The sequence below is a fragment of the Zalophus californianus genome, chromosome 9 (assembly GCF_009762305.2).
Source record: "Zalophus californianus isolate mZalCal1 chromosome 9, mZalCal1.pri.v2, whole genome shotgun sequence".
NCBI classification, from domain to species: domain Eukaryota; kingdom Metazoa; phylum Chordata; class Mammalia; order Carnivora; family Otariidae; genus Zalophus; species Zalophus californianus.
In genome coordinates, this window is record NC_045603.1 from 60,822,090 (window position 1) to 60,943,846 (window position 121,757).

General features: G+C 50.4%; 7 protein-coding genes across 18 annotated transcripts; 4 read left to right on the plus strand and 3 right to left on the minus strand.

The window, feature by feature from the left end:
• Positions 1–4,222: 4,222 nt before the first annotated feature.
• RARG (retinoic acid receptor gamma) lies at positions 4,223–24,865 on the plus strand. Of its 2 annotated transcripts, XM_027591689.1 has the most exons (10): positions 4,223–4,462; positions 5,221–5,287; positions 8,674–9,005; positions 19,904–20,052; positions 20,267–20,408; positions 21,065–21,225; positions 21,415–21,591; positions 21,977–22,181; positions 22,630–22,788; positions 23,559–24,865. In XM_027591689.1, the coding sequence occupies exons 3-10, from the start codon at positions 8,822–8,824 to the stop codon at positions 23,756–23,758; spliced, it is 1,377 nt and encodes a 458-aa protein (XP_027447490.1). In that variant the 5' UTR covers positions 4,223–4,462; positions 5,221–5,287; positions 8,674–8,821; the 3' UTR covers positions 23,759–24,865. The 2 variants fall into 2 exon arrangements, with proteins under 2 accessions (XP_027447490.1, XP_027447491.1); XM_027591690.1 differs by lacking the exons at positions 4,223–4,462; positions 5,221–5,287; positions 8,674–9,005 and adding an exon at positions 14,455–15,593.
• Positions 24,866–27,042: 2,177 nt separating this feature from the next.
• Positions 27,043–41,301, plus strand: ITGB7 (integrin subunit beta 7). Of its 3 annotated transcripts, none has more exons than XM_035729065.1 (16): positions 27,043–27,121; positions 31,636–31,683; positions 32,233–32,436; positions 34,144–34,345; positions 34,422–34,592; positions 35,349–35,590; positions 35,923–36,081; positions 36,400–36,495; positions 36,661–36,750; positions 37,813–37,959; positions 38,369–38,562; positions 38,943–39,166; positions 39,412–39,631; positions 39,770–39,978; positions 40,288–40,445; positions 40,702–41,301. In XM_035729065.1, the coding sequence occupies exons 3-16, from the start codon at positions 32,236–32,238 to the stop codon at positions 40,780–40,782; spliced, it is 2,394 nt and encodes a 797-aa protein (XP_035584958.1). In that variant the 5' UTR covers positions 27,043–27,121; positions 31,636–31,683; positions 32,233–32,235; the 3' UTR covers positions 40,783–41,301. The 3 variants fall into 3 exon arrangements, with proteins under 3 accessions (XP_035584958.1, XP_035584960.1, XP_035584959.1); XM_035729067.1 differs by having other exon boundaries at positions 39,892–39,978; XM_035729066.1 differs by lacking the exon at positions 35,923–36,081.
• Positions 41,302–41,426: 125 nt separating this feature from the next.
• On the minus strand, positions 41,427–51,306 carry ZNF740 (zinc finger protein 740). 5 transcript variants are annotated; one of them, XM_027591693.2, is made up of 7 exons: positions 51,041–51,297; positions 49,843–50,155; positions 47,317–47,498; positions 46,886–46,975; positions 46,291–46,414; positions 45,888–46,006; positions 41,427–44,711 (listed from the first exon to the last, which is right to left on the minus strand). In XM_027591693.2, exons 3-7 carry the CDS (start codon positions 47,398–47,400, stop codon positions 44,622–44,624), a joined length of 507 nt encoding a protein of 168 aa, XP_027447494.1. In that variant the 5' UTR covers positions 47,401–47,498; positions 49,843–50,155; positions 51,041–51,297; the 3' UTR covers positions 41,427–44,621. The 5 variants fall into 5 exon arrangements, with proteins under 5 accessions (XP_027447494.1, XP_027447492.1, XP_027447493.1 ...); XM_027591691.2 differs by having other exon boundaries at positions 47,317–47,466; positions 51,041–51,296; XM_027591692.2 differs by lacking the exons at positions 49,843–50,155; positions 51,041–51,297 and adding an exon at positions 49,643–49,835 and having other exon boundaries at positions 47,317–47,466.
• CSAD (cysteine sulfinic acid decarboxylase) lies at positions 50,342–74,828 on the plus strand. Of its 5 annotated transcripts, XM_027591686.2 has the most exons (16): positions 50,552–50,784; positions 51,048–51,149; positions 64,828–64,964; positions 65,229–65,355; positions 65,454–65,544; positions 65,877–65,983; positions 66,417–66,532; positions 67,018–67,097; positions 67,412–67,466; positions 71,246–71,362; positions 71,444–71,508; positions 71,792–71,873; positions 72,280–72,479; positions 72,676–72,727; positions 72,853–72,942; positions 74,060–74,825. In XM_027591686.2, the coding sequence occupies exons 3-16, from the start codon at positions 64,839–64,841 to the stop codon at positions 74,231–74,233; spliced, it is 1,482 nt and encodes a 493-aa protein (XP_027447487.1). In that variant the 5' UTR covers positions 50,552–50,784; positions 51,048–51,149; positions 64,828–64,838; the 3' UTR covers positions 74,234–74,825. The 5 variants fall into 5 exon arrangements, with proteins under 5 accessions (XP_027447486.1, XP_027447485.1, XP_027447487.1 ...); XM_027591684.2 differs by lacking the exon at positions 51,048–51,149 and having other exon boundaries at positions 50,350–50,784; positions 74,060–74,824; XM_027591683.2 differs by lacking the exons at positions 50,552–50,784; positions 51,048–51,149 and adding an exon at positions 64,490–64,570 and having other exon boundaries at positions 74,060–74,824.
• Positions 74,829–91,988: 17,160 nt separating this feature from the next.
• Positions 91,989–101,293, minus strand: SOAT2 (sterol O-acyltransferase 2). The gene is made up of 15 exons (XM_027593781.2): positions 101,132–101,293; positions 100,626–100,681; positions 99,999–100,135; positions 99,588–99,647; positions 99,153–99,260; positions 97,408–97,684; positions 96,920–96,989; positions 96,234–96,318; positions 96,074–96,119; positions 95,735–95,864; positions 94,438–94,535; positions 93,911–94,009; positions 93,265–93,400; positions 92,635–92,780; positions 91,989–92,436 (listed from the first exon to the last, which is right to left on the minus strand). The coding sequence occupies exons 1-15, from the start codon at positions 101,205–101,207 to the stop codon at positions 92,386–92,388; spliced, it is 1,575 nt and encodes a 524-aa protein (XP_027449582.1). The 5' UTR covers positions 101,208–101,293; the 3' UTR covers positions 91,989–92,385.
• Positions 101,294–102,409: 1,116 nt separating this feature from the next.
• IGFBP6 (insulin like growth factor binding protein 6) lies at positions 102,410–106,303 on the minus strand. Its single transcript, XM_027593888.2, has 4 exons — positions 105,744–106,303; positions 103,598–103,737; positions 103,292–103,411; positions 102,410–102,752 (listed from the first exon to the last, which is right to left on the minus strand). Exons 1-4 carry the CDS (start codon positions 106,222–106,224, stop codon positions 102,630–102,632), a joined length of 864 nt encoding a protein of 287 aa, XP_027449689.2. The 5' UTR covers positions 106,225–106,303; the 3' UTR covers positions 102,410–102,629.
• Positions 106,304–112,453: 6,150 nt separating this feature from the next.
• On the plus strand, positions 112,454–113,641 carry LOC113922505 (calmodulin-A-like). The gene has a single exon (XM_035721810.1). It carries the CDS (start codon positions 112,546–112,548, stop codon positions 113,023–113,025), a length of 480 nt encoding a protein of 159 aa, XP_035577703.1. The 5' UTR covers positions 112,454–112,545; the 3' UTR covers positions 113,026–113,641.
• Positions 113,642–121,757: the final 8,116 nt, after the last annotated feature.

The following is a 121,757-nucleotide window of genomic DNA, read 5'->3' on the forward strand; positions in this document are numbered from 1 at the left end:
GCTACACCCGCCCACGTGATGACTGGCAGACACCTGGAGCTCTCACCTCACACATACTCCAGGCAACTAGCCCAGGGAGTGGGCCAGGTCAGGGCTGGATCAGGGAAGGGGAAGGGCGCATGGCAGAGCAGCTTGGAGGAGAAGGCTTTTCTGTCTGGTGAGGCTCCAGCTAGGCAAACACAGGAATCCCTCACTCCGGGGGATTTGCCAACAATGTGGGGCCTTGTTTTCTGTGTATAATCTGAGACCCAAGCCTGTGGTTTCCTCTTCCCTATCTGTGCCTCTATTTCCCTTTCCGGAGGAGGAAATGAAGGAGTGGGGGGGGGAATCACTCCAGGGTGGGGTCACCAGGTATCCCGGGGCCCCCGCTTTGGCCTTTAGGAGGTGCTTATCATCTCTCCCTTGTAGCATATCAAAATCCACGTGGGGAACAGGAATGGAGGGACCCTCTTCTTTCTGGGGGGAGCAGGGTGGCTGGGAGCCAGGACCCTGTTCCAGGCCTGTTGCCCATATTCTTTTGTTGCCTTCCTTTCTCTCTACTCTCCTCCTCAGCTTTTCCTGGAAGCCTTTCCTGATCTCCTGGGCTGGGGGGACATCCCTCCATTATCCACTCTCATTGTACCTTATGCCTCTGCACACTAGTTATCACTTGTAATTGCGTGGATTATCCGGTAAACATCTGACTCCCCCAGCAGATTATGAGCCCGAGGCGGTATTCCCAGGGTCTAGTACAGTGCGGGGTACACAGTGGATACTTAGAGGAGATCTGTTGAATTAATGAAGGGTGCATGTTCAGGGAAGAAACCCCTAGAATTGCTTAGGGTAGTCCTCAAATCCTGTGTTCCAAAATCAAGGCCTTATTCCATGTGGGGATCTGGGTGGCACTGAGGCCAGTAAGGGGTCTTCTACACACGAATTCATTCACCAGGAAAGCCAACAAACCGGCAAGCGGGAGAAGAGGCCTGGTCAAAGGGGTGGAATTGAGCAAGCACCCGGGGCAGGGCTGGCACCGGACTTGGCATGGGGCAGGTCTAGGGGGAGGAGGTGGGAAAGGAGGGGAGGAAGGGAAAAGAGAAGACACGTGTTGTACAAAACATGTTTTCATCACACTCTCCCTGGGTGCCCTGGCCTCCAAGCTCCGATGGCACTTCCGTGCCTTAATGATGTCCTTGGGGGCTGTAACACAGCTCCCCCACCTCCCACAGACATCTGCCAGCCACCTCTGAGCAAGGCATAGGATGTCCTCCCCAGCTCCAGAGTGGGCACGGGGTAATTACCCAGTCCATGTCCTCATGTTCCTGGGGAGAGGGCAGGGTGACAATGAGGGGTGGGGCAAAGAAGCACAGCCAGGGCAGGTGGGTCAGACGTTCTGTCAACACGATCTCTCCTTTTTTTTTTTTTTTTTTAAAGATTTTATTCACTTATTTGAGAGAGAGAGAATGAGAGACAGAGAGCACGAGAGGGAAGAGGGTCAGAGGGAGAAGCAGACTCCCCGCCGAGCAGGGAGCCCGATGCAGGACTCGATCCCGGGACTCCAGGATCATGACCCGAGCCGAAGGCAGTCGCTCAACCAACCGAGCCACCCAGGCACCCCGATCTCTCCTTTTGGTCTTTGTGATGAGGGAAGCAAAGGAAGCCTGGTCCTACGGCCCCCAAGAAATCATTTCTCCAAGTTGCCAGGGTGACCCGGTGGAACAAGCACAGAGTAAAGTCTAGAACTAAGGATGACAGAAGAGTTCTCCAACCGGCTTCCAGAGTAGGAGGCCCTCTTCCCAAGTCTCCTCCTGGAATCCCTGCACGGAACACCAGTTCCATTGTAAGAGGGAGAGAAGAAGAATCCGAACCCCTCACAATGCTCCACTTCCCTGATCCCCAGTCTGCGGGCTTTTTGTTTTGACTTCCAAACAGACCCCCGTCATTGGGTCCCAGGGAGGGGCGGGGGCGGAGGCGCGGCAATCCCAAGGGGAGGGTCCGGCACAGGGCGGGTCTTCCTGGGCATCGCCCCCTGGCTGCTGTCCTTGGCTGGGGACGGAGCAGGCCACCAGAAGGGAGGAGCCACAGTTACTAAAGAAGGATGGATGGACAAACACCCACCAGAGACAAAGACAGAGGCAGACAGACAGACAAACCAAGACAAAGAGAAGGGCAGAGACAGATGGAATTTTAGACCTGCTGACTCTTCCCAGGCTACCACAAGTGTTTGGTCCCCATGCCCACCCCCACCCCCCGCCGTTAGCTTCCCTGCCCCCATCTGCTACCCCAGCTACACAGTCCTAGAGCCCTAGCTCTTGGCCTCGGGGAACAGCCTCTGAGCCCCCTTAAGAAGGAGGGGGGGAAGAGTTGAGAGAGGAGATACCCAGCAGGAAGAGTGTCGCGGGGGTGGTGCCTGGTTCTGTGTCAGGATGCCCGGCCAAGGGCCAGGGAGGGAGTGGTGCCCTCGCCCGGTCATGAGGACAGGAGACTCATTCACTGTAAACCAAGTACAGATGTGCTGGGACGGGGAGAGGGAATTAGGGCCACATTCACAAACCACAGTTGGGTCCGCCCTCCTTCCACCAGCCCCCAGCATCAGGGCAGGAGGGGTTAACTTTGCAGCCTCCTGGCAGGATCCCTGCCACATGGGCCAGACGCCATCCCACCCCAGCCTGGATGCTTGGGTCCAACTCCCTGACACTTGCCCCTCCCACACGGCTGAGTGCTGCTCCCAGGGTAACCAAGCAAAGTCAACAGCAGCCAGGCCACCTGGGGACGGGACCCTGGAGTACCTATTCCCAGCTCTTTCCACCCCTGGAGTGAAAGGGAGGGCCTTGTCTGCACCCCCATTGACGTCTCCTGTTCTCCTGAGAAAGCCACAGCATGCCCCTTCTTTCCCCCTCTCCATCACCTGACTCTGGCTACAAAAAGAGCCCTTTCCTAGGAGGGAGGACATCTGGCCCCCAGGGTGGCAGTGAGGACAGAGCAGAGTAATTTCTGCACGGAAAATGTGATGACGTGATCAGGAGCCCACGGCCCCAGTGCTGGCCACCCTGGGATTGTTGCTGGGGGAAGGTCCTTTGGGTGCGGATCTTTCCAGCCCAGTTCAGCCCCTATTACTGCTCCCCTTCTCGCCTTTCTCGCTCCCACCCTTCATCTCGTTGGGAGTGTCTGGGGTCCATGCACAGAGCCTGGACTTCAGACCCCTTCTTTTCTCTCACTCTGTCTTCAGTAGAATGGGGACAAACCCCTGGGTTCCCACTGTTGGGCTGAGAGTCTTTGTGGTCATGTTGAAGTCAGAGAGTGTCCCCATCAGACGCTGACACTGACACTGACCCTGGGCATGCGTGCACGCGTGCGCGTACACACACACACACACACACACACACACACACACACACACACACACACACACAGAGTCAATAACATTCGTGGCGCATCTACCAGGCAAGCAGGCGCTGGTTAAGGCAGACACACACCCTCTGCTTGGGCTTTCTCCCTCACACCCAGCCCAAGGCTCCTCCCACTCCCAGCTACAGTTCCTCCTGCCCTCACCAGTCTCTCCTCCGCCAGACCCAGGCTCCCTAAATCCCGAGTTTACTCAAGGCAGGGTGAGAGGAAGAGGTCTTCCAGCCCCTGGGCCTGAGCACCCCCCAAATCCCACTAATTAAACCAGTTTGCTCCTGGCACCAAAAGACCACCTGGGATAGGCTAGGGGAAGTAGAGACTACCTTGACCTGCAGGTGAAGGCTAAGCAAAGGGTAAAGACAGTGGCCTTTGCTTCGTACCCCAGCGCCATCACTCCACCCCCCGGGGATGATGAGGATACAGCTCCCATTGCCTCCCCTGGAGAGGTAGCAGAGACTGGCTTCACTGAACCACACAGCCCGGCCAGAGAACCCAAGCAGTCCCCCTAAATGGCAGGAAGGGGAAAAGTGCCAGAGAGAAAGGGTGGCATCATGGGCCCAGGACACTGACCTCTTCTGCCAGCCTTGCCCGGCCTCCTGGGGATGGAGCCACGGAAGCCCAGCAAATGGGAGGGGCAGAGACCCGGGCGTCCTGGGCTGCCCCGCCCCGCCCAGCCCTCCCCCCCCAGCCCCCCCTCCCCCCAGCCCCTGGGCACCGAGGAGGGAGCCGGGCAGGGGCAGGCGGCAGGGGAGGGAGGAGCGAGGGCGGGAGGGGGAGGAGGGAGCCGGGCTGGGAGGGAGGTGGGGGGGTGGGGAGGGAGAAAAAGAAAGAAAATATTTTCCGTGTCCCCGCCTGCAGAGTCAGTGTGCGGTTTGGGAGAAAATGTGTCGGATATTTTGGGGCGGTCACGTGGGCGGGCGGGCTCAGAGAGGCCCCGGGACAGTCCCAGCCTAGAGCCCGTGCCCCCCCCAGAACCCCCCATTGCCGCGAGCCCCTGACACTGCGACGCCGCATCCCCGCGACCGCCCGACGCCGGGACCTCGGGGCTCCCTGGCCTCCCTTCCCCCTCCCTCCCCTCCAGGTGAGTCAGGCGGGGAAGCAGGCTCGCCGCCGCCCGCGGACGCCTGGGTCCCGGCCGAGGTGGGCTGGGGGCAGGGGCGCGGCGGAGCGACGCCGCTCAGTCCGTGCCGCGGCTGCTCGCGTGGTCCGCAGGGCTGGAAGGGCTTCCTTCCCGACTTGGGGGTCTGCCCCGATGCGGGAGGCAATGGGGAAGATTTAGACAGGCTGGGGCTGGGCTGGGCTTCAGCAAGGCTTCATTTCGGTGAATGGTGGGGAGAGCACTTGGGGAAGAGTCTTCAGCCCCGGGGGTTTCTAGCTTACTTTTGTGCTTTGGAGTGTGAGGGAAGACAGGGTTCCCTCCTGTGTGGAAGGACCTCTGCTAGCCCTCCATCTGGCTTCCCCAGGGGAGTCTGAGGGGTGGACTTCTGGTCCAAACTGGTCCAAGTTCTTCCTTCCCCAGTGGAATGGCCCGGCTTGGACATCAAAGGGGCAAGAGACATCCAGAGGCAAGTGCTCCCAGCCGACTGGGTCCTGGAGTTTGCAGAGACAAGTGGATAGGACAGTGGTCTGTGAAGGTCCCTTAAACTGCAGTTTTGTATTCCCTCTCACTTATATCCCCAAGCAGGGTGTGAGTCTTGGCTCCCTCCAGCCAAGGATGGGGGCTCCTCAGGGGCATTCATGAGGGGAGCCCAAAGGGAACAAAGGAAGAGAAGGAAGACTGGGGCAGGGACCTAGGAGTCCTAGTCTAGGAGCCCCACTGACATGCTTCTCTGTCTTCAGCAGTTACAGCCCAGTCCCCTCAACCTGACCCAGTATGTAGGAGGGAATCTCTGCAGGTGGCCAGAGGGTAAGAGTATGCATGGTTGGGGGGGGGCCTGAGGAGGGGTCTGTGGGGTGAGAATCTGAAATGACTGTGCCCCTTCAGGGCCCATGTCCAGGGTAGCTGCAATCCCAGACCTCATGTCTGAGGCTCCTGCCCTGACTATCACTCCTCAGATGCTGAGTGTGGGTTGAGGACCAAAGGCAGTGTCCCATATCCTTGAGGCAAGAAGAGAGAGGAAGGGGGTGGGGGGCAGGAGGCAGTATGTGCAGGGTGCCTGGAGCTTGGGTGTCCCAAATAGACATAGACACACACACACACACACACACACACACACGCACACACACACACACACACACACACCCCACACACATGCACGCATATACACTGTAGCTTAAAGCCTGGTAGGCAGTACAGGGCACACCCCCCCACCCCGGCACACCCCCACCCCTGGCTCAGAAAGCCACCTAACTGGCACCTCCAGTTCCCCCCTCTGCCCCACCCTGCCCGTGCCCTCCATTGCCCACACACATTCCACTGGCATTGCCTGCCTGCCTGCCTGCCTCCTGGGCACTGCCCCTCCCTGGGGCCAGTGGGGTGGAGGGAGGGCACCTGGGGATGAGAGGTGGAGACTTAAGGGTCTGGACTCCCCCAAGGGTGGCACGAGGCCAGGGAAACCCAGGCCACTGCTGCCTCCTGGGGAGCAGGCTGGGGCCCAGGCTAGAGCAGAGGATGCCTGGGTTCTCCGCCCAGGCTGGGGATGGGGTCATGGAAAAAGGTGGTCGTGTTTATACAGAGGGGAGGGGGGCAGCGGGTGGAGAGCAGCCGACAAGAGCAGCTTTGTTCTGGGCTCTAGAGCGAGCAGGGCAGCAGGGAGACGTGCTCCCCCCCCATCCGGCAGCCCCCTTCATCCATGCCCTCCCTCAACTCTACCTCAGCCCTAAGAGAAGCAGCTTTGTAAGGGCCCCTTTCCCCTAGTCAGCCCCACCTCCATCTGAGGTGACATCTTGGGAGGAGAGAAGGGTTCTCTTCCTTCCACAGGTTCCCCAAAGAACCAAGGCATCTGGGTCTCTAGTGGAGGATTTCCTTTTACTCTCTGTACCACTGTCTTCAATCCCTTGGTCCCTTCCTCCATCCTGGATCTAAGACCCTCCCCTTCTCTTCCCATCCAGGGCAGAGGAACCAGGGCTCAGAAAGGGGTGACTCTCTGTCGCCTTCCCCTTTCCGCTCAACTCTCAAGTCCCTTCTCTGAGGCAAAATAGGAGGAAGCCCAAGGAGAGCTGGGCTGTCCGTCACTCATTATAGCTTCATTCTTCAGTAGGGACCAGGAGTCTGAGCATCCCTCTCTGGGACACCGGAAGTCCTCCTGCCCCACACTCAGGTCTCTGTTTCCCATCTGTAAGTGAGAAGCGAAGACAGTGAGTGCTGGAGCCGGAGCCTGGGGCCCAGTTGAAGGCAGTCTGAAGAAGATGGGGAGGGGGGGCTCTAGTAGCTTCTCACCCTTGGCATCGGAGGGGTTAATCCACCTGGAATGTGGCCCAGCCTGTTGAGCTATGGCCCAGGGGCCTCTGGGGCCCCGGACTCCTGGCTCCACCTGGGCTTAACCAGGGATGAGGACTTGAGGGAATAGGGGAAGGTAAAGGAGAAGGACCCCGGGGGCTTGGGGCTCAGCCTTTTAGGCCTGGGGAGACATTGTGCTGAGGAGTCTGAGGGTACTGGGGGTTATGGGTGATGGCTTCTGAAAAGCAAGGGTTGTCATGCATCAGCACTGAGTGGAGGGTGGTGGTGCTGGGGTCTGAGTTTCTGTAACTTCCATGACAGTTTACCCTCAGGAGTTTGAAGGCCAAGGTAGATGAGAGAGAAAAGAAAGAAGGGAAGGAAGGAACGAACGAAGGAAGGAACGAAGGATAGAAGGAAGGAAAACAGAGGTACAAAGATGGAGAGATACTGGTCCTAGAAGCAAAGACCGATGAAAAGAGATGCAGAAATGCCTATCACCTACCTCTGGACCTGACCACCCCATAGTCTATATGTGTTTCACTCTCAGTCCTTCTCTGTCCTCTGCACCTCAGTCCATTATGGTTCTGACTGGTAGAGGAGGTACCCAGGCTGGGGTGACTGTCCTCCCCACTAACTCCCCTAGAGTGGGCGGTTCTGGGGCTCCTGGGAAAGTCAAACTTTCCCTTGTCCGAGCATCAGGAAAGAAACTACTGCCCAGCCCCAGGATTCCCATTTCCTCTCTCCCTCCTTCCTCTCTCCCTTCCCTGGGCTCAGGTTAAATATCCTGGGGCAGGCTACACTTGAGGGAGGGGAGGTTGTAGAGAGGGCTTCCTGGAAGCAGGGGCCTCAGAGAAGACAGAGAAAAGGAGATGGGGAAGTAAAGTAAGGTGAGGGCGAGGAGAGGAGCTGCTCTCTGGAATCATACCTGGCACACAGTGGGGCTTCCATCAACATCTGTGGATTTGAAGGAGAGCATGCAAGACAGGTTTGGGAGTGAGGGATAATTGGAGACAGAGATAGAACTGGGAGAGGGAACTGGAAGAGGGAGTGTTGAGGAAGGTAGAGAGACCGAAGGCAATGCTAATTACAAGAGAGGTATGGAGGAAGAGAAGGTACAAAGAGAAATAACATGAGACACACATAGCACTTAATATGTGCCCATATTATTCTAAACACTTTACATATGTGAAACCATTTAATCCTTACAACAGCCTTATGCAGTAGGCCCTATTATTCCTAACTGACAAATGAGGAAACTAAATTCAGCAAAGGGAGATTAAGTAACACACCCAAGGTCCAGGAGTGGTGGGGATGGATTCAGGTAGCCCGGCTCCACAGTCAGTGTTCCTAGTCACTGGACCACGACTGCTTTTCAGAGAGATGTAGGGCCCCAAAGTTACAACAGAGATATGTTTGCTTTCCCCAGAGTGGTAGAGAGTTTAAATAGTCTTTTTTTTTTTTTTTAAGTTAAGTAAGCTCTACGCCCAACATGGGGCTTGAACTTACAGCCCGAGAGTTTGAATCCTGGCTCCACCATGATCTTAAGCCAGTCACTCAACTTCAGGTTCCTCCTCTGTGAAATGGGAATCATAATTCCTACTTCACAGGACTGATGTGGAGGTTAAATCAAGTGTTTGGTGCACTTGTGCTTAATGGTCACTTCTCAGCTTAGGGGTCCTCTCTGCCAGGAGTCCCGAGACCTGAACTAGTTTACCCTTCTCCGGAGAATTTTTTTCCCTCAACCTGCGTGAGCTCCTGCCCTGCTTCCTACCCTGTGGTAGAGGGTCCTGAGTCAGGGCAGAACAAACCTTAGAAGCGTGGGGGGAAAAGGCTCCAAGTGAGAGAGCGCCACGGGGCTCGGGACATTCAGGTGATCCTTCTTTCATCCCTCCCTCTCCTCTCTTTCTCCCTAGGACTCTTGGAGACCCGGTGGGCAGGCCAGGAAGGGCGGGCACGGAGCCTCCCAGGCTGGGGCAGTGGGCATGGGCGGGGGCCGTGGCTGAAGACCTCCCCCGCCCACTGCAGACCCCGGGGGATTCAGCCTCCCTCACCGCAGCTGCCATGGCCACCAATAAGGAACGACTCTTTGCAGCTGGTGCCCTGGGGCCTGGATCTGGCTACCCAGGGGCTGGCTTCCCCTTTGCCTTCCCAGGGGCTCTCAGGGGGTCTCCACCTTTCGAGATGCTGAGTCCTAGCTTCCGGGGCCTGGGCCAGCCTGACCTCCCCAAGGAAATGGCCTCTCTGTGTGAGTCTCAGGGACCTTGGGGGATGAGGGCAGGGGGAAGCCGGAGGACATTTAGAGGGTGGGTGCTAGAGAAAATTGGCACCCTAGTTAGCAAGGTGGGCAGGGTTGGGGGTTGGATCTAATGGAGTAGGGGGCAGCGGTTGTAGGAGGGGGTTTGGACGTGGAGCAAATGGCATTGTTTGCAATGACGACGCTCCTGCCCCAAAGGACTAGCATGCTGGGGTCCACGGTTGCCTCCTGAGTCAACTGGCAGGGGGGAACACTTTGTATGGGCAGCCAAGGTTGGGTTTGGTGAAGTCTGAGGCTTTTGCTTATATGCAGTGGTGGGTACGGGGGAAGCAGCCTGGGGAGTGGAGGGGTCCGCAAGGCCAATCAGCTGACTATGATCGAGAGTCGAAATTGGTGAGTTAGAGGCAGGCAGCACAGAAAGGAAATGCAATAGTGCCAGGGGCCCAGAGATGTGTGGGGCCAGGGAACGTTCCTGTCGGTGCTGGGGAGGGTGGAGACAGCTACAGAGAAGGTGGCTCTTGCACCCTAAGTAATCCGGGGAGGTGAGGGGCTGCTCGAGAAGCATCCTCTCCTCCAGCCATGTGAGTTCTGGACTCCTCCCCTCCCTCTGGGTCTGGCATGGTGCCCACAGGCTGTGCAGATCCCTACTTGTCCCTCAGGCCTGCCCTCTTTGGGTTAAGCCTTTGAGTGCTGACAGCAGACAAGTCTTAGGCCTCTCCTCTTCCCTCTGGATCCTCTTTCCTCCTGTTTCGTAGTTGGTCTTCTTGACCAAGCCATTACAGGCATGGGTGCCCAGGAGCTGGAGCACTGGGCTGCTAGGTTCTGCGGGGTAAAGGGGCAGCATGTGAGCAGGTGTAGAGAATCCTCTCCTGGAAAGAAGGGGAGGTGATGGAAGGAGAGGCACAGAGAAGGGCAGAAAACCAGAGGCTTAGAGACAGAGAGGGAAAAAAAAGAAAGATAGAGACATCCTTTATAGCTCCACAAGCTCAGGGAGAGAGAGGTAGGAGAAGAGGGGCCCTGCCTTTAGGAGGGGCCCCCCGGGGGGTTGTGTGTATGTGTGAAGGCAGCTCTAGTGGAAAGAGGGTGCTCATCTGGAGAAGGCGTGTGCGTGTGCACGTGTGCACGCGTGTGTAGACCATATGCAGTTCTGTATGTACAGCATGTCCTTGAGACTCTCTGCTCACATACAAAATTCCAGTGTGTGCAACAAAGAGTCAGTGTGAGGAGGCGATATTTAATAGGGCTGCTGATGGTGTGTCTGGTGTTTGGTGAGACCTGCTGGTGGCATGTGTGTAGACCAACAGGGGATATTTGGGTGGCATGCAGGTGAACAAGAGAGCACAAAGCCCCCTTTTTGGAAACCTCAGCCGGGCTTCCCCTACCTCATTTACACCCCATGAATAGGGCCTGAGGAGGGAGGAAGAAACCACCCTTCTCTGTGAATGTACTTCTTGCAGAGAACCATACAACTCAATCCCCTGGGACTTAGTTTCCCCAGGTTCTAGGAGTAAGGAGGGAGAGGAGAAAAAGAATGATCGTGGGGGAATGCTGAGAGCCAGTGGCCAAGTCCCCAGGGAAGTTCTCCTGTGTCCTGGACACACTGAGGTCAAGGTCAGGGATCAAAGTAAGGTCAAGGTAGGGGAAGGGGTCACACTGGGCTCTATCCCTCAGGGCTGCCCTGAAAGAGCAGGGGGAGGGGGTACTGAAAGGAGAAATCCAAGGGAGGAGCCAGAACCAGGGCAGGTAGCTGGGGAGGGTGTGGCTGGCAGCGGGGGACAGGCCTGGGCAGAGAGGTGCTGGTGGGGTGGGGAGGAGGGGAAGGTTTGGGTCCAGACAGCCTGCATGGGAGTGGGGCATGCAGCACCCAGTGGTAAATGAGAGTGAGGCAGAGGGGAGAGGAAGGGATCCTGGAGTCTGGGAGGCCTCCCATAGTAGGAGAGGGGCTGAGGGGTGAAAGAGCATAGCCTCTCATTTCTCTGCCCTGTTGTCCCTTTTTGCCTGGGGCCACCCAATGGAGAGGGGTTGGAGGCCTAAGTCTGATGCCAAAGCCACACTCACCTTGAGCCTGTGTCTCTCTCTACACAGTCTATGGGAGGGAGGGTGGCCCATGAAGGAGTCTGGAACTTCTCCCTGAGGCTGCCTCTTGGATCCTAGTGCTGGGTCCCTAGCACCTTGGAGACATCCACGTTGAGAAGGGAAATCTTGCTCCACCTCTTGGGGTACTCCAGGGGCCTGAGTGGGTAAGGCAGGCGTCTCAGAACCGTGTGGTGGAGGAGAGGAGGCGGGGAGGGGAGGAGGGCATGTGCTGTGGAGGCAAGCACAGGCCTGTGTGCATGGGAGAGCAGAGGTGTGTGTGTGCGTGTGTGCGTGTGTGCCAGTGTATGCGCTCACACGTGTGCGTGAAACCCTGGGATCTGTGTCTCTCTGTCTCTCTGTGTTTATCAACACTGATGTGTTCTGTTTGCTTTGTCAAGACTACAGGGAACAGAGTGGGATGGGAGGGAAGGGAAGCCTTGCCTTCTTTCCCCTCTTGAGGAGATGTCTGCGGTGTTGAGGACCTAGCCCTGTTTATCATCTGAACTTGGTGACTGTGTCCCTGGGGCAAGGAGCCCAGGCTGCACCTCACTAAGTCACATGGAGAAACTGAGGGCAAGCTGGCACAGGAAGGAAAAGAGTTCTACTTAAAAGAAACTGAAAAAGACAGACTCGGAGACCTAAGCGAGGTGACAGAGAACTACACAGGCCAAAAGGCACAGACCCAGAGAGAACCCAGCTGCTGGGAGAGCAGGCGGGTAAGGGTGGCGAGCAGGCGGCAGGGAGGCCTCGTCCAGGAAAAAACCCCAGCCGACTGCCTCCTTCCCCTCCCCTCCCGGGTCTCCGCTGCTCAGGCTTGGGCTCCAGCTCCAGGCCTACACAAATGGGGCTTTGATTGCAACAGGAAACCTCTCCGGCGGGGGGAGCTGGGCAAGCCGCCGCTGGGGCCCAGGCTGCACCCCCCTCTCCTGGCCCCCTACCCGGTCCCAGCCCCCATCCTGCCCAGCTCCTTCCTTACACCCCAGCTTTGGGCCCCATCCCTCATTCACACCTCCCTTCTCTCTTCTGCAGCCCCCTCTTTCAGAGACCCCTCCCCATCGCCCTTCAGGTGGGACTCCTAAGTCAGGACTTAGCCTCGGGATGTGGCTTCTTGCTTTGAAATGCCCCCTCTTCACCTTTTTGAGGGAAGGTTTTGGAAGAAAAGGAGAATTTAGCATGAGGAATTCAGAGCCACTTATTCTCCAGCCCCATCCAGAAGGTGGCAGGAGGGGGGAAAGGAGGGGTGCATAGGAGTTAGCTGTTCCTTCCTCCACAGTCCCTTGTTGGCCAAACTCATCCTTGCCAGGGTGGTAGAGGCTCTGAGGGGTGACCATGCAAGACTCTGAGTGCTAATGACCTTGTTAGTGGGGGAGGGGTGCACTTCTCTGCCTCTGGGGTCTTGCCTTTGTGGGACTCTAGCTGGGAGGGGTGAACCGTGGTGGTGGTGGTGGTGGGGATCATAGATGGGGAGGGGGGTGAGTCAGGCAGCAGCCCCCCCTCATACTCCCACCAGGCTGGTGGAGAACATCTGGTTCCCATGAAATGCTAGAAGGCTAATGGGTCTAATTGCTGCAATAAGGGCTGGGGGGACTTTGGGGATAAGAGGGGGCACTAGATTCCCCCGTCCTCTTACCTTCTCTTCAAGGCTGTGCTAAGACTGTCTAGAATGGGGGGGGGATTGGGGTTGACGGGAAGGGTGGGCCTGGCACTCTAATGTCTTATAAGCCCCTTATAAGCCCCCCTCTCCCTGCAGTGCCTGGGAAGCACACACAGATGGGGTGATGAGGAGTGGGGTGCATCTGGTGAAGAGAAAGGGGGGCTATTGAGGGCTCATGACTTCCTGGAGCCTTCCACCCCCCTCCTGTGCCCCACTCCCAACCCCCCTCCCTGTGGCCTGGCCACTTCTGGTTCTAATTACCAACCAGGCAGGCCTGACTTAATTGGGACCTTTCAGATTTCGGAGGAGGAAGGGTGGGGGGCGGACTGACAGCCTGGAGTTGACTAATCAGGGCTCTTTTCCCCCTGGTTTTGGGGGTACTTCCCATTTTATACTTAATTGATTTTTTTTTTACCACTGCCCAGATTCTGATTCAGAAATCTACCATCCCCCTCCGTTTTGTTGTGTGGGGGGCTGGATTCAGAAATGGGGTATTTGAGGTTGGGGGCAAGAGCCGGGAGCTCACCCTGGTTTGGAAAGAACACTGCCTTCCCACTTCATCCCTACTTCAAGCCCCCCAGTCAGCCCTGCCACCCCGTGCCCCCACCCTCCCATCCATCCCCCCCCCCCCCCCCCGCCCCGCGCTTCCACAAGTCTGGCCCTCCTTCCCAGCCCTGCCCCCTGCCCCCCCCCCCCGCGTCCCCGGCCACCACCCCGGCCCCTCCTCCGCGCCCGCCTTCCCGTCCCTGACTACTCTGGCACCCCTTCCTGCTCTTTATTCTTCCAAACTGGCGCCCCACTCCTGCAGCACCCCCAGTGCGCCCCCCACCCGGTACAGCAGATTCTTAGAAAAGCGCGCCCCGCCCTGGCCCAGCCACAGCCGCCAGGCGGGGGAAGGGGCCGGCCGGGCGCCGCTCCCGCTCCCCGGGCGCTCCCCGTGTGAGCGGCGCTGACAGAGCCGGCTGGGCCGGCCCGCCGGGCGGCCGGGCGGCCGGGCGGCGGGCGGGGCGCGGGGGGAGGGGGCGGTTTCCGGGAGTCGCCGCCGCTGGCGCTGTCCTGGGGCCAGGGTCCCCGATTCGGCCGGGCGGCGAGGGCAAACTCTTGACGTGGCCAAACCCCCGCCCCCCTCACCCCCTTCTCCGCCGGGCGAGGGCGCTCAGTGCCCGGAAGGGGCTACGGAGGGGACAGCGAGGCGGCCCTCGGAGATCTGAAGGGCACTCAGTGTGGCACGGAAGGGGAGAAGGGCCAGTTATTGCCAATGGTGGTGGGGGGGATATGTAATGGCTCTGAGAACAGTTGACGACCGGACCCGCAGTTACAGCCGAGAGGGGCCCTTGGCACTTTGGGGCAATTGGCACGGTAGAAAGCCTGGGGGAGGGGAGCTGGCACTCAGCAGGGCAACTTCATCGGAGGCGCGGCTGACACCGTAGGGACAGTTTGGGGTGGGAGTTGGTGTGCTCTGAAAGTGAAGTCACGCTCGAGGAAGGGGCATCGAGAGAGGCGGTGGAGCGCCTGGGGAGCGTCAGTCGCGGGACGGGGCTAAGGGGACTTGGAGGGAGGCAGCCCGGGACGCGGCGAAGGGAGGACAGCTCGGGCTGGGAGGGGTGGACTCCGGGCTGCGCAGGAGGGGGCGGGGGACTCCGCGGCGGCGCTGGCGACGGCCTGGGCGGGGTGGGGCGGGGCCGGGTCAGGAGGAGGTGAGCGCGCCCGGCCACCCGCCCCGAGGGGGGTTCCCGGAGAGTTCACGGCGGGAGCGCGCTCCGGCCCTTCGACCGGGGGTGGGGAGAACGGGAAGGAAGGAGGAGGCCGCGCGCGCCGAGCCGCAGGAATGTACGGTTCGGCCCCGAAGCGCGCGCGCGGAGGGAGAGGGAGGAGCCAGGCCTGGGAATGAGGGGGTGGAGGTAGTGCAGGTCCCCAAGCTCCGGAGAACTGCGGCGCGCAGGGAACCTCCATGTTCCCCTCTCCCCCGTCTTCCTTGACACCCCTGCCTGTATCAACTTGTGTGCAGAGAGTGTTGGGGAGGGGAGGGGGGAAACTCAAAAGGAAATGCGTGTGCTTGGTTCCTCCACTCCTTCCCCCATTCCCGACCGGGGCACGCGCCGAAGTGCAAATGCGTGCAAAGCCTCGGGGATTGTGGAGACAGAATGCCTAACAGCGTTCTCCCGAGCTAGATGTGCTTGCACAAGCGTTTGTGCATCTGTGATTTTATGTGCGTGCAGATAGATGAATGCGCACGATTGCATATTTGCAAATACGTGGTGCCTGCCTAGATAAATGCATGCACGGATATGTGTCTAAGCAAGCGCGCGCGCCGGGTGCGAGTGTGTGTAAGTGTGCGCTCCACTCCCAGCTCTGCTTGTCTTAGTGCCCGGCCCCCTTCGCTCTCCAAGCCCCACCCCCCACCCCTCCGGGCTTCGCTTTTACAAAAGGTCTCCCCAGTGTTAGGCGCCGAGGCGCCCAGAGTGAGCCGGACCGCGGCCGATGCGGCAGCCCCGGCTTTGCGCCCCGCCCAGTCCCTTTCCCCTGCTGGGGATCCCCCTCTTCCCCGCCCACCCCTTACCCCCCATGCAGCCTGGCGCCCTATGCTAGCCCTCCCCCTCCCCCCCTCCAGGAGCGGGGCGCCGCCGGGGGAGGAGGGGGAATCGGCTGCGGGTCCTTGGTGTTCCTAGCACCCAGCTTCCCTCCAAGCCGGGTCGCGATGTACGACTGCATGGAAACGTTTGCCCCGGGTCCGCGACGGCTGTACGGGGCGTCCGGGCCCGGGGCCGGCTTGCTGCGCAGAGCCACGGGCAGCTCCTGTTTCGCCGGATTTGAGTCTTTTGCCTGGCCTCAACCCGCCAGTCTGCAATGTAGGTACCAGAGCTCAGGGGTGGGGTGCGGGGCGTAGGAGAGGCAGCGGCTCACCCTTTCCGTGTGTAAAAGGTGGAACTGGGGTGCAAGCGGAGATTCTCACCCTCTCTATGTGAGGGGCGGCTGTGTGTAGGAAAGAGAGGTACTGGCCCTTTAAACGTGGGGACCTCAGCGACTCCTTTGGGTGTGTGCCGCAGTGTTTGGAGTGTGTGTGGTTTTTATGGTGGGTGTTTAGCTAGGAGCTGCGGTTGATGCCACTCCAGAATTTCTGGGGATAGGGAGAGACCGAGGTGTTATTGGTAGCTTGTGCCCGCAGGTCCGTGGCCCCGGAGGGATATGGCACCCAGGACCGTGGGTGGCGTTTATAGAGTCCATGTGGGGAGTTGGGAGCGTAAGAAATATTTGCAGAGCGTGTGAATCCCTGGAGGGTGCAGCGCCTTACGTAGGCGGTGTGGCTGTGAGTGTAGGGGGGGGGTCTCTCCACGCCGCGTCGCCCTCGGACAGTTGGCAGGTCCGCACGGCCCTTGTGTGGGGATGTTTGTGGCGTGAGGCCGGGAAGGCGTGTGCCCCAGCGTGGCTGCGGGGGCGGTTTTGGAAAGTGCGGTGTTCGAGCGTGCATCCTGTGTGTTCGTGCGGGGTGGACGCGGTTGTGCACACAACAGGGAGAAGGCTGGGCTCTGGCGCCCCTCCCCCATCTTAAAAAGCAACGTTTGGAAATGTGTACAGGGTTGTATGCAGAGAGATTACTTTTTGCTATGGCTCCGACACACACAACTTCAGTAGGAAGCGAAAAGTTTACAGCAAAGTCTGTTTATGGTGAGGGGGTGGCCTGGAGGAGGCAGCGGCGGGGAGAGTAGGACTACTGGGTCCCCAAATATCCATTTTCCCCTCTCTGTGAAATGGGAGATGCCAGGCCTGGGGCCCTGGAACCCCTTTCCAGAGCGGTAATAAAAAGCTGGGGACTGAGAGGCAGTAAAAATGAAGTCCAGATGAGAGGCGGCTTTGAAGCCTGGGCCGAAGTGCCTGGCGGGGGTGGGGTGTGGGGAGGAGCCGGGAGGGGAGCCTCAAACACCCCCCGAATTTACCCGGGGCTGGGAGCGCGCTGGTAGCCCGGTGCGGACGCCGGGGCGAGGGGCTTGGGGGCAGCTGCGAAGGGGCGGGCGGCGGGCGGGGCCCAGGGCGCTGGGGGAGTGCGCGCGAGGGGTCACCGAGCCCCCGCCAACGCGCCTCGCTCCTTGGCACTCGGCAGCACTGTTTACGAGTGTTCGGCTTTTTTTTTCTTTTTTCTTTTTTTCTTTACTGTTCTTTTTCCTTTCTTAGTTTCTTTCTTTTTTCTTTTTCTTTTTTTGTTCTTCTTTTTTTTGGGGGGGGTCTCTTGGTTCCAGGGCAATGCTGCTCAGATGGGAGGAGGGAGGTGGCAAACAGGAGACCGTATTTTGGGGTGGAGTGGGGCAAGAATTAAAAGTGTGGCATTTATAGGGTGGAGAAAGCATGGAACTGTTATTACTTTGCACCAAATCCTGATGAATTCTTAACCTTCCTTTCACTGCCCAATAGGAAGGGGCATCGGGGTATGTTGGGAGGGGTGCTGAGGTGGAGACTTTCCCAGGAGGGGTTTTTGTGGGGGCTGGGTCCTTTTTTGGGGGGCTTGGCAGTCTCAGGGACTTGGCTGGCAGTATGTTTTTTGCATTTCAATTTGGACCAATAATTTTGGCCTCTAGGGTCTTGGTGGGCTTCAGGCCTGCTCTGCACACTTTCAGAGAGAAAGTAGTTTAGACCTGCGTCTACATCGGGGAAGGAAAGAGGTCCCATGAGGAGAGGGCCACATGGTGTGTTTGTGGGTGTTCGCGGGTGTCCTGGTGCTGCACTGGCAGGCTGGGGTGTGTGGTCGCTGAGCTGCTCTCTTGCAAATGTGAAGCTGGATGTTGTGTGGCAACTTCATGACTTGTACCTCCACCTCTGCCGTGTGGCTGGAGTGGGTGTGCTTTCAGGCCCACCTGTGTGTTCTTCGGTGCCCGGGGCCGGCCGGGTATAGGGGCCCATTGGTAGTATGTCCGCTTTTGTGCCCTGCGTGGTGTCGATGTGAGAGTGTCTCCAAAGAAGTGTGTGTCAGATTGTGAGTCTGGGCTTCTCGGCCCTGTGCCTCGCAGCTGGGAGCGTTTACAGCCGGTTATAAAGAGTTTGTTTGAAGCTCCGCTCAGCCTGGCCAGGAATTTCCTCAATTTCAGCAATTTGGGCTTTAAAAGGAGAAAAACCTAGAGCCCACCCCCCTCCTCCCCAGCAGGGGCCCCTGCCTAGCCTGGGAGCAGTATCCCGATGCTGGTGTCTTGGCTTAGGGCTGAGAAGGGAATCTGAGCAGCCTTGAGTCAATTAGCCTTCTTGTGCCCTTCGCCCCCCAGATTGTCCAGAGCTGTTGGGCTGCACTCTAGGCTTCAGGGGGCAGGCTTGTGCCAGAGGAGTGCCCAGAAGGGGTGACAGGAAAAGCTGTCCTCAGGCCTGTCTCCCTGCGGCCCCCAGTCTTGTAATTGCCTGGCACTGCCCCATGCCAGTCTGACCGCACCCAGGCCCTTTCGCAAGAGAGGAAATGAGGCAGCGTTCTGCGGGCAGGGAGGGCGTCAGCACCCAAGTGAGTACCACCCCACGCACTGGCCTCTGGGCTGCACTTGTGCCCTCCTAGGACACCAGGAGGGGTCCTGAAAGGCATTCCAGCCCGCCCCACATCTCTCAGCACCAGCCCCTCCTGGAATCTCCTGCCCCCGGTCCTGAATAGACGGGAGGCACCTTCTTTCCTCCCCTCTTCTCTGTCCTTTTCCATTGGGGAATCTCACTCCAGCAGGATTCTTATGCTAATGGTGTCTGTGTGTTGGGGGGTGGGGAGGGCTTCCCTCCTGTGGGGTGGGTGGAGCTAGCCCAGAACCCCAGCATCCTGGGCTTTCCTTCTGTCCTGCTGGCGGCATGGGGCAGACTTTTGACCAGGTGCGCTGCGGCGGGTTAGAAGCCAGAAGGTGCTCATGAGGTGGGTGCGTGGGACGAGGGTCTCAGTGTTTTCTTGCATTAACTTGGGCCCTCTAGGTTTGGGCAACAGGTCCTACAGGTTGAATAGTTTATAGATTTTTCCAGTCTCTGAAGATCAATTACAGACCCCAAAGCCCCACAAAATCAAAAAAGGTCTACCGAGTAGCCTCCTGAACAGAGGGTGTCCTCCTGGCCACACGCACTCTGTGTGGCCTGGGCTGAGACCCCCTTTGAGCTGCGACTGGGTATTTGTGCGGGAAGTTTAGGAGTGAAGACACAGGCTCAGAGAGGGTCCAGAGATAGCTCCCCTCCCCCATGAGCCCTGTTTACCTACTGTCACCTGACTTTTCCTGCTTTGCTACACCCCCAACCGCTTCTGGACCTGAGAATCTGAGCAAATACCTCAGTCTCTCCTTCCCCAACTTCTCCTGAGTCCCTGCCAGGCCACGTAGATCTAGTCAGAGGACCTGAGAGTCTTGGCTGCACCACCAACTGGTAGTGTGGCACTGGGTTGCCTCCTTCCCTCTCTTGGCCTCAGTTCCTTCAGGTGTAAAATAAGGCTACTGCGTATCTTCTAACCTGTTTTCTTGATCCCTATGTCCCATTTGCTCCACTGCCTCAGTGGTTTCTGGAGAAACAGATACGGGCAGTTATTTGCCGGGGCCGGTGGCGGGGGGGGGGGGGGCGTCGGTATGAGAGGGAAAAGCGGGAGGATTATCCACCCTGGACTACTTGAGAGATAATGAGGTCCTCTTGGACCTTCTCAGTACCCCAGCAGGTCATTTAGCCAGGTGCTAGCTTCCGGTGCCGGGTACTTGCCTCCTGGGCCCCAGATCTCTTGCCTCAGGAGGAGGAGGATGGTGGGAGGTAGACTACCTGATGGGGTGGACCGATGTGACAGACAGGGACTAAAGAGTGCAGAGCCACAGCCCATAACCCCTCCACCTGCCCACTTTATAGCTGGGGAAACTGAGGCCCAGGGACGTTAACTTCCAGGATGGCTTTGGCTTGGAATTTGGGGAACTGAGCAGTGTCACGAGGGCTCGGGCTGGCACTGCTGTGCAGGGAGATGGCCAGACTGCAGGAGGTGCACTCAGAGTGGTTTTCTGGAAGTGTGTGCTCTGGGGCTGTACATGGTCGTTGGGACTTTAAGTCACTGTGGCGAGGATGGTGTTGTCACCGCTGAGCTGGAGGGAGAAGTGGGAATGGGGTGTGCGTGTATAGTGAGGATGCCTGGAGCTGGAGATCTGAGGGGCCCTGTTCCCCGACCCTCATGTCACTACTTTCCCCCCAGCGGTGGAGACGCAGAGCACTAGCTCAGAGGAGATGGTGCCCAGCTCGCCCTCGCCCCCTCCACCGCCTCGGGTCTACAAGCCGTGCTTCGTGTGCAATGACAAGTCCTCTGGCTACCACTATGGGGTCAGCTCCTGTGAAGGCTGCAAGGTGTGTGAGTGGTGGGGGTGGGCGCGCTGAGTCCGGCTCCAGACCAGAGGGGCAAGACACTGTGTGTTAGTGGCTCTTGCTGTGGAGCGGGCGGGGCTGCTTTGCACAGACTTGGCTCATAGACTGGCTCGGGCCTGGGGCCACCCGCAAGGCCCGCAAGAGGCTGGTACTCCCATCATCCTGCTTCACTGCCTACCCCCACCCCCAACTCCAGGGCTTCTTCCGCCGCAGCATCCAGAAGAACATGGTGTACACGTGTCACCGCGACAAAAACTGTATCATCAACAAGGTGACCCGGAATCGCTGTCAGTACTGCCGGCTACAGAAGTGCTTCGAAGTGGGCATGTCCAAAGAAGGTATGGGCCCCTAGCCCTGGCCTGAGCAGGAGCCCTCCTGCCCTACCCTGTCATTGCTACCCTCTTCCCACAGCCGCTTCCTTGACCTCTGAGACCTGGCCTGCCCTGGGGTGCTGCCTCCTCCCTGGCCTGTCCTGTTGATTAGTGCCCACCCCTTGCCGTTCTCCCCTCGCAGAGCTTAATCCTCCCTCTGAGTGAGTGAATGGGGGTTACTGGCTCACTTTGCCCTGTTTCATGGGGAGCTAGTTGGGGGGGTGCTTGCCAGTCCTCTCCCCTGCTCCCAAGACTGAGCCTGAGGTGGCTCTGGGGTGCCCCCCCTCCCCTGCGCCATTGTGCTGCCAAGGCTATAAGTGGATATCCTGCCGCCTGCATATCCTGCCCCCCCCTTCAGCTCCTGCAGGGTGACAGGAAGGGCAGGATGGAGCCGAATGGCTTGGGGAGGGAGCAGGGGCTGCAGGCCCTGGGTGGGGCTGGAGAGAGCCAGACTGGGAGTGGGAGCTAGTGTAGGGGCTAGGGAAACTGAGGCAGCGATTAGGGTCCCAGGGAACAGATGTTCATGGTAAGGACTGAGTACATGATAATTGGGGTGAGAGGGGCTAGATACCCGGAGGGAGGTTCTGAGGGTCCTGACCCTCTCCGTGTGCCTTCACCCCAAGCCGTGCGGAATGACCGGAATAAGAAGAAGAAAGAGGTGAAGGAAGAGGGGTCGCTCGACGGCTATGAGCTGAGCCCTCAGTTGGAAGAGCTCATCACCAAGGTCAGCAAAGCTCATCAGGAGACCTTCCCCTCACTCTGCCAGCTGGGCAAATATACCACGGTGAGTCTCCAGCGAGGGCAGGGGACCATTCGCTTTGGGGACTAGGTCCGGGCTGTATTGAGGTCACGGTCTGGTGCTGAGGACAAAGAAGGGCAACAGAATGCAGAGGGGAGAGCTTGGGGTTTTGGCCAAAAGAAGACAGCCCCCAGGGCGGGCCTTAGCTTGCATTCCCACCTGCCCTCCCTGTAGAACTCCAGTGCAGACCACCGGGTGCAGCTGGATTTGGGGCTCTGGGACAAGTTCAGTGAGCTGGCCACCAAGTGCATCATCAAGATCGTGGAGTTTGCCAAGAGGCTGCCTGGCTTTACAGGGCTCAGCATTGCTGACCAGATCACTCTGCTCAAGGCCGCCTGCCTGGACATCCTGGTGAGTTAAGCGCGGCGGCCTGTCTCCCCCCACAGCCTGACCCTCACATGAGGCCAAGGAGTTGGTCCACACAAAGATCTCATCATCTTCCCCACCCCTCTCCAACCTGGGACTCCCCAGGTCTCCTCTAAACCCTAGCTTTTTTTGGTCTTACCCCTGCCCCAAGACCCGATCCTACACTTCTGGACGCCCTGCCTCCTGACCTCTCTTCCCTCCCCAGCGTTAGATTCTCCGCCTCTGCCTCCCTCCCCCTGCCTGCTGCAGGTTGCCCTCCTTCTGCATCTAACCCCCTCCTGTTCTGCGTGCACCTCATCACCCCTTCTCCCCACCTGAGCTGGGCTCCTCCCCAGACACAGCACTAACCCTTCCCCTTGCCCACCTCCAGATGCTGCGGATCTGCACAAGGTACACCCCAGAGCAGGACACCATGACCTTCTCTGATGGGCTGACCCTGAACCGGACCCAGATGCACAACGCCGGCTTTGGGCCCCTCACAGACCTCGTCTTTGCCTTTGCTGGGCAGCTCCTGCCCCTGGAGATGGATGACACAGAGACGGGCCTGCTCAGTGCCATCTGCCTCATCTGCGGAGGTGCGGGGGCGCCCCCTGGCGTTTACTCGAACTCCTTTCCCACCGCACCCCATACCTGCTGTCTCACCAGGCAGGAGACCTTGGTCCCTCCCCCGGGGCATTGTTGCACCTGCCCCATGCACAGACTTCACAGGTCCAGTACAGGCTCCCCAGCAGCCCTGGGGCACAGGACAGAAAGGAGAGCAGAGCCAGAGAGAGAGCTGAGGAGATCCCAGATAACTGGTGCTGAGATAGGGGTCTGGGCAGGAATGATTTACCAGAAGGGAGAAGGTGTGGGGCTCAGAGCAGGGCAGGTGGTCTGGGTAGGCTCAGGAACAGTAGGCGAAGGGCTGATGGGGCAGAGTGGGGGGGGGGCCGGGGGGCCGTAGGGCAGGGCCAGTTGAGGATGGGCCACCTGTCACTGTCTCTCCTGTCTCTTCCTCTCATCATGCTGTGCTTGTTCCTGTAGACCGCATGGACCTGGAGGAACCCGAGAAAGTAGACAAGCTGCAGGAGCCACTGCTGGAGGCCCTGAGGCTCTATGCCCGCCGGCGGCGGCCCAGCCAACCCTACATGTTCCCAAGGATGCTCATGAAGATCACCGACCTCCGGGGCATCAGCACCAAGGGTCAGTCATGAGGGACCCTCTTCAGTCTCCTCCTGGACCTGCTGGTCTCGGGTCAGGCGGGCAGACAAGCAGAGACCAGAACAGAGAATCGGGCGGTCTACACTGGAATCCTAGCTCGGCTGCAGGCTGGTGGGGAGACTTCGGGCAAATTCCTTTTACTTACTGTACCTTGTTTTCCTGTTTGAAAGCCGGGCTGTACTTAGACTTACCCTATCAGTAATTGTGAGGACTAAGTGAGTTAACAGAGGGGGCTTAGAACTGCTCTGAATTAAAAACGCCAATTCCTTGGTGGCTGTAGCCGCATTTCAAGTGCCCAGGAGCTAGTGAGGACTGTACTGGGCGAAGTAGATAGTTCCATCATCACAAAAGATTCTGTTGGACAGTGATGATTCAGAAGGATGCGTGGCAGATAGGAGGGGTTCAATTAGTATTAGCTATTATTATAAAGCTTGGTAAGAAACGGCCTAGGCACAGTTGGCCAGCTGTGGACGTGGGAAGGTGGAGTACTTGGAGAATGGGACTGACAGTTGGGCTGGGTGTGATCTTTGAGCCTGAAGCATGGGATGAGTGGGCAGCAGACTCGGCAGAGAAGGCAGGTAGGAGCTGCAGGCAGAGGAGTGGCCCCCAGGAACCCTGGAGTAGGGAGAGGGTGAGCTGGGACAGAGAGGTGGCGGGCTTGTGCTGGGAGCCCCTGGACGGAAAGGTTAGGGAGGTGGCCTCAGGGGGCGTGGGCCTCTGCTCCCCTGAACCTCTTTGTCCCTCTGTTGCAGGAGCAGAAAGGGCCATTACCCTGAAGATGGAGATTCCAGGCCCGATGCCTCCCCTAATCCGAGAGATGCTGGAGAACCCCGAAATGTTTGAGGACGACTCCTCGCAGCCTGGTCCCCACCCCAAGGCCTCTAGCGAGGATGAGGTTCCCCGGGGCCAGAGCAAAGGGGGCTGCAGCCCCCAGCCTGACCAGGGCCCCTGACTTCCCCTGCCGTGGGGGTTGGGGCTCCAGGCAGCAGACTGACCATCTCCCAGACACTGCCAGTTACTGGGGGAGGACCTGCTCTGCCCTCTCTCCACCCCTTCCAATGAGCTCCTTGTTTTTGCCAAAGTTTCAGGGGTGCCTCTGTGTTCATCCCCTTCCTGCTCTAACTGGCTCCCTCTCCGGTCTCGGGGGCCTGCCCTGTCCCACCAGGAGAGAGGGCAGAGGGGTGAGCCTCGGTTTGGACTCTAAAATCTCAGCACTGCCCCTCAGACACCAGGGACCCAGGCTCTCCAGGGCAGGAGGAAGACCCTGCCAGCTCCACAGTCCCTTCCTCTGCCAGGTGCTTAGGCCTCTGGGAGCAAACAGGAACACTAGAGACCAAAAAAAGGGGGCATAGGGGGAGGGCTGAGCCCACCCTCTTGCCCCTGCCCTTGGTGCCTCATGCTGCGTAATGCACCTGCCAGGTGCATGCTGCCCTCCGTCCCCTGGCCTCGTGCCACGTCAGGTTGGGGCAGGCTGGGCCCTGCATTTCTGTGGGGGCCAGAGGGTGAAAGGGACAGATGCAGGTCCATTCGGCACCTCTTTGCTTGGGCCCAGAGTTGACCTTGTGCCCTCCGTTACAAGCCCCTCCCCTGGCCCCATCACCGTGCCTTGGGCTTCCCCTGCCTCCCATCTCAGCCACCGGGGCAGGGACCCTCCTACACTACAGAGGGACCAGGGGATCCGTCTCCCCCTAGTGCCTTCCCCCCACCTTGATCTCCAGAGCAGCTTGGCCCAGGGAAGGGGGGGTGGGCGCTGCTTAGCTGATCCTTCCCTGACCCAGAGGAAACCTCTATTTATTTATTAGCTTTTGTTTACACCCTGGACTTGACCCCTTCCTCCAGGGGTCTTGGGAGGGGGAGCCCAGGGCCCCTGTGACCCCTCCCTTCTTCCTCCAATCCCCAGTTTGTATTTAGCTGCCAAATAAGATTCCCACTTGGCTCCCCTTTTTCTCTGGGGGGTCAGGGTGCTGTCCCCTCCCCTCTGTTTACATCTCCCCTCCACCCCGCTGTGTCGCATATTGCTGAGTTTTCTATTTTTGCAAAATAAAGTGATGGAAACTCATGGCATGTGGCTCCCTCTGGGAGGTGGTAGGGGAAATGACCAGCTGGGCTGGACGAGGAAGGTGAGCTCCAAATCTACTGGATTTTGCAGCTTTCTTAGGGAAACCAAGGGAATTGGATGAGATGCGCCTGGATGGGGGTGGTGGGAGCGGGGGAGAAAGGGAGCCCAGAGGGGCCTACCCTGGGTGTCTGGGCCTCCCACTGCCACCAGGTGTGGGTTCTTAGATTGGACCCTGTGCACCTCTGGGAAGGTGTGAATGGGCCCAGACGTCTTTAAGCTGTCTCCACAGTCCTGGTTATGTATCTGTGCATATCTGCCCTTCTCTGGGGAGGGCGTTCATTTTGAAGCTGCACTTGGCTCTCATGAGGGTCTCTGGCCCCAGAAGAAAAGAACCACAGCCTCCATCTAAGTTACAGTGTTTCTGTTTTACACCAACCCTCTCTTTACTTCATGAGCTCCCCCACTCTGACCCCACTATCACCTTAGAAATCACTCCCTCTGCCCCTTCTGACCCCACTTCACCTCATGACCCCACTGTTAACCTTCTCTCCTAATATCTCTCCTTGCCCCTACATGCCTTATCTCTGCAACACCCCCACCCTCAGCCCACTGCCTGTGGCCTCTACCACGGTGCCCTGTGCTCTCCCCCTCACCCTCTGTGACGCCCCCTCCACGCCCCCCCCTCCACTCAATACACACACCGTGGCCCACCTTCCTTGCTGGGCCAGCGCCCTGCCTACCTTATGCCTGGCTTTCCTCACCGATGACCTGTGCACATGGGAGAGAGGTTGGGGATGTGGGAGTAGGGGAGGAGAGAAGAGTGAGGAAAAGCAGAAGAAGAAAGTGAAAGAAGCTGTGGAGGAAACCACAGAGCCTGTGGGGAAGGAGGGGTCATCGCCATGGTAACCCCTGCTTGTGGGGGAAGGGTATGAGGTCTGAGGTCCGGTAGGCTGAGGCCAGCTGAAGAAGCACCCCCTGGGGAAGGAGCCCCCCAGTCCCAGGCGCTCCTCCCAGCAGCTGCACTCCTACAATCCACCTGCCACTCACTGCACACCCACAGAGATCGACACTTGTCTAGGTGTGGTGGCATGTCAGTCCCTGCCACACGGAGTGTCCCTCTGGCAGAGGAGGCAGGCCTGTGAACACAGATCTCCAGTCCAGCTCCTTCTCAAAGCTCCCCGCGGTCAAGTGTGGGCTGGGAGCGGGTATTTTCCACACCCCCTTCCCCGCCCCAGGCTTCATCCTCGCCCCGGCTCCAACGGCCATGACTGAGCCCTCGGCTTCTCCCATCCGCCTCCTCTGTGCCTTTCCCAGCCTCCACCGCCGCCTTCTTGGCACAGTGGGCCCCCTCCTCCAGTCTCATTCTCTGAGCCTGGCCCTGTGTCTGTCTCCAACTTCCCAGCTGTCCAGGCCTTGAATTTCTCAGCCTCTCCGCTTCTCACTGTGCTCCTTCTCATCCACGGAGCCTATTATCAAGCCCTTAGGTTGTCCCGGGGTCTCTTGGAAGCCATTGATGTGAATTATCTCATTTAATTCTCGCAGCAATCCTCAATTCCACAGGACCGATGAGATGAAGCCACAGGAAGGCTAAGTAACTACGTAAGTTCCCACTGCTGTCATGAGAGAGCAGGACTGGAGCTCGGGCAGTTTGGCTCCAGAGCCTACGGAGTTCAGCGGCCAGCATGATAGAGAGGGCACTGGGTTTTCAAAATCAGTGCCCATAGTCCCTAACATTCCCCTTCCCAGTACTTACTGCCTCCATACTTTTTCCTTTCCTATCATGTTCCTGTATGAAGAAGTGGAGCGGTCACATCGATTTAGGAAGCAGGCAGCCCAGGATGGAAACCCACCAGCCAGTTGCTAGCTCTGTGGCCTTGGGCAAAGATTTTCATTTCTTACCTCTGAGTCGCAACATCTACCTTTCCTCTTAGCCTCTACATCTGTAAAATTTGGGGGCTGGAGGAATACTAACCTGTGGCTATGTCAGGGGTTAATTATAATATCGTGGTACGCCCAGCATGTAATAGGTGCTCAGTAGCCAGACAAGCTTCCTTGCTTCCTTCCAGATCCCTGTATTGTCACCCCCCTCAGCTCAGTTCCACCCCTAGGGGCTCCACCTTCTCCTAGGTCAGTTACCCCACCACCCCGAAATCTCCTCCACCCCACCCCAGGGTGTGTCACTTCCTCCTCTGCAGCCTCCCAGATCAGTACACAAAGGCTGCGGCTGCTGGAGGAAGGGCTGCTCTGCACGCATCCGTGAGTACCAGGGCACCAGCCCTCTGCCTCCTCTCCTTACGTGCCCAACCCCCGCCTGCTCCCAGCACCCCCCGCCCCCCACCCCCGGGAAGAGGGCTCCGGGCTCTGACCTGAAGACACCCAGGATCCGGCTGAGACTGGGGAAAGGCTCTGAACTCCTTTCTGCTTTCCTAAGATCCTCTTCCCAGTTCTCTCCTCCAGTTTCTCAAGCTCTCCCCCCCCTCACCCCTACCCATCTCTCCTGCGTGGGTTTCCCAAAAGTGGGGCTGGAGGGAGGCAAAGAAGGTAGGGGGTGTATGACTACCATCACTTGAGTGCCTGCCATGTGCCAAGGATTATGTCAAAGAGGGGCTCTCCTAGTCTGAGTCTCCAGCTGCTATAGCCCTGCTGCCCAGTGCCCGGTGCTCAGCTCAGCTCTGCCAGTGGCACCTTGGCTGTGGATACCACAGTCCTGGGAGACTGGCCCAGTGGCTCAGTTCTCTTCCCTCCTCGTGCCGCTGAATGGGCAGCAGAGGATTCCACTTGATTTGGGAGATCTGGATGGGTTGGGAAAATGCTGTTTCTCAGGTGCTCAAGGGGGATGTTAGGGTGTGTATTGGAGTCAGAATCGAGTCCAGGAAAAATGGGACAATTACAGAGGGAAAGAAGGGAAGACGGAAGAAGAGCCCTGCAAGGGAAGAGAAAGGGGATCAGGTGGAGCCCACTGGAGCTGGTGGGGAGAAGGCACAACTTTTGATGATGATGGTGGCTGGGGTTGGAGGGGAGGAACGTGGCAAACAAACTGAGCCTCACCTGTCTTTATCCCTATTCACTGTGTGACCGTGGGCAAGTCACTTATTGCTCTGGGATTCAGGTTTCCATTTGTAAAAAGAGGGGGATGAAGTAGACCACTCTGCTGCTCTATGGTTAGGATAAGAGGGAAAAGGAAGTAAAATAAAGAGCTGTAAAGAAGTGGAGAAGAGAAAAGCAGCAGAAAGATGTCACCAAAGTTTTGAATAGCTGGGGGGGAGGGGGAGAGAGAAATTAACAGAAGCAAGTAGCAGGTCGTGTATCCCCATGTTAGCAAGAAGAGGGAAAATTGGGAGAAGGGGATTGGGAAGCCCTATGCAGGGAATCCCAGGGGCTCCTTTTAGGGGAGATGAGTGGGTTTGAGGTCTCTGGTTATGTCCAATCTTGGGGGCCCCACCTTGACAGATGAGTCAAAACCGGGCTTTGTGCTGCAGCATCGCCTGCCTCCTCGACCACAGGCGTGCTGAGCAAGCAGGGTTGAGGTTACAGAGGCTGAGACCTGGGCCGGCCTCGCACAGGAGGGGGGCTCAGATGTATATATATATATATATATATATATATATATACTGCACCTGAGGGCCCAAGTGGTGGGGAGCGGGGAGCAGAACAGCTGAGGTCAACAACTTGGCACCCCACCCCTTCCCCACGCTTCTCATACACACACCACTGGTGGGAATATAAACTGACACAGTTGCTAAAGAGGTTATGTTAGTGATACACGCCAACATTACAAATGATACCTATTTAGTGACCCCACAAATCCTCTTCCAGGGACTTTTAAAAAAATACTTTATTTATTTATTTGCCAGAGAGAGAGAGGGAGAGCACAAGCAGAGAGTGCAGCAGGCAGAGGGAGAAGCAGGCTCCCCGCCGAGCAGGGAGCCCGACGTGGGGCAGGATCCCAGGACCCTGGGACCAAAACCCGAGCCAAGGGCAGACGCCTAACTGACTGAGCCACCCAGGTGCCCCTAAAATTTATCATTTTAACCATTTTTAAGTGTGCATTTCAGTGGCATTAAGTACTTTTACAATGTTGTACAACCATCACCGCTATCTAGTTCTAGAAGTTCTAGTTCTAGTTCTAGAAGTTTTTCTTCACTCCAAAAGGAAACTGCCCATCAAGCAGTTATTCCTCATTCTCCCCTCTTCCTCAACCCCCGGCAACCACCATCTATTTTCTGTTTCTGTGAATGTCTAGTCAGAAGAGCTCACATGAACGAAGTCATACAATGTGTGGTCTTTTGTGACTGGTTTTGTTCACTTAGCATCACGTTTTGTTTGTTTGTTGTTGTTGTTTTTAAGATTTTATTTATTTATTAGAGAGAGACACAGCGAGAGAGGGAACACAAGCAGGGGGAGTGGGAGAGGGAGAAGCAGGCTTCCTGCAGAGCAGGGAGCCCGATGCGGGGCTCAATCCCAGGACCCCGGGATCATGACCTGAGCCGAAGGCAGACGCTTAACGACTGAGCCACCCAGGTGTCCCTTAGCATCGCGTTTGCGAGATTCATTGATATCGGAGCATGTGTCAGGACTTCATCCCTTTCTATGGCCAAATAATATTCCATTGTGTGGTTATAGCACATTTTGTTTATCCGTTCATCAGCGGATGGACATTTGCGTTGTTTCTACCTGGAGGCTATTGTGAATGGTACTGCTATGAACGTTCATGCACAAATTTTTGTTTTAAATAACTTACTGAGGATTTATCAAACTGTGTTGCACCATTTTACATTCCCACCAGCAATGTATGATGGTTCCACATTTTCCACATCCTCTTTTTCTATTTTTTAAATATTTTATTATAGCCATTTACTGGGTGTGAAGTGGTATCTCACTGTGGGATTTCCCTGATGACTAATGGTGTTAAGCATCTTTTTCTGTGCTTGTTGGCCATTTGTCTGTCTTCTTCAAAGAAATGTCTACGTAAGTCCTTTGCCGTTTAAAAATGGGGTGGTTTGCCTTTTTGTTGTTGAGTTGTAAGAGTTCTTTATATATTCTGGATACTTACGAGATATATGATTTGCAAATATTTCCTCCCTTTCTGTAGCCTGTATTTTCATTCTCTCCATAGTGCTTTTTGATGCACAAAAGTTTTATATTTATATATTTATATTTTTATGAAGTCCAATTGACCTATTTTTTGTTATTGTTGCTTGTGTTTTTGATGTCATCGTTAAGAATCCATTGTCAAGTCCAAAGCCACAAAGATTTACCCTTCCATTTTCTTCAGAGAACTTATAGTTCAAGGACTTACATTTAGGTCTTTGGTCCATTTTCAGTTAATTTTTGTATATGTTGTGAGGCAGGAGTCCAGCTTCCTTCCTTCACATGTGGATAGCCAGTCATTCCGCACCATTTCTCGAAGACTGTTCTCTCCCCATTGAATAGTTTGGCACCTTTGTTGAAAATCAGTCGGCCATAAATGGATGGATTTATTTCTAGACTCTCAATTTTATCTCATCGATCCTTATGCCAGTACCCCATTGTCTTGATTACTGTAGGTTTCTAGTAAGTTTTGAAAGTGAGACGTGAAAGTTCTCCAATTTCAGTCTTTTTCTCAAGATTGTTTTGGCTGTTCAGGGTCCTGTGCAATTCCATAGGAAGTGTAGGATCAGCTTTTCCATCTCTGTAAAAAGGGGCCATTGTGATTTAACTTTCTGATTTTTAAAAAAGATTTATTTATTTATTTACTTGAGAGAGAGCGCCTGCGCACGCAGGGGAGAGGGGCAGGGGGAGAGAGAGTGTCAAGCAGATACCGCGCTGAGCACAGAACTGGAGGGACTTGGAGCTTGATCTCATGACCCTGATACCGGGACCCAAGCCGAAAACCAAGAGTCAGACACTTAACCGACTGCACCACCCAGGAGTTCCCCTAACTTTTTGATTTTTGAAGCATGGTTATGGCTTGCCTACTCAAATTTTTAATCAATAAGTTTTTAACAATCAGACATTTGCCTAGTTCTCCCTAGAGGTCATTCCAGGAATTACCCTGCCTTCAGGCTCTTTCTTCAGTCTATATTTGGAAAGTACAAGAAAGAGAAAATTTTACCAACCGTGGCTTGCCTTCGTCCATTATCCCAGACATTTAGAAAGTTTTCTTATGGTCTAATCTTTATTCCTCTTGCTACCATGTCAGCTACCTTCCCTGCCTCTTTCACGCACTCCTTCATCAGCTCCAGCCTTCCTCCCTCTCATTCCCATTCCCTGACTTTCCTCCCTTAAATTTAGAACCCTTGATCCTCTTCCTTTGTTTATTTTTTTTAAGATTTTATTTATTTATTTGACAGAGAGAGACACAGCGAGAGAGGGAACACAAGCAGGGGGAGTGGGAGAGGGAGAAGCAGGCTTCCCGTGGAGCAGGGAGCCCGATGCGGGGCTCGATCCCAGGATTCTGGGATCATTTTTTAAATGTTTTCTTCTCTCTCTCTCTCTCTCTCTCTCTTTTTTTAAGGTTTCATTCCTTTATTTGAAAGAGAGAGAGACAGAGCATGAGCATGAGCATGAGCAGTGAGGAGGAGGCAGAGGGAGAGGGAGCAGCAGACTCCCCGCGGAGCAGGGAGCCCGACATGGGACTCGATTCCAGGACCCTGAGATCATGACCTGAGCCCAAGGCAGACGCTCAACCGACTGAGCCACCCAGGCGCCCCTGTTCCTTCATTTAGAATCCAAGATTATGAAAGCTGCAAGGGCTGTCAGATTATTTATTTAACTCTCTCTCTTTGCAGATGTGGAAACTAAGGCCCAGAGAAAAATTCTGACCTGCCATACAGCCAGTGAGTGACTGAAGCCCGACCAGAACCTGGTCTGTTTCCTGTTCAGTTCTGTTTCCACTGTGGCTTGGAATCTTGGTCTATAGACCTGGGTGGATGTAGACCTTAGTGCTTCCGGGCCTAGCCTCCAGACTCTTGTTAGGCCATTTTGCCCACCTTGGCCGAGTAAAGTCTGCACACAGGAGGGACGGGGCTTCTCTGAGGCTCCTACCCAGGTGTGGTAGCTGCCTCTTCCTGACACTTTAAAGAAACTGCTGAATCCACAGGGAGACTATCAGGGGAGATAAAGAATTGGGTTAAAAAAAAGAATTGGGGTAAAGCTTTTGTCTTGTTGTTGTTGTTACTGTTGTTTTTCTTAAGTAAGCTCTACACCCAAGGTGGGGCTTAAACTCATCACCCTGAGATCAAGAGTTGCATGCTTTACCGACTAAGCCAGGCAGGCTCCCCTGAGGTAGAGTTTTAAGAGTGACAACCACAGGCTAAGTTTAGAGGACTGAGAGCTTGGAGGTCCTCCCTAGGGGCCCACGTATCCCCTTTTATATCCTATTGCAGGCCATGGTGGCTTTGTCCATGGTCCTTGTTTCCCTGCTGGTCCTGAGCAGAGGTGAGAGTGAATTGGATGCCGAGATCTCATCCCCCGAGAAGGCCACAGAATGGAGGGATCCTGAGCCATCCCTGCAGGGGTCCTGCCAGCCTGCCTCCTCTTGCCGGGAATGCATCCTCTCACACCCAAGTTGTGCATGGTGCAAGCAACTGGTAAAGATGAGCCTGTGGCCTTTGAACCTGCGTGTGTGCATGTGCAGAACAGAGCTATGTGTGTGATTGTGTGGGCAAATGTGTGATTTTCTGGGCGCACTCTGCAGTTCATGTGTGACTGAATGTGCGCACATAGGACTACTGTGTGTGATTGTGTGTGTGTGCGCATTCACATGTTTGCAAGGTTCCTGAGTGTGTACGCTTATGTATCTGTGTATTTGTGTATCTTTGGAGAAGACATGGGACCATAAATTTGGAGAAGTATGTCCTTGCTGGAACTCATGCTTGTGCAGAGGTAGAGGGAGCTGCGGCACATGTATACATGTGAGAAAGTGTATTTGTCAGCTCGGGCGGCATAACAACATACCACAGACTGGATGGCTTAAGCAACAGGAATTTATTTCTCACAGTTCTGGAGACTAGGAATCCAAGATCAAGGTGCCAGCCAATTTGGTTCCTCGTGAGATCCCTCTCCCTGGCCTGCAGTCGTGCTGTAGACAAGCTCTCTGGTGCCTTCTCTTATAAGGGCATTAATCCCATCGTGAGGGGTCCCCCTTCATGATCTCAGCTAACCCTAATTTCTTCCCAGAGGCTCCATCTCCAAATGCCATCATCACATTGAGGGTTAGTCCCTAGCACAAAGTGTGTGACTGGGTTTCTGAGTGTGTGTTGGGGGTGCGTGTGCATAATGTTCCTAAGGTATGTAGCCTCCTGTGGCTGGGAGAGTAGAAGGGAAGGAGGTAGAAGTGTGTATGTAGGCTTTGGGGAAAGGTTTGATCTACCTAAGTGGCCAAGAAGGATGCTAGGGAGTGGGTGTCTCCCTGGCTGGTCAAACAAGGTGGTTCTTTGTGCCTTAAAGAGACAGGGCTCATGGAGTGGCAGAGCATGGTGGGTACCTGAGCTGGGGGTGGGGGAAGAACTGTCTCTCCCACCGGAAGACAGAGAGTTAGATCAGAGATGAGGGCCACCTCACTAGAAGGCAGAGCCACAGAAACTGAGCGGAGGCTGAGCCAGCCCAGGAGAAGGGCACGTCATGAATCCTGGAGGAGCAGAAGAGGAGATTCCGAGTCAGCACGAGGCAGAGAGCAGGGAGGTGCCAGGCAGACAGGCAGATATGTGTCTGCCTCCTTCAATCTTTGGGCCTAAGGCAGGCACCAGGGCCAGCTGAGAAGCCATTGTAATCATTTCCTTCCTCTGCCACTTCCCAGCCAGTCCCAGAGGTACCAGACACACTGGGGTGGGACGTGTGTGTGGGAGAGTCTCCTCTTCTGTCCCTGTCCTTCTCCTACCCGGGAACTTAGCCCGGGTCTTACCTAGCCTGACCGGCTGTCCGGGTCTGGCCTGAGCATGCAGGAGAGGTTCGCTAGGAGGCCAGGCTCCTCCTTTTCTTGTGGTAGTGAGGTCCCTGAGATCTCAACAGGAAGTCTGTGGCCCTGGGGTGGGGGTGGGGGGAGGAGAAGGGTAGATGGCGAGGGCGAGGGGGTTGTCTAGATAAGCAGAGGGGAGGTGGGGTGCTAGAGGAAGTGGGCTCCGACCAGAAGGACAGGACCAGGTTGGAGGGGGCTGTGGGGGGGCGCGGGGAGGGGAGGGCATCTGAGGGCCTCAGCGACCTGTGAGGGGAGGGTTGGGAACCGCCTGGATGGCAGGGGCTTGGGGGGGAGGGTCCCTGGGGGACCAGAGTCCCGACGCGCATCCCCTTGGGCTCAGAACTTCACCGCGTCGGGGCTGGCCGAGGAGCGGCGCTGCGGCCGGCGACAGGAGCTGCTGGCCCGCGGCTGCCCCCCGGGGGAGCTGGAGGAGCCCCGCGGCCGGCTGGAGGTGCTGCAGGACCAGCCCCTGGGCCCGGGCACCCGCGGCGAGGGGGCCACGCAGCTGGCGCCGCAGCGGGTCCGGGTCACGCTGCGGCCAGGTGAGTAACCCCCTCCCGGGGGCGGCGGTGTGGGGGGCGGCGGGGCTGGGCTGACCCACGCCCGCCCGCCCCCCAGGGGAGCCTCAGCGGCTCCGCGTGAGCTTCCTGCGGGCCGAGGGGTACCCGGTCGACCTGTACTACCTCATGGACCTGAGCTACTCCATGAAGGACGACCTGGAGCGCGTGCGACAGCTCGGACACGCCCTGCTGATGCGGCTGCAGGAGGTCACCCACTCGGTGCGCATCGGTGAGCGCTCGCCGCGCCGCCCTGAGCCCCGCCGGCCTTCGGCGTCCCCCTTGCAGAAGCCCGGGGCCCTACCTGCCCTCTCCCAGTTTTTAACAGACCTGCCCAGGCCACATGTTTCCGGCGTCTCTTCCCAAAGCCATTCATCTTCCAGGACAGCACTGGAGGGGATTTAGGAGACTGTCCAGTAGGACCACTCATTCTACAGGAGGGATGACTGAATCCCAGAGTCTGGCCAGAGGGGGTTCACACAGCTCCCAGGGGTCAGACAGTGCACCCTGGATCTACCAACCCAGTTAACTGCCCTGACGCCAGCGTCTCAGCCCTGTCTGGGTCTCGCAGACAAGGGCTAAAGGCCACTGTCCCTGGCTGCGCATTCAGCACTCGCATCTCCCTGGTTCAAGAGGCCCTCCTTTGCCTCCTGCTACACCCTACACCCTCTCCTTCTTCCTCCGGAGACCCTGCCTGACCTCTACTGTGTCCTCTCCTTGATCACCTCCTGCCCCCACTGCCCTGAGCCAGGGATCCAACCCCTTTCCCCCCCCCGGCCAGGTACTTCCCCCCCCCCCCCCCCCCCGTGGTCCCTGCACGCCAGGAGCACTCACTCTCCTTATCTCCTCTACTCCTCTGTGACGGTCCCCCTGACCGCGCCCCACTGCTTCCCATGGACCTCTGCCTTCTGAGTCCTCAGCAGTGGCCCTTCCACCCGGCTGCCGGCCAGTGACTTCTGGCACAGCCCTCATGATGCCCCCCTCTCAGGCTTTGGCTCCTTCGTGGACAAAACAGTGCTGCCCTTCGTGAGCACGGTGCCCTCCAAACTTCGCCACCCCTGCCCCACCCGGCTGGAGCGCTGCCAGCCCCCCTTCAGCTTTCACCATGTGCTGTCCCTGACCGGGGATGCTGAGGCCTTTGAGCGGGAGGTGGGGCGCCAGAGCGTGTCTGGCAACCTGGACTCCCCTGAAGGTGGCTTCGATGCCATTCTGCAGGCTGCACTCTGCCAGGTGAGGAGGTGGGGAGGGCATCTGAGTCTGAGGCACTGTTTGGGGCCAAGACTGCCCCCTAGGGTCGTGCAGTGCCCAATTCTAGGGGTGCCCTTTGTACCATAGTCCCTGTAGTTTGCATATTCATTTTAACAATTACCTGGTGGATTGGAGTAAAATATCTTGAGGAAGACTCATGGTTTTCTAATTCATAAGAAGGCCTCCACTAGCAACAACCCTGTTTGGGGGGATACTGGAGACAGGGGGATACTCAGACTGACTCAGAATGAGGCTGGCAAATCCATGGCTCCTAGAGCCCAAGTGCACAGCCTACGTCCAACCCCCAACCCCAGGAGCGGATTGGCTGGAGAAATGTGTCCCGACTGCTGGTGTTCACTTCAGATGACACATTCCACACTGCTGGGGATGGGAAGCTGGGTGGCATTTTCATGCCCAGCGATGGGCACTGCCACTTGGACAGCAATGGCCTCTATAGTCGCAGCCCAGAGTTTGTGAGTCCCTAGCCTTGTCCCACCCCTCCCTAGCTGAGCGCCCCCTTCCTCTATGCCCAGGACCCCCACCCCTACCTCCTTATCCTTACCAGTGACCACCCTGCTCTCTTCCCCGGCAGCTCCTCTTCTCCATGTCCCCCCACTGCTCAGACAGAAACCCATGTCACCCCACTCCCTAGCCCCTCCCTCCTCCTTGCTGAGCCTCCGGGGTTCCTCTAGCTGGTAGAACCCCGGTGCCCAGATTTCCTGGGCGGAGGGCACCTTGGATGTTGTGGGGGAGACCTGCGGTGCTCACCTTGTCCCCGCTCCCCTGCCCAGGACTACCCCTCTGTGGGTCAGGTAGCCCAGGCCCTGTCTGCGGCAAACATCCAGCCCATCTTTGCTGTCACCAGTGCCACGCTGCCTGTCTACCAGGTGAGAATTGGCTGAATGCCAGACCTTCCCTCCATGAGCCTTTCTCAACTCCCTCAAAGACCCACTCTCCAACTCCCCGTATGCCCTCGCCCCCTTCCAGACCCCCCAGAAGCCCACTTCCCCCTAACTGTGACCCACCATTTCTCTCGACTCCTCATAACCTAGGAGCTGAGTAAGCTGATTCCTAAGTCTGCAGTGGGGGAGTTGAGCGAGGACTCCAGCAACGTGGTGCAGCTCATCATGGACGCTTATAATGTGAGGGGCTGAGACTGGGCAGCATGGTGAGGGCGGGCATTGGAAAGGGGCCTTCAGGGGAGGTGGCAGAACTAAGAAGGACTGATCACTTTTTGGTGTAGCTCTCCACGGCTCCTACCTACAGTTTGCCTATGGCTGTCATTCATCATTCACTCACCCAGTCTGACTTTTTTTTTTTTTAAGATTTTCTTTATTGATTTGACAGAGAGAGACACAGCAAGAGAGGGAACACAAGCAGGGGGAGTGGGAGAGGGAGAAGCAGGCTCCCCGCCGAGCTGGGAGCCCGATGCGGGGCTCAATCCCAGGACCCCGGGATCATGACCTGAGACGAAGGCAGACGCTTAACCATCTGAGCCACCCAGGCATCCCCAGTCTGACATTTGTAAATCTGGTGTCTGGCTTGTGCAGAGCACAGAGCCCTGCTCTGGGCAAGGAAGGAAAGGAACATTCATTGAGTTGGTATTTCGTGCCAAGCACTGTCCTAACTGCACGTGCTGTTTGCCATCTCATTTACCCCACTAAACCCCTGTTTGCTAACGATTAGCACCCCCATTTTATAGTTGGGGATACAGACACAGGAGGCTGAATGTCACAAAGATAATAGAAGGGCTGGCATTCATGCCCCAGTCGATCCGTACATAAAGAAACATCTGGAGCCTACTTTCACTGAGCTTACAAATAATTCAGACATTCTTCACAGGAACCATAGAATTTTACAGGTAGAAGGAACCATAAAGATCCTTGTGTTTCTTGGGCTTAGCTCTGTAACCATGCCATAGACTTTTTATGACAGGGATCACATCCTAAAGCCACGGTGAGGAAATCTGAGACAGTATCCAATTTCCCAGGGCAAACTCAATTGAAAGACTCTGCCCTTGAGCCCTTTACACACACAGGTCATATATCCTGATTTGGGGTTTGAGAAGCAGCCACTGCACGTTGCAAGGGGCCCCACAGTGGGCCGAGGGCAGGGGTATGGTGGAATTTGGAATGGCTGGAGAGGGCACGAGGTGGGGTTGGAGTCCTGCCTTCACGTGGTTACTCACTGTCTCCCTTCCACAGAGCCTGTCATCCACGGTGACCCTCGAACACTCTCCACTCCCTCCGGGGGTCCACATCTCATATGAATCTCAGTGTGGGGATCCTGAGAAGAGGGAGAGTGAGGCTGGGGACCGGGGCCAGTGCAACCATGTCCGAACCAACCAGACGGTGAGAGCCAGCCGAGATAGGCAGAAGGAAGGAAGTGGGGTGGGGGAGGGAAATTGAAGCAGGCAGGAAAAGATGGGGGGCAGACACAGAGAACAATGCAAAAGCATGGGGGTAGTTCTCCAACCATCCTTTCTAAAAGGGTTTAATGAATGGTTTCCTCCAGTGGGTGTCTAAGAGATGGGTGTTAGCATGATCCTATCCCTTAATTTTTAAGGATTAGATTCTGGAGGATCAATAGGTTTGGGGTGTGTGTGTGTGTGTGTGTGTGTGTGTGTGTGTGTGTGGACACAGGACCTTAAGTCTGATTTCTGCCCACATAGGTTCTGGAAGATCAATAGGTTTGGGGGGTGTGTGTGTGTGTGTGTGGACACAGGACCTTAAGTCTGATTTCTGCCCACATTGTCCTCAGGTGAATTTTTTGGTTACTCTCCAAGCTGCCCGCTGCTTCTCAGAGCCCCATCTTCTGAAGCTGCGAGCCCTTGGCTTCTCAGAAGAGCTGATTGTGGAGTTGCACACGCTGTGTGATTGTAACTGCAGGGACACCCAGCCCCAGGCTCCCCACTGCAGTGATGGCCAGGGGCTCCTACAATGTGGCGTATGCAGGTGAGGCCTCCAGCTTCCTTTCACTCCTGTGGCCCCCCCCCCCACATGACTGAGCCGGGTGTTCTTCTTCTCCCTTCTATCCTCCCACTGGTGTCTCTAGACATCTTTTTCCAGACATCCCAAGACTCCACCTGGATTTTCTTCTGAAGCTTCCCAGATATGCCAAGACCCTCCCCTCCACTCTTCTACTTCTTGGTGCTCAGCCATACACTGGCATCCCTTCAGGCACTCATCTCTCTCCAACTCTTTTTGAGAGCTTAGGTTTAGAGGATCCTGGGAAAGATAGGTCAAGGGATGGTCAAACCCTCTGACCCACCTTTCCCTTGCCTGGCTCTGCCTGACCCCGCCTCCGCCTTCCCCCCTCCCGCCCCCCGCCCCAGCTGTGCCCCCGGCCGCCTGGGTCGACTCTGTGAATGCTCTGAGGCTGAGCTGTCCTCCCCGGATCTGGAATCAGGGTGCCGGGCCCCCAACGGGACGGGGCCCTTGTGCAGCGGGAAGGGACGGTGTCATTGTGGACGCTGCAGCTGCAGTGGACAGAGCTCCGGGCGTCTGTGCGAGTGTGACGATGCTAGCTGTGAGCGCCACGAGGGCATCCTCTGCGGAGGTACCTGCAGACTTTGGGAGAAGGGTGGGGGGCAGAGTGGCTCCCACGGGTGTTTAGGCTCTGGGAACCTCATGGCCCTAAGGGCGGGTATTGAGGATTCTGGTGTAGGAGTTGGAGGTGCCTGGCCCACTTGGGAGGGAACTGGATGCACAGGAGCAGACCAGCTCTAGGCAGCCCATGGTGGCACGTGATGCCCAGTGTGTGTGAAGAGTATGGTTGTCAGCCCGTGCGTGGCTCTGCCCCAGGCTTTGGCCGCTGCCGATGTGGATTGTGTCACTGTTACGCCAACCGCACGGGCAGAGCGTGCGAGTGCAGTGGGGACACGGACAGCTGTATCAGCCCCGACGGCAATCTCTGCAGTGGGCACGGACGCTGCAAGTGCAACCGCTGCCAGTGCTTGGACGGCCACTTCGGTGCCCTCTGTGAGCAGTGCCCAGGCTGCAAGACGTCATGCGAGAGACACAGGTGAGGCCTCAGGTCTGACAGCCTGGGAGCAGGGGCACAGTGGGGCTCGCCGAGCCATTCCCACTGGCCCGCTCCTTCCTGCTGTGTAGTGTGGGTGACAGCTGCCCAGCTGGTAACCTCTTGGCGTCCACCGGACAGGGACTGTGCAGAGTGTGGGGCCTTTGGGACTGGTCCCCTGGCCCTCAACTGCAGCAGGGCTTGTGCCTCTGCCAACGTGACTCTGACTTTGGCCCCTATCCTGGATGATGGCTGGTGCAAAGAGAGGACCCTGGACAACCAGCTGTTCTTCTTCCTGGTGGAGGAGGAAGCCGAAGGCAAGGTCGTGCTGAGAGTGAGACCCCAAGAGAGTAAGTGGGCAGAGATGCCGTGGACATGCCCAAGGAAGCCCTGGAAGTTTGATGGGTAGGGCCTCAGAACTCTGGGGTTGGGGAGGTGGAGAGAATGGGAAACCAGGCTAGGGGTTGAAGTAGAGCAGAGTCCAGGCAAAAGTGGAGGCGATGGGAGACTTAGAGGAGACTAAGGCCTTGGCCACTGAGGATAACCTTGGGCACTGGCCGGGTTCCCTTTGTTTTCAGTGACAGGCAGGGATGGGGAGGCTGGACACACTGTGGGCAACTGCCCACCAATCCCCATGCCCTGCTGTTTCTTCTCCATAGAAGCAAATCACACCCAGGCCACTGTGCTGGGCTGCATGGGGGGAATCGTGGCAGTGGGCCTGGTCCTAGTCCTGGCTTACCGGCTTTCTGTGGAAATCTACGATCGCCGAGAATACAGGCGCTTTGAGAAGGAGCAGCAGCAGCTCAAGTGGAAGCAGGTGGGGAGACTGCCTTCTACCCTACTGGGCTCTCCCTGGTTAGGACCTCTTTGCTCTCTGCTTCCCACCCCACCCTCAACCCTGACTCCTTCCACCTAGGCCACCCCCCTCTTTGGTCTGTGCCTCCTCTGCCCCACCCCCCTGCTAATGCCCATCAGCTCTTGGGGTGCTGCTCAAACTCGAGGTTGGCCTCTTAGGGTTAGATAAAGGAGGGGACCTGGGACTTTTTCTCATTGTTTCCGACCTCCCTCCCCAGGACAGCAATCCTCTCTACAGAAGTGCCATCACGACCACGGTCAACCCCTGCTTTCAGGAGGCAGGAAGTCCCCTTCTCTGAAGCGGGGGGGGGGGGGGGGGGGGGGGGGGGACACACTCCTCCCAGGGCTCTTCTCTTTCTTCTCAGCAGCCTGGTAGGGGACTACTGAGGAATGAATGGTCACCACCTACTTCATTCTAAGTGACACCTGAGGGCTGCCTACCCCCGCAACCTTGCTTCCCTACCTCACGAGTGGCGGTCAGCTCCTGCGCCCCCGTATACAATAAAGACTCTTACCTCAGGGCACAGCAGTCATCTTGCTTTACCCGCGGCCAGAGCAGGCTGTGGAGCCTGGGCCTCAGTCCTCCCCCAGCACCTGAGGGTGGGGAGACTGGCTCTAACCTGACGTGCAGGAGATTCAGTCAGTGGCCGCACGGGAAGCTGCTGCTGGGGCTGGGCTGCTCAATCCTCGGGCTACGCTGATGTAGGACTGCAGAGCCACACTCTGACACGCTGGTACCCTAACCTCATTCTGTTCTACCGTGCGTGTTTTGTTTTTCTTATTCAGAAGTGATATCCTGTTTTTACTTCCACTTGTTGCTCTTCTGTGGAGGGGAGTTTTAAACGGTGGTTTCCAGGATGCCGGACGTTTGGGGTGGTTATATTTGGGGGGAAAACGGAAAACCACTTTGGCCCCAAAGAAAAAGCTTTCCCAAAAAAAGAGATAGTATGTAGAAAAGCCCCATTTTCTTTTTATTTAAATATCCTAAATATATCACGAAGGAACATACACTGCACTTTAATGGTAAAAAGATACAAGTTTATAACATCTTATAAAAACTACCATTTAAAAGTGATCTTGTTCATTTGATATTCCCCTCCCCCAATAGCAAAATAAGTATATTAAAAAAAAGAGAGAGAGAGGGGGAGGGAGAGGGCAGAGAGGAAGAGTTGGGAGGGATTGTTAAGATAAAAGCCCCAGGACTGCAGCAGAGGCAAAGAGCATCTGGAGAGAGGGTTGGAAGTTGTGGCGGGACCCCCCACATCTCATTGAACCCTCCGACGTCAAGCCATAGGGCACAATCAGTAGCTACGTGATGAAAGAGGCTGTTGGGGGGGGTGGACGGAGAAGAACTGGGGTGCAGGGAAGGGCAGGGCTGGTAGGGCCCGGTACAAGGGCCCCCCCAGAACTGATGCTACTCTTTCCCAGGTCCCCAAATTCCACGTCCTGGTCTCTTGAGAGCCTGCCCTAGCTCCCTTTCCCTTCACTCCAAACGCACCTGAGGCATCTGTCCAGTGCTAGACCCCACCAGCTGAGGAGGGCTGGGGCGTTGGGCCCAGAAGCCTCTGCAGCGCTCTTCGTCTGTGGTTTCCCTGGGGTGTAAGTGGGGCTTCTGGGCCCTCTGGGAGGCTGAATCACTCCTTTCACCTCTTTGCGCCTCTCTCCTCACACATCCTTGGCCCCAGAACCTCAGCACCTGGACAACTGAACTAACCACCTACCTGCTCCTGAGTTGCCTCCACACCCAATCCTTGGCAGGGGTGCTTCCGGTATGGCTCTTTCCACATCTGCTCACAAATTCCCTCTCCCTCCCACCCCGGCAGGAGGCTGAGGCTGTGGGGGGCCACAGCACACTGTGACCTAAGCACACATCTGCACACGTAGGGGCACAGGTCACTCAGAGGATTCTTGCCACACACACTCTGACCCTAAACAGATTGGCTGCAAGTGGCAGGGAATGAAGCCTCCTATTTTCAAAAGTGCTCGTGGGAGAAGTTTTCTAAATGTAGCTTCCTTCCAGGAATATATTCCCAGAGGTGAATGATAAATTCCAGCCCCAGCAGAGGTCTCTAACAGGCAAGGGGCTCGCTCACACATGGAAGATACCCGGCTTGTGGGGACCACAGGGCAGCTTCAGGGACTGAGGTCTAGGCCCTGGGCCGTAGCAAATGCAGTGCCAGCATAAAGCTACAGGAGCACAGGCAGCAAACACTGCCCAGTGTCTCTGCCAAAGGACCTCAGGAGCCGTGAGGGCAAGTCTGAAGGGTGCCACACCTTTCTTTCCCTGAAATCCTCACATTTCAGAGGTATAGAGTCTCCCGCACACCTAACAGCCAGGAGCTTTCTGCTGCTGTTCCTGCATCTAGGAAATGAAGTTACACTGCCTGGAGCTGCCATCTTAGATCCCCACTGACAGTGTGGTCAAGTTCACCAAGCCTCCATGATTATTCCATGATTACTCCCCACTATAGGTCAGGGCAGGCCACAGTGGGGGCCAAACAAACCCCAGAACCTTCCAAAGCAGGCAGAGGATTTTTTATTTCACTTTAGAAAATTCATGTTTACAAGCTTTGGCTTGGGTTAAACACCCTAACCAGCCTGTTGAATCAACCCAAAAAAAAAACCTCTCCAAAACAAAGCCCTTCACTCTCCTAAATCAAGTTCCTCAGCTGGGACCTCAAGCACCCTCAGATTTGGTGGTGGTGGTGGGGGCTGTTTCATGCTCATCCTCCCCTGAGTTGAGGGCCAGAGAAGGGTTTGGCTCAATAAGATGCCATCTCCAAGCATACAAACACAAGCACACATTTCAATGAACACACTCAAGCGCACACACATACACACATACCCCTGATCACTTTTTTGGGGGTGGATAGGGTGGTGGTGTTGGGGCAGAGAGGAGCAAAGAGTATGATTAAGAATAAAACCTACAACAGGTTTCTTCCTCAGTCCTTTCTCTGCAGCACCCCCTCCCCCCAATTCTTTGTTGGGTAGGGATGGCCATTAAGAAGGAAGCGAAGATCTTATTCTTTGGGACCAAAGGCCACACCCCTATCTCCTCTACCTGAATACAGTGATAGGACTTGGGCAGGGAGAGCAGCTCACACTGCTCAACAGTCATGTCAGGGGACACCAAACTCCTTTGTTTCTTGAACAGTTGTTGCTCAACTTGGGACTAGTCTCGGGTTGTTCCTAAGAGGGCACAAGGAGAGAGAACCCCCTTTGATATCCATGACTACCTGCTCAAAACCTCTGTCTGGCTCAGGAGTCAACGGCAGCGAGGTAGCCACACACTATCTCCAAGATGGAGTGCCCAAAGAGGGCATGGAAGGGCTCCGTGGGCCGCTCTCACCCAAGTTCCCTCCACAAGGCACTTGAGCTGACCCCATCAGGTATCAGGGTGGCCCGGGCTGTTGCAACAGCCGTGGGCACAGCTCTCGCTCTTCCCCAGAGGAAGGAAGAGGTACCCGCCCACTCTAGTTGGACCCAGCCCTTGTGGGCTCCTCCCGCCATTCTTCCTTCTGTCCCTACAGTGTATAAGGAGACCAAGGTAAACTCAGCTGCCATCCCTGATCCTCCTCTCCTTCAAACAGAAGGTGAGGTGCAGGGCTGTGGAACACTGAGGATCAACTGCAACTAAAAACTCAATTCTGGGGAGGGCTGGGCCAGCCATTGTCCCTGCTTTGACCAGGGATCTATGCCTCCATATTACCTGTATCCACAGTGTAGCTGCTAAAATTGCTTTTGAATAAACAAAAACAAGAACAGAACAAACAAACAAATCCCTCTCCCCAATCCTTTCCATTTCAGCTGCCAGCTGGAGTCCAAGGTTGTGGGAGCCACACCAGTCTTGGTCCTGTACCTTCAGTCCCCACCTATAACCTCAGCCAAGGGTCCAGGGACTAGCTTCCCTACCCAGGAATGCTGTAGGAACTTCCCCGAGATGCTCGTAGTCTCAGATTATTTACAGAGCTGAGGCTCTGAGGCTGCTGTCCCCTGATGCACTCTTCTGGTCTCCTGGGTCCACTCCTCCAGGAGGGGGACAGGTACAGATGGGGTGGTGGTGGGACCATCAGACCAGAGGGGGTGCGCTCGTCGGTAAATTCTTCTGATCACTCCCACCACCCAGGGCCCCTCGTGCCTATAGAGAAAACTGCCCGTCGGAAGTCTTGGACTGGCACCCTTGGCACATCCGTTTGTGTCTGAGTAATCGATCTGTCCGAGAAAAACACTGAGAAGAAAGGAAGGATTAAGTGTTGAGAGGAGAACCTCAGCTACCTGTTGGCTAGCTCTGCCATCCCCACACGGGAGGCACACATCCCGTTCCACATGCCCTCAGCAAGTGCACAGATGGCAGGAGCACACAGTGGTTAAGAGCGCAAGCTCTTGGGGCGCCTGGGTGGCTCAGTCGTTAAGCGTCTGCCTTCGGCTCAGGTCATGATCCCGGGGTCCTGGGATCGAGCCCCGCATCAGGCTCCCTGCTCCGCGGGAAGCCTGCTTCTCCCTCTCCCACTCCCCCTGCTTGTGTTCCCTCTCTTGCTGTGTCTCTGTGTCAAATAAATAAACACAATCTTTAAAAAAAAAGAGCACAGGCTCTGAAGTCGGGAGTCCTGGCTCTAGCACTCAGTGGCTGTGCAAACTTGGACACGGTATCTAACAGCACTCAATCTGTACACTCATCTGTAACGGGGCTAAAAGTACCTACTCACAGAAGGGCTGTGTCATTCATCCAATATTTATTGAGTGTCTGTCTCAAGGCAGGTACAGTTCTTGGGGCTGAGGATAGAGTGGAGAACCAGAGGGGCAAAATCTCTGCCTCACGGACTTTCATTCTAGTGTTCTGAGATTCAGTGTAAGCGGGTGGAGCAAAGCATCCAGGCAATGTTAGTTGTTATCATTTCTCGTCTTTTGTTCTTGTCTTGTTTTGGTCTAGCTCTTACATTCTCATCAAGTCAGACTCTGACCCCCTGGGCAGAGATTGTCTTTCTTCTTCCAGGTGCATCAGCTCTGAGTCTGACTGAATCCTGCCTCTGCCCTCCATCTGCTGTGTCCTTAGGACACTTAACCTCTTTGAATCTCAATTTCCCCATACGTGAAATGACGACAACACAGCTCTTTATGGAATTAACATGAGGATTAAAAAGATAATCTATGTTAAATATGCTCTCACAGTGCCTGGCACAGAATGAGTACACAAGAAATGCTACTGTTATTACAATTATTCTCACGGCCCCTCCCATAAACAGCTGCATAAGGCCAGAGAGAAACACCTCACCCTGAGGTACTAACTCTACCATGGCCAGGAATTCGATGTGGCCCCTTGTTGGGAAGGGGATGGGGGCTGGCCCTGGTTCTTGGTGAAGGAAAAGTTTGTTGTGTGGGGTAGACAGGTGACACGTGGGCTTACCTGATGACACCGTTCACACTGGTAGGGCTTTTCGCCACTGTGCACACGCTTGTGACGCTCCAGGTGGTACTTCTGGATGAAGCGCATATCACATATATCACACTCAAATGGCTTCTCACCTGGCCCAAGTGGAGAGAGAAGTTAGTATCAGGAGGTACACAAGGTAGGGACTTCATTCCAGGTATTTTCCCAGAAAGTTTTAATTTTTAGCAATGTACAGACACCTAATGAGGACAGATCCCCAAAGCCGTCGGTCTCTGACACTAGAAACAAAGCCACAAAAATCTTTCTAGCTAATTCACTTATCTTCTTCCTCTTTTTCTGAAACTCGGCCCCTAAAACAAACCCAGTAAGAGCTATACACACACAACTACAGACTACTGAATATGAACAAGAGACTTACCAGTATGAATAAGGATGTGCCTCTTGAGGTGGTAACTGCTCCTAAAGGCTCCAAAGCAGTGTTCACAAATAAAATTTTTGGGAATCTTTACTTGAAAAGAACCATTTTGTTCCACTACCACCACCTAGGGGCAACAATCAGGCATGTCATAAGGCTATCCCTCAGCCGCCTTTTTGTCCCCATTCTACTCTGGGTCAATTTCCAGTTGCTGGACAAAGTAATCTTTCTGATGTTGTCATCTCCCTCATTCCCTAGAGTTAAGAGATTAAGAGACCCTCTGAAGAAGGAGGTGGGCATGGGTAAACTGTCTGCCCTATCAAACCCAACACCTCTGAATATGACCTGAGGGAGGTCTGCCTGCCCCTTTGTCACAGGATCCCATGCTTCCCTGGCCCTCCTTCCTTTACCAAGGATGTTCTGGAGAGGGCAGAGATCAAAGACCAAAGTGGCCTATGGAGGAAATAAGAGTGACACACTCATTGGCTATGAGTGACCAAAACATCTAGGGAAAACTCCAGGTTGAGCCACAGACAAAAGAAAAGGAGAATTACGCCATTACAAATGGTACCAGTTTGGGGATTACCCCATTACCTGCCTTTTTAACAGTCTTCTTTGAATGAGAGGCCTCAGCCAAGCTGTCATCATCTTTGCGACTCCGGGACTTATCGCTGTCTTTTCGGTGGCCCTTTTAAAATAAATCAAAGCTAAACTCATAGTCTATCTCCCCACACAAGACAGGAAACCAAATGCTGTGCTGCAGACAACTTCTAAATGACAGTAACCACCTGCCCCAAAGGTTTAAAGAAGGTACTCATCCATTTCCTCTCCAAGTACTATGGTGTTAAGGGGTTATAGGTAAAGCCCTTCCTTAGCTCTCTAAAATACCCACATTCATTCATTCCCCAGCTGGATCCCTTTTCCCCACTTCCCTAAACAGAAGCACTGAGGAATCAAAGCTTGGCATCTCCTGGCAGAGAGCTTGGGCCACCCGACCCCCAGGTGCCACAATGGACTCAAACGCTGTACCTGACTTGAGCACCTCAGCACATCAGGGCTACCTGCCCGCTCTCCATTCTCGGCCTGCTTGCTGGCAATCTGGCTCAGCATCATCTTCTTGCTGGCTGCAGTGGGAACCAAACTCACACCTGCTAGGCCTTCACAAGCCAGGAGACTTGCCTAAGTTGAAAGGAGATGAGGTGTCAGGTCACCTGGCAGGGCAGGGCAAAAACAGGCTGCCATCTTCTGTAGAACTACCTTTCACACCCAGCCACAAACTGCTTCTCTAGGGAGTGTCCCTCTCTACTGCTAAACTCTGCTTCCTTCAAGAGTCCTCCCTAACTCACCTCACCAGGAATAAGTTACTTGTTATACATCAGCATTTAAATACAAATCAACTGAATAACCAAGTATTATTGACACTTCTGTCATTAGCAGTGTGCTAGGACCTGTTACCAGGTACTTGGCCTTGTGAATGGGCAGGAGGGTCTGCCCTGCTGATCCACTGAAATGGGAGATTTCTAGCAGAACTTCCTCCTTCCTCTCTCACCAGCAGGTTCAGAGGCCAGTTATGATTGGCAGACATCACTGGTGCCAAATATGTATTCTATCAGGTCCCAAAAGCATGTTTATCAGCAAAACTAGGTTATTTCTCCCTTTAGGTTTTAAATTCCCTAGGCGTAGTCAATTTTAACAGATATAAAAATTAAGTCCCCTGGAAGGATTTTAGGGTTGAGTATCACTTTCTCTTGACCTCCAAGGCCATTTATTTGTGTGCAAATCCATATATTTTCACATTCTCTACTTTATGCATAGTTTAAAAATTGCTTAAACAAGGAATGATTAAAAAAATTTCCTCTTTTCATGGCTACATTCTTCAAACTGACTTTGTTTAGCCAGCACTAGAGAATATACTTTTCTTACTGAAAAAACTTTTTTTTTTTGAAGAAACACTTTAAAGAAATAGTTGATCAGCAGACTTCCACAAGTGATTTATTAAAAAAAATTCCTTTTAAAAATACTCTCTTAAAAAAAGAAATCCCTTTTAGTATATCCTGGGACCCCTTCTTTTCTTTCTCCTTCAAGGACTTTGGACAGAAAGGTCTAGAGGTAGAAAGCTTAGCTCTGCTGTTTGTACTGTATAATCTTGGGCAAATTACTCCACCTCTTCAGGCCTCAGTTTCCTTAAATGCAACATGTTTATGAGAGTATCTACTCTCCCAGGGTTGATGAGAATAAAACTAAGATACAAATGCCTAGCAGTGCCCAGTACAAAGTTAGTGATTAGTGAGAGGCAGTTTCTCAGAACAAGAGTGAACATGATGCCGTGAAGTGGGTTGCAAACAAAGGAAGAAAAAACCGAGGGCTCCTAATCTGCAAGGAAAGAAGGAAGCCATACATGCAGCTGGAAGAAAGCCAATTATACTCTAATCAGGCTGCCATCCTGGTGAGACTGGTACAGGAGGGTCCCTGCAAGAAAGCTGGGAGGAGCTCTGGGGATGCCCGCACATGGCTTTGCTATCCACACTTAACAGCAACCTAACAGATCATCCTGTCTCTCCAATCCATCCTCTCCCCTCACAATGACAATTACCTTCTAAATACACTGATCTGACGTCACTCTGCTGCTTAACATTGTTCAGAGAGTTCCCATTCATTCAGAATAAAGTCTAATTCCTTAGCAAGGCATAAAAGGCCCTTGGGTTATACTCTTAACTTCTCCAGGAAACAACTCCCTCACCCTAACTTTTCCCTCTATCACTACCTACCCTATCCCCCAACCCATTTAAACCCCTTCCTCTTTAACTAGCAAACTATCTGTAGTACTCCTAACCTCATCACATTCTCCCATGCCTCTAAGCCTCTGCCCATGCAGTTCTCCTTGTCTGAATGTCCTGTTCTGCTTGTTTATCTAGCAAAATCCTATGCATTCTTCAAGCTTCACCTGCTTTTTTCCATCCAGGCAGAGGTACCCTTCTCTCTCCTCTGCAGTGTACATACCTCTATTATTGCACGTTCCTTCAATCAACAGATTCATTGAGTCTCTGCTGCTAACCAACCACTGCAAGGCATTGTGAATATAAAGGTAAATAATAGACTGTCTCTCCATTTCCCCCCACCCCAACCCAACTATCCTGGAAGCTTGCTGGGGATGGGGACAATTGTACTCATCTTTGTATCCCCAGCATAATGCCTTGCATGTAACAGGAGCTCAATTAATTCCTGTTGAAAAAAAAATGAAGCATTCACCAGACTGTTCACTCCCTCATGCCCCTCAGCACTTAACGTACCAAGTGTAAACTGAGTAATTGTTTCACAAATGTCCCATCAGTGCCTGTGATGCAGAATAGCCTACCTCCTTCATTTGACTGGAAGCTCCCTGAAGGCAGGGGCTGTGGCCTGTCTCCTTTCCTTCCTCTAGATCTCCCCCTGGTGCTTAATACAGAGCTTGGCTCACTGGGTTGGTCAATATGTTGACTAGGGCAGCATTCAAGAGTGAAACTGCAAACACGTTTCCCAGTGATCTTGAAGGAGGAGGATTCTATAGCTTTTTACCTGAGCCATGCTGATTTCTCACTTAATGCAACCCAAAAGTTCAGGAGTTTCTTGATCCACCTTTCCTAAGACACTGTTGTTTGAAGAACTGTCACCAAATCACTGTAACAACTCCTTTGTGTCCCTTCAGTCCTGCTGCCATATTGAACTGCCTTTGTTTTCAAATAGATCTTAGTGTCCTCCAAAGGGAAGATAGATGTTCCAAGAATCCCTGGACTCTGCCTGGCTCCTGCCTATGATCTGAAGAAAAAGTCTGCTGGTCTTCGTTTTCCAACCGAATCCTCTCGTTGAAGTTCACGATCTGTTCAGAAACCTGAAACCAGAAAAGGAGATGGGGCTGTTAGGTGCAACATTCTCAGGCCATTCGACCTGCAGTAGGCTGAACTTTTTTTTTTTTTTTTTTTTTTGGTGGGCGCTCTCTGTGAAGCTCGGGAAGAGGGCATTAGTTAAGCAGAGTTTTTTTTCTAGGTCAGAAGAAACTGGTCTCCAGGGCAAAGAGGAGCTGCCAACGGGAATAAAAGTAACTGGGGCCTCTCAAGGAAGACTGCAACAGGCCAAAGGCTTGGATTTGCCATCTTACGAATAGAAGGGGGCGGAGGCCCTCCGGGGCTTTTGTGCCGAGTGGGCCGGGCCGCGAAGCTAGCACTCTATTAAGGAGGCCAGAACTGGGGTGGAGAAAAGCTCAGAGGCTATCGCTGGATGCCTGAGTAGCAAGTCAGCAACCGGACTGGCAGTGTGCGCTGGGCCGGCCCACACGTGCGCGTTCTCCGAGTCCGCCCGGAGGTACGGAAACTCGCTGCGGAGGACCGCAGGCAGGCAGGCAGGCGGAGGCCAGCGCTCCGCGTTCCCTCCCTCCTCCTCCCTCCTCCTCCAGCCAGCCAGCCAGCCAGACGCAGCGCCCCGCCGCACGGAGCCGGAGGAGAGCACCGAGGAGCGCGCGAGGTGCGTGCTCGCGCCCGCGTCCCCGCCAAGCAAGCCCCCCTCCGCCCGACCGCTAACGCGGCCGGACTGGCGGGCGGGGGGCTGTGCGCGCGCGCGCGCGCGCGGCCCCTTCCCCTCCCCGGCGAGCCCCCTCCCTTCGCCACGCGCCCCTCCTCCCTTCCCCTCCCCCTTCCCGCGCGGCGCTCCACGGCCTGCGAGCAGCAGAGCCGCTGCCGCCTGCCCGGACGACGCTGCGCTCCCTGAGCCGTGCTCCTACCTGCCAGGCGCGGCCTCCCGCTGTCTCCCCCCCCCACCGCGCGGCGCCTCCTCCAGGCCCCAGCACACCGTGCCAACCCCGTGGCCGCCGCTGCCCTGCCGGGACCGAGGCAAGTTTACAAACACCAACCCGGGGCCCGTTTCCCCGGAAGCACTTCCCCCTCCCCTCGTCCTCGCAGCCGAACAGCAATATCCACTTCCGGGCTCGGAGCCTGGACCGGCGGGAGCAGCCAGAAAGGGGGTGAGGCTGAGGACGCTGGGAGGGGGTGCAGCTGGTGAGTGGGCGGTGCCGGCGCGCGGGAGGACGGGAAGGGGGCGGACCGGCGGTAAGACGCGTGCGCCTTGGTAGAGGAGCGCCCCGGCCGCCATCTTTGCTGAGGGCAGGAATGAAGACCCTGAAGTGACGTGCGCTGGCTGCTAGGTTTTGCTAGGTGGGCTGGTTGAGGCTCCTTGAAAAAACGCCGTCAGTCTCCCTTCGCGGACGTTCTCCCTGTCTCTTTTGAGCTTGCAGCCCCAAGTAGAGCCTGAATAGTTCTTACCCAGCCTTTTCACGTAACTCAGCCGAGGTCCTCTTTATTTGAGTTTTCTATCAGGCCCAGCTCTGTAGATTCTGGGGCCGCCCAGTCAGCTGGGAGAGGAGTTAACTTTCTTTAAACCTTTCTTCCGTGTACACTCAATCCGGGCGCGTCCCCAGGCCGGTCTGGTTAACTTATACCGCTTACTCCTTCATTCCAGATCTTCCAGCGTCTGACGTTGGCCTTCTCGCCTGGAAAAAGCCATAGGACTCCCCTCGGTAGAAGACTAGTTTCATTAGCGATGTAGGGTGGCCCCCGGGTCCAGCGTTAAAAAATGGAAACTTGAACTTTTCTTTAGAATCTCCCAACTTGAGCTATTAGGGAGAGGTCCCGCTAAAGATGGATTATGCCAAGTGTTCTTAATGGAAGGAAATGTCAGTCCGTTTATGTGTCAGCTTCTGCTGTCGGTGCTGTCAGGTTGTGAGTTTAGGAGGGTTGAGATGCCAAAAGAAATATTTCTGGAAGAGAGGAATTCCCAACTACTCTTTGTACACGGGTTTCATTTCCCTGAGCACTTTATATTTTGAACCATTGACAGCAAATCTTTGTGCTCTTATATTCATGATAAAATTGAGATAAAAATAGAGAAACGTCATCAGAAATAAGTCTTTAATTAAAAAAAATTAGCCATACTTATTTTGACAAGTCCGCACACACAAGAATAGAAGGCAAAAATGTTAAGTTTCCTTTTTCTACTATCCAATGCTCCTGAAGGTAGTCACTTTTATCAGTTTGGCAAATATACCTCCAGGCTTTTTTCTTTATTCTTTCTTTTTTTTTTTTTAAGATTTTATTTATTTATTTGATAGAGGGAGAGACAGCCAGAGAGGGAACACAAGCAGGGGGAGTGGGAGAGGAAGAAGCAGGCTCCGCGCGGAGCAGGGAGCCAATGTGGGACTCGATCCCAGGACCCTGGGATCATGACCTGAGCCGAAGGCAGACGTTTAACCGACTGAGCCACCCAGGCGCCCCCCTCCTTTTTTCTATATTCATACAATTTTTTTTCATCCAGAGTGTATTTATTGAGCAATTACAGTGCTGGACACTAGTGTTACATTGTAGATTTCTAAGTTCTTTAACATTTTAACAATTGTTACATAATAGTCTAACATATTTGTACTTTGATTTGTCTAGACTCATCCTGATGAACATTTAGGTTAGTTCCATTATTTTTTAAAATAAACAATGCCATAAGGAACATCTTCCTATAGTTAATCTTTTGCATTTGTAGATTTATAGATAGAATATGTGCATTAAAATTTTTTTAAAGATTTATTTGACAGAGAGACACAGCGAGAGAGGGAACACAAGCAGGGGGAGTGGGAGAGGGAGAAGCAGGCCTCCTGCCGAGCAGGGAACCAGATGTGGGGCTTGATCCCAGGACCTTAGGATCTTGACCTGCGCGGAAGGCAGACGCCTAACGACTGAGCCACCCAGGTGCCCCTAAAAATTTTTTTTTTAAAGATTTTCTTTATTTGAGAGAGCGTACAAGCAGGGGGAGTGGCAGAGGGAGAGGGAGAAGCAGGCTCTCAGCTGAGCAGGGAGCCCAATGTGGGGCTTAATCCCAGGACCCTGGGAAATTCACCTGAGTGAAGGCGGACTTTCAATGGACTGAGCCACCCAGGCGCCCTTGTGCATTTTAAATTTTAATCCTGTGAAACTAAATTTCAGTTTGTAACAATTTACTTGCTCACTCAGAACCATGTGTGAATGTCCTCATTTCCTATAACATAGCAATACTGGATACTATGAATTTTTAGTGCAGTTGCCAATTTGATAGATGAAAAATAGTAATTTCATTGTTTAAATTTGCATGTCACCAGTAGTGGAGTTGAGCAACTTCTGTTGCATCTTCTCTAAGTTATATTAACTTTTTATTTGTCATATGCATTTAAAGTACTTTCTCTTGGTTTTTCGTTTATCTTTCAGCCTTTTTGGGGGGGCAAATTATGCTTTACAGGAAATTATTTGAAACATTCCTATCAAAAATAGGAATAAGAGGCGCCTGGGTGGCTCAGTCGGTTAAGTGGCTGCCTTCGGCTCAGGTCATGATCCCAGGGTCCTGGGATCGAGCCCTGTGTCGGGCTCCCTGCTCGGCGGGGAGCCTGCTTCTCCCTCTCCCACTCCCCCTGCTTGTGTTCCACTCCCTCTGTGTCTCTCTCTGTCAAAGAAATAAAATCTTAAAAAAAATAAAAAAAAATAGGAATAAGACATGAATGTTTACCATCAAAGCTAACATTGTACTGGAGCTCCTGGCCGTTGAAAAGTCTCACTATTTCCATATGATACATTCATCAAGAAAGAGAATTGACTGACAAAGTACTAAAACTAGTGAGTTCAGCAGTATGGCCAGATGGGAGATTAACAGAGATTGTATACATAAAATATAAGAACCACCAACCATAAAAATGTGATGAAATAAATAATCTCACAATAAGAATATTACACTTCTTGAAATAAATTTGACAGGAAACTGCAAGTCATGTATTAAGAAAATCAGACTATTTTAGTGAAAGACAAAAAGGTCTTGGTTAATGGGGAGTTTTTGCATGTCCATGAATAGAAAGATTTAATTTTGTAGAGACATGAGTTTTTGCTATCGATTAAGGTAAGTTCTAATTAAAATGGGACTTCGCATGGACCTTAACCTGATTTTAAAATTTTCACGGAAGAGGGTGCTTGTGTGGCTTAGTGAGTTAAACGTCTGCCTTTGGCTTAGGTCATGATCCCAGGGTGCTGGGATCGAGTCCCTTGGAGTCCCATGGTTGGTCTGGTCAGGTTCCTTGCTCACCAGGGAGTCTCCTCCTTCTGCTCTTCCTCCCCGCGCCTGCTCTCTCTCAAATAAATAAATAAATAATCTTTAAAATTTTACAATAAAATAAAATTTTCACGGAAAAGAATAATTGCAAGGAGAGCAAAAATCACTGTGGAAAACACAGAGTGGGTAAAATAATAAGGGGTGGGGTAAAGCCATGAGTTATCTTTAACCACTTTAATGGTGTCTTTCTTTACACAGAATTTTAAAAGTTTTATGTAGTCAAGTCTGCCTGTGGCTTTTGGGTTTTTGTGACGCTACCTCAAGATTATAAAAATATTTCCTTGTAGTTTTTTTTTTTTTAAAGATTTTATTTATTTATTTGACAGAGAGGGAGAGAGGGAATACAAACAGGGGGAGTGTGAGAGGGAGAAGCAGACTCCTGGCTGAGCAGGGAACCTGATATGGTGCTCCATCCCAGGACCTTGGGATCATGACCTAAGCCAAAGGCAGACGCTTAAGGACTGAGCACCCAGGTGCCCCCCTGTCGTTCATTTCGACATTCTTATAGTTGTGTATTTTCTGCTTATGTCTTTATCTTAGCTGCCGTTTATTTTTGTGTATGGTGAGAGGTAGTGAGAAATGCCAGACTTAAAAGTAACCAATAGCGTAGTGGGAGAGGTACTAGCCTAGAATTCAGAAAATCAGAGATCTAGGTTTGTTCTCATATCACCTGTGTAATCTTGGACAAATTAACTCTGGACTGAGAGTCCTCATCTTGAAAACCAGAGTGAATAAATAAATACCTTTCAGGCTAATTTCCAGCACAATGTGAGGATCAGATAAGGTCATAGATGAGAAGGTTTTGAGAAAGAAAAAACCCTTTGCAAGTCTTCTATGATATCATTAATACAGATTTTTGGTCTATGCAAATCAAATGTAAGTGGAATGCAGCATTATTTTTCAGTACCTGGAAATAGTTGGTCGATTCACCCAGATGTTCATTGAGTGCCTTTGTGCAAGACCTTGGGGGAAGGGAGAGGAGAGTGGGGAGGATGAAAACTAACATTTTTTTGAGTACCTCTTTTGTACTTAGTGCTTTCCTTAAAGATAAGATTTTAACCCCCAGGAATTTACAATCAGAAGGGGGAGAAAACACTGTACACATAAGGAGAAATTGGTGCCTTTATGGATGTGGGTATTGAGTCTGTGGGATTTGTGACCATGTAGATAATACGGAGGTCAGTGTTGTCATTCTCTAATAAGCCTGGCCAAAAGTGCTTTAAAGAAGCAACTGCCCTGGGGCGCCTGGGTGGCTTGGTCATTAAGCGTCTGCCTTCGGCTCAGGCCCTGATCCCAGGGTCCTGGGATCGAGCCCCGCATCAGACTCCCTGCTCTGTGGGAAGCCTGCTTCTCCCTTTCCTGCTCCTCCTGCTTGTGTTCCCTCTCTCCTGTGTCTCTCTCTGTCAAATAAATAAAATCTTAAAAAAAAAAAAAAGCGACTGCCCTGATTTTTTTTTTTTTTTTTGTCTACAGGCAGGCCTCCTCCTGTGTGACCTTCCCTAACTTCTTTGGCACAGTCCTTCCCTCAGGCCCACCCTATCAGTTATTCAAATAGTATTGTAATGATTACTGATGAGTCTTTTCCTGCACCAGCTCTCCATCGCTTAAGTCCTGAATGTTTTCTCTTTGAAGGCTGCCCTGAGCCAACAGAGCAGAATTAACCAGCCCTGCCTTTCCTTGTGAGCATTCCACTCCTTTGTGGCGAGTGTGTCTGCCCACGTCCCTACTGGCCTGCCTGTTAGCTGGAGCGCACAGGGCAGACACCTCCCCCCCCCCCCGCCCTTCTGGGTAGTCCAGTGCCAGGGATAGATACTGAGTCAGTGTTTGCTGAACTAGCTGAACCCGTACCTCTCTCTGAGAGCCATTTGGGCAGCATAATAGAAAGAGCAGTATATGGCTACCTTTGTCACCAGTGAGACCTTTTTGATGATAGTGGATTGAAGAGCTGGGAAACCACGTGATGTACTAGGGCCATTCTTGAGCCTTGGTGATTTGTATATTTTGGAGTTCTTATTGATCCTTAACCTCCTTAATTTTTCTTGTTGATTAAAAATAACCTTTAATTATATGAGTAATATGAAGTTATCATATAAAATTATAAAAGTATAGGTGTATAAATAAGAAAATGAAAATAATTTATAATTTTGACAGCCAGGCATAACCATAAATAATACTTTGAAAGCTTTTTCCATCTTTTTCAGTCTTTTAAAAAATGCATGGGTAGCGACTGCTAATAGGTATGGGGTTTCTCTTTGGGGTGATGAAAATGTTCTGGAATTAAATAGTGTGAACGATGCACAACTTTGTGAGTATCCTAAAAAAAAACCCACTGAATTGTACAATCTAAAAGGGTGAACTTTATGGTATGTGAATCATATCTCAATAAAGCTGTTATTCTTCTAAAAATGCCTGTAAATACATACAGTGTTGTCTTTTTCTGAACTGAGAGAAAGTTGTAGATATCATACTCCTTTTCTGCTAAATGTTTCAGTATGTTTTCTCAGAATAAGAACATTCTCTTACATAACCACAGTGCAATGATCAAATTAAAGAAATTTAACTCTGATAGAATACTAATATTTATGATGGCGTGCATAGTCAGCTTCCACCAGTTGTTCCAATAATGTTCTTCATAGCAGGTTTGTTTTTTTTTTTCCTCATCCAGGAGCTGATTTAAGTTCACACATTCCTTTTGATTGTGATGTGTCTGTTTCTGGAATAGTTCTTCAGTCTTTCTTTGAGTTTTATGACATTTACATTTTTGAAAAGTAACAGGTTAGTTGTTTTGTAGAATGACCCTCAATTTAGATATATCTGTTTCCTCACAATTAAATTTGGGTTATGCATTTTTGGCAGAAATGTGACAGGAGTGATGTTGAGTTCTTCTCAATGCCTCACATTAGGAGGGCCATATGTCAGTCTGTCCCATTATTGGTGATGTTGCCTTGATCATTTGGGTAAGGTGGTATCCCCCAGGTTTCTCCACTATAAAGTTACCATTTTTCCCTTTAAAGTGTTTTTTGTTGTTGTTGTTGTTTTTAGATTTTATTTATTTGACAGAGAGAGAGCTAGAGAGGGAACACAAGCAGGGGGAGTGGGAGAGGGAGAAGCAGGCTTCCCGCTGAGCAGGGAGCCCGATGCGGGACTCGATCCCAGGACCCTGGGATCATGACCCGAGCCGAAGGCAGACGCTTAATGACTAAGCCACCCAGGCGCCCCATAAAGTGTTTTTAAGGAAAAGAATTTTACAACAGAGCCCTAAGGGAAAAAAGTGAAGCTTTATTCAGGTTTTGCTATTGTGCTGATGTTTTTGAATGAGAGAGAGAGAGAAAGATGTAACAATATTTGAAGATTAAATGAAAAGGAAAAAAAATCAGTCAAGGATGAGGAGGCAAGAAATCAGTCAGAATCTAAGTTTGAGTAACCAGTAGAAGATGATGGCATTCATCAAACCAGGGAACCTAAGAAGAAGAGCAGATTTGAGAGGGCTGATATTGAGTTTAATTTTGGACCTACTGAGTATGAAGTGCCCTTGAGTCTTCTAAATTAGAAAGGTGGCTTCATGGACCTGGACTCAAGAGAGAGGTTTGGAATGGAAGAGCTACCAGCAGGTAGCCCTAGGAACAGATCAATTGCCTAGGGAGTGGTGCAGATACAACATGAAAGAGGCCCTGGGACGGGGCCCCAAGGGACTCTAGCGTTTCAGGGAGGGCCAGAGGAAGGTGAGAATGCAAAGGGAACTAAGAAAGGGCTGGTAGTAATCCAATGGAAGCCACGGAAATAAAATGTTTCTAGGGTAAAGGTGATGTGTGTCCATGGGATTTGAAAGTTCTTAGTGACTTGGTGGGCTGAGGAAAGTGTGAGAGGAGGGAAAGCGAAGATGGAGTGGAGATGACTCTTTTAAGAAGGTTGGTGGTGATGAGGAGGTGGCTAGAGTGGGAACATGTGAGAGGTTTAAACAATTTAAAATGCTGTGAGAAAGAGGTAGTAGGAAGGAGAGTTGAAGAAATGAGAGGGGATAATCAGGAGGAAATCCCTGAGGAAAAGGAGAGTAGTTAGACCAGTGGTTCGGCCAGTGGTTCCAACTCAGTTGTCTATGGGACCAGGCAGGCAATGCAGATGAGTGTGGTGGGCTGGTGTGGACTGAGGTGAAACAGAATACAAAAAAAAAATTTTTTTAAAGATTTAATTTATTTGTTAGAGAGAGAGAGAGAGAACAAGAGCAGGGGCAGCGGCAGGCAGAGGGAAAGGGAGAAGCAGGCTCCCCACCAAGCAGGGAGCCTAATGCGGGGCTCGATCCCAGGACCCTGGGATCATGACCTGAGCCAAAGGCAGATGCTTAACCAACTGAGACTCCCAGGCGCCCCCAGAATGCAAACTTTTAAGGGCTTATGTCCAATGACCTTGTGATGAGAGTTTACATCTTCACCTATTGCCATTAATTTTGCAGTGCCCGCCTGTGGGAGGAATATACATCCTCACCCCACTGCCCTGGGGTTTGCCATGGTCAACAGGGTATGAGCAGATGTGCCCTATGCCAGATAGGAGCAGAGGTTTTAAGAGTCGTTGCATGGTTTTCTCTGCCTTTTACTCCTTTCCTCCTGCCAGGAGAACATTATGTCCCAGATAGGGGCTGTTCCTTCAGCCTGGGTCTTGGAATAAAGGCGCACGAATCAGAGCTGTAGCCAACCACACCACCAACGTAAACCGGGAAAGAGAGATAAACTTCTGTTGTTGCAAGCCAGTGGGATTAGTTACCACAGCAAAACTGACTGATGCAGGTGTTCAACCAAAATAAAACCATACTAAGATACCATTTCTTACTCCTCAAACTAAAAAGATTCAGAAATTTGACAGCATACTCTGCTACTGAGTCTAAGAACGCAAGCACTTTGATACGCTGGTACAATCTCTGGATATCAATATTCCATAATATGGATACACTGCATTTTATTTAACCATTCACCAACCAATGGACATTTGGGTTCTATGTTTTGGCTACTGTGAACAGCGCTGCTATGAACATTAATGTACAAGTTTTTGGGTGGGTACATGTTTTCACGTCTCCTGGGTACATACCTGATAGTGGAATTGCTGGGTCATACGGTAGCTCTGTGTTTCAATTTTGAGGAACAGCCAAACTGTTTTCCAAAGTGCCGGTACCATTTTATATTCCCATCAGTAATGTACGAGCGTTCTAATTTCTCCACATCCTTGCCAGACTGCGTCAGGCTCCCTGCTTGGCGAGAAGCCTGCTTCTCCTTCTCCCACTCCCCATACTTGTGTTCCTACTCTCGCTCTCTATCTGTCAAATAAATAAATAAAATCTTTAAAAAAAAAAGAATAAAAATATTGGAAAGAAAGCATAACGAATGTAAAACTACAATAATAATAAAGGGCAACTCCAATTACAGGCGATTGTTGCTATTTATTAATTTAGGCCTACTGTTGCTATGCCTTCTGTTTTTTGTTTTTGTTTTTTTTACAAGAAGCTGGAAGTTTCAGTATTGACAATTATTTTTAAAGTTTTAAAAGAGGGGTGCCTGGTTGGCTCAGTTGATAGAGCATGCGACTCTTGATCATGAGTTTGAGCCCCTTGTTGGCATAAAGATTACTTAAAAACAACAACAACATACTATGCAAACTAAACAAAACCACCTCTGCATGAGAGTTGGCTCACCGGTGACCTTGCTTAGACTGTGAGCTTCATGAGGACAGAGCTATGGCCTTTTCTTCCTCTTTTTTTTTTTTTTTTTTAATTTTTGTTTTATTAAGTAAGCACTATGCCCAACATGGGACTTGAACTCACTGACTGAGCCAGCCAGGCACCCCAAGGTCTATGTCTTTTGCTCTCCATTGTATCTCTAGTGGCTACCAAAGTGCTTGGCAAATACTAGATACTGAACAAATATTGAAAGAAGGAAGGGAGGAAGAGAAGGGGGCGACCCAGAGGGCAGATAACAAAAAGTTGAGTGCTGTTATCCTCTGAATATGGTTACTACCTTCATTACAGCCCTTTGGATTCCTTTCACCTCTCTCCTGTGTTGGAGGTGTTCGATTTGGTCTGATTCTCTGTCTTTTGTCTATGACCCAGTTTTGGTTTATTTGTTTTATCTCTGGAAGTCTTTGGATCCTCCACTGTTCTAAGACAATATTATAATCTATCTTCGTATTGGTCATTCAGTGGATCCTTTTAATCTATCCTTCTGTTCTATAAAGCTTTCTTTGATTTCTTTCCCCTTTTTTCCTTCCTTTTTGGAAATTTCTATTTCTTGACTATTGGGCCTTTTGGATTGATCTAAAGTTCTTTTCTTTGTCCATCTCTTTATATTTTTATCTTTCTGTGTGATTTTCTTGGCATCATTTTATTTCTAATTTTTCATTTCAGTTGTCATATTTTTAAAATCCTAGAGTTTCTTCCTGTTCTCTGAGTATTCCTTTTTGAGGGCGACCTATTTTTTAATGAATGCAATATCTTCTGGAAATTTTGAGGCTTTCTTCTGCTCCCTGCATTTCTTTTCTTCCACCAAATGCCTTTTTTTCAGTTTGCCTGTTTTTACCTCTGTGGTTCAGATTAGGGGCTTTCCTGTAGTGTCTGGTAATTTCTGGCTGGCTGGTTGCTCACATTGAAGAGGAAGGCATGAAGGCATATTGGAAGGCCAAAGTGCATGGATAGGCCATATTAACTTGTGGGCACCACTGACCAGGAGATCAGGTGAGGACTGAAATAAGAGCATCAGGAGGTCTTTTCTCCAGGGCTATCGAGGTCAATTTCTCCGGAGAGGAATCCTCTAGTCTGCTGGCCCTGGAGGGTTTACCCCTGGCCGCTGGTTCTGAATGCTGGTTAGGAGAAAGGAGTTGATTTGATAGTAACTTCCTCCTAATCCTCCTGTATTTAGTGCAGTGCCTCATGCTCACCTGCTGTGCCTCAAGTCTCTAAGTCCTGGCCTCCCTAAGTCCCACCCTACCTGTTTCAGTTGCTCTAGAAAACAAATCTCTTGCTTTCTTTGGAAGCAGGGGGAAAGGAGGGTTGTTGCCTGACTAAATAGGTAGGGGGGGAGAGTGAGGGTCTAATTGTTCCTTATACACACTTCTACAACTCCTTCCTGCCTTCCAAGATGGCTAATGTTTCCAATTCCTGAGGCTTTCTGGGCTTCTGCTCCAAGAACCAGCTTGTTTCCCATTGGCATAGCCTTACAAGGACATACTGGTTTTGGCTTTCTGCCGTGTGCTAAACCAGTTACCACTTCTCATCTGCTTTCTATCTTCTGCGATTATTGACAGCTCTCATCTCTCTTCATTTGCTTTATTCTTCTGAATTTAAAATTCCACTGACGTAATTTTAGTTGGGTTTCAGGAAGGAAGAGTGGTCAACACAGGTATTTAATCTGCTGTGTTTAATTGGAATGAGCACAGAGACCATGAATGTATAGCAATAGCAATTTGAATGGTTGAGTGGCTTTTACTAGCAGAATCCAGCAGTTCTGGTGGATTTGGTAAGAGAAAGGTTGGCCAGTTGGATTGGAGTTTCCCCAGGTGGGTTTGGTGGAAGGACCAAAGGGCCAAGGAGTTGAGGATTTTGCACAAAGAGTGGTTGAAACAACAAAACATACAATCTAGGTTGCATAAGCAAAGGAAAGAAAGATATGAGGGAGTTGATGGTTAGAGGAGTTGATGGACTAGAGATCCCATGACGTCAGAAGAAACATGAATTTCTTAACAAACCCTACTTGGTCCTACCAGCATCTTCTCAGCCTGGGGCTGAAGCCCTGTTCCTAACTCCATTCATGTTTCTTTGCTTTATCATTCTATTTTGCCAGTTAACATCATTCTTCTTTAAAAAAAAAAAAAAAAAAAAGCTCTGGGTGCCTGGGTGGCTCAGTGGGTTAAGCGTCTGCCTTCGGCTCAGGTCATGATCTCAGGGTCCTGGGATCGATCCCCACATTGGGCTCCTTGCTCAACAGGGAGCCTGCTTCTCCCTCTGCCTGCCGCTCCCCCTGCTTGTGCTCTCTCTCTCTCTCTGTGTGTCAAATAAAATCTTTTTTAAAAATTAAAATAAATAAAAGGAAAAGAAAAACTCCTGGGTGGTTCGGTTGGTTGAGCATCAACTCTTGGTTTCGGCTCAGGTCATCATCTCATGGGTTGTGGGATTGATCCCTGAGTCAAACCCTGAGTCAGGCTCTGCACTCAGTGGGGAGTCTGCTTGAAGATTCTCTCCTTCTCCCTCTGCCCCTCCCTTGGTACCTATCTTTGCTTCTCCCCCTCAAGCCTCTCCACCCAAATGCCCCTCTGCTGCCACCTGTCAGGGGAGCTAAAGTGACACTGATAAAGGATTGGCTCTTTTATTCTCAGGGTTTGGGCCAGCTCCCCTCTTTCCCCCAAACCCAATCTACTGAGGAAAAGTTTAAGGGTTGGACTGCTAGGGTTCCTTGAACCTGTGTTTTCAACTAGTGTGGGGTCCAGTGGCTGCTGACAGTGGATTAAATCAGAGCAGCCCACTTTGAGGAAGTTTCTTCTTCATATTCCCTTGACCCTCTCGCCTGCTCATTTGGGGGGTTCCTAGGCCTTAGTGTTTTCCCCTCCTCCTGGCCATCTCTCCGAACATTTTCTCCCATGGGGAATGGAGCCCATTACAAGGCTTCAGCAGTACCCTGACTCTCAAATCCACTTTCTGTTCTAGCAGCTCATCAGAGCTTTGGGCCGACCTCCTCATTCCTCTGTCCTTTCCTACCCACACCACCCTTATTCAGATGTGGATCGCTTCTTGCCTGGTTTACGGCAACACCCTGTGAATTCTGCATCCTGTGCTGTATACTGGTCTGAGCATCAGTTTCATCACATTATTCCTTGCCACCAAGTCTTTTGTCTTTCAGTGAGTTCCTATTTTCTTTTTCTTTCTTTCTTTTTTTTTTTAGATTTTATTTATTTGAGAGAGAGAGAGAGTGCGCGAGCACGAGTGGGAGGGGGAGGGGTAGAAGCACACTCCCCGCTGAGCAGGAAGCCCCACATGGGGCTCCATCCCAGGACCCGGAGATCATGACTTGAGCTGAAGGCAGACACTTAACTGACTGAGCCACCCAGGCGCCCCAATGAGTTCCTGTTTTCTGCAGGATAAAATCTAGATCCCTGGACCTGGCTGGGGCTCAGGGCTCCCCATAATCTGATACAACTCTGCCCACCCCGCCTTTGCTCCAGTATCATCCTTGCAGACCTCCCTCCAGCCAGCCAGGTGCCTTCATTGACCTTCCCTCAAGCCATACTTCTTCCCCATGTTGGCTCATGGCATCACCTTACCCCCAAATGTTCTCTTTCTCCCTTTTGCTAATCTCATTTCTCCTGCCTTCTTTTTTTTTTTTCCTCCTACCTTCTTTCAAGATTCAGCTCCAGCCCTGCTGCAGATCTTCCCCAGCCTTCAGCTGCCGTCCTCCATCCATCTCCTCTCTTCCTCAGTAGCATGTGGAGTCAACATCCAGCCTAGCCCAGGCTGGGACTGCTGCACGTGCATCTGTGCCCTCCCAGCAGACAGGGAGACTTTCTCAGTCCCCGGCACCCTGTCATGAACACAATTGGTGCTCACTTCAGACAACCGTTTTCTGTGTATTGAGCACTCTCAGCCTGCAAGGCCCAGGATCACACTTGTTTAACAAAGTCCTTCCTCAACATAACCCCCTTTCCTTCCTGCTCTAGGAGAGGGCTTTAGAAATCAGGCTGGTTCTTTGGGGGTGAGGGTGCAAAGAGATAAAGCATTTCACCTCCACCTATCTCAGGCTCCCTCTCTTTCTGTCTCCAGGGTCAGGGGCAGCAGCTTCCTGCCAAACATTCTCCACTAAGTCCCCTCTCCAGCCCTCTGCTTCACAGTGATTCTTCCTGGCCACTCTCTCAACCCTGATGTTAATGTTTTTGCTTTTCATTGCATTTCCCCCTTCTTCGTGTCAGCTAATGATTATTCAGGGGCTTAACCAGTTGTCCCTATCCCAAATCTCTAAGTTCTCTTCAGGGCAAGGGTCACGAGAGTGAGCTCATGGTCATGTGAGTGCTGCCTATACCTCACTCCCTGCGCTGTCGTGGTCCTAACACTCTCAAAAGCTAGTCGTGTGCCCTGCCTCCCTCTCACCTGAACAGAGACCTGAGTGGAAAGGTAAGCCTGTCGTCTTTGCCTGAGGCAGGCAGTGACCGCAAGTTTCCACCTGCTCAGCACTCACTGCCTTTTTCTTCCCTACCTGTTGCTACTGACGTTCTCCCTGGGCATTTGCTTGCCCTTGTCTGTACAGCGAAGGCTGGGACTCAGCTGCAGGACAGGGGCTGTGGGCCTGCTCTGCGATTACGGTTCTTGCTGGTTAGGTCCAGGTGGGATACACTGGGCTGAGTAAGAAGTAACTCCTGCTTTGCTCACAGATTTTATCCTGATGGCTGACTCTAAACCACTCTTCTCCCTTGATGGGGACCCCATGGCTGCAGAAGCCTTGCTCCGGGATGTGTTTGGGATTGTTGTGGATGAGGTCATTCGGAAAGGGACCAGTGCCTCTGAGAAGGTGGGTCCTTTCCCCCTCCTCCTGCCCATCATTCCTGGCTCAGAACTTTCCTCCTCCGACAAGGCTTCGGCCCAGAATTCATCACTGTCTCGCTGAATGCATCAGGGATTATATGCTGGGTCGTACTGTGTATATTTACCCTTGTTCATGAGTTGCTTTGGAAATATTCCTAACTCGTTTTATGTGCAAGCTGAGAGGTGGTTTGGGCAGCCAGTCAATGGGGGGTGTCCACGGGCCCCCAGAACCTCCCGCTTCTCCCACCAGGTCTGCGAATGGAAGGAGCCTGAGGAGCTGAAGCAGCTGCTGGACCTGGAGCTGCGCAGCCAGGGCGAGGCGTCGGAGCAGATCCTGGCGCGGTGCCGGGAGGTGATCCGCTATAGTGTGAAGACCTGTGGGTCCTGGGCTGCAGCGGGAGGAGTGTCTGGAGTTGTCCGTTTGTCTGTCCACAGCTGCACTCTGAGCTCCCTGCCCCCCCCCCGCCTTCTCCAGGTCACCCGCACTTCTTCAACCAGCTCTTCTCAGGGTTGGATCCCCATGCTCTGGCGGGGCGCATCGTCACTGAGAGCCTCAACACCAGCCAGTGAGTCATCCCGAGGCCCCTTCCCCCCACCTTACAAAGGCTTGGATTTGCTGGAGACATACCCCAGGGGTAGGGAGGAGAATGGTTTTCCACACACCCCCCCATTTCCTGGCATCTCTGCTGGCAGTCTTTCTCCTTGTACCCTTTGGACTCCCTTTCTCCCAGCTTTCTCATGCCTCCTGACCCCCAGTTCTTCCTCATTCTTGTTTCCCTGGCTCGTGGTCACCAGGTCTCTCCTCCCTCATTGTCCCCACCTCCTTTCCCTACTCCTCTGAGAGTTGGACCTGGCTAGCCTTCCTTCCTCTTTTCCCTTCTCATCCCCCTTCTGGCAGGTACACTTATGAAATCGCCCCCGTGTTTGTGCTCATGGAAGAAGAGGTGTTGAAGAAACTCCGGGCCCTTGTGGGCTGGAGCTCTGGGGATGGGGTCTTCTGCCCTGGTATGTGAGAAGGAGGGGGAGCTCTCTTTGGCCTTTTTGAGGGTTCCTCTTCCCCCACGATTTTCTTGCTCTATGCTGGCAGGGAGGGGTGATTCCTCTTTGTTTCCTCTCCAGCTGGGCTGGGGCCAAACCTGAAAGAAGCTGCCCAATCCCCTGTATCCTCATGTTTGCCAAACAGTCCATGGGATCAGCACTCCAGTGCCTGCTCTGGGGAGGGGAGGCCCTGTCCTGGGTCAGCCCAGGATATGGAGGGGAGTAGTCTGAGGGATCTGCAGATCCCGGGGCTGTTCGGGGTTATCAGCAGGCCCTTGGAGAGCCCTGGGAGCCTATCACTCATGCTTCTTTGATCAGCTCTCCTGGGTGGAGAGGTCAGGGGGAGCAAGCTCCAGTTTTGACCCACTGCTCCTCCCTCTTGCCGCCTTCCCTGCGACAGGTGGCTCCATCTCCAACATGTATGCTGTGAACCTGGCCCGCTATCAGCGCTACCCGGATTGCAAGCAGAGGGGCCTCCGGGCGCTGCCGCCCCTGGCACTCTTCACATCAAAGGAGGTGGGAAGAGGCATAGACCTACCCTGGGCTCCTGATGCTAATGTCCAGCCAGCTGAGTCTGCCTGCCCAGACCCATCTCCAGGGCCAGTCTGCCTCCAAGCAGAAGTGCTTCCTTCCAATCAAGGGGCCGAGTAAACGCTCCCGTTCACCTTGCCTTCTGAGTGGAGGTAGCAAAGGGACAATGAGTGCCACAGACATAGTCCACACCCTTTCTACTCAGAGTGTGGTCTGTGGACCAGTAGCAGCAGTATCACCTGGGAGCTTGTCAGAAATGCAGACTCTCAGGCCCCACCCCAGACACACTGAATATGAGTCTGCATTTGAATCAGACACCCTAGTGATTTGGAGGCACATGAACATTCGAACACTCGAGAAGCCTTGGTCTTCAGAGTCTTATCTGTTGCAGCTCACACATTTACCAGTCTCTCTCTGTCCTCCCTGCCCTCTTGCCCCTAGCCTAATCTGCCCTCTGCCTTTCTCCATAGTGTCATTACTCCATCAAGAAGGGAGCTGCTTTTCTGGGACTTGGCACCAACAGTGTCCGAGTAGTCAAGACAGATGAGAGGTAAAGTCCTTCTGTTCACATGGCTCAGACCCAGCCTAGCACAGCGTGCCCTCCTGCTGCCAGAAGCTCTGGCCTCAGGCCCATGCCCCAAGTGGGCTTTTCTCCCCTCTCTGTTCCTACACAGTTGCCCCTTCTGTCTGTCAATGCCTGCTGGAGTCTCTCGCCCGGTCCCCTGATGTCCGCTTACCCCTCTTAGGAAAAGATCAACATTATGGCCTCTGTATAGCTAACCCCACATTACCCTGCTCTCAACAGTTCTGCCTCCTAGCTGAGAAAACCAATTACTTCTTTACCCAATCAGTTTTCTTTTCCAGAGGGAAAATGGTTCCTGAGGATCTGGAGAGGCAGATCAGTCTGGCCGAGGCTGAGGTGAGTGAGTGAGGGGCGCTGAGACAGTGGAGCAGAACCCCCTTGGTCTTTTCTTGGAGGCTTCCCTGGGCTCGCCCCACTCAAGGTGCTGCTCAATCCCTCTTCTTCTTTTTCTTCTTCTTCTTTTTTTTTAAGATTTTATTTATTTATTTGACAGAGAGAGAGACACAGTGAGAGGGAACACAAGCAGGGGGAGTGGGAGAGGGAGAAGCAGGCTTCCCACAGAGCCGGGAGCCTGTTGTGGGGCTCCATCCCAGGACCCTGGGATCATAACCTGAGCCGAAGGCAGACGCTTAACTGACTGAGTCACCCAGGCACCCCAGAACCTATGGTTATTTAGAATAATATATACTTATTGATATATTGATGTTACCTCTGAGTAGCTATGTGAGTAGCAACTAGAATAGTGGAATACCACTTTTATTGTACAAATAAATACTTTTTTTTTGTAACCGCTGTATTGAGATATCGTTCACATGCCATACAATTCACCCACTTAGAGTGTCCAATTCAGTGGTTTTTAACAGAGTTGTGTAACCATCGGTACAATAAATATTAGAACATTTTGGGGTGCCTGGGTGGCTCAGTCATTCAGCATCTGCCTTTGGCTCAGGTCATGGTCCTAGGGTCCTGGGATTGAGCCCCGCATCAGGTTCCCTGCTCTGCGGGAAGCCTGCTTCTCCCTCTCCCACTCCCCCTGCTTGTGTTCCCTCTCTCGCTGTGTCTCTCTCTGTCAAATAAATAAATAAAATCTTAAAAAAAAGAACATTTTCATCACCCCAAAAAAGAAACCACACACGCTTTAGCCATCAATCCCCAATTTTCCCCAAACCTCCTACTAGGCAACACTGAGCGAGTTTGTGCCTGGATGGATCTGCCTATTGTAGATTTTATGTATAAATGGACTGACACTATGCATGGTCTTTTGTGATGAACTTCTTTTACTTAGCATACTGTCTTCGAGGTTCATTCTTGTAGAGTCTCTCAGCACTTCATTCCTTTCATTGCTGGATAATATTCCATTGTATTGGATCTACCACATTTCATTTATCTGTTCATCAGTTGATGGACATTTGGGTTTCTACTTTTTAGCAATTCTGAGTAACGCTGCTCTGACCATTTGTGTACAAGTGTGTGTGAACGTATGTTTTTCATTTCTCTTGGTTATATACCTGGGGACAGAATTGCTGACTCATCTGGTAATTCCATCTTTAACTTTTGAGGAGCTGCCAGACTGTTTTTTCAAAGTGTTTGTACCAGTTTCCAGTCCTACCAGCAGCAGATGAGGGTTCCAGTTTCTCCACATTCTCACCAACACTTGTTATTTCTTTTTTTCCTAGTCTGTTTGTTTGTTTCAACTGAAGTATGATTAACATAAAGTGTGAAGTTAGTTTCAGGTGTACAACCTATTGATTTAACAGTTCTGTTTATACAGTGCTCAGTGCTCACCACGATAAGTGTACTCATTATCTGTCACCATGCATTATTACAATATTATTGACTAGACTCCCTATGCTGTGTTTTCATCCCCATGACTTGTTTGTTTTATAACTGAAAGTTTGTACCTCCTAATCCACTGTATTTCACCCATCTCCCCCAACCTCCCCTCTGCAACCACCAGTTTGTTTTTTGTGTTTGAGTCTGTTTCTTTCCTTCTCTGTGCATTTTTTTGTTTTTTAGATTCCACATATAAGTGAAATGATATGGTATTTGTCTTTCTCTGTCTGACTTATTTCACTTAGTATTATACTCTCTAGGTGCATCCATGTTGTTGCAAATGGCAAGACCTCATTCTTTTTGATGGCTGAGTAATACTCCATGGTGTGTGCGCATGCGCACGTACATTTGTACACTACATCTTCTTTATTCATCTATCGATGGGCACTTAGGTGGCTTTCATATCTTGGCTATTGTAAATAATGCTGCAATAAACATAAGGGTGCATATATCTTTTCAAATTAGTGTTTTCATTTTCTTCAGGTAAATACTCAATAGTGGAATTACGGATCATACGGTAATTCTGTTTTTAAGTTTTTGAGGAACAGTGTCTGCACCAGTTTACATTCCTACCAACTGGGCACAGGGGCTCCCTTTTCTCCACATTGTTGCCGACACTTGTTTCTTGTCTTTTCGATTCTAGCCATTCTGACAGGTGTGAGGTAATATCTCATTGTGGTTTTGATTTGCATTTCCCTGATGATGAGTCATGTTGAGCATCTTTTCATGTGTTAGCCATCTATGTCTTCCTTGAAAAAATGTCCATTCAGGTCCTCTGTATTTATTTGTTTGTTTATGATTGTTTTAATTTTTATTTTTTTTAAAGATTTTATTTATTTATTTGACAGAGAGACACTCAGCAAGAGAGGAAACAGAAGCAGGGGGAGTGGGAGAGGGAGAAGCAGGCTTCCCGCCGAGCAGGGAGCCGGATGCAGGGCTTGATCCCAGGACCCCAGGATCATGACCTGAGCTGATGGTAGATGCTTAACGACTGAGCCACCCAGGCGCCCCTGTTTGTTTCTGATTTTTAAGTAATCTCTACACCCAATGTGGGGCTTCTGCTTTTTTCCTTTCCAATCCGGATGCCCCTTATTTTATTTTCTTACCTAATTGTCCTGCTAGAACTTTAGTATAATGTTGAGTAGAAGTAGGGAGAGTGGACATCCTTGTCATGTTCCTGATCTTAGGGGGAAGGCTTTCAGTCTTTCAGCTTTGAGTACGATATTAGCTGTGGGTTTTTTGTAGTTGCTCTTTATTAGGTTGAGAATGTTCCCTTCAACTCTTAGTTTGTTGAGTATTTTCATCAAGAAGGAGTGTTGGATTTTGTCAGATGTTTTTCTCTGTCTATTGAGATGCGTTTTCTCCCCCTTTATTCTGTTGATAAGAGTGTCTTACATTGGGGCGCCTGGGTGGCTCAGTTGTTAAGCATCTGCCTTCGGCTCAGGTCATGATCCTGGGGTCTTGGGATTGAGCCCTGCATCTGACTCCCTGCTCGGCGGGAAGCCTGCTTCTCCCTCTCCCACTCCCCCTGCTTGTGTTCCCTCTCTCACTGTCTCTCTTTCTGTCAAATAAATAAAAAAGTCTTTAAAAAAACGAGTGTATTACATTAATTGATCTTTGGATGCTAAACTGGGACAAATTATTTTGTCATAACATAATTTTTTTATATGTTGCTGATTTTGGTTTGCTAGTGTTTTGTAGATTTTTATATCTATATTCAAAGAGATATTGTCTGAGGGTTTCTTGTGATGTTTCATCTAGTTTTGGTATCAGGGTAATACTTGCCTCATAGGATGAATTCAGAAGTGTTCCTCTTCTGTTTTTTAGAATATTTGTGAAGAACTGGTATCAGTTCTTTTTTAAAATGTATTATAGAATTCATCAGCAAAGCCATATGGGCCTGGGCTTTTCCTTGTGGTTGTTTTTTAAAAATAAAAATTCAAGTTCTTCATGAACTTTTGTACCATTAGAATTTTTTAAATAGCATTTTGATCTTCAAGACACTAAAAGTTTTTGGAAGTGTGTGAGCTTTGGAAATAGACCAGCAGATAGACCTAGGATTGAATTCCATCTCCGGAGCTTCAGCTTGGGGGTGAATTTCTTAACACCTCTGAATCTGAGTGTCCTCACCTGCGAACTAAGGGGGAACGGTAGCATGTTGTAAGGTTGAAAGGGCCCAGGCCAGGCATGTGGTAAGAGTTTAGAGACGGCTCGGCCCTAGGCTCTGGGTAGCTTTTTAGATCCCTTCACAGTCTCTTTCTCCTCCTGCGTTTTTGCCACAGGGTGCTGTGCCGTTCCTGGTTAGCGCCACCTCTGGCACTACCGTGCTGGGGGCCTTTGACCCCCTGGAGGCAATTGCTGACGTGTGCCAGCGTCACGGGCTGTGGCTCCATGTGGATGTGAGTGAGCCTTGAGCCTGAGGGTGGGGTGGGGTGGGCTGAGCCAAGGCCAAGGCCCACGTTATTCCTTTTGCTCCACAGGCTGCCTGGGGTGGGAGCGTCCTGTTGTCACAGACACATAGACATCTACTGGATGGGATCCAGAGGTGCATACGGCCACCTACTTCCTGAATCCCACCCTTCAATTCCTTGACCCAGAGAATAGTCCTGGACTAGGGCACTTCCGATGGGAAGGAGGGAAGGAGGTTGGTGGGAGGGGCGCTGGAGAGAGTGGACTGGGGCTGGGAAGTCAGACATCGGACGCCGGAAGGCCAGGGTGAGACTCAAGCCCCTTCACTGAAGATGTGGTGAAGGAGGGGGGCTCTGGTTGAGGAGCAGCCAGCTGATCCAGCTTTGCTCTGCCGCCCCCCCCCCCCCCCCCCCCCGCAGGGCTGACTCGGTGGCCTGGAATCCTCACAAGCTTCTGACAGCAGGCCTGCAGTGCTCAGCTCTTCTTCTCCGGGATACCTCGGTCGGTCGGCCCTGCCCTCTCCTCACTCCACCTCCCACCCTGGATCTCTGTCTTTTTCTCTGGCCCACCTTTGAGAGGGGCCTGGTCTTATTATGTCCTCCTCACCATCCCATCTGAAGCCCAGGAGCCGTGACCAGCCTTATCCGCTGTACTGCCCCCACCCCCTCCCCCACTGTGGCCTGTCTTCAAGCAAAGGAAGAGGTTTCCAGCTTGCAGTTGTAATTGAAGGGATCCTAGGCCGAATCTGGGAAGGACTCTGGGTATTGAGAGAAAACCCAGAGAAAGGGGCCTAGTGGCCCGGGAAAGAATGGGTGGGCTGAGCTAAGAAATCCCCGCGTGCAGCTCTGGAGGAGGCCTTGGGGGCGTCTGACAGTCTTCCCCACACTCCCCCCACCCCAACCAACAGAACCTGCTTAGGCGCTGCCACGGGTCCCAGGCCAGCTACCTCTTCCAGCAAGACAAGTTCTATGACGTGGCTCTGGACACGGGAGATAAGGTGGTGCAATGTGGCCGCCGCGTGGACTGTCTGAAGCTGTGGCTCATGTGGAAGGCACAGGGCGGGCAAGGGCTGGAGCGGCGCGTCGACCAGGCCTTTGCCCTTGCCTGGTAGGAGTGGGGGCGCGCCAAGGTCCTCTCCCCTGGGGTTCCGTCTGGTCCATCCTGCCCCCACCCACTGCCCCGCTCCTCCCATTTTTCTTGTTCTTGGGGGGTCTCTGGGCTCATTTCCTGGGTCTCTTCTGCTTCTGTGTCTCTGCTTTTCCTCCTCCATGTGTGATTTCTCTTTCTCTCTCTGTGTTCGCAGGTACCTGGTGGAGGAATTGAAGAAGCGAGAAGGATTTGAGTTGGTCATGGAGGTATGCATCCTCCTGCCCACCCCAGGCTGTCCCACACAGCAAAGCCCTGACCGGGGAAGAGGGGCAGTAAGGGGGGATCATCCCCCTTCCACAGCTCACCCCTTCTCCTCCCTCATTCCTCCCAGCCGGAGTTTGTCAATGTGTGTTTCTGGTTCGTGCCCCCCAGCCTGCGGGGGAAGCAGGAGAGCCCGGACTACAGTGAAAGGCTGGCTAAGGTAGGCTCTGTCTTCTGGTCTCTGGTTATAGCCCAGTTTAGGGAACTGTGATGCTTCTGGTGTGTTTCTGCCCCCTGCTGGCTGTGAGTGGCATGGCAGGTCCCTTTGCTAGTCTTGCTCCTGAGGTGGGGCTGTGAACTGGAAGACAACCCCAACTGGTCCTCATTTCTGTGGGGGTGGGCATAGAAAATAAGGTATGTTTCTGGAAAATGAAAAGAAGACAGAGAGGGATGTTACAGGAGAAGTCACCAGTGTGTAGTACGTAGTCCATGGGAGTTCTGCTGGGAGCTTCGGCCCAGGACAGCCGTATGAAGCCTTATTCCCCGATGCTGGGGGCAGAGTAACTGTATAAGGCCGGTCCAGACATGCCTCCTAGAGGAAAGGAGATACGTCACGTCCCTAAGGATAGATTGGTGCTAGGTGTTGCAGATGATCTGAAAGGACAAGAATGTTCTTGCCCTTAAGGGGTTATTTAGAAAACTAGAGTTGCCTATCTGAAACCAATATGTTCAAGGCAATCTTGTAAATTATGTGTTAGATTACAGGGTACAGATCACAGATATTCCAGGAATTCAGAGAGGGAAGAAGAAGGTGTTAAGGATGACAAAGGCTAGATGTTAGAGCAGAGCAGTGCTGGGAGCCAGGGAACAGTGAGGATTTGGCAGAAAATGGCCCGTGTGACAACTTGGAGATAGGTAAGACAGGAAATAATGCAGAAGCTGGAGAGGGAGGCGCCTGGGTGGCGCAGTCGTTAGGCGTCTGCCTTCGGCTCAGGTCATGATCCCAGGGTCCTGGGATTGAGCCCCGCGTCGGGCTCCCTGCTCAGCGGGAAGCCTGCTTCTCCCTCTCCCACTCCCCCTGCTTGTGTTCCCTCTCTCGCTGTGTCTCTCTCTGTCAAATAAATAAATAAAATCCTAAAAAAAAGAAGAAGAAGAAGAAGAAGAAGAAGCTGGAGAAGGCCAAGCAGGCGGAATGTAGTGGGGAAGGTGACCTGGGGCCAGGGTCAGGAGCTGAGCGATGAGTGCTCCCTCAGAAAGGTACCTGAGCGAGAGGGAAGTGTGCCTAGGGGAGCGTGCACTGAGGCTGCAGCCGGAAGTTCTCTCCAACCCTTCCACAGGTGGCCCCAGTACTCAAGGAGCGCATGGTGAAGGAGGGCTCCATGATGATAGGCTACCAGCCCCATGGGACCCGGGGCAACTTTTTCCGCATGGTTGTGGCCAACCCAGCGCTGACCCAGGCTGATATGGACTTCCTTCTCAACGAGCTGGAAAGGCTTGGCCAGGACCTCTGAGCCTCCTCTTCCTCCTCCTTGCTGCTGGCCCTGACACCCCCCACCCCCACTGTCTCTGTGCATTCCCTTCCTGTGTTTTCAAGAACAGAGTGACCTTAACAACCTTTCTATGCCTTCATCCACTAACTCTCTAATTAATTATTTGCTATTAGGAGAATATTTAAATAAACTACAGTATATCCAGATGATGGAATGGTACTCTGCCATTATAATTATGTTTACAAACAAGATTTTTATTGATATGAGAAAAGATGATTTTAATATAATGCTATATTGAAAAAGCTGGATACAAGGCTTTGTATATAGTAATATCTGAGTGGTGTTCATGCATAGGAGAAGACTGATAAAATGAAATATGCCAAATAATAATTTTCCCTGGGATGGGATTATAGGCAATTTAAAATTAATTTTTATACCTTTTGTGCTCTTCCCTTTTATTACATAATTAATATGCATTACTTTTATAATGGGGAAATAATAAAGTTAAACCTTCAACTATATTATTTCCGAATGTTTTGAAGTTTGTTACCTTTTATCAAATAATAGAGAATGTGAAATTTCTTTTTAAAGGGGCGCCTGGGTGGTTCAGTTAAGTGTCTGCCCACAGTGAGAGAGGGAACACAAGCAGGGGGAGTGGGAAAGGGAGAAGCAGACTCCCGGCTGAGCAGGGAGCCCGATGCGGGGCTCGATCCCAGGACCCTGGGATCATGACCTGAGCCGAAGGCAGACGCTTAACGACTGAGCCACCCAGGCGCCCCACTAAGCCTTATTCTTAAAGAGTTCTATATATCTGCAAAATGTCTTAAACTTGGTGAAAAAGACAAATTTAAAAAAATCCTTATTTTCAACTCAAAACAAAGCTAGAAAGCAAAAATAAAACCAAAATCTTCAGGATACCTGGGTGGCTCAGTTGGTTAAATGACTGCCTTCAACTCAGGTCATGATCCTGGAATCTCAGGATTGAGTCCCGCATCGGGCTCCCTCCTCAGTGGGGAGCCTGCTTCTCCCTCTCCTACTCCCCCTGCTTGTGCTCTCTCTCTCTCTCTGACAAATAAATAAATAAATAAATAAATAAATAAATAAATAAATAAATAAATAAAATCTTTTAAAAAAATCTTCAAAATTCTTAAATCACCTCCATTTGAGAAATATTTTTAAGAGGTCAGAAAGACAAGACCTAGTATCAGTTAATCACCAGGTTTTCTCCAGCTTTATAAGCTAATGCTTCTACTCTTCTATTTTTTTTTTTTTTTAAGTAAGCTCTACATACAGCGTGGGGCTGGAACTCACAACCCTGAGATCAGGAGTCACATGCTTTACTGACTAAGCCAGCCAGGTGTTCCTACTCTCCTATTCTCAAAATTCAACCTTTCAATCTCTGGATACAATATGGCAGTCTCCCTCCTGCTTCCTCTCTTCCATCAGCATTTATGGAGCTCCTAATATGTGTAATTCCTTTCCCTGCCTTCGAAGAGTTTAAGAATTAAGCAGTCATCCCTCATCCGAGGCATATCCCTGCTCCAGGGCCTTGGCACCTGCTGTCCCCTTTTGCCTCAGAGTTCATCTATCTACATGGTTCGTTCCCTCATTGACTTTAGATTTCTGTTCAGATGTCACCTCCTTAGTGAAACTTTCCTTGAATATACTACTTAAAATTACATTTTTAAAAAAGATTTTATTTATTTATTTGACAGAGAGAGACACAGTGAGAGAGGGAACACAAGCAGGAGTGGGAGAGGGAGAAGCAGGCTTCCCGCTGAGCAGGGAGCCTGATGCGGGGCTCGATCCCAGGACCCAGGGGTCATGACCTGAGCTGAAAGCAGACGCTTAACCGACTGAGCCACCCAGGCGTCCCTAAAATTACATTTTCACCTTTGGTTCTTGCCCTTGCTATTCTATTGTCTGCCCTGTTTTTCTTCATGGCACGTGTAAATATCTGGCATAGTCTATATTTCAGTCTCTATCATCTATCATCTATCAGTGTATTTATTTATTTTTTTTTCTGTCTCACCCAACTAGAATGTAAGTTCTGGGAGTAGAGATTTTGTATCACTGCTTCCTAAAATGGAATCTGGTACTTACTGGATGGATAATGTTGAGTGAATGGTTAATGAGCTCCAGGTAGTAGTTGACTTGCTCTCAGTCACATAACTTGAGTGGTGGAGTCAAAGCCAAATTTCGGCCGTCTTCCTCTGGCTCTTAACCACAGACGTAGCCTGCTTCTGTTGTCACACTTACATAATTCTATAGGTGTGTGAGTGTTAGGGCTGTTTTATTATCTGTATGCTCTGAATCTATTGCTTGCAGGGAGGGTGAAGCCATGCGTAGGTTCGGATACCCATCTTGCCCTTGACCTGGGGAAATTGTGTTTTCATCAAACAGGAAATGAGGATATTGGGAATACCTACCTGGGTGGGTTGCAATGTTGGAATAGGTTTTGTTTTGGTTTGGTTTTGGTTTTGGTTTTTGGTTTAGAGCGGTCAGTGTATTCAAGTGGCCAGATTCCACAGGACTGGGGAAGAAAAATGGTACCATCACAGGCAGGCCATCGGCTGAGGAGCTAAAAGCTGGGTGGGGCACCTATGATATGGCAGCTCTTGAGGTTGATGGTAAGAGCCTTTTTAGGAAAGTAAATGAAAGGGAGCAAGCTACAGGAAGGTCAGAATTTGACTAAACGCTTGGAATTTTTCTTACGTACCTTAGGTCCTCATTTGGCTAGTTCTCTTCTGTTTATGTACCTTAAAAATACTTTCCTTATTTCAAAACAATAATAATATAATAGTTACAGAGAACTTCCATATGCTCTTTACCTAAATTTGTCGATTTTTCACCTTTTGACAAATTTTCTTAATCATTGTTTTGTATATGTACTATAACATGTTTTTTTCTGAACCATTTGAGAGTTGGTTTCATACAATATGCCCCTTTATCTCTCATACTCTGGTGCATATTTCCTAAGAAGAAGAATTTTTTTAAATTTAAATTCAATTAGCCAACATAAGAAGAATGTTATCTTAAATATAACCATGGCACAATTATCAAATTCAGGAAGTTTAACATTGACACTATCCTTTAAAGTCTGTTATTCCAAAATTGTCAGTTGTCCCAATAGTGCCCATTATGGCATTTTCCCTCTCATACAAGATCCCAGGCCAGGATCATGTATCACATTTTGTTGTCATACTTCTGTTTCCTTAAACTAAAGTAAACTAAACTTAACGGAAATAGTTCTTCAGCCTTCTTTGTCATTAAGGACATTAACATTTTTAAAGAATACAGGCCAGTCATTCTATAGAATGTTCATCTGTTTGTTTTTCCTGATGTTTCCTCTTGACTGGATTCAGGTTCTGCATTCTGAGCTGGAATATGATGTAAATCATGTGTGTTCTTTTCAGGGAAGTCAACCCCAAGGCCCATCTTATTGGTGATGTAATTTGGTCAAAGTCAAAATCGATCAAGGGGTTGTCTGGTTTCCCCACAGTATAGTTACTATTTTCCCCTTTGCAACTAATAAACAATCTATGAGGAGACATTCTGAGAATACGCAAATATCCTGCTCTGCTTTACTCCCCGCCTAGACTTAGTATCCCCTCGTGATCCTTGCCCAAACCAACTTTCATCATAAAGCTTGCAAAATCGTGATTTTCTAACTCTAGCAATCCCTCCACTTTTATCATTTGGCATTCAACTACAAAGAAGAACCCTCCTTTCTCCTCATTCATTCATTCATCTATTTACTATCAGTATGGGCCTTTATTTTATCCAGTAAGTTATAATCCATTTCTTCTTTTTTTTTTTTTTTAGTTATAATCCACTTCTATCCTTACTTATTTTAGTACTCAAATTGTACCGCTTTTAACCATAAGAAGCCCCTTTAATCTGACTCCCGGGTCCTTTCACCCTGACTTTTTTTCCTCTTAGCACTGCCTCTGTTCCTGGCACAACAAAAATGTTCCAGGCTTATCTTATGCTTCCTCTGCTCCACTTGGAATCAGCCATGTCTTCAAGGAGCCCTGATTCCTTTTTGTGGAGAATGGCATTTAGAAACTGCCATCTTGGGGAGCCTGGGTGGTTCAGTCAGTTAAGCGTCCGACTCTTGATTTTGGCTCAGGTCATGATCTCAGGGTTGTGGGATCGAGTGCTATGTGCTCAGTACAGAGTCTGCTTATCTCTCTCCCTCTGCTCCTCCCCACCCCCACACGCACACTCATTCTCTCTCTCTCAAATAAATAAATACATAAAAATCTTAAAAAAAAAAAAAGAAACAATGATCTAGGCACCAGGTATGTTCATAGCTACTGGATAGATTTATGGACTTTTGAATTTTAAACTAACATCCTTTGGATCCCCCAATCCATCTTAATTGTGCTAAGGGAAACAAAGGGCCACAGCTTTAAAGGGGGGAAGTGATGTTCCCCTGGGAGATATCACAGGGGCAGCAGAGAAAATGGATTGATAACCCAGGAGGTAGGTGGGGGGTGAGGTAGTCAGTTGGGGTGCTTAATTCTTCTCTTTTTTTAAGAGAGGTGTTTAAATGTTAAATGAAGTACCTTGAAGGTTGGGCTTTGTATAAAGAAGGCAACATTCTCTCAACCCCTGGTTTAGTGTTGGCATTGTAAGTTTCCTAGAATAATAGGTCATGGAGTCAAAAGGCCTGCCAAGTACTCACTTGATACAACCTTGGCCTTTAGGCAGATTTTTTTAACCTGTATTTTACAAATAAGGCAGCTGAGGCTGGGCAAAGCTAAGGTTCTTACAAAGTCACAAAAGTGTCTCTTAAGCAGAAGATGTAGTTTATTCTAAAGAAGAATACCATTTGTTTGTACAAGCCACCATCTCTTCAACTTTATCCCCCCAAATGCAACAATTCTGTGCTTTCTTTTCTAGACTGTTTTGTCACTACTTGAGATCCAGTTTCCACATGTTAGAAGAATCCAGTAGTCTGATGACCTAGTTTTGAAAAATTCCTGAAGTTCATTTTTAGCAAATTCTCTGGTGCCAACATAATTAGCTTGCACATTTCCTTAGTTTGTAGCATGGTATTTTTAGTTTTTTTTTTTCTTATAACCACATACATTTTAAAGTTGGATGAGAGGTTTAAGTGTTTTTAATGTCAGCTGGAGGTGTTTTGCTACTGTTCCCTTCTGCCAAGGAAGATAGACTGGAGGGTTATATATACCAGGTATTGATACTGGGATTTCTTTGGGGGAAGAATTTAAACTACACATTCAATTTCTTTAACAGATGAGGACTGTTGAGGGCTGTTGAGGGCTGTTTCTTCTGGAGTAAGGTTTGGTAATTTTTGTCTTTCAAAAAAATGGTTTATTTTCATCTAAGTTTCAGGATTTATTGATATAAACTTGTTTCCTTATTATCCCTTTAATATCTGTAGAATCTGTAGTATTGTTACCTGTCTCTCATTCCTGATACTGATGACTTGTGTCTTCTCTCTTTTTTTCTGTTCAGTTTAGTGAGAGGTTTCTTGTTTATTGATCTTCTCAAAGAACCAGCTTTGGTATTACTGAGTTTCTTAATTGTTTTTCTTGCTTGGTTTCTGCCCTAATCTTTATCCAAGTGAATTTTCCAGATTGGCAATATTCAGTGCATACTGTCACACACTGATGCTGAAAGAGTAACATGTCCTGAGGAAAATGGAAGCTTTGCTTACTACAAAACTGTAGTAATCAACATAATGTGGTCTACCATATGGACATGCAGACCAAAGAAATAGATTGAGAATCCAGAAATAAGCCCTCACATTTACAGTCAATTGATTTTTGGGGAAAGAATAGTCTTTTCAACAAATGGTGTTGGGACAACTGGATATCCATATGCAAAAGAATGAAGTTGAACCCCTTTATCACATCATACACAAAAATTAACTCATATGAATTATAGAACTAAACCTAAGAGCTAAAAACTATAAAGCTCTTGGAAGAAAATAGAGGAATATATCTTAGTGAGCTTGGGTTAGGCAAAGTCTTCTTACATATGACACCAAAAGCACAAGCAACCAAAGAAAACACAGATTAGGGGCGCCTGGGTGGCTCAGTTGGTTAAGCGACTGCCTTCGGCTCAGGTCATGATCCTGGAGTCCCGGGATCGAGTCCCACATCGGGCTCCCTGCTCAGCGGGGAGTCTGCTTCTCCCTCTGACCCTCTTCCCTCTCGTGCTCTCTGTCTCTCACTCTCTCTCTCTCAAATAAATAAATAAAATCTTAAAAAAAAAAGAAAAAACATTAATTGGACCTCATCAAAATTTAAAACTTGTGGGGTGCCTGGGTGGCTCAGTCATTAAGCGTCTGTCTTCGGCTCAGGTCATGATCCCAGGGTTCTGGGATCGAACCTTACATCGGGCTCCCTGCTCGGCAGAAGCCTGCTTCTCCCTTTCCTACCCCCCTGCTTGTGTTCTCTCTCTCTCTCCGTCTCTCTCTGTCAAATAAATACATTAAAAAAAAAACTTAAAAAAAATTAAAACTTGTGCTTTAAAGGACAACATCAAGAATGTGAAAAGACAATGTGGAGAATGGAAGAAGATATTTGCAAATTATATATCTGATAAAGGACTTATATCTGGAATAGATGAAGCCCTCTTACAACTTAATAATAAAAGAAAATTATCCAAATCAAAAATGGACAAGGGATCTGAGTAGACATTTCCCCAGAGAAGATATACATATGGCCAAAAAGCACAAGACAAGATGCCCAACATCATTAGTCATCAGGGAAATGCAAACCAAAACCACAATGAGATACCACTTCATACCCACTAAGATAGTTATAACAAAAAAAGAGAGAAATAGCACGTGTTGGTAAGGATGTAAAGAAATTGGAACCCTCATACACTGCTGGTGGAATTGTAAACTTGTGCAGCCACTTTGGAAAACAGTCTGGCAGTTCCTCAAAGGTTAAATACAGAGTCATCCTATGACCCCGGAATTCCATTCCCAGGTATATATCTAAGAGAAATGAAAACGTACATCTGCACAAAAACATGTATGCAAATGTTCATGGCAGCGATATTCATAAGAGCACCAAAGCAGAAACAATCCGAATGTTCATTGTATTGATCAGGGTTCTCCAGAGAAATAGAACCAAGAGATATATATAAGAGGAGCTTTATTATAGTAATTGGTTCACCTGGTTATGAAGGTTGCCATCTGCAAGCTGGAGGGCCAGCGAAGCCAGTGGTGTAACTCATTCTGAGTCCAAAGGCCTGAGAACCAGGGAACCACTGGTATAACTCCTAGCAAGAGGTCAAAGGCCCAAGAGCTCTGATGTCTGAGGACAGGAAAAGACAGATGTTCTAGCTCAAGAAGAGAATTTGCCCTTCCCTTGCCTTTCTGTTCCATTTGGGCCCTTAAAAGATTGGATGATGCCTGCTCACAGTGCTGAGAGAGGATCTCTCTACTCAGCCTACCAAATCAAATGCTAATCTCTTCTACAACACTCTCACAGACACACCCAGAAATAATGTTCTGCCCCCTATCTGGGCATCCCTTAGCCTAGTCAGATTGGAACATAAAATTAACCATCATATTCATCAACTGATGAATGAGTAAATAAAATCTGGGCTATCCATACAATGGAATGTTCTTTGACCACGCAAATGGATGATGTACTGGTATACGCTACAAAATGGTTTAACTTTGAAAACTGTATGCTAAAAAAAAGAAGCCAATCTCAGAAGACCACATATGGTATGTTTCCATTTATTTGAAATATCCAGATTAGAAAGTAGATTTGTGGCTGCCCAAAGCTGCAGGTTTAGAGGGGAATGGAAAGGAAAGTGATTTCTAATGGGTACAAGGTTTTGGGGGGCAGTGATGAAAATGCACTAAAATGAATTGTGGTAATGGTTACACAAATCTGTGAACATATTAAGACCATTGACTTGTGAATGGAACAGTATATGAATTATATTTGAATAATCCTGAGGTATATATCTTTGAATAAAGCTGAACAACTATGTATGTATACATCTGTCCTTCTAAGATCAGGAACAAGATGGAGAGGTCCATACTCACTCCTTCTGTTTAACACTGTACTTGAAGTTCTAGCTAGGTAATAAGGCAAGGGAAAAAAATACATAAAAATTAGAAAGGAAAAAGTAAAATTGTTTTTATTTGCAGGTGAAATGATCATCTATGTAGCAAATTCTAATGAGCCTACGAAAATGCTACTAGAACTAGTTTAGCAAGGTTGCAAGATACAAGATCAATATACAAAAATTAATTTTATTTCTGTACACCAGCAACAAACTATTGGAAGTGGAAATTAAAAGACAATATCATTTACAGTATCATCAAAAAAGAAGAGAGAATTATGTAAGGACAACTCTGATGAAAGATATGCAAATCCCATACACTGAAAACTAAAAAACATTGGTAAGAGAAATTAAATAAGACTTAAATGGAGAGATATACAATGTTTATTGCTGAAAGGCCTAGTATTGCTGAGACGTTAATTCTTTCCAAACTTATTTATAGATTCAGTGTAATCTCAATAGAAATCCCAGCATGGTTTTTGTAGAAATTACTGTTGATTCTAAAATGCATATGGAAATGCAAGTGATCTGGGATAGCCAAAACCAACCTTATTTTTTTAAAAAGATTTTATTAATCCACTTGAGAGAGAGCGCGCGCTCGAGAGAGAGCAAGCACAAATAGGGGACAGGTAGAAGGAGAGGGAGGAGGCGCCATGCCGAGCAGGGAGACTGACGCAGGGCTCAATTCCAGGACCCTGGGATCACAACCTGAGCCGAAGGCAGACGCTTAACTGACTGAGCCACCCAGGCCCCCCCAAAAACAACTTTAAAAAAGAAAAAATTGGGGGGCACCTGGGTGGCTCAGTCAGTTAAGCATCTGACTCTTGATTTCAGCTCAGGTCATGATCTCAGAGTTGTGGGATCAACTCCCAGGTCTAGCCCTATGAGGGGCTCCACACTCAGTGGGGAGTCTGCTTGAAGATTCTCTCCCTCTGCCCCTCCCCCCACTCACACATGGGTGTGTGCTCTCTCTATCTCTCTAAAATAAATATTTTTTAAAAAAGATTTTATTTATTCATTTATTTGAGAGAGAGAGAGAGCATGAGTGGGCAGGAGGGGTGGAGGGAGAGGGAGAAGCAGGCTTCCCGCTGAGCAGGGAGCCCGATGCAGGACTGGATCCCAGGACCCTGGGATCGTGACCCTAGCCAAAGGCAAACATCTAACCAACTGAGCCACCCAGGTGCCCCTAAAATAAATAAATCTTAAAAAAAAAAATAGTGTGTGCTACCCGGGTATCAGCATAAATTTACATATTTAAATGTCACACCATTTACATATCTTAAAACAGTGATGAATAAAATGGAATTGAGAATTATAGCATAAATTACTTGATATAAATTAAAAAGGTAAAGTCCAACACTATATTTTTCAAGAATACATATAGATTTGTCATGTACTAGAGTGGATCCCTAGGTGAAAAAGGAGATGACAGGAAGGCATGAGCACTGGTAACCCATACTAAACCATGAAGAGACACCTTTGTAGACACATGATTAACACAAAAGTGAAAGGAGGTGACAGAACAGCCACAGTGAGCAGACAACTTTTTCCAGGAGTTTGGCTATGACAGAAAGCTGAGTAGTGGGACAGCTTGTTGGGGATGTGGGGTGGAAAGGGAAAAGTTAGAGCTGGGACGTAGTAGAGGGAGCATGTCTGCGTGCTAATGGGAACGACTGGTAGAGAGGAGAAAGGAGGGGGCAGTGCCTGGAACTCATAAAAGGTTTGTTTGTATTTGGTAGTGTTTGAGGTGGTGAGAGAGAGGAGAATCGCACATGACGGACGTGAGAAGGGCCAATACCTGCAGCTCATAGGAGGGACTCGGAGTGGGGGAAATCTAGAGTGTGTGTTTTGTGTGGAACTATAGAGTTGGAGATGGATGGTGGGAAAAGAGAGAAGAAATCAAGTTTTTTGGGACATGTGCGTGGCTCCGTCGGTTAAGTGCCTCCCTTCAGCTCAGATCATGATCCCAGGGTCCTGGGATTGAGTCCCTCATTGGGGGAGCAAGGAGCCTGCTTCTCCCTCTGCTTGTGCCTCCCCCTGCTTGTGTGTGCGTGCACTCTCTCTCTCTCTTTCTGACAAATAAATAAAATCTTAAAAAAAGAAATGAAGTTGTTCTTTTGGAGAGTGGGAAGGGAGTACTCCAGATTAATAGGATCACTGGACGTTGCTGAAATGCCCATTTGAGTTCAGTGTTTCAGAATTGTGGAGTGTGTGTTATAGGAGGGGTGCTCCAAACAGCAGAGCGAGGGGCAACCAATATGGGAGGGAGAAACTCCAACTAGTGGAGTATGAGATGTTATGAAGGTAGCAGACCACTGGGCCAGCACAGATTAGGAAGGGGGCCACAGAAGAGGGGAGTGGGTGTTATATGGGGATCCCAGGATGAGCAAGAAGATCTAGAGAAAAGACCAGACAAATCAAAGGGGTGAAGGGAAGGTGTTTGAGGCAGAGGATGGGCACAGAGTTTGAGGGGCACAGGTAGGGCAAGCAGCAAAGAGACCCCAGACAGGAAGCCAAGGTGGTTCCTAGCCCAGGAGGAGAGCCGTGCTGGGTGGGAAGATGGCTCAGAGTCCTCCCTGCCTCACCTGCAGACCCTCACTCTGGGTGCTATGTCCCCACTGACATCCTGGAGGGAGAGCTGGTGGGGCCACGCTGCCACCCGTCTGGGTACCAGGGGAAAACAAGGTACTACGAAGGGTCCTGAGCCTGTGCAAAGGAGAGGCTTTCTGGTCTGACCCACCTCTACTCCACTTCGGTTCAGCCCAAAGATGTTCTGCTCTGGGCACGTTTAGCCTTTGGCTGCTGCCCACTTCTCAGACAGGAGTCAGGGCGGTGAAGACCCGAGAGGGCTTTGGTGGACGAGGGGGCCTGGATGGAACCTCAAGACTATGAATAAGTTGAAGAACCCAAGGTAAAATGAGGAGACAATACCTCCCTGACATTGGATTAATTTCCTTACCGTAAAAAAAGCTATTGTTTTGAGGAAGAAGAAGGACAGCTCGGTTTCATGTATTCTAATGCTGTGGTTGTCAACGTGAGGTTGCCAGACCAGCAGCATCAGTGTTTCTTGGGAATTCTCAGGCCACGCCCTAGAGGTAATGAATCAGAAACTCTCGGGGTGGGGCCCAACCGCTCCTAGCAAGCCCTGGAGGTGATTCTAGTGCGTGCTCAAGTTTGACAGTCACTGTTCTACGGGAATTTCCACTCCCAACACCTGCCTCTCCTTCACCATAGTGCTGCTGGGGCCAGGGGCTGGGTGTGCAAGTGAGGGCTTGAACTTGGAATTATTAAGGAAAGGCCTAATGAGGAGACCTGGTGAGGAGCTTCCTCATTCTCACCATGTAGGAGTTTGGAGACCAGCTTTGGATAGCCCTGAGCAGAGGTCAGGACCATGGGGGATCCTGAAAGAACATGACTCAGATGACCCTGGCTTTATAGGGATGAGGTCATCATAGCAGTTTTTCCTGCACACCAGACAGCAACAGCAACTCCACTGAAGAGTTATAAGACAACTTAAGAAAATATTAGGAGCACTTAAAGAGACTCAAGTGGTGTACCAAAAAATACTTTCTGGAACTAAAGAAACGTTATTTCAACAACAACAAAAAAATTAGTATATGCATCGAAAGAGAAAATCTGGTCGCTGCTGAGACTGAAATTAGTGGCTTGGAAGAACAAGTGGAAAAAATATTTCAAAGCATGGAGCAAAGAATACAAAGAGATGGAAACAACGAGGCAAATATGAGACTTGGAGAATAGATCCAGTAGTCCTAACATTCAAATGTATTAGCTCCAAAAGAACGAAAAGGCATAGATGGAAGAGAGGTAATAATTTAAAAATAGAAGAATACTTCAGTGACTTGAAAGAAAGATCTCAGCTTGCAGACCGAAAGGGCACAGGAAGACACAAAAAAGAAAAGAAAAGAAAAGGCAGACATCTAAGCATGAAACTCTGAATTTCAAGATTAAAGAAAAACATTTTCAAGTTTCTAGACAGAAAGAGCAAGTTCTGTACAAAGGGAAAAGCAGCAAACTGACCCGGGACTCTTCATCTGCGGCACTGGCAGCTAAACGTGGGGACAGTGAGAGAAAAGGACCAGCTGCCCAGGGACCTCATCCCCCGCTGGGAGAGCTTTCACCTGTCAGAGCAAAAGAAAGGTATTTAGAGCTATAAAGAGTATCTCAGTCTCCTATCTCACCTGAGGAAAATACTCAAGAAAAAACTCGGCTAGGGAATAGAGAAGTCAAGGTAGAGGAAGACAAGGGGGAGGAAAAACCTGCAGTGAGCAGGACACTTGGCCAAATATCAAGCTGTTAAATGCTCATGGAGCTGGACAGACACTTAATTATATCTAGGACCCTAAGTACTGTGCTCTCTCAGCCACACCTAGGGATGGGAAGCAGAGTAAGAGAGATCAGTCAAAGTATTCTGAAGGTTTCTCTTATTGGGGTAGAAGTGGCAGTAAAATAAAACATCTTAATGGAAGAAATAATTGGTATCTTTTTTTTAAGTTTTTATTTATTTGAGAGAGAGAGGGAGAGCAGGAGCAGGAGGAGCAGCAGAAGGAGAAGCAGACTCCCCACCGAGCAGGGAGCCCGATGCAGGGCTCGATGCAGGGCTCGATACAGGGCTCGATCCCAGCACCCCAAGATCAAGACCTGAGCTGAAGGCAGATGCTTAACCAATTGAGCCACCCAGGTGCCCCATAATTGGTTTTTAAAAAAATGATGGTAAAGAAGTAGGTATTGGATTATCAATAATCCAATAGGAAGGAAGGTAGGTAACTATCAAGGGATTGGAAGAGTATATTGAACTTCCAAAACAACAAGGGAGCAGGGGAAATGGAGCATAGCAGCAACTTGCTCTGGAATGATGAAAGCACATACGATACAATGTAAGATACAATACATAACACATTGAAACCAAATGTGCCATTCATTTCATTTTGAGAATCATAAGTAATCCAAAAGAAGACAGAAAATCAGTTGGTTTGCATATATAAAAAATCAGTTGATTTCAAAGTGCTAGCAATGAACAATCAGAATTGAGATTAAGAAAACAATAGCATTAAAACATGAAATACTGAGAGACAAATCTGACAAAAGATGTGCAAATTCTGTGTGCTTAAAACTATGAAATGTTGTTGTGATAAACTAGAGAAGACCTAAATAAGAGGAGAGATTTACAGTGCTAACGGGTGCAAAGACTGCATTTTAAGATGTCAGTTCCATACAAATCGATGTACAGATTCAAGGTGCAATCCCCAATCAAAATCCCAGCAGACTTTTCTCTCTCTCTTTTTGAAATTCACAAGCTCGTTCTGAAATTTATATGGCAGTTCAAAAGAACTCAAATAGCAAAAATAACTTTGAAAAAGAATAAGGTTGGAAGACTGAAACTACATGTTTTCAAGACTTATTATAAAGCTGCTGTAATCCAGACAGTCTGGTGTTGGTATAAAGAAAGACCGAAACAAAAAATCAGTGGAACAGAAAGAAAGTTCAGAAATAGATCTACAGTTGCAAAGACAATTCAGTGGAGAAAAGGTAGCCTTTTCAACAAATGGTACAAGAACAATTGGATACACACACACAAATGAAACTTAACATATACTTCACATTATCTACAAAACTTAGCTCAAAATAAATCACATAGCTGAATATAAAACCAAAATCTATAAAACTTCTAGAATAAAACATAGAAGAACATCTTTGTGACCTCAAGTTAGGCAAAGATTTTTTAGATATCTCACCAAAACTATGAAAAGGAAAAAAAAAAAAACCCTGATCAATTGGATTTAATTAAAATTAAAATCTTCTGCTCTGTGAAAGAAACTGTTAAGGATACAAAAAGGACAAGCCACAGACTGGGAGAAAATATTTGTAGATCAATCACCTATCTGTTAAAGGACTTGTATCCAGAATATATAAAGAACTCTCAAAATGCAATAATAAAAACCCAACAACCCAATTTAAAAAGGAGCAAAAGGTTTGAACAGACACTTTGCCAAAGAATATATACTGGTGATAAATAAGCGCATGAAAAGACACTTAGCCTCATTAGTCATTATAGAAACAGATAGGAAAACCAAAGTGAGATACTACTATGGCTAAAATGAAAAAGACTGACCATACCAAGGGTTGACAAGGATGAGGAACAACTGGAACTTTCATAAACCGCTGGTAGGAATGTGTAATGTTGCAACCACCTTGAAAAGTTAAAGATACACCTACCATGTGATTCAGACATTCTACTCCTAGGTATTTACCCCCCTAAAATGAAAGCCCATATTCACACAGACTTTTACCTAAGTGTTCCAGCAGCTTCATTTGTAATGGCTTCATCTGAAAACAACACAAATGTTCCTGGACAGGTAAATAGATAAACTAATTGTGTTACAACAGACTACTCCTCAGTAATAAAAAGCAATGAATGTAATAACATGAACGAATCTAAAAGTAACTATGCTGAATGAAAGAAGCTGGAGAGAAAAGAATACATACCATATATTCCGCTTATGTAAAATTCTAGAAAATGCAAACTAATCTAACACGACAGGAAGTAGATCAGTGATGGCCTGGGGATGGCTGGATGGGGGTGGGGACGGACACGGGAGAGATTATGAATGGACATGAGGAAACTTTTAGAGGTGATTGATATATTCATTATACTGATTGTGGTGATGGTTTCACACGTGTATAGCTATTCAAATCTTATCAAAATATACACTTTAAATATGTGCAGTTTATATATTTCAATTATATATCAATAAAACTATGAAATTTATTATTCAATAACTAGGTTATATATAAACTTATATTGTCAAGCCCATTTTCTTGTTTTTTGAGATTTATTTATTTATTTTAGGGAGGGAGAGAGAGAGCAAGCGTGGGAGGGGTAAAAGGAAAGGGAGAGAGAGAATCCAAAGCAGACCCCTGGCTGAGCACAGAGCCCAGCTCGGGGCTGGATCCCACAACCCTTAGATCATGACCTGAGCTGAAACCAAGAGTCAGATGCTTAACTGACTGCACCATTCAGGTACCCCTGTCAAGTCCATCTTCTAAAGGAATGATCACAGTTATTTCTGTGATCTTGCAAATAATCAATATGCACACTTGTTACATGACAAGCATCAATCCTGAGGTCTAAGTTATCCAAACTCTTTAAGCTTGTTGACATAAACATCAGGGATCACCTGCTCTTTCAAGGCCACAAGGAAGAGGCCAACAGCTATTAAAAAATAAAAAAAGGGGCGCCTGGGTGGCTCAGTTGGTTGGGCAACTGCCTTCGGCTCAGGTCATGATCCTGGAGTCCCGGGATCGCGTCCCACATCGGGCTCCCTGCTCGGCGGGGAGTCTGCTTCTCCCTCTGACCCTCTTCCCTCTCGTGCTCTCTATCTTTCATTCTCTTTCTCTCAAATGAATAAATAAAATCTTTAAAAAAATAAATAAATAAAAATAAAAAAGGACCAAGGCTCTTAAACTTCATATGAAGAACATATGCCCAAGAATAGCAAAGAAAAAATATGAAAAAGAAAATTAGCAAAGGGGGATTCACCATAACCAGTTATCTAACATCCTCTAAAGCAACTGTAACTAAACATTATGGTACTGATCAGTGGATCTAATATAGAATCCTTTAATAGATGTCAATATATTTGAGAATATTTTTAGGTAAAGAACTTCTATAATGGTGGATACATGTCATTACAAATTTGTCCAAATCCATTGAAGGCTTTATGATAAATGAAATAAATCAGATAGAGAAAGATACTGAATGTTTTCACTTATATATGGAATCTAAAAAAGCCAAATCATAGAAGTAGAGAGTGGATTGGTGATTGCCAGGGGCTGAGGGGGAGGGAAATGGGAAGATGTTGGTCGAGGGGTATAAACTCCCAGCTATAAGAGGAATGCGTTCTAGGGGTCTAATGTACAGCCTGGTGACTGTACTTAATACTGTGTTATATATTTGAAAGTTAAGAGAGAAGATCTTAAATGTTATCAATACACACACATAATTCTGTTAGAGGATGGAGGTATTCACTAACCATTTTGTGGTAATTATTTTGCAACATATACATATATCAACTCATCATATGGTATGCCTTAAACGACATATTTTAATAATATCTTGATAAAGCTAGAAAAAACTAGAAAAACAAAAATAATACGTTTGTCCAAATCCATAGAATGTACAACACCAAGAGGGAACACTAAACTACCGACTGTGGGTGATAACAATGTGTTAGCGTCGGTTCATCAGTTGTAACAATTATACCACTCTGGCGGGGGTGCTGCGAATGGGAGAGGCTATGCATGTGTGGGGGCAGGGGGTATATGGAGAATCTCTGTATCTTTGATCATTTTTGCTATGAACCTAAAACTGGTCTTAAAAATAAACAAAAATTGTTGGTACATATAGGAAAATATATTCAAGGTTTAAAGCAGTGATCATAATGCAAAATGAAGACAACAGACATAATTTTCTGCTTATCAGATTGGCAAAAATAAATAAGTTGACAAAACCCCGTATGGGCAAGGGGGTTGGGAAATGGGTGATATCATACAACTTAAATTCACTTAAACCTTCCAGAGGGAAGTTTGGCAATGTATACAAAATTTAGAGTAACACCTCCCGATGTTCCAGTAATGCTGCCTCTAGAAAATTCCTACAGGAAAATGCACAAAGATGTGTATATATACATGAGGAAGTTCATCATAGAATTGTTTATAAGAGCAAAATACTGGAAATAATTCCAATGTATGTAATTAGTTAAATAAAATCTAGTATATACATGCAATGTAATACCATGCAGTAATTAAAAGTGATGAAATAGATCTATATTATTGACATGAAAAGATATCCATACATACTGTTAACATGTAAAAAAAAAAAAGAAGTACTGAGTGCTTGGATTGCTCAGTCAGTTGAGCGTCTGCCTTTGGCTCAGGTCGTGACCCCAGGGTCCTGGGATCGAGTCCTGCATCGTCCCAGCTCAGCGCGGAGCCTGCTTCTCCCTCTGCCCCTCCCCCTGTTGTGCACGCGCTCTCTCTCTCAAAAATAAATAAACAAAATAGTTTTTTAAAAGATTCTTATAAAAAAAAGAAGTACCTATCCCTTTCTTAGGGACGCTGGTTTGTTTGTCCCCAGGGGCTAAGTTCCCTAAAAGTTTACTGATCTAGATGTCTTCCCAGCACCGGGTGAGGTGGCGACCTGGGTAAGGAGGACAGAAATGATCCTCTCCTTAGAGTGACACACAGTCTGGTTTCTGGAATGGGGCTGAACACGAATATTTTGACCTTCTGAACCCGTATAATCAGGACACTCTTCATTTTAAGGTCCACTTTATAGCAGTGGAAACTGAGGCTCAGGAAGTTAAGATAATTGCTTCAGGTCTGTACAAGCATTTCCTCTCCTGGGTCTGTGGAGGGAGAGGAGGCCTGCTGTGGGCCCTCCCCAAATGTGCCAGGGGTTGCTGGGAGCAGAAGGGTTAAGGGGTGTGGAAATGTGAGCTGAAGAAGGAATAGAGGTGGAAGGGAAGGTGAGGTTGGGTTTTGGGGAGGGGATGGCATCAAAAAGGCAATGGATGTCATCCAAGACCCTCAGCCCCTGCCACCACACAGTCTCGCCTCTGCGGACACAGCTCTTCAGACCTGCCTGTCAAAAGTGGGCCTTCAACACATAATGAATGAAGGAATAAACAAATGAAGGAATAAAAAGAGACACAGTTTATTATTGTATTGGAAGCAGTACAAAGAGCAAGCCAAACCCTTCTCAGACCTTGGCAGCCCCAGCTTCTCTAGGTCACCCTGCATTACCAGATCTGTGAGATCCTTCAAGTCTTCCCAAGTCTGGACAGTCATGAGGTAGGAGGGGGCTCTGAGCTGGCGGCTCAAGAGCCACCACCATTCTGAGTCTGTGCTCAGCTGCCCTCCAGGTCCATAGATTGCAGTCCCTGGAGTTCCCTGGTGGGGTCATGCCTGCCAGGCCCCCTTGACTTGGAGCTAGATCTGGGAGTGCAGGGAGAGGCACCCTGGTCCCGGGCTTTGCAGGCAGAGCAGAACTTGGTGGTATCATCTGGGCAGTGAGGGTGCTCTGATCTCTAGGTATGGCAGGACCAAGATCGAGGTGTCACCAGCCCCCAGAAGGTTGTCTGTGCCAGAGAGAGGTGACTTGTGCATGAGTTCCCTCCTGTGCCCATGCTACACATCCAAGACATAGAAGCCCCCAAAACAGGCCCTGGCCCCTGATCAAACGGCTGTTGAATTGGGCAACAAAAGAGGACTGGCTGTTGGGGAGGTGAGGTGTGTCCTTCTGGACGGGGAGCTGAGCAAGGGTCATGGTTCCTTACCTGGGGTAGGGGGCAGTGTCGCCGAGCATACCATTCCTGGCAGTACAGGCTGACCTGGATGCCTTGGCCCAGAAAGAGCATGGTCCACATTAGCACATTCCACGCTGGGCCTGTGTGCCGGTCATGCATCATGAAGTTCATCAGCCCTGATGCAGGAGGAAAGGTTGTTATTCCAATTCCAGATACCTCGTCTCCCTGGCTGCCCTCCCATCCCAGGGCACTGGGGAGAGATGGAACAGGAAGGCATCATTGGGCGAGATCTTGAACCCAGCTCCAGCAACCGTAGAGGTCTCACGTGGCTCATGTGAAAGCAGGATTCCTCAGTTTATACATCAATATCCTGGATCTTATACTAAACCTTCCAGCCTCATGCCACTTCTCCCCCTTTGTCTCCTTCTATGTGTGCCCTGCTCAGATGCTCCTCTCCAGCCAGAAATCTTCTAGATTCCCCCAAGAAACACCCTACTTCCTCCCTCCCTGTTCCCAAGTTCCTTCCCACCCCAACTTTCATGCCTCCCCCCGGAAGGGTGTGTGGCCTCCCCTGTAGGCCTAGAGTCTCCAGAAGCAGGACTCCAGGCCTCCTCCCTCTGGATGGCTCCCCCTCCTGTGGCACATGGAGGCCCAGCTCACCTCCAATGACAAAGAAGAGTATCAGCATGACAGGGTAGAAGAATCCCAAGACAAAGCAGAAGATGTACTCATGGACCACCGCAGAAACCAGGAACACACCCAGCATGGCAGCCCCTCGGGCCCGGCCACCAAGGAGCTGGCAAGGGTCAGGGGAGAAGGGTGGAATGAGTCTCCCCAAGACTCCTCCACAAAGACCCCCTCCGTAAGGAAGCCAGGAGAGTGTATGGTACAATGGAAAGAATATGGGATTTGGGGTCTGAAGGGCTGATACGTCTTATTTAAGAGCATTTTATTAGCTCTTACATGCAATCTTTAAAAGGGGATATAATAATACTTACTTCTCAGGGTTACTGTGCAGGTTATGTATGTGAAAAGTCTTGGTAACTGAGAGTTGCTATATGCATGCTCCTTAGAAGGCTAAGGAGGGGAGAAATGCTCTGTGGTGGGGTGGAGTTAAGGATAAGGAAGGAAGGAACTTAGATCCTAAGGAGGATTTTCTGCCCAATGGGTTGGGTAGAAGGGGGTAGATGGAAGCCAAGGGGGCCCCTAGGTCTGGAAAAGGTGGATGGTGCAGATGGAGGGAAGGAGAATGTCCTGGAGAGGCTCCATTAACTGTGGGAGCTGAGGGGGTCTGCCGAGCCCATACCCACAGCCCATCTTGATAGACATAACTGTACAGCCAGTCATGGACCACCACGTTCCAAGTGCGGTAGTAGTTGGAGAAGGACGTCGAGTTCCACCAGTCCTGGGGAAGAGTGGGGTCAGGGTTAGGGGAAGGAGGTGAGCATCTGGGTCCTGAGTCTTCCCAAGCCCGAGCTGCTCCTCCCTGCTTCTTGCACCCTGGCCCAGTGGTCCACGGGGAGCTGGCCCCTGGCCGAAGAGAGACAGCAGGCGCTCTCCCAGCTGCCTCTTCAGGACCTGGGGCCCTGCCCTCCCTCCTTCACCCCCTCTCAGGAGAAGATGATTCCAAAGTACCATGCCCATGAAAGCAGGTAGCCCTGGCTAGTCAGGAGGTGGAGGGGTGGCATTAGAACGGCATCCAGTGGAGCACGTTTCTCATGTGGGAGACTGACAGCACAGCGGAGGTGACACCCCATGGAGCCACCATCCTCCCCAGATCACTCCCCAGCCCTCCCTGCATCCAGCTCCCAAGTGACCAGGTCCAGGCCTTACCCGGTAGAACATTCTGTCTCCAAATCGGAGCATCTCTGCGAAGGCGTTGAGCCAGCAGTGGAGGAAGGCAAAGAAGATGAGCAGCAGCATGAAGATGCCTGGGGGGTGGGGACAAGGGTTGCAGGTCAGACTGGCCCACCTGTATCCCCTGGGAAGCTCTGAGGAGCCCTCATCAGCAACCAGGGCCCCAACTCCTACCAGCCATTTACTAGTCACTCACTAACTCATGCATTCATTAACCCATCCATCTGCTCATGAACCCCATGCCAGATTTTGGGGATGCACAGATGAATCTCAAAACACCTGACCGTCAGGAGTTCACAGAGTGGTTGGAGAGAGAGAGAGAGAAGAGAGAGACAGACAGAGGTAGAGATAGGGACAGAGACATGTCCAACCACGTATCAAGGTCAAATGTGCTGGGAGCTAAGCATGATGACCATTGATATGCTTGGGAGTGCAGAGCAAGGGGTGAGTCATGGTGATTGATGGCTAAAACTGAAAGGCTTCCTAGAGGAGGAGGCATCTCAGTCATAGGCCTCCAAAAAGGGACAGGATTTCACGGCTGGAAAATGGGGAAAGGGCAGTCCAAGCTGAGGGACCAGTAGGAGCAAAGGCCCGGAGGCATGAAAGTGCCATGTCTTTCAATGAACAGGCCGAGCTTGCGGCGGGATGAGATGGGAGGGGCTGCCTGGGAAGGGACCTTGAATGCCAGGCCAAGGGGTCAAATCTTATCTGGAGAGGCCAGCAATGCGGAGTCACTGGAGTTTTTTTGTTTTTTGTTTTTTGTTTTAAAGATTTTATTTATTTATTTGACACAGAGAGAGACACAGCGAGAGCAGGAACACAAGCAGGGGGCGTGGGAGAGGGAGAAGGAGGCCTCCCGCCGAGCAGGGAGCCCAATGCGGGGCTCGATCCCAGGACCCTGGGACCAGGGCCTGAGCTGAAGGCAGACGCTTAACGACTGAGCCACCCAGGTGGCCCGTCACTGGAGTTTTTGAAGCAGGGTGGGGAATGGTTAACCTGGAGGAGGGACGTTCATCTGGGCAGCAGTGTCTGGGGCAGGCAGGAGTGGAAAGACTGAAGGGGTAAGGAGACAGGTGGGAGGCCAATGTAGAAAGAGAGCGTGGAGTGGTCATCTGAAGTGAGCAATGATGGGAGGGGCCACATGTGGGAGAGGTTCCAGAGCAGGAGGTGTTGAACCTGACTGAAGGGAAAGAGTGAGGGGAGGCAGGAATCTCCTGCTAGGAAACCTTCCCCCGGGCGCAGCCCCCTCCCGCCCTGCCTTCAGTGGGCATACCTGGCAACGTGGCGTGCATGATGGAGAGCACCAGAGCCCGGGTACTGAAGGGCTCCCGGCTCATGTTGGCAAAGACAGGGACGCAGAGGCGGCTTAGGATGAAACAGGCATACAGCACGCAGCCCAGGGCCTGGGGGGGTGCGGGAGGGGTGGGGGACACGTCACTTTGAGAGGGGTCACGAGCAGCTGCCCCCTGGCTCTGGGATTGGATGGTGGCCCAGCCCCTGCCTCCTCTTACCTCAGCACCGCCCTCTGACCTCCTCCCCAGGCCTCCCCACCTCACTCCCAGAAATGCCCCCTTGGCCACCACGAATCCGCCCTTCTACCCCATCTTCTGACCTGGGCAAAGTTCTTGGCCACATAATTCCACCTGACATTGGGTGTCCTGCAGCAGCAATAGGGATAATAGAAAGGAAATAATGGGAATAATAGAAAGGAAAATAAAACGGCAAGGTCCCTGATGGGCCTGGGCATTCGGGAAAGAGGTGCAGGGTCTTACCTGGGATAAGTCTTCCTGTAGATTAGCGTGGGGCAGAAGAGGAAGTAGAGGTAGCTGGAGAAACTGGGGGCCTGCGTGCCCTCACCTGGGGAGGAGTGAGAGGGCTCCATCAGTGAAGGGGGAAGGGAGAGAGGGCCGGGGAGGGGTGGAGGCTGGGGAAGGGCTGGGACTGGTGGGTGGAGGGTTGGATAGGACCGGGGTTCGGGGGATGGGTGAGGGGCTGGATATTGGGTCTGGAGGTGTGGTGGGGAAGTGAGACTACTCAGGAGCTGAAGCTGCTCTTTGACACCCTTCTTTTGCTTCCATTCCAGGCACCCTACTTTCTGGGACAGGACCTGCTTGGTCAGCGTTTCATTTGGCACTCACAAGTTCCACCACACATTCTCTCTCTCCTTCTGTTCTGACTTCCCAATATAAGGCTCTCATACCCTGGGTCTTTCCAGGCTAGGCCTGGAAATTGGAAAGTACCAGAAATCCTGGGTAACAGAGGTGCCATATCTCAGAGGTGGGACCTGAGAATGCCTAATGACTAAGGCCCACAGAGTCCAGCTGGAGGCCAGAGTTCTGCCCTGGGGGGCAACACAGGCTCAGGAAGCCACAGATTTTATGAGCATCCTGCAACCGCTGACTTCACTCAAAACAGCCAAAAGGCTCGAGTTCACAGCAGGGCCAACCCAAGGCCTCACCTACTCTGGCACAAAGGGTTCCAGGCATAGCCTCTCTCAAGAAGGAGTAGCTCTTCATCAGGAGCCTGACCTGAGATGGAATGGAAAGGAGGTTAAGTTGCTGTGTGGCTTTGAGCAAATCACTTAACATCTCTGTGAGCTCTTTTACAGAAGAGAGGCAGGCGGATTGCAAAATCTGTAAGGTCAAAGCCCATACTTTATCTTTTTGTCGGGTAGTCTTATAGCCTAACAAGCAGCTGCCGGGATGAGTCAAGGGTAAAGGGGTACAGGAAAGGCCAGGGCGGAGCCTCCAGCCAGTTAACCCCGGTGACTCCTTGCAAAGTCCGATTGTATTTGCACAGCAGCAAATTTCCTTGGAGCCGGCTTGGTGCGCTCAAATCCTTGGCGCCGGACTCCGCCTCTAGGAACTAGCTCCGCCCCTACCAATACTGCAAGTACAAGTGCCCTCCCCCAGAGGAGCCCCGCCCCAGCCTCGTCTTGCCCATCACCTGCTCGAAGACTAGGACACTGCGGGACGCGGGCGGGAGCTGATACTCCAGGGCCACGTGGACCGGGAGGACGCAGACGACAGCGGTGTGGGCGACCAGCAGCACGCAGCCTAGGGCCACCCCCAGCATCCAGGCCCCTCCAGCCCGGGGCCACGCCCACAGCCGCAGGGCCTGGTAGGGCGCCAGCAGAGTGGACAGGAACATGGGGACCCATGTCATCAGCGCCAAGGGCAGCTGTCCAAAGCTGTAGATCAGTAGGTCAAACTCCAGCATCAGCCTTGGAGTGGAGAGGGAGAAACAAAGGAGACAAATGTGTGGCCCATCCTTGTCCCCTCCCTCGGCAGTCAGAGCTCTTGGAGGATAAACTGAGGTATTTTGTGAAGGTTACTAGGGCCCCGTATCTGAAGGTTTTCAAGATGGCACCTCTGTTGTCCCGAACTTCTAGCACAGGGTGTTGCCTGAAAAGACTCAATCATGGGGTGGGTTTGCCTACAAATGACCTTTAGGGCCCTTTGAATCTTATGATATTGCAGGAGGGCTCAGAACTTTGTATGCCGTGGGTATTACAATATGAGGTATTCAGAGTTTATCCTTGATTTCCGTTAGTTGTGTTCTTTTGGAGTATCTGTAGCTGTAGACAGACTTAGTGGAAAACAGGTCACTGGGTGTTTTATTTGCTTATGTTTAGAGTGTATGGTTTGGAACGGGGAAAAATGGGAAACCACCTAAATGTCCACGAGGAAAGGACCAAAAGCTGGCACGTCCCGACTGCAGTCGTTAAGAACAGTGGGCTGACATGGAAAAATCTCTTAGATAGGAAGAGAAGTTGAGGAGTAGAACCAGAACAATAAGTACAGTAAGTATCTTATTTATGTAAAGCCTCACAACAGATACTTTCTTTGTTCTTATATACATGTGGATGCGAACGCATGGAAAATGCTCTGGAGGGAAACTCTCAAAACTGTTAAAAATGTTACCTCTGATAGAGGTCTGGGGTTGGCGGAGTGGTCAGGAGGAACTGTCACTTTTACGTGTATTTGAACTTTTTACTGACATTTGATCCTTCTACTACTCATATAATTAACAACAATTTTACCAGAAGGAAATACTGTTGCTGAACCCACAGATCCTTGGTCCTCTTCCTGTTACTGCTTCCTAAGCCGTACTTAGGGTGAGGTAGGTGCAGTGCAAATACAGACCCGCCCCCCCCCCCCAAGATCTATAGCCCTCTGAGACTCATCCCCAGATTTGGGGGTGCTCTGGGGCGGATGCCTGTGGGCATGTCTGGGTTCCCCACAAGACTGGGAGTGCCTCACAGACAGGGATGGGGTCTGGCCCTCATCTCTGGCCCCCAGGGTGGGTACTTGGGAGGTGCTCACTGGAGGTTGCCTGGATTGAACGGTGCTGACTTGGGAGGGAGTGTGAGCGAGTGGTGCGGTGTGAAGTGTGCCTGTGTGCTCACGTGTATCTGCCTCAGGGCAAGGTTCCTACTGAGAAGTATTTGAGCAGAGGAGAGAGTGTCCCCTGAGTGGCTGACCCGGGAGGTCAGACCAAGGGCCATCCAAGGCTGTGGAAGGAAGAAGTCTAAGAGTGTGTTTTAGGTGGGAAGGTTGTTGGAAGCAATGGTGATGTGTGTCCAATAATCAAAGGATCAAAGTTGGGGGGGGCTGTGCAATGGCAAGTGGAACACTGGGGACCTAGGGGGTCTGATCTGTGTGCCTATCCCAGGCCGGAGGGGGGCCTACCTGCCCTCGTCAATGAAGTCGATGGCCAGGGTGCTGATGATGAAGACACAGAGGCCGGCGATGAACATGTGGTAGATGGTGCGGAAATGTTGCACCTCCATCAACTCGCTGCAGGGACAGGGGCCCAAAGTTCGGTGTGGGAGGGTCCTCAAGGTCGTGGGGACCAGCTCAGGCATGATACACATGTGGGGTGAAGACTAGCGATTGGGAACTTGCACCTAAGGGCTGGGACATGGCTGGGACTTCTCACCGTGGTGGCCTTTCTTCCACAATCATGCCCAGGGCAAATGGGGAAGATGAACTTTAGAAACCCTCTCCAAGTCTTCCCTCCAAACACCTACAACCCGAGGATTAGAAATGAGGGGTCCTGGACCCCCTCCCGCCAGCCAAAGCTCTTTCTTTTCCTCCCATCCCCTGTCCTTGATGTGGACTCACTCAAGCAGGGACTTTCGGATGATGAAAATTTTCCGTTTCCCCAGGGCTGGCTCCCGGGCCCTGAATGAAGACAGTTGTTCCGGGTCAGGACCCAAAGGAAGAAGGCACTGGGTAGAGAGCAGAGCCTTGCAGAAGGTGAAGACTTGGGAGCCAAGGGCAGTAGTAGAGTAAGGTCAGGGTGAGGGCCAGAGGGCAGGACCAGGTGGAAGGTCAGGACCAGCGCAGAACAAGGCCCGGAGGTGGAGGTCAGAGTCAGGCAGGCGAAGGCGATAAGGGGAAAAGAGAGAAGGTTGAAGTCGGGGTCATGCCCACACTGGCAAAGGATGCGTGAGATGATATTTAGGGCTCATAACCCTCACGGTAGAGGAGCCTGCGACAGGAACCCAGCCCCCCCGCTCCTCAGACGCTCACTTGCTTGAGGAATCTGGAGGAACGGAGGGCACAGGTCCACCTTGTGGTGGGTAGGATTGTACGGCCTCCCACAGGACCCGATCCAGCAGCTCCATCAGCGGTCCCTGAGCTTGCTCCAGCAGCTGCGTCTTCACAGCCTACAGGACAAAGCAGGGCAGGCCCGCTGTCTCCATCTAGACCGCCATCCTCTCATTCACCATGTATTTGCTGAGCTGCTTTCTCTGTGTGTCGGGCCCATCACTAGGTGCGAGGAACAGGCACGGCTCTGGCCCAGGGGTTCCTCCCAAATTTATTTCTCTCTGGCTTCCCAGGGCAGCAGTGAGGACCAAGGAAAGCCACTTTCAGGGCCAGGGTCTGGATGTCGACCACCTTGTCTTGTCTGACCCTACTCTCTTCTTCTTCTCCCCAGCCTTCCCTCTCTCTTTAGTCCCACCAACAGAAGACTGTTCACTGGCTGACTTTTGGCCCCTGCCCTGCTGACCTGTATTTCAAACCCCTCCATCTTCACCCTTAGCTCTCACCTGATCTGAGGGGTTTGAGCCCAAGAACAAATTGTCTTTACAACGTCCCGGTCCCTACAGACCTCCACTCCAAGACCTGTCCATCTTGACCTCTGACCTCCCTCACCTCCATATGTCGGGTCCATTGCACCAAGTCCATGCCTCCGTCCTTCTTGGTGTTTCCTAGGAGGCGGGGTCAAAGGGCACACCCAAGGGGGAGGAGTTAAGGTGCTGCCACCTGGGACAGACCCAGAAACATCTTCGGTCCAGGAAGTGCTTTCTGTCCGCTCAGCAGCCTCCCCGCCCCCAACCAGTGGAGTATCTAGTATCACGGTGGGGCGATCAGAAGGGGAAGTTACTTTTGCAGGGGGTGAGGCGGCCACTGGGAGCCTGATGACATTACCTGGGAAACGGGAAGCTACTCCGTTCACCCTCGGGGGTGAAAGAGTCCACAAGATAGGGCAAGGCCCCAGCTCTGAATATCTTTTTGCTTCCCTCTGCTGGCTGGGCAGTGAGGGGCAGAGGCGGCGGCCACCTTCCCTCACCTCCCAAGACAGCAGGAGCCCCCTCTCAACAACGCGTCCCAACCTCCAGCCCGCGCTGAGCTCTCTGCGCCCCCAGAGGGTGGTTCACCTTCTCCCGACGGTCGCTCTTGTTGCTCTCCTCTGGGCCCTTCTCCCCGCCGCAGTCGGGCCGCCTTTGGCTCCATGGTGTGAGTCCTAACTGGGCAGCAGGCGGCTGTGCAGTGCTCCCTCCCTCCCCTCCTTGCTGCCTGCCCGGCTCTTATCTCACTCAGCTCATTAGACAGCTCCAAAGACTAAAGTCCTCTCGGGAGGAGGGAAACTCCAGGAGCACAATCGCTTATCTGGCGCAGAGGGTAACACTTCTCAGCTACAGGCCGGGCTCTGCCGGCTGTCCCAGGGATGGTTGCCACCCCCCGAAACGGCCCAATCCGCCACCCAGATGTCCAGCTGAGTGAGCCACCCCTCCCGCAGGAACAGTGTCTCTGCATGCCTGTGTGCCGTGGGGAGGAGGACTTTGCTTCTCTGAAGCTTATCGCCTAGCACGACTCCCCTGGCCATCTCCTTCCCAGCAGCCTGAAGGATCTTCGGGTACCAGCGCACTCAGCTCCCTTAGACCATGCGATGAGGTGTGTGGTGTGCATGTGAATCATGTTCTGATGGGGTTGGCGCCTGTGACAAAGGCGGTGCTGTGGCTCCTCCAGGAAGTGCTGGGTGCCAGGGCCCCTGGGCCGCAGCTCTGCCCGACACCTGCTGGGGTTAGCGTGTGGGCAGAAAGGAGGCAAAACAAACCCTTATTCCGGGCCCAGGGGACGCCAGGCGTTGTCACGGATGGAAGAACAAGATTTAAATCCTCATTCGCCAGCTGTGTAGCTTCAGGCAAGTGACCCAAATGTTTTAAGCCACAGTTTCCTCCTCTGGAAAACAGGGGCAAAAGTCCCTACCTCACAAGGTTATCGTAAGCACAAAATGAGGTAGGCCACGGAGAAGCACACACTCCAGGGTCTGGCCCGTGGGAGGGGCTCAATAAGTAAGACTTTCCTTCCCTTTTCAGTAGGATGTAACAGAAAGGTAAGTACTTTGAGAGTTCTTCTTTATCGGTTCCTCCTGGGGATTAACTATTAATCCTTCCTCTCCCCTGTCCCGTTGTGTTCAAATATTTGTGTTAGAAACAAGGTCACAAACTGAGACAAAGGCCTTGACCCCCACGTCTCCCCTGCTCCCACTCCCTGGTGGGTAGTGGGGCGAGGCTCGAGGGCTGGAAACCTCTACCAGTGGCTGTCTCCTGCATTCCCACCGCAGGAGAGGAGAGCTATGGGGGGGCGGGGGGCAGAAGGTGGGAGAGAGAAGGGCTCCATAAATGTGAGAGGTAGAGACACAGAGACGTAGGTCAGAGACCCCCAACACAGCTTTATTCACACCCCAAGCCCACACTAACAATCTCTCCATGTGCGGGGTCCCAGGGGGCGAGGGGGACAGTGGGGTAGGGCCTGAAGGTGGAGTGTGGGGCTCAGGGCTCCTGAGTTACTCATCACTCAACAAATGACCCAAGATGACAGCCCCAGGCTCCTTCCAGTAGCCCTGCAGTGCCCCCCCACACTCCCCCAGGCTTAGCCACTGCTCGCAGTGGGGCAGGAAGAGCTTCCATCGCCATCCGGGGACCCCGGCAGGGGCTGGCCCATCCGATCCACACACCAGCAGGGACCTCGGCGCTGCCCCTGGGAGGAGCGGCACTAGGGAGAGAGGCACAGGGATCAGAGGGGCCGCCCTGAGGACAGGAGGGCCCGCCCTGAGGACAGGAGGGCCCGGAGGGCCCGAGGGGGCTGAGTCTGAGTATGCAGGGACATCTGAGAGCTCTCAGGCTCCCTTCTCTTGCTCCTCTCTTCTCCACCCACTAAACTGGGCCTGTTCTTCCAGGCCTGAACCACGGTTCTCAAAGTGTGGTTCCCAAACCAGCCGCGGCAGGAGCCCTAAGGGACTGCGTTAGAAATGCAAATTCTCAGACTCTGGGGGGAGGGCTCAGCCACCTGTGTGTTCACAGCCCCTAGGCAGCCGTAAGCCAGCTCACAGATGGGAGCCCCAGAGTTAGGCCTTCCTGGGTTAGGCAGTCTGACGCCTCTACTACAGCATGTGGCTGTTCTCTGGGTTTGTGTGGGCCCTAAAGTGGGGGGATCTTAAAGGCAGGGGCAGGGTCTTCTTTATGCCCTTTGTAAGCTCCCCTCACCCCATCCCTGGTAGGACCAAGGGGAAGAGAGGAGAGGAGGGGCCTCACCTGCCGCTTCCGGTAGAAGCCCCGATGGTCACAATTAGGCACGTAGAGGGTATGAGCCCCCCGATACACCTCGGTCTGCAGTTGCTGTAGCACTGAGTCCAGATGTTTGCGGCACGGGCCCTGGGAGAAGGGAGAGCAGGCAGCTCAGAACCGTCCCAGCCTAGCTCCACTGTACAGCCCCCAGGGCCCCCAGCCAGGCTCCCAGGACGCGCACGTGGGAGACCACTCCAAGCCCAAGGGGACAGCCTCAGATGGGAGTGTCCAGGGCTCCCCACCCCTCCTGCTCTCTGCCAGTTGCAAACGCACCATCTCGGTGTCTTGGACACCCCCAGGATTGGGTCGGCCCAGAGTGGTAGCGGCCCCCGGATTCCTCTGTTGGTCTCTGCGGTTCGTGTCCTGTGGACGAGTGGTTCCTGCTTGGGGTTTGCTCTCCTTAGGATTCTCTCCTACAGCCACAAGAGGAATGGGGGAGGAAGAGTCCAGAAATCAGAAGTCAAAGACCAGAACCAAACGGAAGAGAGCCTTGCTCACCCTGACTCCCCGAAGTGGGAGGAAGAGAGGAAGAGAAGAGCTTTCCAGGTAGTGGAAATGAGGACGGTTAGAACTTGTTTCCTCCTGTACCTTCTTCTGGCCTCAGTTTCTCTCTCTGACAAAGAGTGATATTACCTTTCCTGACAATATCTCCAGACTAGTCTTAAGTCTTATAAGGGAGAAGCATTTTGGAAAGGAAACATCCAGGACAAGCACAAATATATTGGGAGGCCTTGGGCTTGGGGGTGAAAAGACCTGGCTGTTCCCCCAGAAGCCAGAAGGGGGTGCACCAAGCCAGGAAGATGAGGCAGGAGAACAAGGGATGTGGGATGGGGTTAGCAGGGACCCAAGTGGAATGTGTGTCCCCGGTGTGACCCTGCTGTGACTCAGCCCATCCCTCCCAGGCTTTAGACATGGTTACTTTTGGGGCACTGCAGTGGGGGCCTCTCCCTTCTGGTCTCCCATAGCTCAGCCCAGCTCAACCCCAGTGGTCCCAAGAACAGTATGATTCAGCCCTTAACGGGGCCAGGCAGAGGGCAGGTTGCAAAGATGCAGGGAATGGGGGGCTTCTAACCTGCAGGCTGTTCTTGGCTCTGGAGAACGTGTCATACATGGTGTCTGGGGGGCCTGGGGAAAGCTCAGGATGGGAGGGGTGAGGAAATAAATCAGGACCAGGACATCAGGGTAAGGAAAATGCAGGGAGGGGAGTATGCACTGCTTGGAATTTGCCCCAGCTGTAAAATTAGATATTATGGCCCCAAAGGGATCATCTGTTCCTTTTCATGCCCAAAGACAAGCTCTGCTCAAGTCCCCAATCCTCAAGCCTAGACAGTTGCTCCCACCTGCCTACTAACCGCAACCCAAGAGCCATTCCCTCTGCCATCCTGACTCTGACCCTTCTTCCTCCACCCTTCTCAGACCATGCCCCTCATTCCCTCCATTTAGCACCCTACCACGACCTTGCTCCTACTACCTCCTCTGACCCACCTAGACAACCCTTTCTATGAGGACCCCTAGCAGCCTGGGCTCAGGCATTTGGACAGAAAGAAACTCCCAGTTAACTTCCCATCCCTTCCCATGGAAGAAACCAGGAGCTCAGATGCCCGGGGCGGGGCGGCGGGGGGGGGACTGCTTTCATTTCCTGCCCTCCTTATGTCCTTGCTGCCCCCCATCTTTTGGATTCTGACTCACTTCTGTCCCACCCACCCAGTGACTCAGCCTTCTATTTTCCTCCCTGGGGTAGGGTGGGGTAGGGTGGGTGGAGGGTTCTGAGCGGCTTTAAATCATAACCCTGATTTGGCAGATTTCCTTCTTTTCCCACCTCTATCCCCTTCTCTTGAGGCCCCTAGCGCCTGCCCTCTGACCCTAGTCTAGTCTGAAACAATTCTGGGTTTGGAGCATCTTTTGTTTTAGACCCCATGTTCAGGTGCTTTGGACACCCTGATATTAAGGGGAGAAGGGAGGGCTATTTCTCAGTGTGTGTAGGATTTGAGAGTCTGGGTTCCCTTCCCTCCTTCTCTCAATGGAAACTGGGAACAACATCTGGGTCATTTCTCCAGCTCCGGGGGTTCGAGGAAAGGAGCTGGGATGCTGTGGCATGGCCCTAAAACCCTCCATGCTCACCTTTCCCTTCAAGAGAAAATAAATGGGGGGGGGGGAGGTTAAGGGCTCAAGACATTTCCCTGCGTTGTCCCCAGGGCCTGTAGCCGCACCCCAACCTTCTAGCTGCTTCCCGCCCTTGCCCCTTCACGCTCCAAACGTGCCCCCCCCCCCAAGGGTTAGGAAAAAGAAGCATCACTGACAGAACCCAGAGGCTTGCAGGGCTGCCCGCGCCGGGCTCTGCGGGACCCTGCTCTCCAGGACCCTGCCCGGGGCTGTGCGGGGCTCACGTGGGCGGGGCAGGGGCGGGGCGCGGACTCACCCGGGGGCCCCCGCGCCCGGCGGCAGCGGCCGCGGCCCAGCAGCAGCGCCCGCAAAGGCGCCTCGTCTTCCTCGGGCGGGTGGCACTGCAGTCCTGGGACGCAGTTAGGGGTGTAGACCCCGCACTGCTGTCCCTCCCTCCTGAGGCAGCCCCCAGCTTCCGTGCAGCCCTCGGTCGGCGGCCCCCCATCCTCCTCCTCCACGCAAGCCCCTGGACAACCCGCCTGCACCCCCTGCCCGCAGCCTGGGCACCGTGCCAAGGCGGCTCCTGAGCGGGCAGCGAGCAGCAGGGTTAGCAGCAGCAGGGGCCGCAGCAGCCCGTAGGGGGTCATGGTCAGGATTTTTTGTCCCGTCCACTCCTCCCAGAGCAGTCTTAGCGCAGCTGCTGCCCGCCGCCGCCCCTCTGCCTTAAGTAGCCGCCGGTCAGGGGCTGGGCCCTTTAAGAGCCAGGTGAAGGGGGGTGGGGGAGAAGGCAGGGGCATTCCCTAAACTGGGTGGGACTGGAGAGGCCCCCCCCCACCTGGGTCCTCCCCACTTTTCTCTCCCCCTTCCCTTCCCAGTTTCTGTTTACTTCCCAAATGACTCTGATTTTTCTTGCTTTGTTCCCGGGACTCTCGGCCCGGAATTTGGGAGCTGGACAGCTGGCTGGAGGCACTAGAGGGTGGGGAGGGGTGGAGAAAGGAGAGGACGGGAGCTGGGATGAAGCGAAAAACCTGGAATCCAGTCCATGTGTATGTGTGGGGGATGAAGGGGCGCAGGGACTCTGGTGGGGAGTGAGGGGCCTGCTGTCTGAAAGGGAGGGGGGAGGGATGGGGTGTGGGAGTCACAAGGGAGATGTATGCAAAGGGAAAGAGACAAGGCCCGGGATGCTGGATAATGGGGACCTTGGAAAACCCAGTGCTGGTGGGAGAATGTAGCCCGAGGGAGAGGAGAGGAAGAGCAACCTTTGAGATGTTACTGTGGGAAAATGGGGGTCAGGGGGCCAGACTGGGTGAAGGTGGTAGAAGGGGGGAGGTGGGGAGGGTGGGAAGGAGAACCTTGAATGTATAGGCTTTACGCCTAGGATTGTGGTGGGGCCACCGGAGTATCCCAGAGGGCCCCCATGTGCAAGGGTGAGAATAGCTGAATGCCTGGCAGGTAGGGACAGGGTAGTTGTGAGGGACTGGCCTGTTGAAATAATGGAGGTGGAGGGGGGTGGGGCAAAAGTTAGAGGAACCCATACTTTGGGTGCTCTTGGCAACAGTGGACAGAGAACAGACACCTGCCCCCCTTCTGTCCTTCATCCAGGTTAGCCTCCATTCCTTTCCTTTCTTAGAATCTGCCCCTTCACCCCTAGTATCACCCATTGGGTTGTCTGGATTCATCGGGTTTTGCTTTGTCCAGGGGGCAGTGGACTGGGACAGGGCTGGGTATTTCTGCCAGCTGCGTAGCCTTCACTGCACTGGTCTGTCTACCCCCCCAACCGCCCCCCCCCCCAGGGCAGTGCCCCACCCATCCCCAGCCCTCCTAGCTGAGCCTGCCTTCCTAGAGGCAAGAGGCAGGAAGAAGGACCGCTCCTCTTGGCAGCTCACACCGGCCCTGCTCAGGATTACGCAACAAGAGCCATCTCATTCTTTCCTAAAACAAGGGCTCTGGGCAGTGACTAAGTTTAAATTCTGGGCCCACAAGCACTAATGTCAGCAAGGGCTTCCTGAACTTTTAGGTAAATACAAAAGAAGAATTTCACTCCCAGCACCGCTCCCCACCCTGCCCTGGCTACCCCTGGGACCCTAGAACATGAATTTGGGGAGCAGAGTCTTGCAGTAGCTGTGACCCACTGAGGCAGATTGGACAGGCTGGGAGGAAGGGAGTTGGGGGACTGGGAGAGGGCAGCTCTCCTCCACTCTGCAGAGACTCTGTGACCTCCTTCTCCAAGCTCTGACCCCAGGGTGGAGAGCTCTGTCCTGTCCCCAAAGCCTTATCACTGTTCATGGGCTCCAGCTTGTTGCTCCTGCATCAAACAGGAGGGCAGAGGGAAGTTTGGGATGAGGAAGAGATGGACGCGTTCCCTGCAGGATCCCAGTGTGGCTTTGTAAATGTTCATGCTTCTCCGTTGTAGGTTATATTGCAGGAAAGCCCGGCATTTGGGTCGCCTCTCCCATCCACCACTCCTTCTCAGTACTCCCTTCTCAAACTCCCCGTACCCCTCCCGCACCACCACCACCCTTACAACAGATTTGCCCTCCTGCAAGCATGAGCTGGGCCGCCCAGTCCAGGACCCCCACCACGCTGGCACCACACTGTCCTTTCCCCCACCCTTCCAGTGTGGATGTCCAGAGCTGCACTGTGTGGGTGTTGGAGTCTAACCAGTCTCTTCCTTGCAGACTGAGACTCTTGGACTCGGCTTTTCCTCCCTTTGGGATGCCCTTTACCATAGCACCGGAAAGAGTGGGAACTGCAGCACATGCTGAGTGCTCAGGATGGAGTGCGGGCCAAGGTGCAGGCCTTTGGGACTCTGGCCTCCTTGTGAATGAAGAGTTAGCTGAAAGCTTTGCCAGGGCTGTGAAAACAGGCTTTTCCAGAAGTAAACTCTGCTGGGCCTCCTCTTTCTCTTGCACGGGATGCTCTCTTCTGTGGATCCCTTATGCTCTGTGTCTCACACACACAGCCTGTCTGTCCAAATCCCTGACGCCCTAGGTGCTGACTTCCTTTTGAAAACAAGGGGTAAAGGAAAGGGCTTGCCTAGACCCTTTGAGCTTTGAGTCTGAGGAAAGACAAGTGGTGGCCCATTTCACAGACAGAAAGACTGGGGGTTGTGGATCAGTGACCACATCAGGACATGGCCCAAGGCTGGTGTGGGCTGGATGAGAACTGTTGTGATAAGCTCAGCTGGCCTCCAGACTTCGGTCCCTGCAGTCTGTCTCCCACACAGCCTTCCGGTTGGTCCTGCTGTACACAGTCCTGCTCATGCGACTCCTCCTCAAAACGCCTCCGGTGGTGTGCAAGGTCCCCTCCCTCCCACCTGCATAAGTCCTGTGCTCCCATCTACCATCCATGGCCTTGTGGACAGTGAACCTGAAAGCATAGGCTGGTTCAGCCAGCTGGTTGGATCACCTTCCCTAAAACCCCTGTCGGTCTCCCATCTCAGGGTCTGAACGGAGGTGAGGGGAAGTGGATGTGTGGCCTAACTGGTGCTCAGAGGCGATTTCTTCCTCTGGACTCCAAGCTCTCAACTCACAGGGATAGAACCCTCATTTGCCCTCAATACACATCAAATTCCATCACCTGTTCCTTGGCTGCTGGGCCAGCTCTCCGCCTTCCTTTGAATTCATCCACACTGTTGTGTTGCTGTCTTAAATTCTTGTTTATCTTTTCCTGTGTCTTACTTTTCTGGTTAGATAATGGGTTAGATAGTGAGTACTTTGAGAACAGGGGCCCCACACCGTCTTCATCTCTGGGCCCCCAGATCCCATATAAGGAGTTTGGAATTGATACAAGTGAAGGTTGGTGGTTTTGGTGGGAGCAAAGGCACTGAGAGGTCAACGGGGCACATTGTACCTCTTCTGGAGGCTACACCATCGCTCCTGAACTTCTGGGCTAGCCCAGCCCACCCCCGGAGGTGTTCTGGCTCTCCCACCTCTTCAGCCCTCCTCTCTCTTTTCCTCTTCTCCCCCTTGCTCTTAGGATAAAGGTCAAAGAGTCTAAGAGGCCCAGAGTGTGGTCAGGGTGCAATAAGAGAAGGAAACCTGGCCCCAGAATAAATTAAAGAGGGCTATCTGGAAGGGTGCCTGGGTGGCTCAGTCGTTAAGTGTCTGCCTTTGGCTCAGGTCACGATCCCAGGGTCCTGGGATCGAGCCCCGCATCGGGCTCCCCGCTCAGCGGGAAGCCTGCTTCTCCCTCTCCCACTCCCCCTGCTTGTGTTCCCTCTCTCGCTGTGTCTCTCTCTGTCAAATAAATAAATAAAATCTTTTTTTTTTTTTTTTTTTTTTTTTTTAAAGAGGGCTATCTGGAGAATACGACTTTATACTAGAGTTTGGGAGAAGAGATGGGAAGACAGCAGGGCATTTTTCTAGACCGGGCTGGAGTCAGCCAGGCAGTTTGGGAACTGGGAATCATTAGTGGACAAGGAGCAGCAATTGGGGATCCGAGATTTGTTTCTTTGCAGTTAAATGAGTTAAAGTATATTCAATAGATTCATAGAGCATCTATTTATGTGGATGTAAATAGGTTATGTGGACATAAATAGGGAGAAATTGTGCTCTCAGAGAGCTTAGAATTTATATCTGTCCATCCAACACACACTTGACAAGCACTTAAAAGAACAAGTATGCTACAGTATTCCGGGATAGAATGTAGACTGTTGCAAATGAATCTAGCTGTATTATATAGGTCTATGACATAAACACACTGAAGGGGGTGAGGGGCAAAAAGGTGCTGACCTAAGTAACTTTAGAAAACAGTGTTTTGGGGGCGCCTGGGTGGCTCAGTTGGCTGAGCGTCTGCCTTTAGCTCAGGTCATGATCTTGGAGTCCTGGGATAAAGCCCTGTGTAGGGCTCTCTGCTCAGTGGAGAGTCTGCTTCTCCCTCCCCTGCTCCCTCTGTGCTCTCTCTCCCTCGCTCTTGTGCGCTCTCTCAAGTAAATAAATAAAATCTTAAAAAAAACACACACAACAGTGTTTTGACTGGACAGTATAAGGCTAAAGATAAAAGGCACAGCATAATCCACATAAAAACACTGTGCTCTAGTTGATAAATTTTCTCATGGGCTTATAGGTTACAAATTTTTGAAACTGCTTTACATGTATACTGGGGTTGAACAAGTAAGTTATGGGTATTAGGAGCCAGGTTTCTCATTGTTGGTGGGAGAAGTCACAGATAAGTAAGGGGGAGAGGCTAGAATGTATCCTGTGGTGCTTTGTTAGGAATCAGAGATCTCAGTATGAACTCATGTTTAGCATAATCTACATACAGATGGGCAATACAGAAGCAACTCTAGATATGTGTATATACATGGGTTAGCATACGTATTATCTAACTCTGTTCGCTGAGAGGGCCTAGAAGCAATGGCACCTCAATAGCAGTGAGCATACGTAGCACCCAGATCTTGTTTTCTAAGTACCATTCTCCAACAAAAGGAAGCAAAACTCCTTCCAGAAATAGCTGATTCTAGGCCTGGTACAGGAAATACAAGATGAGCTAGAACGCTTTGTAGTACCAGGAAGTAAGGAAATGCTCAAAAAAAAGCCACAAAAGGATGGGAGCATATCAAAGAGACATAAGAACCAACCTGAAAGGACTCTGAAAGGTCGAAGCTGAAAAAATTTTGTGCAACAGAGAAATAATATAATTTTGGATTAAATAAGGTAGAAAATAAATATACAAGTGCATACTGATTGTATTCATTTGCTAAGGCTGTTGTAACAAAGTACCATAGATTGGGTGGTTCAAAACAACAGAAATTTATGGTTTCGCAGTTCTGGAGGCTAGAAGTCCAAAATCAAAGTGCTAGCAGGGCCATGCTCTTTCTGAGACTCTGGGTAAAGTGCTTTCTTGTCTTTTCCTAGCTTCTAGTGGTAACCATCAATCCTTGGCATCTCTTGGCTTGCAGATGCATCAGGCAATCTCTGCTTCTGTAATCACATGGCCATCTTCATGTTGGCTTCCTTCTGTGTGTATCTGTCCAAATTTCCCCTTTTTATAAAAATACCAGTCATATTGGATTGGGATCTGCTTTAATGATCTTAACTTGGTTAAGTCTGCAAAGGCCTTACTTCCAAATAAGGCCACACTCTAAAGTACCGGGGGTTAGGACTTCAACATCTCTTCTTTAATTCACAATTCAGTCCATAACACTGATATAAATAAGTGGTTGAATGAATAAATAAATAGATAGATAGATAGAAAAATAAATAAATAAATAAATAAATAAGGACGAGGAGACAAATTTTCCTTCCAGGAGACTTCCAATGTATGTAGATACTCTGCCCTCCAGAAGACAGAGCTTAATACTTCTCCCGCCTTGGGCTAGAATTGGTGACCATGCTTCTAAAGAATAGAGTACAGGATGTAGTTTTTCTTTTTTTCTTTTTTTAAGATTTTATTTATTTATTTGACGGAGAGAGACACAGCAAGAGAGGGAACACAAGCAGGGGGATTGGGAGAGGGAGAAGCAGGCTTCCCGCGGAGCAGGGAGCCCGACGCAGGGCCCAATCCCAGGACCCTGGGATCATGACCTGAGCTAAATGCAGACGCTTAACTGACTGAGTCACCCAGGCGCCCCCAGGATGTAGTTTTTGCAGGAGAAGGGAGAGAGGGGGGAAAAAAGAATACAGTACAGGAAGGAAAAATAGTGACTTCGTAGGGAAGATATCTGGCAAACATTACCTTAACCATGTGATCAAAGTTAACTTCACCAGAGATGTCAAGAGGGTATTCATGTGCCCCCTGATATGATGACACGGGAAGCACTTCACCTCTATGAATTTCTTTCCACAAATCCATAACCCAATCCAACCATAAGAAAAACATCAGACAAATCCAGGTTGTGGGACATTTTACTGGATACCTGGCCTGTTTTCCTCAAGACTGTCAAGGTTATGAAAAACAAAGACTGAGAAACTTCCTCAGACCAGGGGAGACAGGGGAGAGATGACAATGAAAGCAGTGTGGTACTCTGGATTGAATTTCAGAACAGAAAGAGGACATCAGCGTAAAAATGATCAAATCCAAATAAGCTTTTTAAAAAGGTTGGGGGGGAGTCCGAGTGGGGCGAGCGAGCTGAGTGGTTGTGTGGTCGCTTCTTGGAAACCGGTAGCGCTTGCAGCATGGCTGACCAACGGACTGAAGAGCAGATTGCGGAATTCAAAGAAGCTTTTTCACTCTTTGACAAGGATGGTGACGGAACTATAACAACAAAGGAATTGGGAACTGTAATGAGGTCTCTTGGGCAGAATCCCACAGAAGCCGAGTTACAGGACCTGATTAATGAAGTAGATGCTGATGGTAATGGCACAATTGACTTCCCGGAATTTCTGACAATGATGGCAAGAAAAATGAAAGACACAGACAGTGAAGAAGAAATTAGAGAAGCATTCCGTGTGTTTGATAAGGATGGCAATGGCTATATTAGTGCAGCAGAGCTTCGCCGTGTGATGACAAACCTGGGAGAGAAGTTAACAGATGAAGAGGTTGATGAAATGATCAGGGAAGCAGATATTGATGGTGATGGTCAAGGAAACTATGAAGAGTTTGTAGAAATGATGACAAACTATGAAGAGTTTGTAGAAATGATGACAGCAAAGTGAAGACATTGTACAGAATGTGTTAAATTTCTTGTACAAAATTGTTTATTTGCCTTTTCTTTGTTTGTAACTTATCTGTAAAACGTTCCCCCCTGCTGTCAAAAAATATGCATGTATAGTAATTAGGACTTCATTCCTCCATGTTTTCTTCCCTTATCTTACTGTCATTGTCCTGAAACCTTATTTTAGAAAATTGATCAAGTAACATGTTGCATGTGGCTTACTCTGGATATATCTAAGCCCTTCTGCACATCCAAACTTAGATGGAGTTGGTCAAATGAGGGAACATCTGGGTTATGCCTTTTTTTTAAGTAGTTTTCTTTAGGAACTGTCAGCATGTTGTTGTTGAAGTGTGGAGTTGTAACTCTGCGTGGACTATGGACAGTCAACAATATGTAGTTAAAAGTTGCACTATTGCAAAACGGGTGTATTATCCAGGTACTCGTACACTATTTTTTTGTACTGCTGGTCCTATACCAGAAACATTTTCTTTTATTGCTACTTGCTTTTTAAACTTTGTTTAGCCACTTAAAGAAAATCTGCTTATGGCACAATTTGCCTCAAATCCATTCCAAGTTGTATATTTGTTTTCCAATAAAAAAATTACAATTTAAAAAAAGGTGGGGGGGTGCTGGCTGTTTCAGTTTGTAGAGCATGCAACTCTTGATCTTGGGGTCATGAGTTCAAGCCCCACGTTGAGTGTAGAAATTACTTAAAAATAAAATATATACTTTTAAAGATTTTATTTATTTATTTGACAGAGAGAGAGACAGTGAGAGAGGGAACACAAGCAGGGGGAGTGGGAGAGGGAGAAGCAGGCTTCTTGCGGAGCAGGGAGCCCGATATGGGGCTCGATTCCAGGACCCTGGGATCATGACCTGAGCCGAAGGCAGACGCTTAACGACTGAGCCACCCAGGCGCCCCCAAAATAAGATATTTTTTAAAAATCCAAATAAAATCTGGAATTTAGTTAATAGTGATATCCCTGTGTTGGTTTTTTAGTTTTGGCAAATATACTATAGACGCTTAACTGTCTGAGCCATCCAGGCGTCCCTAATCTCAGTTTCTAAACAAACAAATAAAAATTTTGTATGTCCCATGCCCTGAGCTGAGGATACAGAAATAAGTAAGATGGCCCCTGCTTCCAAGGAGCTCACAGTCTACAGAGGATGGTCACGTGAACTGCTGACAATGACAATGATAATAATTAATAATAATACTAATAGTTATGTTATCTAATACTTTCTATATGCTGAGAACTGTGCTAGCACTTTACATTTAATGCTTACTGTAAGTTTATAAGGTGGGTGATGGGGGCACCTGGGTGGCTCAGTCCTTAAGTGTCTGCCTTCGGCTCGGGTCATGATCCCAGGGTCCTGGGATCGAGCCCTGGCCCACTTCTCCCTCTCCCACTCCCCCTGCTTGTGTTCCCTCTCTCGCTGTGTCTCTCTCTGTCAGATAAATAAATAAAATCTTAAAAAAAAAAAGGTGGGTGATGTTACTATTCCCATTGTTCTTCCTATAGGAAAACACTGAGTCTTCAAAGAGAGAAGTGATGGAGCAGGGGTTTGAACTCAGATCTCACTTGAGCCCTCTGTGACCTGCCTCATTGTTGGCCAGCCTCCTACTTATCTTCAACAGTGTTGCTGGAGGTCTTTGCTTAGAACCATCTCCTGGGCAAATCCATCTCCAAAAGTCCTCTTTAAACATGATTACTCGGAATGGGAAAAGGGCCATTCCACAGAGCATCTGTGGTTAAATTCTGAGCCTTTAATATGTTGCCATGGTCAACATGGCTATCAGAACATTAGGCATCAGAAGAAAGAATATGGGAAATAAACCAGTAGACATTACCTAGGATCCTAATAGAATTTTCCACCTGCCCGTTTCAAGCCCAGCACATCTAAAACCATACGCATTCTCTCCTCCCACAAACCATTCCTCAACTTTCCTACTTTGCCAGTAGTCTCATCACTTTCCCAATTTCCCAGTTATCTTCCACTCTTTTTTCTTCTGAAATTACCTATTCCTGTTGGTTCTCCCATCTGGTCTTCCCCCCGGCACATTTTTTTTTTTTTTTTAATAGGCTCCATGTCCAGCTTGGAGCCCAAAGTGGGGCTTGAACTCGTGACCCTGAGATCAAGACCTGAGCTGAGATCAAGAGTCAGATGCTTAACTGATTGAGCCACCCGGGTACCACCCCCTTCCCCAACTGGGTCTTAAAGTGTTTCCATTTCTATGGGCATCCTGATGGTTTGGTGTTCTCATTGTCTTTCACCTGGACCATGCCAATATTTTCCTTTGGAATGCCCCATTTTCAGACACTACCTACTCTGTACCCAGACTATTCTTTCTGAAATGAAAATAGAGCATATAATTCCTCTGCTCAGAAACCTTCAATGACTCCCTAATAACTCCAGGATCAAGTCCAAATCCTTGGTTCTTAATCCACTTGTTCTATAACCCCTATTATTACTTTATAAGAACCACCCACCCCTTGACCAAATATGCTCTTTTAAGATTTTATTTATTTATTTGACAGAGAGTGAGAGAGAGAGAGAGAGAGAGAGGGAGAGCACAAGCAGAGGAAGTGGCAGGCAGAAGGAGAAGCAGGCTCCCGGCTGAGTGGGTAGCCCGACTCCAGACTCCATCCCAGGACCCTGGGATCATGACCTGAGCCAAAGGCAGATGCATAACCGACTGAGCCACCCAGAAGCCCCATACTTCTGAGCTTTTATTCATAATTACACTCCTAACTTTTCCTGTCTTCTCTAATTTTTATTATCAAGCTCTGGATGAAATTAAGTCTGTTCAGCCTGATCCCAAGAAGCTCACAGTCTCTGGGGAAAACAGAAAAGCAAATCAACAACGACACTATGTAAAGATAGGAGGGACAAAGGACTAAGTGACACAGAAGGAGAAGAACCCAAGTTTGCCTGGGAGAATCAGAGAAGGTTTCACAGGGAGGTGATGCTTTGGTTGATTCTTGAAGGAGTAGAAATTTCACAGGGAAGGACTGAGGAGAAGGCTTCTATGCAGTGGGAGCAGCGCCTGTCTTTACCAATCATGTGGCTGTTCATCTTGTGTCTACTCTTAACATCCCTTATAGTTTATCTTGTATTTCTAGCAGCTTTTCTTTTCTTTTTTTTTTAAGCTTTTATTTATTTGTTTGACAGAGAGAGATACAGCGAGAGAGGGAACACAAGCAGGGGGAGTGGGAGAGGGAGAAGCAGGCCTCCCACTGAGCAGGGAGCCCAACTTGGGGCCCGATCCCAGGAGCCTGGGATCATGACCTGAGCCGAAGGCAGATGCTTAACGACTGAGCCACCCAGGGCCCCTCTAGCAGCTTTTCCTATTACTTTCTTCTAACTGGCTTATGAATGCCTTTAGGATAAGGGCCACACCCTCTATTTTCCCTCTGCAAAATGCGGGTTGCAATACCTACTTTACAGAATTGTTGTGAGTGTGTTAGGGGAAATTCATGTGACATACTTGGTAGGTACTCAGTGTTTTTGTTTTTGTTTTCCTATAATGAATAAAGTGTCTAAGTTCCTGGCCCACACTAATGTACTCAGCATTTAATGGAGGAATGATCCTACCCTGGTTCAAAATCATGTTCATATCTGAACTCTGGGCTTTGGAAGGCCTCGTTGGTTGGGAAAAGATCCAGAACTTTCAGGAACGTTTCAACAGGGCGAGGACACTAGCTTGTGAGAACTTACCAAACAGATGAGGGTTGTTCATTCTGAAGAGGAGGCAGAGATATTCAGATTCAACTCAAGTTCACTAATGCTTGTTTATATTGTGCATCATTCTCACAATGTTCCATTACCGTCTCCACTTGGCAAATAAGAAGACATATTTAGAGATGTTAAAGGCCACACAGCTAGATGGTGGGATCCACTGGATTCCAAGTTCAATGATCTTTTCACTTCAGCATAAAAACTTTCATAATGTAGAAAAACATTAAGACTTTGGATGGTTAAATACAGACTTCTTTGTTAAATTATCTAAGTAGTCAAACCACATGTAATTTCCAGAGCTAGAGAGAGATTGTTTGAAGGCAAATAAAAGAAGAGGTAGCCTTATTTTGGGGGTAGGGTAGGAATAAACACAAGAAATATATTATTATGATAAACAGCACAGACTGAAAAAGGAAAGAAGGTAGAAAAGAATTAGGGGCACCTGGGTGGCTCAGATGGTTAAGTGACTGCCTTCAGCTCAGGTCATGATCCCAGGGTCCTGGGATCGAGCCCCACATCAAGCCCCACATTGGGCTCCTGGCTCAGCGGGGAGCCTGCTTCTCCCTCTCCCTCTGCCTCTCCCCCTGCTCGTGCTCTCTTTCTCTCTGTATGTCTGTGTCTCAAATGAATAAATAAAATCTTAAAAAAAAGAGAAAAGAATTAATAAGATTGGGGCGCCTGGGTGGCTCAGTTGTTAAGCGTCTGCCTTCGGCTCAGGTCATGATCCCAGGGTCCTGGGATCGAGCCCTGCGTCGGGCTCCCTGCTCAGCGGGAAGCCTGCCTCTCCCTCTCCCACTCCCCCTGCTTGTGTTCCCTCTCTCGCTGTGTCTCTCTCTGTCAAACAAATAAATAAAATCTTTAATAAAAAAAAAAGAATTAATAAGATCATAAGTAAAAGATCCCTGGCCAGTCATGAAAAGACTAGACCTCTTCTTTTTCTTCTTCTTGAGCTATGAGAATACTTGCAGCCTAAGTCTGAGCTCCTTCCAAAGGCAACCTGGGACTGTTTGAGGTCTGGGTTCCTACCCTTTGGGGCAGGCCAGCTGTGCTCTCTTTATAAACTGTCTCTGGCAAAGCTGTTGAAGAAAGTATCCTAGGCTGTAACAAAACGTTGGTCAGAATAAATATTTCTTTTTTATTCCTTAACATTTTGGCCTGAGAGCCTGGAATTTATTATTAAACAACCAGAGTAAGTTTAGGGAGATAGCAATTAAATCTTATACATCACAATCAAATACAGTTGACCCTTGAGCAACATGGGTTTGAACTGCACTGGTCCACTTAAGAGCGGATTTTTTTTTGATAAGTACAGTATAGCACTGTAAATGTATTTTTTCTTCCTTGTGACTTTCTTAGTAACATTTTCTTCTCTCTAGCTTACTTTGTTGTAAGAATACGATATATAAAATATATATCAGGGTGCCTGGGTGGCTCAGTTGGTTAAGCGACTGCCTTCGGCTCAGGTCATGATCCTGGAGTCTCAGGATCGAGTCCCGCATCGGGCTCCCCCCGCTCAGCGGGGAGCCTGCTTCTCCCTCTGACCCTCTTCCCTCTCGTGCTCTCTATCTCTCATTCTCTCTCTCTCAAATAAATAAATAAAATCTTAAAAAAAATATATATATATCATACAAAATATGTGTTAATTAACTGTTTATGTCATTGGTAAGCCTTCTGGTCAACAGTGGGTTATTAACAGTTAAGTTTTGGGGGAGTCAAAAGTTACACACAGGGACGCCTGGGTGGCTCAGTCGTTAAGCGTCTGCTTTCGGCTCAGGTCATGATCCCAGGGTCCTGGCATCGAGTCCCACATCGGGCTCCTTGCTCAGTGAGGTGCCTGCTTCTCCCTCTCCCTCTGGCTGCTCCCCCTGCTTGTGCTCTCTCTCTCTCTCACAAATAAATAAAAATCTTAAAAAAAAAAGTTACACACAGATGTACTGTATTTATCAGGAAAAAACCCATGTTTAAGTGGATCTGCACAGTTCAAACCTGTGTTGTTCAAGGGTCAACTCTACTCTTTAGGAAAGACTGAATAACTCTCAGATCGAGGAGACTAAGGAGACAGGACAAGTGAATGTAATGTGGGATCCTGGATCGAATCTTGGGCAAGGAAAAGGACATTAGGGGAACAATAGGCGATATCTGAATGAGGTCTGTAAATCACTTAACAGTCTTATACCAATGTTAATATCCTAGTTTCAATGATTATACTATGGTTATATAAGATGTTAACATTAGGGAAGCTGGGTGAAAGGCATGTGGAATTCCACACACAAGTATAAATTGTTTCAAAATTAAAAAAATTGTTATTAATGGTTTATAGATTAATGCAAAATCTAAAACCATAAAACTTTTAGAAAAAAACACAGGAGAACATTTTTGTGACCTTGGGTTAGGCAAACATTTCTTAAATAGAACACCAAAAGCATGATTCATAAATTAAAAACTTGATAAATTGTACACCGTCATGATTACGAACTTCGACTCCTTGAAGGACACTGGTTTTTTTTTTTCTTTAAATTTTTTATTGTTATGTTAATCACCATCCATTACATCATTAGTTTTTGATGTAGTGTTCCATGATTCATTGTTTGTGCATAACACCCAGTGCTCCACGCAGAATGTGCCCTCTTTAATACCCATCACCAGGCTAACCCATCCCCCCACCCCCCTCCCCTCTAGAAACCTCAGTTTCTTTTTCAGAGTCCATCGTCTCTCATGGTTCATCTCCCCCTCCGATTTCCCCCCCTTCATTCTTGAAGGACACTGTTAAATGATAAGACACAGACTAGAAGAAATGTAAATCACATATCTTATGAAGGATTTGAATTCAGAATATATAAAGAACTTTTTTTTAAGAGTTTATTTATTTATTTGACACAGAGAGAGATAGCAAGAACAGGAACATAAGCAGGGGGAGTGGGAGAGGGAGAAGCAGGCTTCTCACAGAGCAGGGAGCCCGATGCGGGGCTCGATCCCAGGACCCTGGGATCATGACCTGAGCCGAAGGCAGACGCTTAACAACTGAGCCACCCAGGCGCCCCTATAAAGACCTTTCAAAATGCAATATTAAGTGAAGCCACTCTATTTTTAAAACTGGGCAAATGACTTGCACAGACATGTTCACTCTGTTGATTGTGGACCTATTAGGATTAGTTATGGAGGCCAGCCTCAGGATCTTCACCTACATAAAGGAGGTATAATAATAAGACACGCCAGGGAAGATATACAGATGACAAATACTCACGTGAAAAGATTTTCGATATCATTAGTCATTACGGAAATGCAAATTGAAACCACAATGAAATACCACTACATACCTATTAGAGTGGCTACAATGAAAAAGAATGACAACGCCAGTGTTGGAAAGGATGTGGGACAACCAACATTCATACACTGCTGATAGGAATTTAAAATGATACAACCATTTTGGAAAACAGTTCGGCAATTTCTCAAAAATTAAGCATACATCTACCATGTGGCCCAGCCATTCACTCCTAGGGGTTTACTCAAGAGAAAATGAAAGGTATGTCCATACAAAGATTTGGCATGAACATTCATAGCAGCTTTATCTGTAACAGCCCAAAATTGGAAACCACCAAATGTCCGTCCATCAACAGGTGAATCATAAACAAATTGTGCAGGAGCATACTACTCAGCAATAAAACAGAATGAACCACTGATACACGACACACCATTGATGAATCTCAAAGTAATTATGCTGAATAAAAGAAGACAGACACTCCTCCCCCCACAAGAGCATATACTCTGTGATTTCATTTATGTCAAATTTTAGAAAATGCAAATTAAACTGGTGACAAAAAGCAGATTAGTCATTTCCTGGGGATGAGAGAGTGAGAGGGAGGGATTACAAAAAGAGCACAAAGACACTTTTGGAAGTGATGGTATGTTCACTATCTTGACTGTGGTGATATTTTCATGGGTGTATACATAACTTACCAAACTGTACACCTTAAATATGTCGGGTTTATTGTATGTCGATTGTATCTCAATAAAGTTGTTTGATCAAATACATTTAGATATCAAGTACAAATTACCAATTAAATCCTGAGAATGCCAACAGATTGAGGATTCACCAAAAGGGTCAGCCCCACACCTCGGACCTGAAGATGAGGAAATCTCAAGTAGAATGACCAACCATCAGTAACACTTTGGAAACACCTTCTGCCATCTCTCCATTTTAGGCCCGAACTAACTAGCTAGTTCCTGGAGGGAGCCAGGAGACCCTGTGTGGGACTGGGATGGCTGTGACTCTGGGAGCTGCCCTGGCCTGTTGCTTTTTGGCTGCCTTTGGCAAGAGCTGAGCTGAGGCTTGGGGCATTTTCATAGCTCAGGAAGAGGAGGTTAAAGAGAAGCAATGAAGGAAACAGGAGCTGGAGATGAGCTGGGGAGAGTAACTCGATTTATGCAATCCAGGGGTTGGAAGGGAGCTGAGAGACCACATGCTTCAAAATTCTTTTTATGGGTAAGAACACCAAGACCTGACCTCAGGCACGGACAGAACTGAGGCTCTAATCCAGATTTCCCAGCTTCCCATCTACATTTACTTCCCTCATCTATTTCCATCATGCCAAGTGGCTGCCATTTGGTATAACAAGATGATGGCTTCCATTCCACCCAACATTTGTAACAATAACTGTTTATAAGAATGGGATAAAGCCCAGGGTCTGAAGGATATCACAGTCTAGCAGAGACAAATCTATATACAGAGGTGACTTTTACATAATAAAAGGTTGTAAAAAGTGCTAGTGATGAGGCACAAACGACATGGTATGAGAATGCAGAGGGAAAACCCTCCAATCTGGAAGAGAGATCTGGTGATGGGAGGCGATCCGGGCAGCCCTAAACACCCTTTAGTAGGTGCTCAATAAATGTGAGTATCCTTCTTCCCTTCACGTAATGACCCCGGCCTAACTTTCCTTAGGTCACACCCAGAGAGCCTCCGTTCCGGAACTGCGTGACGTTTACGCCACT

Excerpts from the sequence above, each read along its gene's own strand:
- RARG (XM_027591689.1), top strand. The coding sequence starts at position 8,822 with ATGGCCACCAATAAGGAACGACTCTTTGCAGCTGGTGCCCTGGGGCCT. Across the intron at positions 21,592-21,976 it reads CCGCCTGCCTGGACATCCTG|ATGCTGCGGATCTGCACAAG; the intron begins GTGAGTTAAGCG and ends GCCCACCTCCAG. Across the intron at positions 22,182-22,629 it reads CATCTGCCTCATCTGCGGAG|ACCGCATGGACCTGGAGGAA; the intron begins GTGCGGGGGCGC and ends TTGTTCCTGTAG.
- ITGB7 (XM_035729065.1), top strand. The coding sequence starts at position 32,236 with ATGGTGGCTTTGTCCATGGTCCTTGTTTCCCTGCTGGTCCTGAGCAGA. Across the intron at positions 39,167-39,411 it reads CGAGGGCATCCTCTGCGGAG|GCTTTGGCCGCTGCCGATGT; the intron begins GTACCTGCAGAC and ends GCTCTGCCCCAG. Across the intron at positions 39,979-40,287 it reads GAGAGTGAGACCCCAAGAGA|AAGCAAATCACACCCAGGCC; the intron begins GTAAGTGGGCAG and ends TCTTCTCCATAG.
- ZNF740 (XM_035729068.1), bottom strand. Across the intron at positions 46,415-46,885 it reads CAAAGAAGACTGTTAAAAAG|GTGGTGGTAGTGGAACAAAA; the intron begins GCAGGTAATGGG and ends TGTTGCCCCTAG. Across the intron at positions 46,007-46,290 it reads GCACATCCTTATTCATACTG|GTGAGAAGCCATTTGAGTGT; the intron begins GTAAGTCTCTTG and ends CACTTGGGCCAG.
- CSAD (XM_027591684.2), top strand. The coding sequence starts at position 64,839 with ATGGCTGACTCTAAACCACTCTTCTCCCTTGATGGGGACCCCATGGCT. Across the intron at positions 64,965-65,228 it reads GGACCAGTGCCTCTGAGAAG|GTCTGCGAATGGAAGGAGCC; the intron begins GTGGGTCCTTTC and ends TTCTCCCACCAG. Across the intron at positions 65,356-65,453 it reads CCGCTATAGTGTGAAGACCT|GTCACCCGCACTTCTTCAAC; the intron begins GTGGGTCCTGGG and ends CGCCTTCTCCAG.
- SOAT2 (XM_027593781.2), bottom strand. The coding sequence starts at position 101,207 with ATGGAGCCAAAGGCGGCCCGACTGCGGCGGGGAGAAGGGCCCAGAGGA. Across the intron at positions 93,401-93,910 it reads TCTATCAAGATGGGCTGTGG|CTCCTTGGTGGCCGGGCCCG; the intron begins GTATGGGCTCGG and ends GACCCTTGCCAG. Across the intron at positions 92,781-93,264 it reads ACTCTTCTTTGTCATTGGAG|GGCTGATGAACTTCATGATG; the intron begins GTGAGCTGGGCC and ends CTCCTGCATCAG.
- IGFBP6 (XM_027593888.2), bottom strand. The coding sequence starts at position 106,224 with ATGCCCCTGCCTTCTCCCCCACCCCCCTTCACCTGGCTCTTAAAGGGC. Across the intron at positions 103,738-105,743 it reads CCGGGCGCGGGGGCCCCCGG|GAGAGAATCCTAAGGAGAGC; the intron begins GTGAGTCCGCGC and ends TTGTGGCTGTAG. Across the intron at positions 102,753-103,291 it reads GCTTCTACCGGAAGCGGCAG|TGCCGCTCCTCCCAGGGGCA; the intron begins GTGAGGCCCCTC and ends CTCTCTCCCTAG.
- LOC113922505 (XM_035721810.1), top strand. The coding sequence starts at position 112,546 with ATGGCTGACCAACGGACTGAAGAGCAGATTGCGGAATTCAAAGAAGCT.